Source organism: Myotis daubentonii, chromosome 15 (genome assembly GCF_963259705.1).
Source record: "Myotis daubentonii chromosome 15, mMyoDau2.1, whole genome shotgun sequence".
NCBI lineage: Eukaryota > Metazoa > Chordata > Mammalia > Chiroptera > Vespertilionidae > Myotis > Myotis daubentonii.
Genome location: NC_081854.1, coordinates 32,887,329 through 33,026,898, shown reverse-complemented (window position 1 = coordinate 33,026,898; position 139,570 = coordinate 32,887,329). Strand labels below are relative to the sequence as shown.

At 45.8% G+C, this 139,570-nt stretch overlaps 2 protein-coding genes and 2 long non-coding RNA genes across 5 annotated transcripts; 2 read left to right on the top strand and 2 right to left on the bottom strand.

Annotated features, from left to right (window-relative positions):
* The first annotated feature begins 28,182 nt into the window (after positions 1 to 28,182).
* Positions 28,183 to 45,690, top strand: KLHL36 (kelch like family member 36). 2 transcript variants are annotated; one of them, XM_059667179.1, is made up of 5 exons: positions 28,183 to 28,787; positions 31,785 to 31,863; positions 36,343 to 37,416; positions 38,940 to 39,097; positions 40,138 to 45,690. In XM_059667179.1, exons 1-5 carry the CDS (start codon positions 28,198 to 28,200, stop codon positions 40,691 to 40,693), a joined length of 2,457 nt encoding a protein of 818 aa, XP_059523162.1. In that variant the 5' UTR covers positions 28,183 to 28,197; the 3' UTR covers positions 40,694 to 45,690. The 2 variants fall into 2 exon arrangements, with proteins under 2 accessions (XP_059523162.1, XP_059523163.1); XM_059667180.1 differs by having other exon boundaries at positions 28,644 to 28,990.
* Positions 45,691 to 56,005: 10,315 nt separating this feature from the next.
* LOC132216379 (uncharacterized) lies at positions 56,006 to 56,970 on the bottom strand. Its single transcript, XR_009448741.1, has 2 exons — positions 56,555 to 56,970; positions 56,006 to 56,380 (listed from the first exon to the last, which is right to left on the bottom strand). It is a non-coding gene; the product is annotated as an uncharacterized LOC132216379 (long non-coding RNA).
* A 1,105-nt stretch (positions 56,971 to 58,075) lies between these two features.
* On the bottom strand, positions 58,076 to 62,390 carry LOC132217125 (uncharacterized). Its single transcript, XR_009448859.1, has 3 exons — positions 62,165 to 62,390; positions 61,809 to 61,987; positions 58,076 to 59,638 (listed from the first exon to the last, which is right to left on the bottom strand). It is a non-coding gene; the product is annotated as an uncharacterized LOC132217125 (long non-coding RNA).
* Positions 62,389 to 125,177, top strand: USP10 (ubiquitin specific peptidase 10). Its single transcript, XM_059667176.1, has 14 exons — positions 62,389 to 62,566; positions 81,605 to 81,673; positions 91,693 to 91,753; positions 96,525 to 97,559; positions 108,927 to 109,018; positions 109,508 to 109,617; positions 110,035 to 110,090; positions 110,323 to 110,426; positions 111,285 to 111,384; positions 112,286 to 112,463; positions 115,357 to 115,522; positions 120,284 to 120,428; positions 122,135 to 122,200; positions 124,153 to 125,177. The coding sequence occupies exons 1-14, from the start codon at positions 62,546 to 62,548 to the stop codon at positions 124,338 to 124,340; spliced, it is 2,391 nt and encodes a 796-aa protein (XP_059523159.1). The 5' UTR covers positions 62,389 to 62,545; the 3' UTR covers positions 124,341 to 125,177.
* The last annotated feature ends 14,393 nt before the right edge of the window (positions 125,178 to 139,570 follow it).

Below are 139,570 nucleotides of genomic sequence, written 5' to 3'. Positions count from 1 at the left end.
CGGAATTAGGCATTTTAAATAGGAGGCGATAGAAAGTGGACTGCTTCCAAAACGTTGGTGGGATCACTGTTTACTTTGTATTCGGGTTATTTGCATTCAGGTCTTATCTCCCCCTTTGGGTTTCTCAGAGTGCAAGAGCTGACTCATTCTGTCTTCCTCATTTCCTCATCCAGTCATTCCACAAAGACCAACTACACTCAAGGCAGGTAAAAGGGCTGGACCCTGGAGACTAGTCTCTCACATTGCATCCAGCGCTGTCACTTTCTAACTGTAGATCTTTGGGCAAGCCTCAAAAACTCTGAGATTACTTTTCTGGAATCCTATATATTGCAGTGGTTCTCAACCTTCCTAATGCAGTTCCTCATGTTGTGGTGACCCCCAACCATAAAATTATTTTTGTTGCTACTTCATAACTGTAATTTTGCTACTGTTATGAATCGTAATGTAAATATCTGATATGCAGGATGTATATTCAGGGGTCGCGACCCACAGGTTGAGAACCGCTGTAAGAGCTAATATGCTAATTAGACCAAACAGCAGAACAACCCTCCTGACAACCTTCTGGAGGAAGCCAGGGCTGTAAGGGCCAGTCGAAGCAGGCAGGACTGCAAGGGCTGAGCCCCTTGCATGAATTTTGTGCATTGGGCCTCTAGTAGAATAATACAAGCACTAACATTGTAGGTTTGTTTATGGTTAATTGAAATGATATGAGTAAACAAATATATTAGCTAGTAATAAAAGGTCATCACTGTTGGTTATTAAGTAATTAAACTAAATCCCAAAAGGTCGAGGAATAGTAAAATTCTCAGTGGTATACAAAAAAAATAAATCAATCAATTAACTGATGGGTGAATGGAACCACATTTCCAGGAAAGTAGGAACAAATGTTGCTGTTTGTGAGGGAGGACCAAACACTCTTCTACCCTCAAGGTCCTTTTGGCTGATCTAATAATCAGATGGGCATCAGACAGCTTAGCAAGAGAAAATAACCACGTTTAATACATACATATGCGTGGGAACCCTGCATACATGAGAGGTTCAGAGACAGAAAGGGAACACTGGGTATATAAGACATTCTGAGCTGGGGATGAGGTAAGGTATCTTGGAGGCTTCAAAGGAATATTGCAGGATGAGTGCCGGGAGCCGGTCCATCCTTGCTGTTTCAAGGGACCTGGCATATATGGCATACGGTTCTTAATATGTTTGCTCAGAACTCAGAACACAGAACTAAGGACACAGGGCTTGGAAGACAGGACCAAGAGAGACAGAGCCTAGGCACAGAACCTACACAGAACGTTCTCTAGAGACAGAAGAACTTCGCTGGCGAGAGCATGCCGGAGGATCCTGGACAGGGACTGGCCTCGGAGCCTGGAGGCAGAGCCTGGCGAGAGAGCATGGCAGGGATCCTGGACTGAACCTGACTACAGAGATTGGCAGGAGAACCTGACTGGAACCTGGACACTGAACCTGACTGGAGAGCCTGGACAGAACCTGGCTGGAGAACCTAGCGAGGGAACATGGCTACAGAACCTCGCTGGAGATCCGAAGTAGAACCTCTCTGGAGATCTGGGCTGGAGATCCTGGCTAGGCTGCTGATCAACTGAACGCTGTCTCCGTGACATTCCTTCTTCGCCGACTCCGTCCATACCTTTGGGGACCCCTGGACCCGCTGGGGCAGGACCCCGGCATCTGGCGCCCGAACAGGGACCCCTAGGTAAGCGCCCTGCACTCGGGACGGATCGGACTCCACCGTAGGAAGAGGGTGGATAGTCTTCGCCGACTCCGTCCACACCTTTGGGAACCCCTGGAACAGGATTCCCTTAGGTAAGCCCCCCCCCCATTGAGAACCCCACACTCGGGACGGATAGGACTCCACCAGGGTGCTACAGACCCCCCTATAGAGGATAAGTAGGGTGAGAAGGTGGATAGTACAGAACTTAGATTGAGAAGATGTGCCATACTGAGTCCAAAGAAAGAAGACTCTGTATTGATCTTTAGATTAAGAAGATGTGCCATACTGAGTCTAAAGAAAAAAGACTCCGTATTGATCTTTTAACATATATGCTTGTTAGCAGAGGAATTAAGGTTACTCCCAGTCAGACAGAACATTTTATACAAGAAATACGTCCATGCTTTTCTGAGGAAGGAAAGGTGCCGGAAAGGTAAATGTAGAGGCATGGGAGAAGGTAGGCCCAAGGAGCCTTATCCTTAACCCCACTGCAGCCTTTCCACCCCGGGAAAGTGCAGGATTGGCAAGCTCTCCCTCAGGTGATAGATCAGGACTCAGGTAATAGCAGAAAGCGCCAATCCTACTCTTAAAATGGATACAAGAGAGCGTTTCAGGTTTTTCTTTTTAATGCTTGCTTTTAAAAAATAAAAAAGGGGGAATTTGCCGGGAGCCGGTCCATCCTTGCTGTTTCAAGGGACCTGGCATATATGGCATACGGTTCTTAATATGTTTGCTCACCTTCTTGGCGCTGTGTTTTAACCAAAGTCACCTCTCCGAGAAAGGTTGAATCCCCAGGTAGGGATTTTCCCCTGAAGTTAGGGAGGGAATAAAACCCCTCAACTAAGTGCCAGGCGGGTAATTAATCCCTTTAACTACGAACAATCATGCTTAAACTACATAATCTTTTCTCCCTGGAATGGAGATAAGAAACGCCCTAACCTTTGTAATAGAGATTGATAGGATTGAATCAACTGGTATAAATACAGTTGTAACAAGACAGAAACACTCAGAACTTAGAACAGAATCAAGAAGACAGAACCTACACGGAGCCTGGAGACAGAAGAACTTCGCTGGACAGAGCATGCCGGAGGATCCTGGAGAGGGACTGGCCTCAGAGCCTAGAGACAGAGCCTAGCGGGAGAACATGGCAAGGGATCCTGGACTGAACCTGACTACAGAGATTGGCAGGAGAACCTGACTGGAACCTGGACACTGAACCTGACTGGAGAGCCTGGACAGAACCTGGCTGGAGAACCTAGCGAGGGAACATGGCTACAGAACCTCGCTGGAGATCCGAAGTAGAACCTCTCTGGAGATCTGGGCTGGAGATCCTGGCTAGGCTGCTGATCAACTGAACGCTGTCTCCGTGACATTCCTTCTTCGCCGACTCCGTCCATACCTTTGGGGACCCCTGGACCCGCTGGGGCAGGACCCCGGCAGATGAGAAGAGCAGATGATGGCGAATAGAGTTTGTCCTGCCCTATACATAGGTCAGAAGAAGTCATGTCTGATAGTGACTTATTGTGGTCAAGGACCTTAACTCAAGTTCTTCTAGGTAGTTAAGGGATGGGTAAGAGTTTTTCTTGAATCCGAAGCTACAATTGCCTTTAGCTCAAAATAATCTGCACACCACAGAGGCATATCTTGGGGTGACTTGTTCTGAACCCCTGCGCTATAAACAAAAAGACAACAAAAATTCCAATTTGATGCAGCCCAAAGCAGTTTCTACCTTACTCCCTGATAAAGGTAATCGAACAATTGGCCATTGGAAAGAAAAACAAAAATGGACCTGTACATCACACCAATGATCATGGTAAATTCCAAATGGGTCAAAAATTTAAATGCAAATAATTGAAACCAGAAAGTTCCAGAAGGCAACAAGGAGAGCTTCCATTGTAAGTCTGGAATGGGCAAACTCTTTCTAACCATTGTTAGGTAGGAAGTTAGACTTGAGCGGCTGGGGTGGGACCTGCCCTGGGGTCCGGAACAGGAGTCGGACCAACATTGCCTTCAGACCGCCCCTCCATGGATGGCCCAGCAGCCGGCAGACCGCCAGCGGGCAGGTTCAGAACCAGCTGGCAGCCTATCCTCCCCTGGCATTTCACCAGTTATGCAGTTTGGACCCCTGACCTTTCATATCTCTGACCAGGCAGTTTAGTTCCCCCCACTTTTCCTCCCTAAAGATAACATCTAAGCCTCAGTTGTATTTCAGCTCTAGGGCCAGAAAAGCAGCAAAACCAGACCAGTGACTCTGTGGCTGCTCAGCACCAGCTACACTGACTAACAGCCTCTGCCCTGGCACCGACCAAGCAGGGGAGGCCAGGCCCTGCAGGAGCACACCTGGAGAGCTGGTGGGTAGTCTATTAAGGCCCACCCCCGAGACCACCCCTAAGATTTCCACCTGCAAGAGAGAGAGAGAAACACTCGGACAAAGGACCCAGCGCGAGCTCTCCCTCCGAGGAGCAGGCCATGCCATTCCCCCACAGGCACGTATCCCCCAGCCTCTAAGGGATCCCACGAGACTTGCAACCAGGGGAGCAATGGGCAGCGGCAGCTCGTCCTGAGCTAATCCCCTGCACCTGTCTCCTAGGCCCCCTTTTCTCTGACTCCCCAGTGAGTTGAAGCAGCCCGGCCATTGCCTCTCTAGAGTGGCCAGCTCCTCCTCTGCAGTGTATTTTCAGTAAACCTGACTTTGTTTTACTTTCATTTTCATTGACCTTAAGATCTTTTCTGCTTTGAGGAGCTGAGGTCCCAGCCAGTAACACCATGATCAAAAGTCAGGAGTAGCCCTAACCGGTTTGGCTCAGTGGATAGAGCAGCCGTGGGCAAACTACGGCCCGTTTGAAATGAATAAAACTAAAAAAAAAAAAAGACCGTACCCTTTTATGTAATGAACAGGGGCCCGGTGCACGAAATTCGTGCACTGGGTGGTGGTGGGGGGGGAGTGTCCCTCAGCCCAGCCTGCCCCCTCTCACATACTGGGAGCCCTCAGGCGTTGACCCCCATCACCCTCCAATCGCAGGATCGGCCCCTTGCCCAGGACTGATGCCTCGGCCAGAGGCGTAGACCCCCATCACCCTCCGATCGCCTGATCGGCCCCTTGCCCAGGCCTGACGCCTCCGCCAGAGGTGTCAGGCTTGGACAGGGGACCCCCATCTCCCCCTGATCACTGGCTCTGGCCCCCGCCCAGGCCTGAGGCCTCTGGCTCAGGAATCATGCCTGGCCAGGGGACTCCCATCTCCCTCTGATCGCTTGCTCCACCCCCCGCCCAAGCCTGACGCCTCTGACCCAGGCTTCAGGCCTGGGCAAGGGGACCATCATATCCCCCCAACCCCCGGCTCAGCCCCCCGCCCAGGCCTGACACCTCGGCCAGAGGAGTTGACCCTCATCACCCTCCGATCACCAATCACCGGATCGGCCCCTTGACCAGGCCTGAGGCCTCCGGCAGAGGTGTCAGGCCTGGGCAGGGGACCCCCAGCTCCCCGAGGTTGCAGGCTCTGCCCCTGCCCAGGCTTAACGCCTCTAGCCTAGGCGTCCGGCCCGGGCAGCGGGGACCCGCAGCTGCAGCGGCCCTGTGATCGTGGGCTTCGCTTTAGGCCCAGGCAAGGGACCCCTAGCTCCCGGGACTGCCAGCTTCCACCGTGTCCAGCTCCCATTGCTGGCTCCACCCCTACTTCCTGCTATCACTGGCCAGGGCGGCAAAGGCGCCTGATTCTCCTATCATGGCTGGGGGGCAGGGCAAAGGCGGCTCCACTGTCACTGTCAGTGGCAGGGGGCTTCTTCCTGCTTTCCCTTTCGCCTCCCTGCATTGTGCCTACATATGCAAATTAACCGCCATCTTGTTGGCAGTTAACTGCCAATCTTAGTTGGCAGTTAACTGCCAATCTTAGTTGGCAGTTAATTTGCATATAGCCCTGATTAGCCAATGAAAAGGGTATCGTCGTACGCCAATTACCATTTTTCTCTTTTATTAGATAGGATGTTTACTTTGAATTTATATTAGTTCACACAAACACTCCATCCATGCTTTTGTTCCGGCCCTCCGGTCCAGTTTAAGAACCCATTGTGGCCCTCGAGTCAAAAAGTTTGCCCACCCCTGGGATAGAGCGTCGGCCTGCAGACTCAAGGGTCCCAGGTTCGATTCCGGTCAAGGGCATGTACCTTGGTTGTGAGCACATACCCAGTAGGGAGTGTGCAGGAGGCAGCTGATCAATGTTTCTAACTCTCTATCCCTCTCCCTTCCTCTCTGTAAAAAATCAATAAAATGTATTTTTTTAAAAAGTCAGGAGTAATAACAAAAGATGGATACATTCAAATATTTAAAAAGTCTTGCCCTGTTATCCCATACACCAAAAGGTTACAGATTTGATTCCCAGTCAGGGCATATACCTAGGTTATGGGTTCAATCCCAGTCAGGGAGGGTATGGGAGGCAACCAATTCATTTCTCTCTCTCTCTCTCTCTCTCTCTCTCTCTCTTCCTCTCTCAAATCAAAAACGTATCCTCAGGTGAGGAAAAAAAAAAAAAGTAAGTCTTCTTCAAGGGAAAAAAAACATATTACTTCATGTGTAAAGTGTAAAAGCAAAAGGATGCTCAATATCAGCCCCTAATAACAAATGCAAATTAAAGCAGGACTGAGATACTTTTTAAAAAGTTAGCAGGTTGGCAAAAATCAAGGTTTGATGAGCCTGCTTTGTTGGTGAGACTCAGGCCCTCTTACCCATACCAGGTGGGAGTGCAAGTTGGCATAAGCCCCTCTGAAAACCATTCGGCAATATCTAGCAAATTTACCAATCTATGTGCTCTTGACCAATCGATTGGTCAGTGATGCCTATTCCTGGCTGGACACTAAAATCACGAGGATGCCCGGTCCCACTCTCAGAAAGCCTGAAGTAGTGGATCTGAGGTGGGTTGCCCTGGGTGTTGGGATTTTTAAAGGTGATTCTAATACACATTTGGGGCTGACAGCCACTGCTATAGATACACTCATGTGTGTGCAAAATATATTCAATGTTATGCACTGAGCTTTAATGTCTAGTAGCAGATTAGGAATAACCAGAATGCCCATCAGTAGGGGGCTGGATAAATGGAAAATGAAACAAATATGCCATGGAAAACTATGAGAGAGAGAGAGAGAGAGAGAGAGAGAGAGAGAGAGAGAGAGAGAGAGAACCTTCTCTATGTATGATACAGAACGTTCTACAAGATACATCATGAACAAAGGAAAGCAAGGCACAGAACAGCATATTCAGAACACCTGTTGTCGCTGCCTTTTGGATAAAGTGGAGGACAGTGTGCACGGATATTTATATTTGTTTGTATGTGTATAAAAGCCTCTGGAGGAGCACGCAAGAGGAAAAGAACAGTTGACCGTAGAGGAGCTTAGGTAGGGAGCCAGGCACCAGGAGAGAGGGTGGGAGGGAGTTTTTACCACATGTTATTTTATTTTATTTTTTAACCATATAAATGCATTATCTATTGAAATTATTAAACAACAAGCAAAGAATTTGTCCCCATCCTGAATTTGACTCCTAGGTTCAGCATGATGAGACCTTTACTGTACTCCACCTGTAACTGCTGTTCTAGTCAGTGTTGCTGTCGCCCTCTGCTGGACTGAAAAAGTAAAGGGTTGGTTTTAGAGAGAACCCTGATTTTGTGGACCCTGATGTCAATTTGCCTAGTTAAGGCAGAAAATAAACTGCACATGAGAAATAAATACTATGTGTTCATATTTGTTTAGATTGAGATCCACACAATATAAAAAGCCATCTCATGCAATTTCTTTCTTTAGAAAAGAAACCAAAATAGTTGACACTATGTGCTGTGTACTGTATTGAGGACTGAGGGAGCTGTATAAATGTATGTGTTCGTTCGTTCCTTCATTCGTTCATTCATTCATTCATTTCTGGTGCTGGGCCTATTATATGCCCAAGGGGCTCGCAAACACGCTTGCCTGTAGGGGGCAGACACGTACTGTAAATGAGCCAAGAAAGCAGCCTGTAAGAAAAATGTTCTGAGTTTAGTGATCCTCTCAGGGCTGCCCGGCTCTGGGTGTCAGTTTCTTCTTCAGGACAGACATCTAAAGAGGGCTGCTGGTTCGCAGCCCTGCCCTACTTGCCATGCAGGAATCTTAGCATGAACGTGCCAAGCCTTCCAATGGTCTAAGGCGGTGGTCGGCAAACTGCGGCTCGCAAGCCACAGGTGGCTCTTTGGCCCCTGGAGTGCGGCTCTTCCACAAAATACCACGTGCGGGCGCGCACATACAGCGCGATTGAAACTTCGTGGCCCATGCGCAGAACTCGCGAGCCGCAGTTTGCTGCTTGTTAACAACAGAGCCCTCAATTCAAATACTAGACTTAAACAATGTTAAAGGGGAAGCAATGGTTCAATGACGGCAAAGCCCAGAGCTCAGTGGCATTCAGGCATGTTCTCACCAGGGTTTTGCCTCTATCTTTCTGTATGTTTCTATGTTGCCCTCCTGTGTGCACCAGTTTCATCTGTAGGCAAATGCTACCCTTCTGCTTGGCACAACCTACCCCAAACTCTGAATGTTTGACTTCCAATTCTGACCTCAAATGTTACCCCTCAGGGAGGTCTTTTCTAGAAACCCAGTATAAACTAGCCCCCTCTATAAAATCCAACAGTCACTATCACACAACCTTCTTTTGTTTCCCATAGCACTCACCACTACCTGCAGCCACCTTTTTCATTTGTCTCTTTACTCATCCACTGCCGGTCTACTTCCAGAAGAATGTCAGGTCGATGAGAGCAAGAACAGTGTTCATCTTGCTCACAATTGTATACCTATCTCCAACCACAGCACCCGTTCCTGACAGATACACAATTCATGGATGGATGCAGAGTGAGGGAGAGAGAAGAGTCAGGAAGGTGATATGCATATAAAAATAGACATATAGATGAATGCAATACAATTGAGAATCTAGAAATAAACTCCTACATTTATGGCCAATTGATTTTTGACAAGAGTGCCAAGATAATTTCACGGGGAAAGAATACTTCTCTCAACAAATGGTGATGGAACAACCATATAGCACATGCAAAAGAATGAAGTTGGGGTTCTACCTCACACCATCTACAGAAATTAACTCCAAATGTATCACAGACATAAAGGTAAAAACTATTCTTAGAAGAAACCAGGCATAAATCTCCATAATTTTGGCTATATCATAGATATGACACAAAAAGCAGAAGTGATAAAGAAAAAAATTGGACTTCAGCAAAATGAAACATTTTGTGATTTAAAGGGCACCATCAAGAAAATAAAAAGAAAGCTCACAGAATAGAAAACATATGTACAAATCACGTATCTGATAAGGTCCAGAATATATTTTAAAAACTCTTACAACTCAACAATAAAAACACAAGCAATGCCATTTAAAAATAGGCAAAGGAGTTGAATAGACATTTCTCCAAAGATGATATACAAATGGCCAATAAGTATGTGAAAAGATGTTCAACAAGATTAGTCATTAAGGAAATGCAAATCACAACCACAATGAGATATCACTTCATACCCACTAAGATAGCTAAAATTAAAAAGGCAGCAATAACAAGTGTTGGTGAAGACATGGAGAAGTTGGCATCTTCATACACTGCCGGTGGTAATGTAAAATGGTGTATTTGTTTGAAAAACAGTTTGGCAGTTCCTCATAATAAAGTTAGAGTTATCATGTGACCCAATAATTCCAATTTTATGAATATTCCCCCAAGAAAAATGAAAACATGCATCTAAATAAAAATTTATGTTTGCCCTAACTGGTTTGGCTTAGTGGATAGAGCATCTGCCTGTGGACTGAAGGGTCCCAGGTTCGATTCCCGTCAAGGGCACATGCCCGGGTTGTGGGCTCGATTACCCGTAGGTGGCGTGCAGGAGGCAGCTGATCAATGATTTTCTCTCATCTTTGATGTTCCTATCTCTCTCTCCCTCTCCCTTCCTCTCTAAAATCAATTAAAATATATTTTTTAAAAATTTATGTTTGATTTCCTGGCCAGTGTGGCTCAGCTAGTTGAAGTGTTGTCCTGTACACCAAAGGGTGGCAGGTTCAATTCCTAGTCAGGGCACATACCTAGGTTGCAGTCAGGGTGCATTCAGGAGGCAACCGGTCAATATTCCTCTCTCTCTCTCTCTCTCTCTCTCTCTCTCTCTCTCTCCCTCTCTCTCTCCTTTCTTCTCTCTAAAATCAATTTTTAAAAAACTTCTGTTTGAATGTTCATAGGTTCATGGTAGTATTATTTATTTACTAGTATTATTTATTTACATGGATTCATGCATCGGTGGGGTCCCTTGGCCTGGCCTGTGGGGATCAGACTGAAACCAGCTCTCCGACATCCCTCGAGGGATCCCAGATTGCAAGAGGCTGCAGGCCAGGCCAAAGGACCCCACCAGTGCATGATCAGGGCTGGGGAAGGACTGCAGGAGGGCTCCAGGGTGTGTCCAGCCCATCTTGCCCAGTCCCAATTGGCTGGACCCCAGCAGCAAGCTAACCTACCAGTGGGAGCATCTTCTCCCTGGTGGTCAGTGAATGTCATAGTGACTGGTTGAACGGTCGAACAAACAGTCAGACACTTAGTATATTCGCCTTTTATTATATAGGACAGAGGCCCAGTGCATGGAATTTGTGCACTGGTAGGGTCTCTAGCAGCTGCCAGCTGCTGGCTGGGGCCTTCCTCCCTTCCCCTGGCTGCCCCCTGGTCGAATTCCCAGTCGAGGGGACAATTTGCATACTATGCTTTTATTATATAGTATAATAACCAAAAGTGAAAACCTAAATGTCCATCACCTGATGATGGATGAACCAAATGTGGGCTATCCATACAATGGAATATTATACTATTCAGCCATAAAAATGAATGACTTATTCTACAAAATTGATGAATCATGATAAGTGAAAGAAGCCAGTTGCAAAAGACACATATTGTAGGATTCCATTTATATCAAAAGTTCAGATAAGCAAATCTAGAGACAGAGGTTGCCAGGGGCCACGGGGAGGGGAGCAGGGGAGGAGGGGAGATACCTGAGGTGACTGTAATGAGTATGGAGTTTCTTTCGGGGATTGATAAAAATGATCTGGAATAAGATAGTGATAACTAGATGGGGGTGGGGAGGGAGTCCTTCAGCCTGGCCTTCACCCTCTCGCAATCTGGGACCCCTCAGGGGATGTCCGACTGCCAGTTTAGGCCCAATCCTGCAGGATCAGGTCTAAACCAGCAGTCGGACATCCCTCTCACAATCCGGGACCACTGGCTCCTAACCACTCACCTGCTTTCCTGATCGCCCCTAACCACTTCTGTCTCGGCACCCACCGCCATGACTTAGTTTGGAAGAATTTCCGGAATGATATCCAGGTCTTTTGGCTGTCTGGTCTAATTCGCATGTTACACTTTTATGATTATAGATGATTGCACAAACTTGCAAAAATATGAAAAATCACTGAATTGAACACTTACAAATGTTTAATGAAATTTTTGAAAAAGAGTGAAGGAAGTCTCCTGGTTTGGGGCCTGAACATCTGAGTGGGTGGGGGAGATTAGTGCAATTTGGGAACGTGGCATTTGAGCTGCTCGTGGGACATCAGCGTGGAGAGGTCCAGTAGACCCGCAGGACAGAGACACAGATCTGGAAGCCATGGTCCACGGAGGGTGATTAGGCCAGGGTGATTAGGCCAGGGATGTTTGAGATGGCCGAGGAAGAATGCTTAGGTAGAAGAAGAAAGCCTCTGACGTAGCCCCAAGGGTCACCAGCACTTAAAGGAACAGGAGCCTACAAAGTAGACTGAGTTGGACTTCCCAGAAAGGGAAGAGGCCGTGTCTCAGGAAAGGGAAAATGATCAGCACCACACAAACTAGGACCACCCTGTAATGTCAGCCAGGAGAGAGGAAGGGGGTCAGCAAGTGGGAGAAGCCCACAAGTAAATCATTAAATCTGCTATGGACCCGGGAAATGAACAATGGACAGAGACCGGTGTGTGTGAGCACCTGAGCTCCCTGGCCAGGTGGGCACGTTATATAATACAGATGGAAGCATGATAATATTATATACTACTAGAGGCCCAGTGCACAAATTCGTGGATGGGTGGGCTCCAGCCAGCCCAGCCCAATGGGGGCCAATCAGCCGGGCAGGCTCAGGGGAGGGGTCACGGGCATTGGCCAGCCAGCCCTGCCCCCAGTCGGGGTGGAGGGGTGATTGGGGATGGTGCCAGCTGGGGGAAGGGGTCATGGGCAGTTGGCCGGCTGGCCCTGCCCCCGATTGGGATGGGGGGACTGATAGGGGGCCAAGGCCGACTGCGGGAAGGGGCCACGGGTGGTTGGCCGGCCGGCCCCGCCCCCTATCGGGTTGGTCAGGGTCAGTCAGAGGCGGGGCTGGCTGAGGGGAAGGGCCACAGGGGGTTGGGGTGGGCTGGTCGTTCCGGTCGTTTTGGTCATTCCGCCGTTCTGGTCACTTGGCTTTTATATATAGATTAGTGATGGTAATTTATGCCATCTACATTATATAGTAACTAGGTTACCCAGTGTTAGAAACAGCCATGTCTTCCTGTGGATTGTGCTCTATGTGCCGGGCACCATGCTATGCGCTTTAGCGCTAACTACTATCTCAGACATTCTCACCTCAACCCGAGGAGACACTGTCACTAAACCTTGGCATAAGTGAGGGAACAGAGAGCCGAGAGGGGAAGCCGTCTCCCCAGGCTGCACAGCTAGGACAGGGCAGAGATACTATCTGAATGCAGGCAGCCTGACCTGGACCAGCCTCCCCACCAAGAAGCGGAGTTCGGAGACATTTGACCCAGGGTAGCTCAGTTACCTGTGCTCCGAGACAACCAGAAAAATCGGTGCTGGCTTTTGAAGACCATCATTTTCCCATAGGTTTTATTTTATTTTTATTTTTTAGGCTTTATTTCTTTCTTTTTTTTTTTTTTTTAAGTGCAAACTCTTTTTTTTTATTTTTTATTGATTTTTTACAGAGAGGAAGGGAGAGAGACAGAGAGTCAGAAACATCGACGAGAAAGAACCACAACCCAGGCACATGCCCTTGACCGGAATCGAACTGGGGACCCTTCAGTCCGCAGACCGACGCTCCATCCACTGAGCCAAACCGGCTTCGGCAGACTTTATTTCTTTCATTGCAAAAACCTGACAGAGACTTTAAGATCAGTGTCCCAGTTTCCACATTTTCCTTGGGGCCACAAATTTAAAAGAAAAAGAGAGAGAAATCCCACCTCAGCAGTAATTAGAGATGGGAATAAAACAGAACCTAAACTTGCTGTTCTCAGCACGGTGGATGTCACTGTGAAGCAGGTGCCTTACGCCAAAGGGATATTTATAGCAAATGATATTTATAGAATCGGCGCCGAGCTCGCTCATTGTCATATCTCTGAAAAGAGGCTCCAGGGACATTTGAAAAACGAAGGTGCTGAGCCACTGAGGGAGGGAGCGAAAGCCAGAGACCCTGCATGGTCTGCCTCGGGAACTGAGTCTCTCGGAGAGAATCCCACTTGGGTTCCAGACATCCGGCTGCAAGACCGGGGAAGGGCTAATGTCACCTGCAGCTTTGGCTGCCGGTGAGTAAGGGCAGGTGGCTCCCAGTCGCTGAGCCGGGCAGCGTGCCCTAAGGTGACGGATTTGGGCAGCAGCTCACTCTGCCATACCTTTCTCGAGCCTCGGTTTCCTCTTCCATGGAACAGCTACAATGGTGGGGGCACATGGGGATGATGCATATAAAAGGACATAACAGCAGCCAGCATTTCGGTGCCACCCTCAGATCTGTATGCGATCTTAAACTACTTTACTAGAAGTAGCACGCTGCACTCGCCTCCACTGGGCAACAAGAACTACGTAATGTACTCAGTCAGGTACATAAGCAGGAAGCATTGAATGCAGGGTGTTGACTGCACCAGGGAGGGGCAAGCTGAGAAGCCCAGTGGGTTGGTGAGGCACCCAGAGTCAGCCACAACAAAGACCGGCTGGAGGGACAGAGAGAGGAGGAGGGGATACCAGAGTCCTGAGGCTGGGGTCACCCAGGGGAAGCTGCAGCACAGAGGGCATGTGGCTGCGAGAGATTTGCTCAGAGAGGGGTAGATACACCCCAATCTTCTCTTCCCTCCCACCTCCAGCCTCCCACCCGGGTTTGTCTGCCTTTGGCCAAATCCAGTGCCAGGAAGCCACTGACCAGGGAGCCTGGGCATTGCAGCCTGCAGGGGGAGCCCCGCCCCAGTCCACCCATATCCCACAGTGATTCAGAGCAGAGGAGGGCAAGAGGGACAAGCAGATCTCACAGGCTCCAGAGCAGCAGGAAATAAAAAGGGAAAGCTCTCCCGTGAGCTGGTCAGACCACACATTGAGAACTGTGGTCTGATGTGGCTGTGGTCATGCTTAGAGGGGGACCCCGGCCAACCCAGGGCAGTGCTCAGGCCCGGGAGGGAGGACACGCCACAGAGCACTGCTATCCTGCAGGAGAGAAACTTCAGGAACGACATGAGAACGCCCTCTGCATGTGGAAGGGACTCTCTCTTGCAGCCCATGATAGTCTCTTATGTGAATCCCCTGCGAGCAGGTCAAAACCGGTTAGAGCAGCCATGGGCAAACTACGGCCCGCGAGCCGGATCCGGCCCGTTTGAAATGAATAAAACTAAAAAAAAAAAAAGACCGTACCCTTTTATGTAATGATGTTTACTTTGAATTTATATTAGTTCACACAAACACTCCATCCATGCTTTTGTTCCGGCCCTCCGGTCCAGTTTAAGAACCCATTGTGGCCCTCGAGTCAAAAAGTTTGCCTACCCCTGGGTTAGAGGATGACAGAGTTGGAGTCGATATAAAGAAGCTTTTTCCAATGGAGGTGGGATGGCCTCCTCTGTGAGGTAGAGAGTTCCCTATCGCAGCAAAGGAATCATGAGAGTTCATTCTTGATCTAGTGCCTGTTGCTATTCTGAACTATTTCTACGTTTGGCATGTCACAGAAGTCCCAGTAACAGAGGATCTTGTATCGTCTGTGAATCTTTTCAACTTGCTTTGTAAAAACCCTGTCTTATTTTCTCTTAACAGGTTGTAAATTCCTCACAGACAGGAAAGTGTTTGCAGATCTGCCTGACTTTGAGCAAACACGGTATATAGAAATCTTGGTTCTGGGTTTTACTATAAACAAACCAAAAACAAAAAAAAAATCTACCACAGAATTCCTTTAAACAGTCATTTTTTCCCTAGAACATTTCAAATATACATTCAGGTTTATATAAAAAAAAATTTCTGAGATGTTAATTTCATGCTGGAGAAGGGAAACTATTATAGGCCCACAGAGAGGAAGAACTTAATATGGACAATATGCAAATAAAAAGCCACAATTGCCTGCAGGATTTGTTAAAGTAAGCATTTCATTGGCGTCAAGTGACCCATAACAGCAGCATGCAGTGGGGAAAGAAATATTGTTTAAGTTAATTAACAGACACAGAGAATACTCCATTTAATCCAATAAATATAATGGATTAAATAAATTTAAAAATCTGTTTCATGTTTGGACATTTAATATAGACAGAGACGGAGGCGGGGGTGAGAACAGCAGAGAAAAAGAGAGCCGGGAGAATCAGGAAAAAGAGCCGATGGAGAACGTCAGAAAGACGAGGAAGCTTTCTTATCCTGTAAAATCAGGACCCTGTCAACCGGCTAACTGTGGATCTAAGAAGTCAGTTATCACATACTGTAAATCCATCCACACTGCATGTCAGCTGCTTGACCTAATATATATGAGTGTACGTTCTATGGGCACAGCTGGCTGAAATAGTCCTGTGTCTTTTTCTCACACAGGCCACGTCTATAACCTTCCTGCTTCAATGCCCAGTTTCCTCTTCTTTCCAGAGACGGAGAACCGAAAGATGCTCTCAGAGTAACCGACGTGCAGAATCATCCCCTCCATCTAGGGCTCCCAAGTCCCTTCCACGTGGTCTTTCCCAGTTTCCACAGAGAATTCAATTTCACTTTCCTTAGCCTCGCACGTCAAGTCTTCCTGAGTTTCACCTTAGTTTTCATAGAGACAATATTCTTTTTTACCCTCGTGTTCCCACAATTTCTGTATCACTTAATTAAACCAATTAATGACAATAATAAACACAACTACCGTGAACAAATTTCAGAGCAAACACAACTGACTCTAGATAAGCATATACTGTAGACCCACTGGTAGAGGAGGAAGTATATTGGTGGAGAGTTCAGCCTGCTAATGTGTTTCCCAGAAGAAATGCAGCAAGTATGTTAATCTAGTCGGTCAATTAAGTGAAAATTGGTCAAGAGGGCAACCTAAAAATTTTGTTTAAAAATTAAAATTTGATTGAACATTACAAGTCAGAGGTGACTTTTTTGCATTAGCTCACTTTGTTCAGCCATTCATTTATTCTTTCATTTAATACATATGCCTTCCCTGATCTCACAATACTAGACAGTGCTTGCTGCAGGCTGATTAGCAGGGTCAGTATTATCATGCCCATTTTACTGATGGAGAGACTGAGGTTGAGCCATTTGTCCATTTTCCCACACATTGCAAGTAATAGAGCCAGGCCTCAAACCCAGGACTCCTGGTTAGAGATTCTCAGACGCTTTGTACTATGCAATGCTGTGGGTTCAGGTTTGTCTTCCCCGTTGACAAGAAGTTCAGGTTCTCTGTATTGACAGTATGAGGTAGAAAGCATGCAACTAAAAGCCATTTTGGAAAACAACAGATAAATGGATGGAAAGGCAATTTTTCCCAGGATAGGGAGCCAGAGCGCTAAGGGCAGACAGAAGTCACATCAGATGGAATTCTGAAGAGAATTTAAATACGGGACTATTTAGAGAATCAAGTTAGAAGACCCAACAAGGCCTATTGAGGCAGGCAGGGACTAGCAAGAATGGAGCTGTCACCACCCTCGGCCTAAAGACAGGAGAGCGTGTTACTGCAGGGACTGCAAAGACTCTTTGAGTCCATAGGCCGACGCTCTACCCACTGAGCCAAATAGGTCAGGGCAAGACTCTTAATTGAACAACTGAACTTTAGTCAGGCCCCTCTCAACCCTCTTCTCCATGAGGCCTCAACCGTGGCCCCATCTTGTCTTTGGCCCACTGAGCCCAGCTTTAGCAAATAATCATGCTAATTAAGTTTAGAAAGAATCCCCGACCCTTGACATCCTTGGCCTGCCTTTAGCAAGAATCCTCTTAAGTCAGTGTAGCAAGGATCTCCCTATCCTTGATGTCTCCTCTTTGTGATTTTCCATCCACTGACCCAGCTGTCTCTGCTATATTCAGAGGTGAGCTCAGATTCTCTCCCCTTGTTGCAAGAGTCTGAAATAAAGTCTATCTTGCATCTTTACCAAGTGTCAGAATAATTTCTCTTTAACAGGATCTCCTGGCAGGAGATGTGTCCATGGAAAGAAGCAGCCACTGACAGAACCTCAGCCCAAAGCAGGGAGTGTGCTGAGGAAGAAATGCCCCAACCGCTCTTCTCCCACCTTCCAATCTCCTGGCTGAGCCCAACAGGCAGTCATAAGGGAGGGAGCCCAGGTGATGCCACCCATCAAAGTCAGGCTTCCAGGGTGCAGAGCAGGTAGAGAATGGATCCGGGGAGCGAGTGAATGGGGGGTAACCAGCCCACCCTGACTGCCTATGGGTGGTGTAATTGATAAGGTCAGAATTCAATTTTCCTTTACAATGTTAAGAATTCTCTGAGACTGACCCGAGAGGAAGTGGCAGGGGGAGGACCTGCCAGCAATGGCAGTATTGGTGCCAGCCCACTGAGGGGGTCAGAGGGAGTGGGCAGGGGCAGGAAACAGGCAGACTCAGGCCTGCCAAACCTCTTGACTCCCAGAAGGTGACGCCTAGACCAGAAAAGGGACTCTGCAAGAGATTGAAGTTCAACAAGGTGCGGCAGTGACAACTCTCCAGTGTTCATCCTGATTCAGGGAAGTCCTGGTAAGGGTGGACTGTAGCCTGCAATCTGTTAGATGAGAAATGGTCACAGATCCTCTCTCCCCACCTTTTACCCCTGTTACTGCACAGCTAGCAATTCTGCAGAGGCCTCAGCTACTTTGTGCAAAAGCGAAATTAGGGGGACCCCCACCCAGGACCACGTACATCTCACCTTCAGCCCCTGGGCTTTTCAGATACCATGGCATGCAGTGCCATAGAGCCTTCTAGGGACTCACGCATGCACAGCCCAGAACTCGGCAATGGGCTACCGTTGACCAGTGAGGGTGCAGGAAATGATAAACAAATGTGTCCCCTTTCATCTCTTGGGTGGACAGTTTTGAGATGAATTTCTTAGGCTCCCTAGGAGGTCCCATAGGATCGACCACACAGTCACCCCAGCATTGGACAACTTGGTATATACCTGGCCCAGCAACCTCTGATTCCCTCTTTCACACCCCATGCTGCATTCCTACTTTCTGGAATCATGTGTATTGTGTAACTTGGAAAAGAAAAATATGAAGCTTTCCAATTGGTCTCAGCCTTCTGGGAACGAATGGCATGGGAATGGTCTGGCCTCTCGTACTCACACTCACAATCCAACCAACATTCTTGGTCAACAAATACATCTGCATCCCTGAAATGCTGCCACTTCTGAGTCTGAGGGATTAAAATATGAACAGTCTTGGCGTTAGTTAGGACTCACTTGTTGCAAGTGAAAGAAGATATCACATCAGCTCAAGCCAATAGTTTTGGGGGAGGGGAGAGATGTGGAATGTACTGGCACATGTAAATTAGAGGTACAATGGGACCAGGGGCTCAACATCATCACTGCCATCCTCTCTCTCTGTCTCTCTCATCTCTCAGTTCTGTTTGTCTGCATGTTGGCCACATTCACTTCTATTGCAGATGAGCTATTTCCATGCAGAGGACTTTGAGCTTACATTCTACTCAGTTAGTGACAGAGAAAATAGAGAACTCTCTCCCGGCAACTGTATAAAAATCCCAAGGAACAATTCTGATTGGGCCTGCTTGAATAACATCTCCACCCCTTGAGCCAATCACCGTAGCCAAGGAATCAGCTACTATGATTGGCTAGACATGGGTCAAGTGCCCATGCTTGTGAATGGGGCCTGTGAGGTTCAACAGAAGCTTTTGGGAAGGGCTTTGGGGAGTAATAATTCCCTAAAGGACGGTACAGCCGATGCTGTTGGTGTTCCATGTATATCCCTCAGGGCTTACTTCTCCGGCTGCCCATATCTGCAGCTCTGGGTGGAGGGTTCTATCCCAGATTCGCAGAACACGCTCTGCCTCCTGGCCCAGCAGGCAGGAAGTGCGCCTGGTTAGCCTCGTGAGCAGCTGTCAGCCAGAAAGGATGTATATGCACCCTCTCAGGCTCTAAGGGGGATGTTTTTCACTATTTCCCAGAGTTCCCTGTGTATAACGCTCCAACCACCCTCAGAATTGGCTATCTTTATCTGTGCTGTTAAGACCCTTTCCCTTTACTGTCTTCTCTTCCCAGTCATTATATCCTGCACTTTCCAAATTAACTACTTTAACTTGAATTCTAGCTTCAGCATCCATTTCTGGGGGAACCCAGGCTGGAGCGGGGGCATTGGTAGGGACAGGGTTATTACTTTATAAGAAGGACAAAAACAAGATTTGTCGCCCACAGCCCCGCCCCTTCATTCACTTGTTCTTCTGTGGTATCTTGGGTCAGGCGTCTGAGATGCAGCCCCTGAGACCTGGATTCCCTGGCAGCGCTTGATGGAGGAGAGCTCTCAGAAGAAACTTGTAAGGAGCTGAGGAAGCAGGACAGGGCGGGAGAAAACCTGACTAAGGTGGTTTTAGCTGAATCCCAGAAGGAGCTCTGGAGCGTGAATGGAGCCACAAAATTGTGCCCTCTCCCTAGAGGAAAGGTAGACCTGGATACTCTGATATGGCCAGGCCTTGGCTGCCCGCAGGGGGAGGGGGCTGAACCCTGTCAGGCATTCTAGGGTAGGAGGGCCGCTATTCACAGGGGGCGGGGATCTGGGCGGGGATCCGACAGTTTGTGGACTACAGATTACAGGCTCTTCCTGGACTCAAGCTGCTGCTTCACTCCTCCAGGCCTTCCATCTTGGTCTGGGATCCCCTTTCCTCTCTCATCTGCCTGCTGATCTCCCACTTATCCTTTGGAACAGAGCTCAAACACGGCCCCAACAGTTACATGCCATGAGCAGATAAGCTTTATCTGAAGGCTGCCAGGAAAGTTCAGTGCTTGAAAAGAATTTCAGTTCCTAGAATTTACCTTGGTACTAGAGTAAAAGAGAATTCTAAATCTCTGGGAAACCAGAGATGAGTGTGTGACTGACAGTGGCAGCGAGCCAGTATCAGGCACTTACCGCAGCGCCCCAGGCACCACGCTAACCCCTCTCCAGGCAAAAGCGCACTAAATCCTCCCTTGGGGGTAGGCTCTATTGCAAACCACATTTCACAGAGGAGGAAAGCAAGGCACAGAGAGGCTAGGTGATTTGCCCAAGGTCACGCAGCCAGTACAAGGCAGAAGTAAGTGTTGAACTCAGACCACTTACACCCGGGGTCCTCAAACTGACACCACGTGTCATTACCGAACACTGTACTGAATGAACGATGGAATGAATAGGACTAGCAAAACCAAAGTAATGCAAGATCCAGAGAGGAAAGCTCTGCCGAGTCAGGTCAGGCCATTCAAGTCAATCCCTGCAGTGGGGGAGAGATCGAAGGACAGGCAGTTCAAAGGCTCTGGTTGCCCAAGGTGGAGAAGGTGCCCAAGATGGGCACCCCCTCCATGAAGCAGATTCCCCAGGGACCCAGTGTTCCTCCCTCCCCTGGGCCCCCACAGCCAAGGGCTAGCCTCCACCCTCCCCCTTATCTCACCATATTGCAATTGCGTGTTCACGTGTCTGTCTCTCCCACTTCAGATGCGGGGCCAGGTTTCACTCCGCCCTTTTTGGCCAGAACTTGTTTGCCCAGCTTTGAAACGATTCATTTTTCTTGAATAAAGGAGAGAGACAGGATTTGAGACTCCAGGAGCCCTGGTGAGAGCACGACCAAATCCCCACTCCAGGAGGCAGCGAAGCAAGAAGCCAGTTATTTGCACGAGGTCAGAGCAGGACCAGCAGCTCAACGGACAAGGTACTGACCAGGTACTTGCTCTTTCCCCTGAGGAGGGGCAGACCCGGGCCTGCAGTCTGAGCTTCCCCAGGACCAATGGGTCCCAGCATCCAGGGTTGTGGGCACCAAGCAGATCGTAGGGGAACTCGGAGGTCACGTCGAAGAGGGGGATTGTGAATTCTGAGTCGAAGAGGGTGATTGTGAATTCTGAGAGGAAGTGTCTGGGAGTGCTGCCTGTTGCTCTGTTCCTAGAATCTCACAGGTACTTCTGGGCTCTATGGGAAAGTGTGCTGTGATCGATTAGCTATGTCTGTCATGGATACAGGATTGGAAGTGAGGGTATGAATATTATGTGTTAACCATGCTAGGTAGCAGGGCTATGGGAGAAGGGAGTTAGGCAGATGACTAGTAATAATAGCACCTAACATCTCTTAAGCACTGAAACTGTGCTAGGCACCATGTTCAATGCTTTCTCCTCTCTATTTCATTTAATTCTCAAACTAACTGTAGGAGATAAGTGCTGTTTTTGTCCCTCCTTTAGCAGGTCAGCTCCATGGGGGCCATGATTTTATTTATCTGTGTTGCTTAGTGCCGTATCCCCCGCACCCGGCACAGGGCAGGCAATCAATTATATATTTGCTGTTGAATGAATTAACTCCGATTTTACAGATGAGGAAACCGAGGCCCACAGAGGTAAGTCACTTGCTCAAGGTCATAAGGGCGGCCGCTAGCACATGTGGCTATTGAGGGTTCGAACGGTGGTTTGGGTGACTGGATAACTGAATTTTTAATTTCAGGCCGTCTGAACTAATCGGAATTGAAATGGCCACATCGCTGGGTGACCATTTGGTACAATGCAGCTCTAGAGCCTGAGGGCTTGACTATCCTAGGCTGACACTAAATTCGGGGTTCAGAGAACGCACAGCCCAGGTTCTCTGCAGACATTTTCAGGGATGATTCCATGGGGGAGGGCAGGCAGCGTAGGCAATGCATGACTCTACAAGCAAGTGCATTAGCGCTCTGCCCGCCACAACAATTCTGGGAAGGCTTTTATTCATCTCATCTAGCTTTACACAGGAGAGATCGGAAGGTTCCAGAGGAGGACAGGTTTACCTGCTGGCCTTGGACGCCAGCCAAATTTGCAACTTTGAAACCCCAAGCACTTCATTTTAACAGCTGGCAAAAGGAGGAGCATGTGGTCGGCCTGGCGTGCCTGGTCAGCCCGGTGATGCCAACTTAGGGGCCTCGGCTCTAAGGGACGAGCAGTTCTGAGCCAACAGGCTCTAAGACAGAGACAGCGTCAGGTCACACCAGAGAGCCTCCTGTACATCCTATACCTGATACCTGCTTCTCCTCTCTTCTCCTCTCCTGAGGCTGTCTGGGGGCTGGTATCTTCCTTTCCCTCCAGTCACATGATCTTGAGAAAGATCTTGTTCCTGAAGCTGATGAGGGCTAAAGTGTAAATGACAAAGAGAAAAGTGTCCATTTCCAAACGGTTTCTATTGCAACAGGAAGCGAAGTCTTAAGCCAAAGGACAGCTCTTTAATTGGAAGAGCGTCAGGCAGCATCAGCACCGAGTTCACACTGAGTTCATATTTATGGAGCCTTATGTACCAGGAACTGTCAGAAACGCCATCATGTGTTAAGTCATTCAGCGCTCTGTCAACACCGTGAGAAAGGGACACGTGCTGCCCCATTTAAAGATGGGGAAACTGAGGCACAACAAAGCTACATAGCTGGTCTGGTTCATACAGTTGGGAATAGCCAGGCCAGGGCCCCAATCCAGACAGGGCTGGGGAGAAAAGTATCGGGGGAGGAAGAAGGAGGAACCAGCAAGTGCCAATCGAGGGAGGCAGCTGTTCTTTCATTGGAGATCAGGGGCCCAAGGACGGGCCCAGACTCCCACTGTCGCTCTGTCCATTGTCTGGCCTGATACTCCCAAGGCAACTGTTGCCTCTTGTCTTCTGGTCTAAACAGTTACAAGCTTACAGGACTGAGCGGGCCAAGAATTCCGCTCACGGACGTGATACCGGTTGGCCCCTAGGCCTACTCATTTATTTTTTAATTTTTTTCTGCTGTGCTGCAATTTTTCTAGATTACTCAGCCTTTGGGAGGGAAGCTGGGCCAAGGACAACGTTTGGTGAGAAGAACAGAGTGTTTAAAGAACAGGCCCCACCGCCTCCTCCCTCCCGCCTCCTCCGCGAGACTGGGACCCAGGAAACACCCTGGGGGAGGGAAGGGTGCAGCTGCAAGGAGCAGTTCTCATGATCCCACCTCTGTTGGTCACGGGAGCGTGGCTGGCAGCTTGCTGACATCTCTCCTTGCCACCTTAGTACCAGCTGCCACCTCCTGGGCACCAGGCGTGTCAGAGCCAACTCGATGGCCAGCTGCTACTCCTGGGCACCAGGCAGGTCAGAGCCAACTCGATGGCCTGAAAGAAAAGCAGCGTGCACCTTCGGTGAACCTTCCAGCCTGCTAGTCCACCGGCTAGCTGTTTGGGTGCTGGCATACAATGGCCTGGGTCGTCATGCTGGTTGCTGCAGTTATCAGCTGTATGATTTTTGATGCGCCTTTCAATCGTTCTAAACCTCAGTTTCCTCAGCTGTAAAATGGGGATAATAGCATGGACCCCTTAGATGACGGGGAGGATTCCACGGGTGATCAAGCGAGTATTTGGACGTGGCCTGTGCATTACCCATGATTAACCTAGATCTAGCTTGCCTAGACCAGTGGTCAGCAAACCGCGGCTCGCGAGCCACATGCGGCTCTTTGGCTCCGTGGCAGGGGCCACGAAGTTTCAATCGCACTGTACATGCGCGCCCGCACGTGGTATTTTGTGGAAGAGCCACACTCAAGGGGCCAGTTTGCCAACCACTGGCCTAGGCGTTCCTCCCTCTCCCCACCCCCACCCCCGTTTTTTGTGCCATTCTGTGTGTCCAGATGACATGTTTCTTTACAGGGTGTGACATTTGTTTTTGAACTGAGGTATTGAGAATGGAAATAACATGAGCCTAAAGTGTTCCTCTTTGGTGATAGTTCCAGTTGTACCATCTAGGCCAGTGATGGCGAACCTATGACACGCGTGTCAGAGGTGACACGCGAACTCATTTTTTTGGTTGATTTTTCTTTGTTAAATGGCATTTAAATATATAAAATAAATATCAAAAATATAAATCTTTGTTTTACTATGGTTGCAAAGATCAAAAAATTTCTATATGTGACACGGCACCAGAGTTAAGTTAGGGTTTTTCAAAATGCTGGCACGCCGAGCTCAAAAGGTTCGCCATCACTGCTCTAGGCTCACGGTCACACAGGGCCCTACACTCAGAAAGGCCCCACGCTTGGGGTTTACCGCTCTGTGACTGTTGATTTAAAATCGTTCATGATTTTCTCTTCTGAATTTGTGTTGTGTAAGCAAAACCCAATGGGACAATAGAGCACGTAATAGAGCATGGAGCCTCGCTTCATATGGGATCCCACCTCTCCTCACCCCCTGCCTTTCCAGGATGGTTCTTGGCCACTCACACCTTTGCCCCTGTCCAGAGATCAGTACCTCCCAGAGGGGGCCTGGACGCAGGTACCGGAAGGCTTGGGGCTGGGCCTCTGGGTCCTGCCCCCAGAATCACAGGGTGGGGCCCCAGGCACCTGTGAGGCTCTGTGTGAGTTCCACAAGTCCCCATGCCCAAGGGAGCCTGACATGAAACAGCAAATGCAATGCACCATGACAGGCTGAGGCAGACTGCCGAACAAAGGAGAAAGCTTTCTCCCTGCTTAATGAACAAGGGGGCCCGTTTTCATTTTGTACCGGCCCCTGAAAATGATGTAGCTGGCCCCGGTTTCACTGCTGGGGCCTGGACCTCAGAAGTGAGTGCTAAGCCACTGTCAGGGGTCCTATAGTCTAGCCTTTGGTGGGAGGGAGGTCAGAGCCTTAAAGTATGTCTTCCTCTGAGCCGGCACCTCCACTTCGCCATCAGACGTGTGCAAAGGCACGTGGGTAAGACCACTCACCTGGCATCATTTATCATATGAAACCGGCCGGAGGCCCAACACTGAGGGAGGACGGACGCATGACCCAAATCCAGGGATCAGATGCACTGTTACAATCATAATGTAGAACAGAACTTACTGATCTGAGAAAAACTCATATTTGCAAAAGGGGGGGCGAGGGGTGGGAAAGAGGCAGTACCAAAAAGCCCGCACTGCATGACTTCATTGTCACAGGTGCATGGAGAATATGTGAATATATGCACGGGGGAAACACTGGGATGATTTACACTTAAATACTGACAGCTGTTCTCCTCAGGTGGGTGGTTTTTTTTTTTTTTCGCTTTTGAACGCGCCTGTTTTCCAAGTTCTCTGCACGGAGCATGCACCCCTTTTATCATTGCACAGAGTGCGGCACGACCGTGCGGAGAGCAAGGTCGGGCTGGCAGCCTGTGTAGCCAACTGCCTGGGTTCAAAGCCTAGCCCTGCTCCTTCTAAGCTCTGAGACTTGGGCGAGTGATTTAACTTCTCTGGGCCTCAGTTCCCCCATCGGTAAGCTGGAAAAGTAATGTTACCTCCCTCAAAGGGTCAACGAGATTCCGTGAGTTAACATGTGCAGGAGCTGAGAGCAGTCTAGGGAGCTGTATGTAGCAGTTGTTAATGTAAGTGGTGTCACAGTCTATCGGGGGAAATAGGGAGACACAATCAATAATATTGACAATTATTATTTTTGGATGGTGCAAACGTGGGTGGTTTATTTTCCCTTTGGGGCTTTTCTGTATTTCCCAAGTTAAGCATGCATTACTTTCATAATTTGAGAGAAGATGCCAATGAAAGAAAAGAAAGCGAAAGGGTGGTTCACTATGTGGTGTTAGGGAGAACAGGATGAAGTCGGGTTAGCCAAACCTGCCTGTTTTTCAGGTCAAGGTCACGTGTGGATGCCTGAGCTTGTCCCAGGCCCTTCCTGCAGGCTTCCCCCGAGGTTGTGCATGTACTCCTGCATAAAGAGCCCAAGTCTGAGAGATGACACCAAGGCCAAGCTATAGGCTCTTAACCTAATCTCTCTAGAAAGACATAGATATATCCGTATGTACAGAGTGATCCATATCTATATCTTTATCTGTATCCATATTTATATTTATCTATTGCTAGAGAGCCTTCAACTCTAACTATGAAAAAGAGTACCTCCCACCCACAGCACTCTATCACTCTAACACAGGACCAAGCATAATTTGCTCATTTACTTGTTTGCCTCCTTCCCTAAGATCCCTGAAAGCATCTTCTTTCTATGCTTGGCACCTACCACAGTGCCTGACACATAGCAGGAATTCCCTGTAAGCCTGTTGAATGAATTAATAAATGAAGGAGTGCATGAATTTGTGTAATGGCAGAGATTTGTGTGTCAAGATACAGGCAGAGAGCAAGACATGGGATTTGCTCTGTTTAGGGTCGAGAGGGGTCAAGGAAGGGTCGAAAATGGGTAAGTAAGGCTTCAGAGTACAGGCGATGCCTGAATGAAGTATTGAAGGGTGAACGTGTGTTTGTTCCCATAGAAAAGGGGAGAGAGATAGGGGACAGCAATCCAGGCAGTGACAACATCATTTAAAAGAGCCTCTAGGTCAGTGGTCCTCAACCTTCTGGCCCTTTAAATACAGTTCCTCATGTTGTGACCCAACCATAAAATTATTTTCGTTGCTACTTCATAACTGTAATGTTGCTACTGTTATGAATCGTAATGTGAATATCTGATATGCAGGATGGTCTTAGGCGACCCCTGTGAAAGGGTCGTTCGACCGCCAAAGGGGTCGCGACCCACAGGTTGAGAACCGCTGCTCTAGGTGATTCCAGGGCTAGTTTTACCTTCACTCCCTTTAATCTAAAAAATAATTCTATACTTTTGTTTCTGAACCAATAATGATATTTAATACAAACCCCAGTTGTCAAAAGTAATAATAAAAAAAAAGTCCCATAACTGTAACACTTTTTGGAGAGATGCAGGCTGTGGATGGGCAATGGACTAAACTAGGAATAGGAAGGTCAAGGAGACCAGAGCAGGAGATCTGTCTTATTGACCCCATTCACAGATGAGGACACTGAGGCTCGGAGGTAGAGTTCACTCAGAAGAATTCGATGGAACTTAACCTGTGCCAATCTACCCCTCTTGTAGCCTAGAGACACACAATCCTTCCATCACTGCACAAACCCTTGTTGCATCCTTACTTAGCACCAGAAGCGATACCTCCACACCCAACCCAGAAGGCAGCCTCTGTGAGTGGTGCTATGGAGAGGGAGGTGACAGAGCGAGCCTAGCCTGGGGGTTGGGGGCGGGGAGGGGAGGCCTACAAAGTACCTCGCTGGAACATCCATGGAAGGGGCGAAGTTGAGTGCTGTGTCTAGAACAGAAGGGACAAAGAAAGGCCTTGGGGATGTACCTGGTCATGCTGACTCCCAACCCTTACTTTTTCTTCTTTTCTGACATTTCTTCAGTGTCTGCATCTAGCCATGCTTTATGCAGCCCTGAAAGATGCTCTAGATCCCTTCAGGAGAAGGCAGGGAATAGAAAAACAGGAAGAGAGAGAGGTTTTTTGTTTGGTTTGGTTTGGTTAAAGCTTTATTGAAATACTAGAGGCCTGATGCACAAAATTTGTGCAAGAGTAGGCCTTCCTTCCCCCCCTGCCGGCACCAGCTTCCCTCTGGCACCCGGACCCGAGGCTTCGTCCAGAAGGTCATCCGGTCTAATTAGCATATTATGCTTTTATTATTATAGATAAGTCACATATAACATTCACCCTTTTAAACTGTATAATTGAGTAGCTTTTAGTATATTCACAGAGTTGTATGATCATCAATACATACTACCTAACTTCAGAACATTTTCTTCATCCCCCAAAGAACTCCCTTATTGTTTCACAGCCACACACACATCCGTACCCCCTCCCCCAGCCCCTGGCAACCACCAATCTACTTTCTGTCTCTATGGATTTGCTGTTCTGGACCTCTCATACACACGGAGTCATACACACGTGTCCTTTTGTATCTGGCTCCTTTCATTAGGATAGGTTCAAGGTTCATCTTTGCTGTAGCAGGAGATGTTTCACAACGGACAGGTCGATTGGTGATGGTTAGATTCATTCATTCCATAAATATTCACTGAGTGCCTGGGTGCCAGCCCTGGGGGCTAAGCCAGAGACCCTGCCATGGAGGGTTTCTACTGGGGGTGGGGGTGGGGGGGCAATAAGCGAATGAAAAAGAACATGATTTAAAATATTAGACGCTAGAGTGAAGTGTGAAGCTGGAAGTGAAGAGAGAGAGAGGATGTGGCTACGCAGAAGGTCAGGGAAGGCTGCACCCGGGGCAGAGCGCAGGGGACTTTCCAGCGAAGACCGAAACGAGGTGAGAGCCAAGATGCCCTCGCGGTGCCCCTCCAGCCCTCGGCGCCTGGACGCCGTCACTTTCCCCGGGGACCTGGCCCGGCCCGTCCGCGCCGTGTGTCCGCGCCTGGCACAGCGCGTGGCACCTACTAGGCATTTCGCGCGGCGCGACCGTGGCGGCCCCGCGCGCACCCCCCGCCCGGGCACAGGCCCCGCCTCGGCGCCGCTGAGCCCACCCCCTCCCGCCGCCGCCATTGGCCGCGCGCGCCTCCGCCCTCGGCCTCGCACTTCCTGGCGGAGCCATGGCTGCGCACCGGGCCGGCCCCGGGGCTGCGGCGCCCGCGCCCCGCCGCCCCGCCCGCCCGGCACCCCCGCCGGGAGCCCCCGCGCCGCGCCCGTAGCGCCTCCGAGCGGCCTCCGCGCCCGCCTGCGGCCCGGACCGCCGCGCGCCGCCGTCGGGGGACCGGGGGCCTGCCTGCCTGGGAGGACCCCGGCCCGGCGAGCGCCTCCCCGCCCGGCCCCGCGGCGCCCCTTTGTGCTGGGGCAGGTGTGCGGCGGAGCGGGGAGGGGCGCCGCCCCCGCCGGTGGGACGGGTGCAGTCCCGGCGGCCGGCCCGCGGCCCAGGTGAGTGTCCCCGCGTCCCGCCGGGGGCGCCGGTCGGTCCGGGTGGCGTCCCGGCTCCGCCTCCCCTGCCTCCTCCTCCTCCTCCTCCTCCCAGCCGGCTCGAGCCTGCCGGGGCGGCCGTGTTGTGCAGGCAGTGCCGCCGCCGGGGGGGTGCCGGGTCCGAGCGAGCGGCAGCAGCGTCCCCGGAGACCCCCCCGGCCACCGTGAGTGCTGGCGGGCAGCCGTGAACATCTCCACGACGCGTGCTTCCCCGCGCGCTGAGGTCGAGCAGGTTCAGGGTGGAAGCCGGGGAAGGAGCTTGCAGAAGAGGCTCCCTGGGGACCCTCCGGTCCGGACGTGGCCCCGGTTCCCGTGTTTACGAAGATCTTTCGTGCATCCTGTCCATGTGGAGGACAGCACGGAGGCAGCAGACACCCAGCACTTGTAGAGAGCGGCCCCACACCTCTTGCCCGGAGACAAAAGGGAACCTACACAAGGGGAAACGCTCTAGAAATCTTGGCCTAGAAAAGAAAGCTTTTCTCACTCGTGGCAAACGGAGCCTCGGATCGCCGCCGCCTGGAGCGGTGGCGAGAGGGACCTGCCGCTTTCCGTGGTGTGACCTTGGGTGGCCCCTCCTCCACGGGAGCCTAAGTGTCAGAAGTGACGCTGCCACCTGCCTCAGGGGTGAAGGAGAAACAAGGAAGTCGGGGTGTGCAGTAGGCACCGCATGAATGTGCCTTCCTTCCCTTCCCTCCTCGCTCAGAGTCTTCCAGCTGCTAAGGACCTCTGGGGAAGGACAGGGGTGGGTACAGATGGTCATTGTCCCAAAGTTGCTCATTTGTCAAGGGAAGTCTAGTTGTCCCTTCCTCTCTCCCGGGAGCTGGACAGCGTGGACTGTGCCTGAAGTTCCTCCCTTGGGGACACTGGAGCCCCCTCTGCATGTCCCGGATTATCTTGAAACAGTGCTGACTTCTTGTTGTATTGTTTCTTTATTAGCAAAGACTGTTTTGTTCAGTAGGTAACAAATTGACTCTTTAACTCAGCAGGAAAAAGAGTTCCTCCTTAAACCCTCAGTCCCACCCAGTATGTAACTTATACCCCATGTTGCTGGCTCGGGGCCTCCTCTGTTTGCCCCTCCCCCACCCCCACCCCCAAGTCTCCCAAAGGCTGCTGCCTCTGTGCTGTCTGTGAGTCGCTTGGCATTTCAAAGCTGGAAGAAACCTCAATGTCACCTGGTAAACCGGCCGATTTCATAGACAAGACCCTGAGGTCTAAAGAGGTTAACATGCTCCCTGCTCGCTTATCCGGAATGTTCCAGGCAGGGCCAAGGCCCCAGCAGGTGTCCTGCCTGGGGGCTTTTTTCTTGTCTCTTTTTTAATTGTCATATCCTGGTGGAATAGCCTAGGGCCGTGGTCTGCAAACTGTGGCTCTCGAGCCACATGCGGCTCTTTGGCCCCTTGAGTGTGGCCCTTCCTAAGCCTTAGGAGTACCCTAATTAAGTTAATAATGTACCTGCCTATATAGTTTAAGTTTAAAAAATTTGGCTCTCAAAAGATCAGTGGTTGTACTGTTGATATTTGGCTCTGTTGACTAATGAGTTTGCCGACCACTGGCCTAGGGGTTGAGTGCATGGAAGGCGCTGTGGGTTGGAATCCCACAGCTTCGTCCTGTGTGACGCTGTCTAGTGACTTCCCCTGCTGCTAACGGGTTTCCTCCTCCACAAACTGAGGATAACAATAGTGCCGGCCTCCTGGGGTTGTTTTGGGGATTAAATCAGGAAAGCACTTGAACTAGTACCTATGTCTAGAACAGTGATGGTGAACCCATGACACGCGTGTCAGAGGTGACACGTGAACTCATGTTTTTGGTTGATTTTTCTTTGTTAACACTTTTCGTACTGCTCAGGAGTTTTCTCGTGTTTCGCGCGCCATCTGTTAAGGACCGCTCACGAGTGTTCTCGTTTTTCACGCCCACGGAAAAAGGAGCGAATCTAGATACTTATGTAAATCTTGTTTGGTCCCTCTTCATAGAGGAAAATGTTTTACGCAGTACCATACGTTAAAAAAGTACTAGGAACTTTAATTGTTTAATTGTTTTTGTAAATAAACATGTTATAATTACTGAAAAACAACACCTAAAGTGCATTATGATGATTTAAATAGCGTGCAGTTTGCCCAAAAACGTGCGGTCCCTGGCGTATGTCTTAGAGATTTCTATGCGGTACGCAATGTGTTAAATGGCATTTAAATATATAAAATAAATATCAAAAATATAAGTCTTTGTTTTACTATGGTTGCAAAGATCAAAAAATTTCTATATGTGACACGGCACCAGAGTTAAGTTAGGGCTTTGCAAAATGCTGACACGCCGAGCGCAAAAGGTTCGCCACCACTGGTCTAGAACATGCTTTGTATATGGCAGTCTTCGCTGCCCCTCTCGACCTCGTCATGGCGTTTTACAAGTGTGACACGCAAAGACTCGGTCGCATTCAGCAGCGCATCACAGTTCAGGGCCCAGGTTTGGTTCCCAGCCATTGAGCGGCTTTGTGGCCGTTACCTCAGTATCCTCATCTGTGAAATGGGATTTGTGACATCAGCCCGGCCAGGTAGTTGTGGGGGTTAAACGAGGCAGCACGTGGAAATAAATCCCGTCGCCTGGTTCCAGGGTCATCGTCTGGGCTCTGAAATGATAACTTGTCACTATAACCTTAGTCTGGCCAAAAGGCTTATCTATGTGAGATCAAGCATTAAACGGTAGGTATTTGTAGGAGGTGGTTTCGCTAAAAGACTTGGTGTCTGGATTTTAGATGCCAGAGCAACACTCGTAAATGTGTCCCAACAACCTGACGGTTTTCGGCTCACAGCATGAGTTCCCTGCAGCACACGGCTTTCCCTCCCTGTCCTCTGTGTGGCTTGTCACCTCTGTTGTCCTTGCTGTGGCCGAGCAGAGCCTGCAATGAATGAATGACCTGGAGTCATGACTGCCCCTGTGTGCTCAGGAACCCTGTTCTTGTTGTAGGACTGTGACCGCTCTTACGATGGAGGGAAGCCGGCTGACGAAAGTGTCTCGACCCTACAAGATCAGCGAGTCTTCAAAGGTCTGTGCATGGTCGCTCACCACCTGTGCCAACTGCCTAGGAAGTGTGATGTTTTTCTGATGAGCCCATTCTTCATGTAGAGAGACTGGTTTTCTAGAGGTAGTGGTGTTCATTTCCTTAGAGGTAGCACAGGCCAGAGTGGAAGAATCATAAAATCAGAGAGCTGGGAGGGGAGGGATTCTCACCTCAACCCTGACGTGGGTGGGACAGGATGAAAGCCATGCCCCGCTTGGGGGCTCAGAAACTCCAAGGACAAGTCCATTGAGAAGCCAGCACCGACTTTGTAGTGGGGGCAGCACATTGCATACCTGGATGTTAAGGGCCCAGGGTCTTCCCCCGACATGACTTTCTGGGGCCGTCGGAGTGAGTAAGGGTGGCTCCCCCGGGCTGGGCTACCAACCTGTATCACACTGGGTATATCAAAATCACCCTGGGAGAAGGGGAGGGTGTCTCATTAGAAATGCATGTCTGGCCCCACCTCATACCTGCTCAGTTAAACTCTGAGAGCTGGACCTGGAAATCTGTGCCTTCATCAAACTCCTCCAGGGCCTGGGAGCAGCCCTCTCCCCACAGCTGCATAAGTAAGGATTGGGGGGGGGCTGGTTTTCAGGACAGTCTTCACTTCCACCTGCCTCTTTATACATGCCAGTACCACCCTCTTTTCTTTAAAAGTGTCCCTTTTTGGAGATTAAAGTTTATGGTTACCTTAGATCATTTTCAGTGAGGCCAATGTTTTCCCCAAGGGGGGGTGGAATTGGTTTTGGGGGAATGGAAAGACTTTTACTCTTTTTATGATTAAAGCACAGCTGTGCATACAGTACATGCATGGACAAACAGAACGTATGTGGTGGTCACAATTCCATGGGGGATATTAGGAAAAAAAACCTTAAAAGAAGATTGAAAAAGAAAGATTGAGAAAGACCACATTAGATAAAGGGAGTTGTGGAGAGGAAAAATGAGAGAAAGAGCTTCTGCAGATGTGCGTAAAAGAAAGCCGGGTTGTAATTTTCAGGGGAGCTCAGTCTCCTGAGAAGCGGTTTCCTATTTCCTTTTGCGTGTCCTGGGAAGGCTTGCCAAGCCTGGCTTCATCTGCTGTGAAAACCCAGGAAGGTCTCCCTGCTGTCTCAAAGGGGCTTTGTTTCCGAGCTTGGCTGCGGAGACGGTGTCACTTTCTAAGTGTGATAGCGCTGGGAATCTTGGTCCCTGAAAGCCAGGCTCTGCGTTGGTTTCTTTCTGAATCAGAGCTTTTAGGAGTAGGGTTCTCTACCTCTTGGTTGATTGCATTTATATTCCTAGCTATAAGCGTACCTTGATTTTCTAGACATTAACACACCAGATTTTAAAAAAGAAATTACCAAACCTCTCCAGTCCCTACATTGCCACTGTCCGGACTTCCAATCCTGCAGGTTTGCCTGCCCTTGAACTTTATGTAAATGAGCCAGAGGGCAGGTGCTCTTGTTGTGCCTGGCTCCTTGCACTCAGCGTTCTGCATCTGAGAGTCTCGCCCAGCTGGTGTGTAGGGGTAGATTGTTCCTTCCCAGCGCAGTGGAGTCTCCTATCAGGCGACCACCGCTGTTCATTTAACTATTCCAGAATGTGTTGATCCATTTTGATGCTGCATTCTTCTATTATGAAATACCCCATACCTGCTGCGTCTGTCCAGTGTTAGCTCCTGAGTCCCTGCGTTTCTCCACCCACCTTGCCTCGCCTCTGATAAAAGCACTGACATAGAAAACAAAGGAATAACCGGGATTAATACCATCAGAGAATGTTGGAGGCCGGGACTTCGAAAGGATACAAAATGCTGCCAGTCTGTTACTGATGCCCCTTTAAAACCGGGAAATGGTGTTGTCTGCTTTTTGAACGTTCTGTCTGCAGCGACACCAAAATAACCAGGTACAGAATTAAATGCGCCTGCTTAGCATGGAGACCCGGTTTTAGAAGCAGCGCTACCCTTTTCCCTGCCCTGGCTCCCTGCAGCAGATGGGGCCCCGCGCAGCTGTCATCCGGGCTTTCCCCGATATCCGCCCTGGGAGCTGTTTCCCTTTTTACTCAGCAGCGTGGGGTCATGTGTACCCCAATTTAAGTGTGGAGTCCCAGCAGCCTCCTCAGCTTAGAGACGACCAGGGGCCCAGGGTGGGCAGACAGCCCACCTGATGCCCCTCACTTACTTCTCTCTGGAGCCTTCACTACTACAGGGGAGCCTGCTGCTGTGATGCTCTGTAATTTCCTTCCTTCAGTCCACACCTGAGCGGGGCCCCAAGCCAGTGTGTGTTGGAGCCCAGACCATTCCTGCTTAATTAGAAGCCAAAACCAGGCCAGCCTGGCTCTCTCTGCTGCTAAGCAGGATACGCGGAGCTATCCACGTAGGGGACCCAGGAGAAACCGTCCTGTGATGTGAGAGCAGTGAGCCGGCCTCTCTAAACCTGAATGGGAAGGAAGCTTTAGTCTGGTGGCCTCGTCAGAATGCGAGGCCGTTGTCCGTGCCTGTGATGTAGGTGGAGCATTTGATGTTGGAATTAGCCAGGCAAGGCAGACAGGCAGGACCAGGGGAAATAAAGGACCTCAATTACAGATGTGTTAGAGGCAGTCAGGAGCAGATGGGGTTGATGGGGGGGGGGAGGGGGTGGGGGGGTGGTGAGAAATGAAAGCCACTGCTGTAGGATACATGTTGACAAGAACCTGTAAGAATTCGGGGACCTGGAAGCCAGTCACACAGCTGCTCACATCTAAGCCCTCAGTCCACCTTCCTTTCCTCAGTCTCCCCTTTTCAGGCTTAGTGCCCAGCCAGCCCTTTCCTCAATCGCCCTCAAACCCACTCACTCCCTAGTTGATGTTTCTGAAGGCCTGCTTTTCCCATATTGAATGTTCGTGTTGTTTTTATGGTGAGGAAATAAGCAGGTGTGCAGTATCCTGAAAGCCCAAAGCATAATTAGTTCTCCAAGGATTTGGAAACTGTTGTCTAGGTCTGACATATTTTTGTATCCTCGAAAGCACATGGCAGGCATCTAGCACCGAATAAGTGTCTGCCAGTCTGAGTCTATGGGATGGATTCCTATTCATTATTCACATTAATTGATCTGTTCATTGTAGTGTAGCATGGCGATCACAGGCCTGGGCTCTGGAATCAGACCTACATTCAAATTTCAGCTCCACTGCAATCACAGTGGGGCTTTGGGCCAATTTCTTAGTCTCTCTGACCTTAGTTTTTCTCATCTGGAAAATGGGGATTATAATAGACATTCTCTTGGAGGGTTTTCGTGATGAAAGTGCATGTCAGGTGCACGGCACAGTGCAGGGTACATGTAAGCCCCCAGAAAAAGCGTCTCTGCATTTCACATGCAGTGTATCTCTTTCAACCCTGCCGTGGCTGGTGAAGCCATGTTTCTGGAAGGAGGGTCTCCAGAGCACTTAGTTTGCATCACAGAAACGGGGTCTCTTTAGCATAACCACACGCCTTTCTAAGACACAGAGAAAGCTGCCTTCCCCGGCACAGCGCCTCAGTGGGGGTCACAGAGCCTCAGTGGGGGTCACAGAGCCTCAGTGGGGGGGGTCACAGCGCCTCAGTGGGGGTCACAAAGCCTCAGTGGGGGTCACAGCGCCTCAGTGGGGGTCACAGCGCCTCAGTGGGGGTTGCTCATCACAGCAGCTTCCCTCGGGCAGGCTTTCTGCCATGACACCCCCGCCCCTCAGCCACCTGAGTGGTGAGTATCCTCGTCCTCACCTGTGAGATGAGGAAATGAAGGTTCAGAACCTCCTTGTGGCTCAACCACGATCACATAGCTAGTAAGTGGCAGAGCTGGATGCAAACCTCGATTCCGTCTGGCCTTAGAGGCTGCGTCCGAAGCCACTTCTCTCTCCTGACAGGACAGCATTTTTCAAATCTATGTGCCCCTGACCCACAGGAAGGAAGGGAGGGAAGGAAAAAAGAAACCTTTTAGGAATTTTACTTATAAAGAAGGAAAAGAGAGGTAAGAGGAAGAGAGGAAAGAAGATTGATTTTAGGAATTTTATTTACAAAGAAAAAGAAGAAGGAAGACATATCCAATACACATAAACCTTGTTTCCTGCAATGCACTGTATTTTGTTTCCCAGTCTCCTTCAGTCCACTGTATTTATTTGTTCATCCTCACCTGAGGATATGTTTTCCCATTGATTTTTAGAGAGAGTAAAAGAGAGGGGGGAAAGACAGAGAGAGAGAGAGAGAGAAGCATCGATTGGTTGCCTCCCACACATGCTGACTTGGACTGGGGATGGAGCCTGCAACCCAGGTATATGCCCTTGACCTGAATCGAACCTGTGACCCTTCAGTCTGTGGGTCGGCACTCTAACCACTGAGCAACTGGCTAGAGCCATTCCTCTGTATTTAACATGCTGGTTGTGTCCCACTAGATTGACTCCTGCAGCAGTGAGGGGGCAGGTTGGCACGCTTCCCCTCTCTGGGCCCGGGTGCGAGCCCCTGACACTGCTCTCCCACAGGTGTACCGCTGGGCTGAGCACTCGACCACAGTGCTACAGCGGCTGAATGAGCAGCGTCTGCGTGGCCTCTTCTGTGACATCGTCCTGGTGGCCGACGAGCAGCGCGTGCCAGCCCACCGCAACCTGCTGGCCGTGTGCAGCGACTACTTCAACTCCATGTTCACCCTGGGCATGCGTGAGGCCTTCCAAAAGGAGGTGGAGCTGATTGGTGCCTCCTACATCGGCCTCAAGGCCGTGGTGGACTTCTTGTACGGCGGGGAGCTGGCCCTGGATGGCGGCAACATCGACTACATCCTGGAGACGGCCCACCTGCTGCAGATCTGGACTGTGGTGGATTTCTGCTGCGAGTACCTGGAGCAGGAGGTGAGCGAGGACAACTACCTGTACCTGCAGGAGCTGGCCTCCATCTACAGCCTCAAGCGGCTGGATGCCTACATCGACGGCTTCATCCTGAGCCACTTCGGCACACTGTCCTTCACCCCTGACTTCCTGCAGAACGTCTCCATGCAGAAGCTCTGCGTGTACCTGAGCAGCAGCGAGGTGCAGCGGGAATGCGAGCACGACCTGCTGCAGGCCGCCCTGCAGTGGCTGACGCAGCAGCCGGAGCGCGAGGCCCACGCCTACCAGGTGCTGGAGCACATCCACTTCCCGCTCATCCCCAAGAGCGACCTGCTGCACCGCGTCAAGCCGGCCGTGTGCTCGCTGCTGCCCAGGGAGGCCAACTGCGAGGGCTTCATCGAGGAGGCTGTGCGCTACCACAACAGCCTGGCGGCCCAGCCGGTCATGCAGACCAAGCGCACGGCTCTCCGCACCAACGAGGAGCGCCTGCTGTTCGTGGGCGGCGAGGTCTCCGAGCGGTGTCTGGAGCTCAGTGATGACACCTGCTACCTGGACGCCAAGAGCGAGCAGTGGGTCAAGGAGACACCCCTGCCGGCCCGACGGAGCCATCACTGTGTTGCTGTGCTGGGGGGGTTCATCTTCGTCGCTGGCGGCAGCTTCTCGAGGGACAATGGAGGGGACGCAGCGTCCAATCTTCTTTATAGGTATGACCCCCGCTGTAAACAGTGGATCAAGGTGAGATTAAAGCCAGATTCTTTCTTTACTCTTGAGGACTTTTGATCTCTCTAACCTAACCTTGACTGCTCCTCCCTTCTTTCTGGCCTTGACCCCTTCCTGCTTCTGAAGAAGGTGTGATGATAAAGTGACGAGCCACCTAATTCCCCCCCTCCCCTGTGCCTGCACCTGGTTGGGGGAGTGAGGGCCGACCTGCAGGGTCAGTCTAGAACTTTCTGCACCTAGAAAGGTTCTAGGTCTGTGCTTTTCTAATGTCGTAGCCACCAGCTCTGTGTGGCCGCTGAGCTCTTGAAATGTAGCCAGTGGGACTGAAGGACTGAATTTTGTATTTGATTTCACTTTAATTTACATTCGTGTGTAAATGGCCACACGAGGTTAGTGGCTACCCCATTGGATGTCGCCGGGCTAGAGATCTGACCCATAGTTCAAACATTCTTCCCGTGGCTCAGAGTCTCGGCCACGCTCCTCTTTGGAAAGGTGTGGAGCTGGTCCGAGGAGGCCGTGAAGGCTCACATCTCCGGCAGGTATGGTGGCTAATTCTGGGAAGAGCATGGGTCTTGGCGTCAGACCTGAGTTCACATCCCAATCTGGCTAAGTCGTAGCTGGGAATGTCAGATGGGTCCCTTGCCTTCTCCAAATTTCAGCTCCTTCCTCTGGAAATGGGTGGGAGGAGGGCATCGACCTTCCAGGTTCAGGGCTTGTATGTAGCTCATGTTGATTGGCCGGTGCCTGGCAGAGGTGAAAAAGTGTTCCTTTCCCCCCACAAACACCTCTCTAGACCACACCTATGAAAGTCGGTCTCCTCAGTCTTTATCCTCATACCTCAGTGGCTTTACTTAACGTGGTGTTGTTCTGAGCTCAAAACTCAGAATGGACTCTGCTGATCTTTTGATTTTATTCTCGAAAATCTAAAACCACCCACCAAGGTGTAAGTGCTGACGCTAGAGGCTCCTGGCTTTGGAGCCGGTCCTCAAAGCTTGGTGGCAGTGGCAGCCTGAACGTATGGTCTCCTGCAGGACTGGGTTGCCTTGTGTGTTCTGCTTGGATTATTAAAAAAAAAAAAAAAAAAAAAAGGTTGGGTCTTTCGCTTTTTAATTTCCTGTTGAGTTCCTCTTTCTGCCTGTTAACACAATGGCAATCAGCATTCATTAAAAAACTATCTGAGGGGTTGGCAAGAGGAAAGATGAGTCTTTACTTTAAGAAATCACTAAATCAGCAGTTATGAACTGTGTGTCCTCAGAATTCAAGTACATGAGGCTGGCCATGTGGCCAAACAAGTTTGGGGAGCTGTGTTCTCCAAACCCCTTTTGGGGAGTCGCAGTGTCTCGAGGGTCCTTGGGGACTGAGCAGTCCCCCCTAAAGGCCCCTTCTTTCTTGAAGTTTAAGTCCCCTCCGCCACATTCACTTGGCCACTGCCTCGCCCTCTGGGCCGTGTTCCGTGGAACACCTTTGGGAAGTGATGCTGGATGTTGACGCTGCCCAGGGTTTGGGGAAGGGAAGGAACAGGTGTCCTGCCTCCGCAGGTGGCCTCCATGAACCAGCGCCGTGTGGACTTCTACCTTGCCTCCATCGAAGACATGCTGGTGGCCGTTGGTGGCCGGAATGAGAATGGAGCTCTCTCCTCAGTAGAGACTTACAGTCCCAAGACCGACTCCTGGTCCTACGTGGCCGGCTTGCCGAGGTAATTGGCGGTTTTGTATGAACTCTTCCAATGGGATGACTTTTGGATGACAGTTCAGTTCGCCTCACTTTCTGGATTTTAAGGCTTTGAATTCCAGGAAAAAATCTCCTGGCTTGTAAATAACAGTGGGTAGACCCTGAGAGGCAGAGGGCGTGGTGGTGACGAGTCAGGGCTCCTGTTTAGGCTGACCTCATATAAGTGTCAGCTCTGCCGTGAGACAAAGATCCCTCAGTTCCTGAGTCTGTTCACTTGCTGAGTTTCAGGGGATAGGCACCCACCATTCCAGACCCATACAGTTTCCCTGCCCTGAGGCCCCTGGTGCCCCACTGCTTCGTCCCTGTGCCCGACCTCCGAACTGCTGGCCACCGCTGACACTTCCTATCTCCCTGGCCTCGACTTTTCAGAACCTTATGGTTGGAGTTGTACTTCACTTCATTCCCCATTTGTTATATAGCTTGATCAGGTACCTGTGTGTGCCTCAGTAGCATGCTGTTGCTGTTTCCAGCCCTTACGGCAGTGGTTCTCAACCTTCTGGCCCTTTAAATGCAGTTCCTCATGTTGTGACCCAACCATAAAATTATTTTCGTTGCTACTTCATAGCTGTAATGTTGCTACTGTTATGAATCGTAACGTAAATATCTGATATGCAGGATGGTCTTAGGCGACCCCTGTGAAAGGATCGTTTGACCGCCAAAGGGGTCGCGACCCACAGGGTGAGAACCGCTGCCTTAGGAGAAGGAAAGCAGTCGTGATTATGCCCATCTCTCAGGTGGGGAAATGGAGAGGGGGCAGAGCTGGGAATTCTTGCCCAGGCAGTCTGGCTGCACAGCTGTCTGTTTACTTCCTGTGGGGTGACAGCTGCCATCCATAAAGAGTTCACGGGGTGCCCGCTCCCTGCATTAGCCCCTCAAGCCCTCACAGGCCCCTCACAAGACGACAGGTTGTCCCCCTTTTGAGAGGAAAAGACTGCAGCCTCCGTTCCCGGAGGCCCCGCCCAGGACAGCACTGAGCTCCCTCTGTCTCTGTCCATCCCTCCACAGGTTCACCTATGGCCACGCAGGCACCATCTACAAAGACTTCGTGTACATCTCGGGGGGCCACGACTACCAGATCGGCCCCTACCGCAAGAACCTGCTGTGCTACGACCACCGGACGGACGTGTGGGAGGAGCGCCGGCCCATGACCACCGCGCGGGGCTGGCACAGCATGTGCAGCCTGGAGGACCGCATCTACTCCATCGGGGGCAGTGACGACAGCGTGGAGTCCATGGAGCGCTTCGACGTGCTGGGCGTGGAGGCCTACAGCCCGCAGTGCAACCAGTGGACCCGCGTGGCCCCGCTGCTGCACGCCAACAGCGAGTCGGGCGTGGCTGTGTGGGAGGGCCGCATTTACATCCTGGGCGGCTACAGCTGGGAGAACACGGCCTTCTCCAAGACGGTCCAGGTGTATGACCACGAGAAGGACAAGTGGAGCAAAGGCACCGACCTGCCCAAGGCCATCGCCGGCGTGTCCGCCTGCGTCTGCGCCCTGAAGCCACGGCTGGAGGACAAGAAGAAGAAGGGCAAGGCCAAGAGGCACCAGGACCGGGGCCAGTGACCCCACCGTGCCCGCTGGGGACCGGGTCCCCACCGCCACCTCCCAGAGTGTCTGTAGGCCAGCAACGACTTCCTAGAACCCTGGAACCATGATGTATCCTTTAGCAGCTTTTTTTACTTTTATGATTCTTAGTATTTCTATACTATCACCGTAATCGATTAAATATTCTACGTAACTTTACATAGTATCTTGCTTGAGTAATTAAACCTCGGCCTAGACAGGAAGTATCCCCTTAGGTCTATACAGGGCTTCTCTCCACATTACAAATTTTGGGGGATACTTCAAGCATCTCCCCCTCCCCCCTAAGAGTAGCAAGGGCAGGGGTTACGTAGAAATGTTTGTAGTGAAACTAGAGGCTTCGGTGGAACATTTCAGATCCTCCAGCCCCGAGCCTCCCCAAACCTGGCTGAGCTTTTAAAAATGCAGATTCCTGGGCCCCCGCCTCGGATTGACTGAATCTAAAGCTACCAGGAGTGGTGAAGGGAGTGGCTGGAAACTATTTAACCAGTTCCTGGAATGACTGAGCATCAGCCACATTAGGGAATCACGGACAGGGTCAAGTGCATTTGTTTTTATGAGTGGGGACACAGGGACCTGGAGAGGGTGAGAGAGTGACCAGGGCTCACCAGGTCACCTAGGGAAACCTGGACTTCTCACCGGGGAGGTATCCCCCTGAGGATTTTCTTACCGAGTGACTGTTGTTTCTGAATTCTCAGTTTTCCTGGTTAGTAATCTTCCTGAATTCCAAAAGGGTTTAAGTAATCAGGAAAGAAGGGAAAACAAGGCCTGAAGCTCTTTATAAATATTATTCTATAATTTGTGCTTTTTTTTTTTTTAACTTTCTCCTTTTCCTGGCACCCACTGTTTCTGACGTCTGAGCCCCCAAACCTACATTTATTTCTCAGGAAAGAAAAAGGCAGCACCCTAGGATTTAGCATTGTTCTCTGACTCCAGCTCCTAGAAGCATTTCTTGAAAGCTTTTACATGCGTAAGCGCACGTTAACCCCCAAGAAGGCTGAGTGTCTCGCCAACTCAAGCGACAGGCCCTGGTCCCAGCCATAGGCTGCTAAGTAGTTTTGTGCTGCTGGGCAAATTCTTTAATAAGTCGTGAGCTATTTCCTCATTCATTAAGCAACAGGGTCAGATGAAATAACAGCTAGGCTTCTCCCAGCGGTTAAGCTCTTTCAGTCTGTATAAGCTATTAAAATATTCTGCACCTCCTTTTGAGATATATGACCACCCTGCACTGATTGCTGCAGTTTCTAGAGCATCAAGAGTATGTGCCCTTTAAGAAGAGCTTGAGACTACTGTCCCAAGACACGATGTAACACAAAGTATGATGGGAGGAAAAGAATGTGACCAGTTTTAATCATGGGCCAAAGGAGGCATTAATGATCTATACCTTGGCAGAGATGAGAAAATTTCAAGATGCATTGTTAGCATTGACATTAGAAGAAGACTATCAATTAGCTTTATTTTATTTTTGTCTCTTTACTCCCTTTCCTTTCTTTCAAGGGTTTCCATGATTTTTATAGCAGCCAGGAGAGCTGAGAGTGGGTGTTTAAAGCTTCATTACCCAAATCATGGCCCTCTATTGCTAGCTGGGAAAGCAGTCTGCACAGTTAGCCACTTTCTTATATATGGGAGTCCCTAGAGGCTTACACACTGTGGAGAAGTTCTGCAAGGCATACAACCCAACCAAAAAACCACACTCTTATTGTGGCTTGACAACCCTTTTGGGTATTAAAGGCTCTGAGAAGTCCTGCATTAACTATTAACCTTCCATCAACCAGCATCTCCAAACTTTGTTGAGCCTGAAACCCTTTTTGTCTTATACCTAGTCTCAGCCCTCCACGAAACATATTTTGCAGAACTTCTACAAACTTTGGGATAGCTGAGCCCCTCCCTTTTCCAGGAAAGGGTTCATTGCTCAAAGACCCTTTAGGTCACAGTGGTTCTCAACCTTCTGGCCCTTTAAATACAGTTCCTCATGTTGTGACCCAACCATAAAATTATTTTCGTTGCTACTTCATAACTGTAATGTTGCTACTGTTATGAATCGTAATGTAAATATCTGATATGCAGGATGGTTTTAGGCGACCCCTGTGAAAGGCTCATTCGACCGCCCAAGGGGTTGAGAACCCCTGCTTAGGAGGCACAGAATCTATGGTTTTTTCTCCCTTGCTCAGCCCAGGTAAAGAGGTGATCGACTAGAACCAAAGGGCAGGAGGGGAAGAGCTCATAGACTATTTGTGCCTTGGGAGACAGATGACTTTGACCTTGGGAGAGGGGTGCCATCAGTTTGTAGCCTAAGCCAGCTGTTTTATTCTTGACCGCCAGGACGTGTCCCAGGATGCAGGCCTCTGGCCTCTGTTCTGACTTGTGCCTTGGTCTTACAATGTCCTGCCCCTAATATTTTGTGATGTCTCTCCTTCCACTATGAAGGCACTTTTGTCATCCACACGGCTTAGAAGCTAATATGGAGGTCGAGGGGACATTTCTTTAAAGGTAGACGTGATAAGTAAGTGTCCTCTTGTGAACCAACTTCAAATAATTGGTGGTGGCTCCCCGTACACTAAGAAAGGTTTTCAAGTTCCTTGGGGTCAGTGGCGGGGCCAGCATGGTTTTCGCTGTCCATGATTCAAGATGGAAATCCCCGCTGTGCCGTCCAACTAAGAATGGAAGGAAACGGCTTTCACTCCGTTTGGCAGGTGGCCTTTTGAACTGCAAAATCTTGAAGGCCTTGTTTCCAACCAAAGTGAGAAAGACAGGTTCTTGCAGGCTGCCATCTTGAGACGAAAACAGCAACATTTGCCATCATGTCATCAAATTGTCAGTGCTTCGAGCGGAACTGTGAGAGGATCTGGATCGTTTGTTTTGATCCTTCAAAATAAGCATGGTGGGCTTTTATTCAGATTTTGGGTTGTTTTTTTCCCCTCTTTTAAAGAACTAGAGTTTTAACTTTGTATTAGTTTTAGGTTTTGAGCTTGGTCCTCATCCCAGTTGGAACCTTGTTTGCTTAAGACATCAATGGAATCATGGGAGGGGAGAGAAAAGCTGGAGAAACCCTCTTTCCTCAGAGTGGTCTTTCTGCTGTCGAACATACGAGTGTACAGAGACTGTCTCAGCAGTGTGCCTGTATGGAGGGCTCCATCAGTATTTTTAACGTTCTGCTACATTAGCTAGACTAACAGGTAGGACTTCCAGATTGTGATCTGAGCAGAAAACCCATGTGTGTATTATATTCTGAATGTTCCTCCCCTTGACCCTGACTGATAGGTGACCTGACCTCATGATGACTTAATATAAACCCCAAAAGCCAACCCTCAGAGGTGTTCAGTTTTGGGTGGAAACCCAAATGCCAGGAGGGGGTGGAGTCCCTCCCCTGAGGTCCAGGGACTCCCTCTGTGAGTTCAGGTGAGTTTACCTGTGATTTGAAGTCCCTGGCTCCAAGTCTGGGAGCGAATGGCCTTTTGGTGGTTTGAGCAATGTGGGTTGGGAGAGGACCGCCCCCTCCCCCGCCCCCACACCCCCCCACTCTTATCCCCTTATAGAGTTACCAGCCTATCTCTACCCTGGTCCCCCATGGCATGTGGCTTGGCCAGCCCCAGCCCAAGCAGTACCTCACAGGCCTTTAAACTCTTGGAGTTTTTGGCTAGAATCTCAGACCGCTGGTCCCTAACCTGGAGAGGCAGTTCCAGCCATGGCCTGGCCATCCTCGCTGTCTGAAGATTCTGAGTGTCTTCAGAGGGGAGTGGCGGTGTCCTGGCCTCCAGGACAAACTTCTGGAGCCTAGGGCAGCTCCACAGGGACATGGAGATCCTGCAGAGCGCATCTGCCAAGCCTGGCGGTTTTTAAAGTTTTTTGAAATGTTTTGATACTTTTTGATACCATTTGCTAATAACCGTTTTGTAGGTTGCCTGCCGGGGTTTTCCACCTCACCCCCTGGTCCCCACCCCCTTGAGCTTGCACTAGATAGCAGATGTCCTGTCCTCAGTGCCAGGATAGTGCCCGCCTCATGCGGCTTTGTCTTGGATCTTGCTCTCCTCCGTGGCTGTGGTCTGATACAACTCTTGAATATTGTAAGGTCACACATGGCCAATGAATAGGACCATGACTGTCTTAGGCCCCCAACTGAGCAAGAGGGCACTGTTACCCCCAAGGGGACACCCACTCCCTTAAGACGTCCCGTGCTCCTTCAAGCGCCTACCTCAGCAGTGTGCACAGAGTTGAAAAGATACCTGAGGACAGATCCATAGATCACCTTTCTCATACGGGTTATTTCTCAACCCAGGGCATGGCTGGGGTCCTGATCCACACTCATCCACCCATTCTTTTAAAGAAATCTTAGCATGAAATCCACAGAATCTGTAACAGTGAACCGTCTTGCACTTTATAGCATTGGAGGTTGTTCATTTCCTTGTGGGTTTTTTTTTTTTTTTTTTTCTTTTTAACATGGGTAGAGTTGGTGGCTTCTGATGATGTTTTGGAGATCTCAAGAAATTGTCTTTTGGTTGCCTTAGTTAAAAGAGTTGAGTGAATGTACAAATTTGGTGGGCGTGGGGAGAGGGCAGCAGGGAACACCCTTTGCAGGTGAGTTCTTTGAGAAAAAGGACTCCACCCTTTCAAAGTTCCTGGAGGCCATCTTTACAGGTTTCCTTGAAATTGAAGGACAAATAAAGTCCTTTGGAATCAATCGAAGTTAATCATTACCGTCAGCCTTCTGTCAAAATGAGTAAGATGTTTGACAATTAAGTCATTCATTGGGTATGTTCTGGCTACTGATGCTGTCAAAATCTGTAATCGTGTGCTTGTTTTTTTAATCTGCTGCTTTTGAATTTGTAATTTTATGACACTCCAAGCTTTTCTGTGTCTTATTTCTGTATAATTCATTTCCCGCACGTTGATTTTTTTCTTTAATTCCATGCAGAGTATTCATTTCCCGAAACACATTAAAATGATTTGCCTGCTAGGGTATGGCTTATTTTATAATTGCATTCATAGTCTTGTGTGGTTATTGTAATGTTCTTTCGTCCTATTTTCTCTGCCCAAATAAAAAAGAACCCCTTGAATGTTGAGGCCAAATATAATTTGGAAATTACCAGACTGCCTTTTAGTGTTGTGGGGTGCTGGGACGTTTTGATTCGGCTTTCGTTGTCCTTCTAATGATTATATTTTGCCAGGAATTTCATTCAGATCCTTGATTGCAGCACCAAGTTCTGTGGCCTGAAATGAAACTATTTGCTTAAATGTGTGTCATTTGGGGTAATTGACTAGAAAAGGAAACTAGAAACCAGAGAAACATAGTTTATGACATTCAATTTATTATCTTTATCAGAAAGATACAATAACATCTCTATAAGAACAGAGGTCGCCCTAGCGGGTTTGGCTCAGTGGTTAGAGTGTCGGCCTGCAGACCAAAGGGTCCCGAGTTCAATCCTGGTCAAGGGCACGTACCTTGGTTGCAGGCTCCTCCCCAGCCTGGGCCCAATCAATCGATGTGTTTCTCTCACATAGACATTTCTCTCCGTCTTGCCCTCTCTAATCCACCTTCTCTAAAAGATAAATGGAAAAATATCCTGGGGTGAGGATTAACAACAACAACAAATAAACAAATAAAGAGTGTGGGTGTATAGATTTAGATAGACTAGCCTAAAGCCTCTTTCACGATGCTGTGCTATCCTGTTTAACTCCTAAATTAAAAACAAACAAAAGAGAACATCGGTCACATCCCCGCGCCCCCCCTCGCTCCCCCCCCCCCCCCCCGAGGGCCCAAGATGGTGCCTCTGCCTCGTGGTTTTGCAAGGCCGGCAGACAAGCCCAGTCACGATGGGCCCCTTAGCAATTCAGCATTGGGAGGACGGTGCGAGCCACCTGCCATGCCCACCACACCTGGAAACTGGATAAGAATTTGCCTCTGAGCCAATGAGCTGCCCCACATGGGACCCTGGCCGTCGGATGCCAAAGTCACTGGGATTCTTTTAACCTCAGAAGAATCTTAGGTTAGAGACACTTCGAGAGGAAGGAGGAATCCAAGGCTCGGGGTGATGGTCTTACCCCAGCTGGATGGCCTTCCCGCCCCGCCGGCCGGTGCTGGAATCGGTCCGGGTTCTCCTGAATGGAGGTCCTTGGACAAGGCCTGGAAGGCAGGTGGTTTCTTTGGGAAGGTGGTCCCCAGGAAGCCCAAGGGAGACCAGGAAGGAGGAAAAGCTGATAAGAAGGTGCTTTAGCCCGGCCAGTGTGGCTCATTGGTTGTGTGTAACGTAGACTACGAATCAGGAGGGTGCAGTTTGATTCCCGGCCAGGCCACATGCCTGGGTTGTGGGCTCAATCCCCAGTAGGGGTGTGCAGCCAATCAATGATTCTCTCTCTTCACTGATGTTTCTCTTTCTCCCTCTTCCTTCCTCTCTGAAATCAATAAAAATGTTTTTGGGGTTTTTTTAAAGAAAAGGAAAGAAAAAGAAGGTGCTTTATCTATTGCCAAATAGTAAGTCATTATGGTTTTAAGTAGTGGCTTAAAACCATAATAAGAAATTATTTTTGCAGACACATCTGAGGGTTCACTGGGTCAGCTAAGCAACTCTCACCCGGGTATCATGTCCACTCAGCTGGTGGCTCCTGGAGGCTCGCTGCACGATGGGGCCTGTGCATCCCTTTCTCTCTCCCTCACTCTCTCTCTCCCTCCCCCGCCCCTTGGGTCTCTCTCACGTGGTCGCTTTACCCAAACTTCTTATGCTTCTGCTCTGCTCCCAGAGGGAGGGTCCCCAGTGTGATTAGCCGCAGCTGCCTGGCCTGGGAAGTCACAGGAGTGTCGCTTTGCTGCATTTCGCTCCTTGAGGCCATCATAACAACGGCCCCCCACATTCAGGATGGGGGACACAGATGGCATCTCTTGCTGGGGGAGTGTGAGCACATGGGAGCAGCAGGTGTGTTCCTGTGTCATCTGCAGAGGAAGGAGAGAGGAAGCGTTTACTGGCCTCTGCCCTTGGGCAGGGCTCTCAGCATGGATGCCCTCTCCTGCCGGGGAGGGGAGGCGAGAGAGGTTGAGTGGAAAGGGTAGAAGGAGGGAGACGCTCTTGTCAGGAGGCATCAGGAGGGCTGGGCCTTCACCTGGGCCTGGATGCTGCTGGCCAGGGGCAGAGACTTCCCTGGTCAGTTCCTCCAGGGAACGCACCACAGCTGCCCCAGTTACAGACTACACCCGGGACTTGGTGGGCGGAGAGGACACAGCTGTTCAGCGTCTGAGAGGCCTTGGAGCTGCAGGAAGCACGGTGTGTGAGAGGAGGGTGCTATCAGGGTCGCCAAGCCTGCCCTGAGCCACCACTGTGGCTGTGGCTGGCATCAGAGGACAGTGGGTCTGTGTCAGACACAAGTCTGCCAGCTCAGGCCCCTCTCTGTTGACTATTGGAAAGTGACCACCAGTGGAAGTCCCCACGTCCCTCTAGGACACAAATATGTGAGCTGAAGTGTTAACCAGGGGAGTCCTTAACTTTCACTCCGCCATCAGCTGAGATGGCTGTCCCCTAACTCAGAGATGGCAGGGAGGCAGCAGGTACAAGACAGTAAGCCTGCATGAGGCTTGGGTCTGCAGAGAGGACCAAAGCCCATCTGGTCGGAGCCCCCCATGGACAAGGTCCTCACCACACCTCGGCTGAGGCCGGGCCCTTGTCTCAAGGACCTGCCTGTATCCTTGAATTAAGACCAGCTCACCTATCACCTTCTCCGTGGAGCTTGCTGGCTTTATATTCAAGAAGGTGACACATTCATTGGGCGTCTGCTCTGTGCCGGGCAGGCGCAGCTGCAGGTGCTGGGGATATGGTGGTGAACACGGCCGCAAGGGGCCTGTGCGAGGCCGACTCCTGGTGGGGAGAACAGAACCACAGGCAGGGCAGGTAGGGACAGGTGATACGAATGGGCTACTAAAACTTGTCAAACTGTACACTTTAGGTGAATACATGTTATATATGGGAATTGTCTCTCAACAAAGCTTTCAATGTTTTTCTGTGAGGGGCGTGTGCAGGGCAGGGGAGGGGGAACGAAGGGCACTGGGCCAGAGAGAAAGTGGTGAGAAATGAGAGCTGGGAACAGCTCACAGGAGGCCCTGAGCCCCTTCTTCAAAGGAACGTGTCCTCTGCCGCCTTCCTGTGTAGAGGGGAGGCGAGGGGGGAGGGTAGAAGGAGGGAGACACTTCCCTCAGGAGGCCTCCGCCTTCATCTGCGCTGGGTGACGCTGGCCAGGGGCAGAGACTTCCCCGGTCAGTTCCTCCGGGGAACGCACAGCTGCCCCGGTTACAAACTAAACCTGGACTTGGTGGCTTAAAACAGCAATTGAACTAGGTAGGTGGGACCCAGCTAGGAGATCTACTGCTGCCGGAGGCTCTGGGGTACAGCTCCACTCAAATGTCTGCTTTGGGGGAGGGCTGCCTCAGCAGGGACCGCTGGACACCTGGCCTTTCCCACATGGCGGTCTCAGGGAGGGCTGAGGAGTTCTCACCTGGCAGCTCAGGGCAACCCGAGAGAATGCTCCAGGAGACGAAGTAAAGCTGCCTAAGTCCTTTTTCTAAAAATTAAATAAGGAAAATGTACTCTGTGTGTGTTCAGGAATCTTAACAAATAGCCAAGTCATGATTCACACAAAAATAAAAGCCCAGCAATGGATGAATGGGTGAACAAAATGTGTCCATCCATACAGTGGAATATTACTCAGCCATAAACAGGAACGAGGCGCTGACACAGGCTACAACATGGATGCGCCTTATGCTAAATCAAAGAAGCCAGACACATAGGACCACATATTGTATGCTTCCATTTATACACAATGGTCAGAATAGGCAAATTTATAGAAACACAAAGTAGATTAGTGGTTGCTTAGGGCCGGGGTAGGGATAGGAAAGGGTGTGGAGCAATAGCTAAAGGTATGGGATTTCTCTTCGTGATGATGAAAATGTCCTAAACTTGACTGTGGTTATGGTTGCACATGTCTGTGATTATACAAAAAATCATGGAATTGTACACTTTAAATGGGTGAATTGTATGTTATGTGAGTTATATCTCAATAAAACTGTTTAAAAATATTACAGCAGCCCTAACCGGTTTGGCTCAGTGGATAGAGCGTCGGCCTGCGGACTCAAGGGTCCCAGGTTCGATTCCGGTCAAGGGCATGTACCTTGGTTGCGGGCACATCCCCAGTGGGGAGTGTGAAGGAGGCAGCTGATAAATGTTTCTCTCTCATCGATGTTTCTGGCTCTCTATCCCTCTCCTTTCCTCTCTGTAAAAAATCAATAAAATATATTAAAAAAAATATTACAGCAATAATTCACCCCATTCCCTGAGTTCTATGTGTTGGTCTCTAAGATAGCCATAGGCCAAGAGCCAGGAGCTCCCTACTTGGGTTCTAAAATTGGGGACACCCTAGCCAGTTTGCTTCAGTGGATAGAGCATCGGCCTGTGGACCGAAAGGTCCCGGGTTCGATTCCGGTCAAGAGCATGTACCTCAGTTGCAGGCTCCTCCCTGGCCTGGGCCCTGGTTGGGGTGCATGCAGGAGGCAACCAATCGATGTGTTTCAAATCGATATTTCTCTCTGCCTTTCCCTCTCTCTTCCACTCTCTCTAAAAATCAATAGAAAAATATCCTCAGGTGAGGATTAAAAAACAACAACAACAACAACAAAACCCCGACATTAAAATTGGGGACAAAAGGGTGAGAAAAAAGGCAGCATTCGTTTGGGGCCTACTGTGGGAGCAATTCTGTGTGCAGCCCTCAGGGAGTCCTCCAGGGGCGCTCTAGAGCGGTGGTCCCCAAAAGGTGGGTCCAGAACTGGCCACTTAAGCATCACAGGGAACTTGGTAGACATGCAGTTTCACAGGCCCCATCCCAGATCTGCTGAATCATCCCCCAGCAATGTGTGTTTCCACAAGCTCTCCTGGGGTGTCTCAGGCATGCTCCATGGAGAACCACTGCTCACTAGGGGGTTCTGTCTCCCTCCTCCATCCACGGGCGTTTCTGGGCTAGGAGTCTCTGCCAAACTGCTAACAGCTGTGCCGGGTTTGCACTGGCCAAAACCTGAACCACAGGCTTCTCTCCGGCAAAGCACAGCCCAGTCCAGGGGAGCTGAAGCTTCCAGCCTGAAAAGGCTAGAGGAGGTCTTGGAGCAAATCTCTGCAGGGGCCACACACCTGCTGCTTCCCAGAGGGAAGTGTGTTTGTCGACTTCCTGTTGACAGGGCAGGAAGCCCTGACGCGTGACCCAGCCCTTCCAACGGTCTCCAGCGTCCGCTGGCGTGGCAACTTCACGCTCTGCTCCATGCAATCATTTCACCAGGCAAGCCACAGTAGTGACTCATCCTCCCTGGAAGTCACGGCCCCACCCTTTCAGTCCTCTGAAGGTGCTAAAAATATGTCATTCCTGCACGCAGTTCCGAACTCCTAAGTGCGCCGAAGCTGTGGGCCATTTTGGTTCCGGAATGAGATGAAGAGACCTGGATTCCAGCCCAATGTTTAAAACTAATAGCCTCGACCAAGGCCTCCCTCGGTGTCTCTCCTGTTTTCAGAATGGGGACCAGATCACATTTCTGTGATGTGGAAAGAGCTTGAGCTGTGGGTCAGGAACTTGGATTTTAGCCTTGCTTCTGCTGCGTGCTACCTGGGCAAGGCACCTCACACCTTAAATCTGTTTCTTAAGCTGTGGAATGAGATGGTTAGAGATGATTGGTGTCCCTCAGAGTGTGACCTGCACAACCTGTGTCGCCTAAGCAGCTACCTAAAGGAGTTCTGGTCAGGAAAGGTTTGGGGGACTCTGGAGGCGGTGTCCTCCTCCCTGGAGGTTTACATGAGGGTACACATTTGTATATTACAACCTCTCAAAGTGCCATCAAAGATGCCTGTCTAACTTTGGTTAAATTTATATTTCCCAAGATTTTTTGCCCCTGGCCCCTCTCCTTTTCCCTCTATTAATAACTACAGAGACTGTATGAGACACAATACCATTTGGGAAATGGGAAGCTAGAAGATTTTATGTCCCATCAACTCTGACAGCTAAAGATTCAGAGATTGTCCCATAGCCCACAAGGAAGATGCCATGATGATATCAAAGAAGAGGGTCAGTTGACTTTTTAGGATATATTCCCCATGGGGGACTGTGGCTTGATGTGGTTACTATGTTTTAAGGCCTGGTTTTCAAATTTGCAAATCAAGAGTCTTAATTTGATTAATGTATCTGTGATGGTTAATTTCATGTGCCACAGTGTCCAGACATTTGGTCAAACATTACTCTGGGTGTTTCTTTTTTTAAAAAAAAAATATTTTTTTATTGATTTCAGAGAGGAAGGGAGAGGGAGAAAGAGAAAGAAACATCAATGATGAGAGAGAATCATTGATCAGCTGCCTCCTGCACATCCCACACTGGGGATCAAGCCCACAACCTAGGCAAGTGCCCTGACAGGGAATTGAACCAGGACCTCCTGGTTTCTAGGTCGACGCTCAGCCACTGAGCCGTGCCAGCCAGGATGCCCGGGGTGTTTCTATGAAAGTGTTTTTTGGATGAGATGAACATTTAAATGGGTGGCTTTTGAGTAAAGCAGATTGCCCTCTAACATGTGTGTGGGCCTCATCCAAACCAGTGAAAGCCTTAACAGAACAAATACTAAACTCCCCTGAGTAAGAGGAAAGTTACCAACAAATGGCCTTCAGACTTGAACCACATCATCTCTTCCTGGGGTCTCCAGCCTGCTGACCCACCCTGCAAATTTTGGGCTTGCCAGCCTTTATAATAACATAAGCCAATTCCTTAAAATCTCTCTCTCTCTCTCTCTCTCTCTCTCTCTCTCTCTCTCTCTCTCTCTCTCACACACACACACACACACACACACACACACACACACACACACACCCTATTGGTTCTGTTTCTGTAGAGAACCCTAATAGGGCATCCACAAAAAAACAGACTCAAAGACTCTGCACATGCGCCAGACTTTGAAAGACAGCATTCAGGGGAACTCCTCCCAAGAGGCAGACTTTGGCTGATGCAGCTGGTCATCCCCTTTATGGAGAAAGAAAAGTAGGCTGAGATAAGAACGTGTATAGATTCATGGGCAGTGGCAACTGGCTTGACTGGTTGGTCAGAGACTTGGAAGAAGAAGGCGATTGGGGACAAACAGGACTGGAGAGGAGGCATGTGGGTAGGTGTACACAAGTGGGCACAGAGTGTGTAGATCTTTGTGCCACATGTAATATTCTCTAAAGGGCACCCGCAATGCAAGAGGCATTGAGCAACTGAGTGAGCAGGATGACGTTGCCAGTAGATGCCAGCCAGGCGTCCTTGGCCACCGCAGTGCTGGCACATGGGCACGTGAACAGAGTAGTCATGGTATCAGGGACAGAGGCTACGCATGGGCTCTGCTCGCCAAGGCTCATCTAGCTGCTGCCACTGCCAGGGACATGGGTCAACGTTGAGTTCCAAATATGGCCCATTCACCAAGGAGACCCACCTACCACTTGGTGGCCAGTTGGTTACCTTCTACCCTGGAAGGCTCAGCAATTCCTCTCGGCTGGAATTGACAGTGTTCCAGGTATAAGTCTGCCTTTTCCCTTCACAGGGTCAGACTATATATATATTCACCACATTGGTCTGCTCTCGGATTGGCACTTACACTGTCGGCTCCCCTGGGTCTCCAGCTTGTAGGTGGCAGATAGTGGGACTTCTCAGCCTCCAGAATCACATGAGCCAGTTTCCTATAATAAATCATTGTATATTTATATCTATTGATATCCTATTGGTTCTGTTTATCTGGAGAACCCTGACTGATACAATGTGATAACTTGAAATGTAGAGAAGGTCTTAGGCATGAAGATGTCCATTAATATTCTTAAGAACGAACATTCTCATTTCCTGAGCAGTAACTAAGTGCCAGGCACTGTCTTGCATGTTTAATATGCATCATCAAACTAAATTCTCACCATTATGTTAAAAAATATATATAGCCCAGCCAGTGTGGCTCAATGGTTGAGCATCAGCCTATGAACCAGAAGGTTATGGTTCAATTCCTGGTCAGGGCACATGCCCAGATTACGGGCTCAATCTCTAGTGTGGGGTGTGCAGGAGGCAGTGATCAATGATTCTCTCATCATTGATGTTTCTGGCTCTATCCTTCTCCCTTCCTCTCTGAAGTCATATATATATATATATATATATATATATATATATATATATATATATATATATATATATATATCACCTTGGAGATTATACATCAAAAAGCCAGCAGTGTTTGTGTTTGTCGTTGAAGAGAAATGAGTTTTTTCTTCTTTGCTTTACCATATTGAGCTTGTATCGCCTTTATGATTGGAAAGAATTAAAACAAACTGGATTTTAAAAAGTAAGATGGATCCTCAGTCTCCTGCCTCTGGCCCTTCATCCAATTTGTTTGAAATCATAGTACTATTGGGGGGGTAGCCCAAGACTGGTGGTGGGTGCCCCTCTCCCTCTCTTGAAAGACTACTATCCTCAGAATCTTCCATCGAAGTTAAATCCAAAATTATTGTATAACTAATATATCAATCGTGCTAACAGCAGCAACATCATCTTATATGCAAATCACTTTAATTGCCGAGCACGCACAGCATAGTAATTACCTATCAAATGGCAATTACACTTTTATTATTTTTTAAACTTCCATTAAAAGAAAGCATCTTAAATTGGAAAGAAGTAATCCATGTCACAGGCCAGTTAGTCAGACGCTGTTTGTCTCTTTGGAGGTCCCAGAATGATCGTCATCACATTCACTCCTTATGAAACACTTACCATGTACCAGGCGTCGTGCAACGTGCTTTGCATTTGATGTCCCAATCTGTATACCTCGCCGCTGTGCCGGAGCTTTGACTTGTTATCACAGGATTACAGATGAAGAAACAGACTGAGAAAATTAAATCACTTGCTGAGCGGGCAAAGCCGGGATTCAAGCTTAGGAGCGTTGAACTCTGAAGCCAGGAGATCTGGGTCACCATACTGCGCTGCTGGTGGAGTATGGTGGAGCTCTGCTGTGATGTTCTCAGGTGTGTTGGTGGAAATGAAGAGAAAGACGAAACATAAACTCTGTGCCTCCAGACAAGCACTGCCATTCTTTTAACTTGTGTTTCTGTCCTCACATTGAGAGCAGCCAGGGAGGTTGTGGGTGTAGTTAGATACCTCCTCCTGGACTGCCCCATCTACCCAGTCCAACAAATCAGAAGTATGGCATTAGGTTAGCATTGCCTCTCTCTCACCTCTCACATCGGTTCTTTCAGTTCTTTCCCGTTAACTAGCTCCTCTGCAGCAGCCTATGCAGGATGGCTTCATTGGGAAGTCTATGAATTTTCTTTAGTTTCAGGCATGGCCATAGCTGGGAGCCCGAAAATTGTCTCCAGCTTGGGATTCAGTTACACTGTAACTGTAACTGGTTCTCAACCTTCCTAATGCCGCGACCCTTTAATACAGTTCCTCATGTTGTGGTGACCCCCAATTTCATTGTTACAAAGTGAACATACTTAAAGCATAGTGATTAATCACAAAAATAATATGTAATTATATATGTGTTTTCCGATGGTCTTAGGCGACCCCTGTGAAAGGGTCACGACCCACAGGTTGAGAGCCTCTGAGTTACAGGTTCTTAACTTGTGACATCCTCCTGTCTCTTTGCGCTCCTCAGCCTCACCGCCTTCCCACCTCCCCTCCACTGGTTTCCATGCCCATGCATGTTATTGGGGACACCAAATGGCCTCCGATGTCACCTCAGACTATTGCAGCATTGTCTTCAAGTCTGCCCAGCAGCCATCTGACTCTCAAAGGCACTGGGAGACCCTGAGGGGGTGTTAGGAGGAAACCGAGGCTTCCAGCGCTGGACTTAACCCAGGTTCACCTGCTGCTGAGTCGTGGGTTATTTTTTTTCTTCAAAAATCTCTTGATTTTTGTTATGTTAATGTAAAAACATTCAAACCTGTAAAGAATTTTTGTGAGTTTATTTGAGCCAAACTGTCAGCAATTGCCAGGAAGCAGTATCTCAACAGATTGGGATAATGCTCCAGAGAATGGCAGTTTTTCATCTATTTTTATACATTGCAATCAAAGAGGGGACGTAGGTGGGTTACATGAAATCCATTGGTGATAGATTAGAGAGGCGGGAGAAAGCACAGCGGGGGAGGGGGCGGGGCAGGGACCTCTGGGATTGGATAAAAAGTAAAATGATAGACACATACTTAGGTGGGTGCAGGATAGTTAACAGTCAACAATTAACATAATAACAATAACAATTGTTGTAATGTACCCCGCGAATCAAGAAGTCGAATTAAGGAGTCATATTTATTGCAAATCTAGGACTATGAGGCGGCATCTTGCTCTCCCAAATCTCATAGTGATAAGATGGCTGAAACACCAGACTTATATAGGCAAAAATCACAAAGGTATTGATTATATCCCAGGGTTTGGAATGAGAACCCTGGTTTGCACAAAGCAGTTACAGAATCGAGATTGAGCCGATTAGTTATCTACAAAGATTAATTATAGTTTTGGGTCTTTGGAACACTGAGTTGACAGAAACACATTACCTAGAGCCCTCGGGTCTTAGGACCACTGAGTTGACAGGGAAACATTATCTGGAACCCTCAGGTCTTGGGATAATTGTGCTGTCCTGGTTCCCAGGTACAGAGGATTTGCTTTCTAAAACCAGTAAGATCACAATCAATGGGATAGTCACGTTACAATCAATAAGGCATTCAATCGAATGGGATGATTTATACAATTCAGAAAATCAAAGTAACTTTTCTATTGTTAAACAAAGCAAATAAGTACAGAAGCCAAACAGCAGGGTTAGAGTTAAACTACAGTTTCTACCCGAGATGATTGCTACCATACTTCACAATGGAGGAATTTGTGGTGTCTGTCCTGGTGCCCAGGTACATTAGGTTATGTCCCAAGGGGTCTGGAAAAAGAGAAGTTACAAGTTACCCAGACATTTCAAGGGTATGCTATCATAGATGCAAAAAGACAGGTAGGCTCAGTTAAGGTAAAGGTTGACCTTGTCAGTGAAGATACCGGCCTAGGAGGTGACCACCCACCATAATTGCTTTTAGTTAAAGTTTAATTTCAGACCATCCTTTGTGGTTACTTTAGGTCTCTGAGTTTGCGAGACTGTCATGCAGGCCTCCCTGACCTTGTCAGGTCAGCATGTGGCCCCTTTCATCCACAGTTATAATAATCAATCTTGCCTTTCGAGGAGCAAGATACTTTGTTTTTGTAGGCTAGATGTGATTGAAAGAATGCTTCCCTTCCCTCCCTCCTCCCCGCAGCTGTCTGTGTGGCAAAAAAGAAAAACCTACATTAAGTGAAAATCAGTGAAAAATAAGAATTTCTTGGATGAATGGGAAAGAGAAGGGTCTGGAGGGGTGACTAGATCAAGAAAAATGAAAGGGCATTAAGTAGCGATGTCGCCACTTTAACTCATTAATAATGAGAATCCATTGTGGTTAATGGATCATTTTACGTGGTTTAAATTGCTGTCACATTCATCATCCCAGTTGGTCTCTTTATCTCCCCTATGAGGCGGGCAGGATGCATTGGATTCTCCTAACTATATAGGAACCGAGTGACAGAAAATCAGTGAATCTTCCAAGGTCTTAGACTGACACGGAGGCAGAATTAAGAATGCAATTAAGACCCCTGGTACTTCTCAAACTGCCAGTTATGGAAACAGTTCTGGGAATGTAAAGCACAGTATGGGGAATACAGTCAATTATCCTATATCATAAAGAAGTAATATGAAAATTAACCCTCACACCCTCACAAGATGGCTGCCTACAACCAGGCTGGCGGGGGAGGGGGGGATTAGTGGGGGACAACCAAACGACTGAACAAGCAGGCTATGTGGGGTGACCAGGCCAGTGGCGGGGGGGAAGCCGTGAGAGGTGACCAGGCCGGCAGAGGAGGGCAGTTTGGGGTGACCAGGCCTGCAGGGGAGGGCAGTTGGGGGCGACCAGGCCAGTGGGGGCCAGTTAGGGGTGACCAGGCTGGCAGAGGGGGGCAGTTGGGGGCGACCTGGCTGGCAGAGGGGGCAATAAGGGGTGACCAGGCTGGCAGGGGGGGCAGTTAGGAGTGACTAGGCCAGCAGGGAAGGGGCAGTTGAGGGTGACCTAGCCAGCAGCAGGGGGCAGTTGAGGGTGACCTAGCCAGCAGCGGGGGGCAATTAGGGGTGACCAGGCAGGCAGGCAGGTGAGCGATTAGGAGCCAGCAGTCCAGGATTGTGAGGGGAATGTCTGACTGTCAGTTTAGGCCCAATCCTGGGGATTGGGCCTAAACCGGCAGTCGGACATCCCCTGTGGGGTCCCGGATTGGAGAGGGTGCAGGCTGGGCTGAAGGGACCATCCCCGTGGATGAATTTTGTGCACCAGGCCTCTAGTATTGTGATAATTGTTCATGGTGTCAGATGGGTACTAGACTTATGAGGGTGATTACTTCATGATGTATATAAATGTCTAATCACTATGTTGTACACCTGAAACTAATATGATATTGAATGCCAACTGAAATTTAAAAATGAATATCTAAAAATGTTTTTGAAAAGACTGATGGTACTTCTTACACTTTCTTTACTCCCTTTCTTTAGCAATTTTTCCCCTGGCCAAGGTCCTGTTAACGTAAAAAACATTCAAACCTGTAAAGAATTTTTGTGAGTTTATTTGAGCCAAACTGTCGACAATTGCCAGGAAGCAGTATCTCAATGGATTGGAATAGTGCTCCGGAGAATGGCAGTTTCTCATCTATTTTATACATTGCCATCAAAGAGGGGACATAGGAGGGTTACGTGAAATCCACTGGTGACAGATTAGAGAGGCGGGAGAAGGCAAAACCTGGAAACCTCTGGGATTGGATAAGAAATAAAATGATGGACACATATTTAGGTGGGTGCAGGAACAATTAACATGATAACACTGAAGGAATTTGTGGTATCTGTCCAGGCTCCCAGGCACATTGCCCCAAGGGATCTGGAAAAGGGGAAGTTACAAGTTACTGAGACATTTCAAGGATATGTTATCATAGATGCAAAAAAGACAGATAGGCTCAGTTAAAGGTTGACCTTATCAGTGAAGATACCAGCCTAGGAGGTGACTACCCACCATAACTGCTTTTAGTTAAAGTTTAATTTCAGACCATCCTTTGTGGTTACTTTAGGTCTCTGAGTTTGCAAGACTGCCACGCAGGCCTCCCCTGACCTAGTCAGGTTAGCAGGGGCCCCTTCCGTCCACAGTCCTTTTAGATGTAGTGTCTGGAAGCGGTATGCTGTCTGGGAACAGTGCTAGACCTGGGGAAGGACAGAGACAAGGAAATAGTGCAATGTATAGGAGAGGTACTGCATTATACAGATACTTGCCTTAAGAAGAGACTTCGACTATTGAGCTCTGTCACCAAAAATTTAAAAAAAAAAAAAAAAAGAGCAAGAAAAGGAGAAGAAATAAAAGGGTGAGCAATCCCACTCCACAAGCCATTCAGCGAGAGGCTGGATCTCAGTGAGCGTGAGGTGAGAGGCAGCAATCTGCCTCCCCCTCCTCCCTCTGCTCCCTTCCCTCCCAGGGGCAGATGGTTGGGCTGAGTTTGAAGTTGATGTTCATCAATGAACAGATTTCAAATAGCAAGCCCTGCAGAGCAAGCCATAATTAGGGGCTCAAGTGGACAACCTGAGATTTGATTTGGCTCTGGATGAGAAGCCCTCTGTGTTGTTTTTATTATGTGACACAGAGACAGAGCCACACAGGGAAGAAGTCCACGTGACAGTGGAGGCAGAGATGAGAGTGATGAAGTTGCAGCCGAGAAACGCCATGGATTGCCAGTGACACCGGAAGCTGGAGAGAGGCATGGGATGGGTTCTCCCTCAGAGCTTCCAGAAGGGCCGACACCTTGATTTCAGACCTTTGGCCTCGAGAACTGTGAGACAGTAAATGTCTATTGTCTTAAGCCCCCAGTTTGTGGTCATTTGTTCATTTTAAATCACATAGAACAGCGGTTCTCAACCTGTGGGTCGCGACCCCTTTGGGGGTCGAATGACCCTTTCACAGGGGTCACCTAAGACCATCGGAAAACACATATATAATTACATATTGTTTTTGTGATTAATCACTATGCTTTAATTATGCCCAATTTGTAACAATGAAATTGGGGGTCACCACAACATGAGGAACTGTATTAAAGGGTCGCAGCATTAGGAAGGTTGAGAACCACTGCTCTATGCTATCAGAGTCCAGAAAAGAATTTTCCAGGTAGGATCGGCCTAATTGAAATATCCTGTCCCCTTGGGGCCAGGAATTAACGCCTGCTTATCAGATCATGTGCCCATTGATTCAGATGGTGAAATATGGATCCCTTCTGACAAAGACATACTCATCAAGACTTAGCTCAAATGTTACCTCTTTGGGGAAACCTACACCCTCCCTGGGATATAATAAATACTCTCTTACCATTTGTTGAAAATGGTAATAAAACTCTGTTATCATTTGGCAGGCACAATATTCCATGTGCTAGCCTCATAACTTCATTTCCTCCTGGCAACATGCTTGCAAAGTAGGTGGTATTAACCCCTGTATTAATTTCCTATGGCTGCTGTAACAACAAGCACAAATTTCCTGGCTAAAACCAAGGCAAATTATTTACTTTACAGATCTGTAGGCTCCAAGATCCATTATATTCCTTCGGGAAGCTCTAGGAGAAAATCTGTTTCATTGCCTTTTCTAGCTTCTGGAGGCTGCCTGCACTCCTTGGCTCATGCCCCTCCCTCCATCTTCAAAGCCAGCAGCAGAGCATTTTCATCTTTCTCTCTCTCTTCGACACCTACCCCCCTCTCTCCATCTCCTACCTCTCCCTCTCTTCCTCCCACTCCATCTTTCCTTTTTTCCTCTCTCTCCCTTCTGCTTCTGCTGTCACAAATCATTTCTCTCCTTGTATGGAAATTATGTGTTAATATCTCTGTGAGTTAAAAGTTTGAACTGTGTCTTATTTATTGTAATTTGTATTTTTTGTTCAAGTACCATTTTGACAAAAATCAGATACAAACTATCATAAGTCATTGGTTTTTCAGATCTCTTCCAGTGTTCATCCATGTACAAACATAATGTTTCTGGGGTTGTAACCACAACATGGATACAATATTATATTCCATCTCCCCAGCTTTTTGTTATAAAAATTTCAAACATACAGCAAAGTTGATAGTACCACTTAGATTCAACAATTGTTAACATTTTGCATTATCTGCTTTCTCTCTATGTATATTTGTGTTTACATGATTTTTTTTGTCGAGCCATTAAAAATAATAACTCATAGGTACTATGACATTCACCCCTAAATTCTTCAGATGCATAGCCTAACAATGAGAACATTATCTTACATGAACACAATATACTTATTACACTATGAAAATTACCAATAATTCACTAAAATTATCTATATCCAAGCCATATTCAAATTTCTACAATTGTCCAAAAAGTATTTACTAGCTAAAAAAAACAAAAAACAAAACAAAAACAAAATAACAGAGTCCATTCAAGATTCACACACTGCATTTGATTTTTTAAAAAATTAATTTTAGAGAAAAACATCGATTTGTTGTTCCACTCATTTATGCATTCATTGTCTGATTCATGTATGTGCCCTGATGGAGGATCAAACTCACAACGTTGGCTTATCAGACAATGCTCTAACCAATTGAGCTACGCAGCCAGGGCTCACACATCATTTTATTTGATTATGTTTTTTCTGCTCTTTATGTCAGAACAGTCTCTCTCCTGACATATTTTTCATGGCATCCCATTTTTTAAAAAGACCAGGCTACATGCCTTATGGAATGTAGGACTCGATCTGTTGATCTGGCAGCACTGGGTCTGGCAGTAGTAGACTCTCATGTTCACTGAGGGCTGGCTCTTTTAGCCAGTGTACGCACACTCATCTAATTTGATCCTCGCAGAAATCTTATGATATTTTATTAGTCTCATTCATAGGGGAGGAAACCAAAGGCTTAGGAAAGAGAAGTGGCTTGCCTGACCTCACTCAGCTGGAAAAGGGGCCAAAGCAGATGGTAACCTGCTGAGTCCAAAAGGGGGCTCACCGTTGCTTGAACCAATGACCCCAAAGCTGAGCTGCCTGGATACACATACAGCGGCATGTGTGCAAGGGGTCGCACCGAGGGTGCTTCCTTTTTGCCAGCCCTCAAGGGCGTTTGCTTGTTTGCTTTTCAGTATCCTCCAATTGTCAAGTAAAAGGCATGACAGAGTAGACTGTCAGGATCTGTGGAATGAATGAAAAGTGAGTAAGTGAATGAATGGACGGAAACGTGCTCTCCATACACCAGAGGACTCCTCTGGGTCTTCAGCGCTCACTCCGGAGACCCTGGCCCAGGGAGGCTCTGGGGCTGGGGCTGCGGCTCCCGGGCACCGGGCGTCCCGAGTCCCGCCCATCAATCACCTCGACAGCCTCCCACCAGGTGAGAAGCCGGGACCACCCTGGTGCTTTGGTGTTTTTACTCCCTCGCCTGCGCTTTCCCCCTCCGGCCCTGCACCGGGGCTCCGGTGGCTCCCGTTCAGCTCCAGGAAGAGCCGCATCCGCCCCACAGGCGCGGGCTCAGAGTCCACCCCGGGCCAGCTCCCGCCGCGCACGCCCACCTGTCCGCCGCGCAGGCGCAGCACGCGCCCGGCGCGCCCGGACTCCCCGCGCCCCGCGGTGCGCGGCCAGTGCGCAGGCGCGGCGGCCGATGCGAGTGCCTATGTGCGGGCGAGAAGATGGCGGCGGCGGGGGAAGCAGCGTGAGGAGTCGGGCGAGCGGCAAGGCTCATTGAAACGGGCCGCCATGGCCCTCCGCAGCCCACAGGTAGCCGCCGGCCCGCGCCCTCGGCTGGAAGGGGCCCCGAGACGCGGCGGACGGGCAGCGGGGCGGGCGGCGGGCGAGCGCCCGCACCCTGGCCCGGAGCGAGGCGTGTGGGAGTGGGGGAGGGCGCCGGGACACGCTGCCTGGGACTAGGCCCCGAGCCTCCCGCAGTCATCGTGCCTCGGCCGCCCGCTGACGCGGTCCGCCCCGCGCCCGAGCCCGCCGTCCCCCGCCCGTAGGAAGCCGCGGGAAGGGGGCGCACGGGCCCGCTGGAAGAGGGCGTGGGGGGAGGGCGCGAAGGGGTTAAACCTCCCTGGCTAGACCGCGCCGACAGTGGAAATGGGGCCCTTGTCACCCGGAGAGGCAGCCTGGGGGCTTCGGCAGGCCCATCGCGGGGCAGAGCTCCAAGCACTCCCGTAGCCTTCCTTCCCTGAGCAGATTTGGGGGTGCCCTGTTTCTCCCCGTCTCCAATGGTTGACCCCACGGGGGGCTTGGCTTGCTGGGTTACTCGTTTGTAGACTCAAGTCATGAAAGGAGCATCCTTAGGTTACTGTCGCAAAGAAAACTGAAAATAAGTCGCCAGGACTGTACTTTTACTCGCGAGTGACATCTTTTGCACGAATCCATGTCAGCCTGCCTGACACTATGCACCCTGTCACAACAGTATCTAAAGCTAGGGCGTGTTTATAATAACCCCATAGAGGAAAGAAAGTAAAATGCACCTTTCGATTTTAGGGAGATGTATGTATGTGTAGAGTTGAGTTGGAGTCACCCTCCTCACCTCCCCCATGACAGATACTCTGTATAAAAAAATCGACATGTGTCAGTATTTGTCAGGTTTGCTGTAGACTGCTGATTTGTTAACATCGAATTCCTAGAAGTCATTTCACTTTTATGCCGCCTCAATGTGCTTGTGTATTAAATATGGGGGAACGAAACAAAGTAGCTATTCGGTAGACTGGTGGCCGGTAAATCCTAACCCTTTTAAAGTATTGGTTTTTGTTGCCTTTTTGGAAATGAAGTCGATTTTAATAACTTGTGCAATTAATGCGTGTTGTGGAACTTAAAACGTGAAAACCTTTTAAAAAAATAAATATACAGCCCTAACCGGTTTGGCTCAGTGGATAGAGCGTCGGCCTGTGGACCGAAGGGTCCCAGGTTCGATTCCGGTCAAGGGCATGTATCTTGGTTGTGGGCACGTCCCCAGTAGGGGGTTTGCAGGAGGCAGCTGATCGATGTTTCCCTCTCCCTTCCTCTCTGTAAAAAATTAATAAAATATATTTAAAAAAATAAAAATTAAATCTACAGAGAGTTGCAATTTCGTTAGATTTTTGGTATGTACTGTAGTTAGTTTGCACTAGAAGTTTCTCCTTTAAACTTTTTGTTCACGTGTACATCTACTCTTTAGTATTTAGTATTGTACTTTGTACAAAAAAGGGACTTAGTAGTTGGACAATTTTTACAAATGTGTAATTAAAAGATTTTAAGATATTTGGTATTTGCTTTTTTCTCAACTTAAAATATGCATGTAAATAGCTTATTATAGTAAGTGTGGACAGGTTCAAGGGTTATTTTTTTTTTTTTTAAATAGGCTGCTTCAGCAGCTGTGGAATCTTTTTTTTTTTTTTTAATACATTTTATTGATTTTTTACAGAGAGGAAGGGAGAGGGATAGACAGTTAGAAACATCGATGAGAGAGAAACATCGATCAGCTGCCTCCAGCACACCTCCTACTGGGGATGTGCCCGCAACCAAGGTACATGCCCTCGACCCGAATCGAACCTGGGACCTTTCAGTCCGCAGGCCAACGTTCTATCCACGGAGCCAAACTGGTTAGGGCAGGTTCAAGGGTTATTGTGAACTGATGTGTAATAGAACATTCATGGTGTCAGCTGGTGTGGCTCGGTTGGTTGGATGTCGTTGAGCACCCAAAAGCTGCCGTGTTTTGATTCCTGGTCAGGGCGATTGATGTTTCTCTGTCATCTATGTTACTATCTCTCCCTCTCCCTTTCTGTCTCTGAAATCAATAAAACAAAACTATATTTTAAAAGAAAGAATATTTATAGTGATTTTGAAATGAAAAAAGCATGTTCAGGCACAATTCACTTCCATTATTATAGGCACTAATCACAATGCAAAATTGATTGAAATGTTAATTAGCAGTGATAATATGTGAACCTAATTGTAATTTTGTTTTCATTCATTGTTCTAGTACTGTATGTTTTATACAACAATATGGCCTATATACATCTTCATAAAATTGGAGTGGCAAAAGTTAGCTGAACATAAATACTAGCAGCACTTTGGGGTTATTCTTTTAAAGTACGTATGGTTTAAATGATATTAAGTTCTAGCATAGAGAGTTTAGTAAAGGAAATAGTACGATTTCTCTCTTTTAAAGTACAGTAATGAAAACAAGTAATGAAGTTATAGGTGATGAGATTTAATTATTGGATCCTGCTTGAGTCAGGTTGAGCATTTTAATAAATTTTACTCAGTTACCTGCTGTCCTAAAGGTCCTTCAGCCTTAAAGGCCATTCATTCATTAATTCAACAAACATTGATTGAACACTTACCCTGAGCTAAGCACTATGATATGCATATTGCTTGTTTACTATTGGGAATAACAACCACAAATTAACAGTAAGGATGCTGTTTATTTTATCTTTAAAAAAATATTTTTATTGATTTCAGAGAGGGAAGGAGTGGGAGGGAGATAGAAACATCAATGGTGTGAAAGAATCATTGATCGGCTGCCTCCTGCATGCCCCGCCACTGGGGATGGAGCCCAGAACCCTGGCATGTGCCCTGACTGGGAATTGAACCTCCTGGTTCATAGGTTGATGCTCAACCATTGAGCCACACCGGCAGGGAGTAAGGGTCCTGTTTTAAAATTGGATTAAGGTTAGAGCTTTAAAACTTTATATATATTTTGTCTTATTTTCATTCTGTTGATCGAATTCTGTTTCCTTAGTTGACATGAAACATTTCTGATCCCAGTAGCTCTCTCTCTCTCTCTCTCTCTCTCTCTCTCTCTCTCTCTCTATATATATATATATATATGTATATATATATATATATATATAGTTAGCTTTCAATATTTTAACAAATACAAGTGATGAACTTTGACAATTGAAATATAAGTACTTCTAATTTATGAATAATTTTTGTCGAGAGGGAACTAATTAAATTATTTGGGATAATTAATTTGAACAGATTAGTTTTGCCTTAAACCAGAACAAATTTTTGTGATCATTGAAGTCATTTATAATGACATCCCCACAATAATGCTTCCTATACCCTATTAGATATCATGCAGCTACTGCTGTCCTGGTCATCTGCAGCAGGCTCACCTCAGTCTTTTCATTGCCTTGAAATAGTGGGGCCCCCACATTTTACACTATGGAATATTTTGGACCCAATTTTACAGCAAATGGCAGAGTGTTAATACAGGGTGTCCCCCCCAAAAATGTATACACTTTGAATGATTATAAAGTCAGTGCTTATTAACATATAGTTCATTTTCAAAATTTAAAATAATCTATAGAAGTAAGTGTGTGTACATTTTTTGGGGACACCCTATATATTGATGAATATCTTTATATCTGACAACTGTATTAATAATTCTCAAAATACGTTTTTATTGGAGTCTTACATAGGAGCAACTAAAGTATATAAAATTATTTATATACAGGATACTTGGAGATACCTTTTTTCCTTTGCATACTGACAGCAAAATATTGAAACATATCCTAAGACTAGTTATGCTGTTTAAAGTTTGTGAGTTGATGGTTGTTGCCTCAGTGGTTTCCAAGAACAGCGGTGCAGATGAATGGCATCCAGGGCCTCGCCCTCATGCTCTGGAGCCCATATTGTTGGGACCAGAGTGTACTGAAATCATAGTGAATAATAAGTGGATCTGCCTCGTTCTGAACAACTCTTAGAGCAAAAGATAGGATATACATTCCAGAGCTTTTTTTTTAAAAAAATGTGGAACTGGCATGATTTAATAGTGTTCACATAGGAAAACTTAAAGGAGAAAATGATTACAAAGCTTAATGGTTATTTACTGCCAAGCCTAGTGACACATTTACTTTGTGCTTTCTTTGCTCAGAAGAGAGTATTCAGGTACTTGAGAAAAGTTGTATCTCTCTACTTGAAGTAGTTACATCAAGGTTATTTTTGTTTGTTATAGCGTTTTTGCAGATTTCAGACATGTAAGTACTTGCTAATGGATCTGGTTTTTCAAGTGGCACATTAAAGGCGGTTGCTGAGGACATGTCTTACTTTCTAATATGCCAAGTATGAAAAAATAGGAAGAGTTTGCTTTTGAATTGGTAATTAGACTATTATATTTCTATTAACTGCCACACATACAAAAATCACTGTGGCACCAAACAGATAAATCTGTTTGCAATGGAATTTACTGGCCTTAGGCCATTGGATTACTGTCATTTGTCACTTTAGTGCTACTTCAGCAGTGTAGATGTTCATTTTCAAAGACTTACATGTGCTTGGACTGCAATTTTCCTGTTTATTGAACTGCTCTCCCCAAAAGTCTTTCTATGACCATTTCTGTCCATTGGCTGGATTAAGAATTTCTGTAGGTATATGTACTAGTAATAAAGGTAGCCCAAGGGGTATGTTCATAGTATTTGTTTCAAGACTCAAACATTGTAGAATCTATCATAAGTCTAGATGTGGAGTCTCAGAATGTAGACTTTTCACGACCTGGCTACTACTTTCTATTTGAAGGCTCCTCGGCCATACCCCATTTTCAGCAGAAGACCTGAGAAACCAGAAGCTGTCAGCCAGTTAACTCCATTCTGCCTTCTGTTTTGAAGCATGCCATGCTGTGGTTGTCCTCTCCTGTGAATAGGGTAGGTGAGGTATTGAGGTAGAAGTGTGGTTTGGGACTGAGAGAGAGGGGCAGTGCGGAGAATTAAAGCATGTATAGTGTTAGCCCAGTGCCTGCCACCAAGTGTCTACACTCTCATGATGACTAGTCTGATTTTCAGGCCCATCCCATTTTGTCTCTGCAGCTTTATTGGTTACCATTCTTTAGATCAAGTCTCAATTTATTTTTCTGCTATCAGCTCGAGGGCCACTTCCTAAGCCTGCACTCTCTTACTCAAGTATTAGAAATGTGTTAGAAATGAAAGTGCATCCTAATGGACAGGCTGCGGTCCCCACTATTCTGCCTTCTTGATATTACATTTAGTCCCCGCCTTCCCCCCATATTTGATGATGGTGGATTTTTGTTTCCCCTTTAGTCTTTATGAAGAAACTAGAGGCCCAGTGCACAAATTTGTGCATGGGTGGGGTCCGGCAGCCCCAGCCCCACCCCTGATTGATGTGGGAGGAGATTGGGGGCAGAGCTGGCTGGGAGGAGGGGCCCATCAGGGGCAGGGACAGCAGGGGTGGGGGGGCGCCGGCCCCAACCCCCAAAAAACACAAATTAAGACTGCACCTGTTGCCTGGCCAGAGTGGCTTAGTTGTTGTTCTGTGCACCAAAAGGTTTCTGGTTCAATTGCTGGCAGGGCACATTCCTGGGTTGCAGGTTCAATCCCTAGTTGGGGCACTTCCGGAAAGTAACCAGTCAGTGTCACTCTCTCATATCAGTGTTTCTCTCTGTCTCTCTCTCTAAACCAGTGGTCACCAACCGGTAGTCTGTGAGGTCCGAAAGGTTGGTGACCGCTGGTTTAAGGAAACCTTTGGAGTAGTGGTCGACAACCGGTGGTCCGTGGACCAGGTCCGGAAGGTTGGCGACCGCTGCTCTAAACATATCCTCGGGTAAGGATGAAAAATAATGAAAATAAAGTATGTCTTAAAACAAAAAAAAGACTGCCTTTGTTGTTATGGATGGGAGTCCCATGAGTATTATAGCCCCCAAACGCCCACCTGAGCTATATAGTCCTTAGCTGAGATCCACTGATTGCACTGCAGGTGGTGGGGATGGCTTTTTGGACCATCTTCTCAACTTTAGTCTTCTCACTGTTGACAAAAATAGAAGTTTACCATTGTGAATATGTGTCAAAAATGTTCATTTCTGTGTTTAATATATTGAGTAAAGCTGCATATCAGTGTAAATTACATTTTGCAAGCCATGGACCTTGTGAACTAGAACTGCCCAAGAACATTTAATAGATGGTTCTGCATTGAAAATTTTGATTTGCCTTTGGTCTAACGAGGTGTTACAATCTGCATTCATTTTTTTTTCCACGTAAACATGATAGTGTCATAGTGTTCTCTGCAGTGTATTTTTATTTTTATTATATTCATTTAAATTTAGTCAGGACCAATTAACTTGTGAATTTATTTGGTGTTCTGATAACTGTCAGGAGGATTACTAGTGGGGTTTTTTTGTGTGTGTGTTTCTTTTATTGTAGACAGTTTATAACATTAGAGGAGGCAGCAATGACTCTCTTTTTAAAAAATAAAATGTATTTTTATTGATTTCAGAGAGGAAGGGAGAGGGAGAGAGAGAGAAACATCAGTGATGAAAGAGAATCATCGATTGGCTGCCTCCTGCACACCCGACACTGGGGATTGAGCCCACAACCTGGGCATGTGCCCTTGACTGGAATCGAACCCAGGACCCTTCAGTCCGCAGCCTGACATTCTATCCACTGAGCCAAACCAGCTAGGGTGCAGTGCCTCTCTTGAGAGACTTTCATCTTAACTCATTAAAATGTATACTCCCTATTCTTTCTGAAAATACCAAATTATTTTAATTTTATTGATTTCAGAGAGGAAGGGAAAGGGATAGAGATAGAAACATCATTATTGAGAGAATCGTTGATTGGTTGCCTCCTGCATGCCTTGCTACTGGGGATCAAGCCTACAACTTAAGTATGTGCCCTGACTGGGAATCGAACTGTGACCCCCTGGTTCATAGGTCGATGCTCAACCACTGAGCCATGCTGGCTGGACTGCTCTTGGTTCTTATAGAATTCTTGGCTTTTCCATGCAACAACTACACAGTGTGAGGTAAGTGCCAGGAGCATAAACTTTATTTTGCATCTGTGACTAGAGTTCTGTTTGGTGAGAAAGGTAAGAGAAAAAAAAAATCTTAATATGCTCTTCAGTTTTGGCTGGAAGCTTAGCTGAATATAACTTGAACTTGACACAATGATGCTGTAGCAGTATTCTAGCAATGACTAGACTTGGACACAGAGTTACCAGGGCTGAGTTTGGAAACAGTTTACCTCACATCCCAAGGTACATGTTGAACAAACACGTTTTTTAAAAAAATATTTTTATTGATTTTAGAGAGGAAGGGAGAGGGAGAGATAGAAACATCAATGATGAGAGAGAATAATTGCTTGGCTGCCTCCTGCAAGTCCCACACTGGGGATCGAGCCCGAAACCCAGGCATGTGCCCTGACCGGGAATCGAACCGTGACCTCCTGGTTCATAGGTCGATGCTCAACCACTGAGTCACACCAGCAGGCCAAATGAGTTTTTTTTTGTTGTTTTTTTAAGGTGGACAGAAAGTTAAAGTACCTTTTGTTTCTTTGCCGTTGATTTCTTATTGGGTGATAGATTTGAGTTAGCTCTTTTAATTAGTTCATCACTTCTCTATGAAAAAGGAAAGTAATTCCATATATGTGGCTTTGAGGGCCCTTTGGACTTGGATTCTGTAGGTGCTTCATCTTTTCTCCTATGGTCAGTTGGCCATTCGAGGAGGCCTGCAGCCTGCTGGGCCTGTATTGGGCTCCGTGTTCAGGGTGGTGAAAAGAAGACATGGCCCTGCTTGGTGAAGGTAGCACCGGACAGATGGTCGTCTAACTAGAGCTTTGGCCGGTGCCCTTAAGTAGTAGTTCAGGGGCCCTGAGGGTGATCTGATGGGCTCAGGAAGGTTTTCTTGAATATGTGTGTTCTGGTTCTCCAGTGCCTTCACTGCCTAGCATAGCATCTTGCCTTAATTGTGTGTCAAATGGATAAGTTAATTGACAGAGGGACCAGTTGAAGGAAATAAAGAGCACACCTGGTTGTCATTCAGTATGTTCAGGGCTGCATGTGGGTTTGTTTTGTTGTTTCTGGTTCTGGCAATGAAGAACAGGACCACAGCATACAGATCCATGATTAAGAAGAGGTGGGCTGCTATTAAAGTATTTTAGATTGGTGATAATTTCTGCAATAATAATGGGTGACCTCTAGCTTTCTTTAAGGTTTTTTATGGCTCTCTGTATCTCTGTTATGTAGTTTCTTCAGCCCAGGTGCCTGACCTGTATATCAGATATTTCTCTCTGTTTTGTTTCATTATTTGGGCTGTTTTTTTTTTTTTTAAAAAATGTAGTTCTGAGATCATAGGACAGTTATTGATGCGAATAAGATGTTTTCACCATATTTTTCCCATGCCCAGTTGGTAGGCCATGGCAGTGATCCTTCGTTGACATGGCAAGAGCAGATGCCCTTATCCCCTAAATTTGAGAGCCAAGGCAAGGAGATGTTAGCCTTCAGGTAGAGAGCCTGTGTGTCAGTGATGAGCTTGGAAAGAGAACTTTTCAGTTGGTTTGCCTGTTATTTTTTATATTTGCCACCTTTATCACTGTAGATAACCCAGCCAATGTCATCATTAATCTACTAGGTTTTTAAAATATTTTCTTTCATTTGTTTAATTTTTTTTTTCAGTTACAATTTACATTCAGTATTATTTTGTATTAGTTTCAGGTGTGTGGATTCATTTTTTAGTTGTTTCTAATTGTGAGTTGATTCTTAGAGCTAATTAAAGCACAATAGTAAACTGAAGGATAAATATCTTTAATTCATTAATTATTTTGGAGGCACAGCTGGAGTTATATTTTGCTAAGTAATATAGAAGAATAATTTGTATTAATTTAAAACACTACTTCCTGCCCTGGCCAGTGTGGTTCAGTTGGTTGGGCATTGTCCCGTGCACCGAAAGGTTGTTGGTTTGATTCTAGGTCAGCATATGCCCAGAGTTGGGGCTTGATCCCAGGTAGGGGGAGTGCAGGAGGCAGCCAATCAATGATTTGCTCTCACATATATGTTTCTCTTCCCTTCCTCTCTAAAAATCAGTAAAAATATCTTTGAAATACTGCTTCCTCAGTGTGACATGGCAAATTCTTAGCTATCAGCACCCGTTGTGCATTCTTTATTTTAAGCAGATAGTAATTTTGCATTTTTTACTGCTTCTAAGTAACTGGTTTTCATTAACCAAAGCAACTCATTAAGGGGAACATTCTGTATTTCCTCAAGATTGGAAGGAGAAGGGTATATGTACCAACTACCATAAATACTTATTGTTAGGCAGTTCTAGATTTTTTCCAAGGTATTTGAAGAGACCATTGGCAAGGACCAACAAATCAGAAGAAAATCATTTATGTAGAAGCTCTGATTTAGTGATGCACCTTCCTTCCTAGCAGGTGGCTTTAGTAGCCAAGCTTTTGTTGGCTTGGTTCCAGTATATTTCATTAAGTGAGAAATCTTGTAAAACAGATGCATTTACAAGTTTTTGCCCATGTAGCACTCTGTTTAATGAAACACTAGAGTTTTGATTCAGTGTTGTCGGCAGTAGTTGTCCATGTGTGCAGGGTGGGGTTTGAGTAGGTGGTCAGGGGGTTCAGGCAATTATCAAGGCTGAGCTAGGTGCCAACGATCTGAGGTGGTAATTGAGTGATGATGGCGTAGAGGCTTAAAGGCAGGCACCCTTACAGTGATAGCATGGAGCAAAATACAAATATGCACAATAGTTTAGGTCAGTGGTTCTCAACCTTGGCTGCACATTAGAATCACCTGGGAATCTTTTTAAAATCCTGATTTCTGGGCCTCATCCTCTGGAAATTCTGTTTCTTTGTTATGGGGTGGGGCCACAACATTAGTAACAAAGAAACAGAATTTCTGGAGGATGAGGCCCAGAAGTCAGGATTTTAAAAAGATTCCCAGGTGATTCTAATGTGCAGCCAAGGTTGAGAACCACTGGTTTTGGTGGTGTTTGTTTTGTGGACAAGGAATATGAAATCTTAAAAAACAAAAACAAACCCAAATCAGATCATAGGACAGTTATTAGATGTTTACAAATACAGAGTACTTAAGAATTCTATTTATGTAAATGAAAGATTAATTCTAAGGTGGTTGTTTTTCAAGAGCTGTTTTATAATACAGCTTTATCCTCAATTGTAGATGTGCATCAGTTAATTTGTGCATGAAAAAAAACTCAACCTTATTGTGTTATACTTTTTTTTTTTTAATATATTTTATTGACTTTTTACAGAGAGGAAGGGAGAGAGATAGAGAGTTAGAAACATCGATGAGAGAGAAACATCGATCAGCTGCCTCCTGCACATCTCCTACTGGGGGTATGCCCGCAACCCAGCTACATGCCCTTGACCAGAATCGAACCTGGGACCTTTCGGTCCGCAGGCCAATGCTCTATCCACTGAGCCAAACCGGTTTCGGCTTGTGTTATACTTTAACAATAAATGTACCCATTATAAGTTTGCAGTTGACCTTTTAAGACATATTTTTATTGATTTCTGAGAGGAAGTAAGAGGGAGAGATAGATACATCAATGATGAGAATCATTGATCGGCTGCCTCCTGCAGTGGGGATCAGGCCCACAACCCAACATGTGCCCTTGACTGGAATTGAACTTTGGGACCCTTCATTCTACAGGCGGACACTCTATCTACTGAGCCAAGCCGGCTAGGGCTAAAGTTTTCTTTAAAGCTTAATCAGCCCTAACCGGTTTGGCTCAGTGGATAGAGCGGCGGCCTGTGGACTGAAGGGTCCCAGGTTCTATTCTGGTCAAGGGCATGTACCTTGGTTGCGGGCACATCCCCAGTAGGGGGTGTGCAGGAGGCAGCTGATCGATGTTGCTAACTCTCTATCCCTCTCCCTTCCTCTCTGTAAAAAAATCAATAAAATATATTTAAAGCTTAATCAATTTTCTTGATGATGTTTAATTTAAAAATTAGATATTATATCTTAATTATATTTAAAGATTATATTTAAAAATGAAAATTGTGCTCCTGGCTGGAACATCTGTGGTGATGGTTAAAAGCAATAAAAACCAGTCAGAGCAGTCAAGTTAAAATTTTGTCAGCCCACTTATGTCTGGGTGTTTAAACTACCATTGTGAATATGCAGAGGTTATCATTCCTTATCCCTAGAACTTCATTTGTTGTGTTTTTTTTTCCCTTTTTCCTGAATTCATTTGTTCAACAAAGTATTTTAAGCACCTACTACTATATGCCAAGTACTGTATTAACTGTTCAGGATACGAAGATGAATTTAACTTGGTTCCTGTTTTGGAGGCATAATAGTATATGTGCAGTGAATTTCACCCATTACAAGTATATTGTTTGATGAGTTTTAACAAATGTATATATTTGTGTAATTACCTCCACTATTGTGTAATTAACTCCACAGTTAAGACAACCATTTCTACCATTTCCATCACTCCCAAAAGCTCCCCAAAGTTTCCCCTATGCTCCCTTGCAGTCGCTTCTCATTCATCCCTGGCCCCAGCAAAGATAGAACTATGGTTGATCCTTGAACAACTCAGGGGTAGAGACGTTGACTCCCATAGTCAGAATTTTGCATATAATTTTTGACTCCCCAAAACCCTACCAGACCGTTGTCTCTCGCCATCAGTAAACCCTTGGCTTCCGAGGACTTCCAACCACGGATCAAAAACAGTACAAGTATTTATTTAAAAAAAAATTCATGTTAGTAGACCTGTGCAGCTCAAACCTGTGTTGTTCAAGGGTCAACTGTACTGTTTCAGTTTTCTTTTGTATTGACAGTCTTTTTTCTTTTTGCCCCTCCCCTCCTCACCCCTCCCCTCCCCTCCTTTCTCCTCCCTCTGTCCCTCCCCTGTCCCTCCCCTCCCTTCCCTCTGCCCTCTTCTCCCCCTCCCCTCCCACTGTCCCTCCTCTTCCCCCTTACTCTGATTAGCACTCAGGTGTTTGTAATGGTTGTGAAAATAGGTGGAATCTTCCCTAATTTATTAGCTGTGTTCCATGTGATAAAAATTCTATATAGCAAGTTATTGAATAATGAGGGTTGTTTCTATTATCTTGCTGTTTAGTACTAGTTTAGCAAAAGTTAAAATTTAACTGTCATTGTGTAATATAACTAATTCAGACATGGGACTGGAAAGTTTGTAAGTTGGCTTTTTGTTAAATGAATCAGGTTCTCCAATTTGGAGATGCAGTCTAAAAAAAGTTTTAGCCCAGAATCTCCATGAAAGCACTTAGAGCAGCGGTTCTCAACCTGTGGGTCGCGACCCCTTTGACGGTCGAACAACCCTTTCACAGGGGTCGCCTAAGACCATCCTGCATATCAGATATTTACATTACGACTCATAACAGTAGCAACATTACAGTTATGAAGTAGCAACGAAAATAATTTTATGGTTGGGTCACAACATGAGGAACTGTATTTAAAGGGCCAGAAGGTTGAGAACCACTGACTTAGAGTATATTAAAGCCAACCTATTAAAAAGCCTACTTTGGAAGGTGAGAGGATATCTTCTGATAGGGCTTTAATAGTCAGAATAGCCCTAACCCGGTTTGGCTCAGTGGATAGAGCGTTGGCCTGCGGATTGAAAGGTTCGATTCCGGCCAAGGGCATGTACCTTGGTTGTGGGCACATCCCCAGTAGGGAGTGTGCAGGAGGCAGCTGATTGATGTTTCTCTCTCATCGATGTTTCTAACTCTCTATCCCTCTCCCTTCCTCTCTGTAAAAAATCAATACAATATATTTTTTAAAAAATAGTCAGAATAAAATACACAAACCATGTGAAACTAGACACTAAATTTTAGTACTTTGACATTTGAATCCTAAGGAGGGTTGCTGTCTGTGGGTGTGACTTTATTACAAAATTTATCCATTTTGGGACTCCTCTGCCCCAAGAAAGTAAAGCAGAATTCTGCTACAACCCAGTTGGTTGAGGAATAAGCCTTTCTCTGCCTCCCTCTTTTTTCTTCTCTCTCTCTCTCTGCCATTTGTAACACTCATTGCAACTTGCAGTATACTTGCACTGTTACAAAACTAAATGTCAGTGTGTCCTGAACCCTGTGTTTGTCTAATTCAAAGTTTATTCTCATAATCTAGCACAGTTCACTGTGGATAGTTGGTGCTCAATACACATTGTTAAATCAACAAAATTCCTGCTGTGCTTTGACTGTTTAAACAATGTCATCCCCAGATGCCCTCAACCCTTGGCAACCACAATCTACTTTCTGTATCTAGGGATTTGCCTTTTCTGGACATTTTATATGAATGGAATCATACAACATGTGATTCTTGGAGTCTGGCTTCTTTCACTCAGCATCATGTTTTCAGGGTCCATCCTAGGGGGTAGCCTGTATTAGTCTGAGAATATTTCCAAACGAGTGTTTCTCTTAGTCTTTGTTAGATCCAGGAGATCCTCTGGAACTGGGAAGGACTTTTGAGGTTGTCTAGACCAGCATCCCCTCTTTTTAGAGATGAAATTAAGGCATTTATTACTCAAAACAGTTTATTAGTTCTTAATATTTCTCATATACCAAATTCAGTTTCCTTGGGTCGGGAAACCAGGGAGAAGACTATATTTCTCCTAGGCTTCCTTTTATCTGTGACTTGGCTCTGTCCTTTCACCCTGTGAGGCTTGACTTTGGATCTGTACATGGGAGTTGTTCCTGAATAGTTGCCTGACTGCCTTGGAACCTGTGAAGTACGATGTACATGCAGCAAAGTGTGTATTGATCACTGCCTTTGTATCTTAATGTTTACCTCAGAGGCTGATCTCCTATTTCCGTGAGTTTTGGAGAGCAGAGAACATTGGTTGGGTAGCACCGTGCACATGCATTCACACTTCTGGAGGTGAAATTTTAGAAGCTTGATTGAAGACTCAATATGCTGTACTGCAGTGCCTCCTGGTGCCATGACGTAGTGGTAGTCCTCCATTTCTGCTTTGCAGAAAGTGGTGTTTGTGGACCTTAGCTCTGTGGAGAAATGCAGGGAAACAGCAAACATCTCTCCTCCTCCATCTTCCTTGGGTGGAAAATCTTTGCTTTTCCTTTAGCATAAACACTGGTATTTTCAGCTTTGCCCAGCCCTTTCCCCAGGGTTTATAGACCAGGCCCTCTGACAGGTTGGCTTGTCCGGTGCAGCTACTCCCAGGGGCTGTGCATCAGGGAGGTGTCTTGTTTCCATCCTAACTGTGTTGTGGACATGCCCCCTTTTTCCTCAAGTATTTCTTATATTTGTATTTTTCATGTCCTCCTAGAAAGGATGAGAAAATAATAAGACATGAGAACAGTGGGAGTTCTGTAAGCCTGAGCTGGGGTCAGTTGGACATGAGGGAAAAGGGAGCTTTCTTCCTTGGGGGTCGGGGTTGGGGGTGGGGAGAGCCACTCTGCCTTCCAGGCTCGCTTTCTTAAGGAGCATGGAAAGGTTGGACCGCCTGGTGATGTGTTCTCCTTTCCTGTGAGTGTCATGGCAGCTGGGAAAGGAACACTTGATGTAGCTTTCATGACTCCATTATTCACCTACCTCTGGTGGGAATTGCTTAAAACCTAGAGCAATTTCTAGTTTTGACTTGCATTATTTGATACAGCTATTAGAAGAGTAGAGTTCTTAATGACATTTCCGTAATGTGGTGTGACCACCAGAGGAACTTCAGGCATTTTCTTTTGTTTCATCCTCATAGAACCCATTTACTGAGCATCTGTATGTGCTAAGCCCTGCACCAAGCTTTGGAAATGTACTTCTTTGCTCCTACTGTTTAGTTTCCCGTGCAAACTTAATTGTCCTATGTTTTAACTCTGTCTTACAGGACAAATTAATTCATGTGGTCAGTGGCATTTTCTTCCCCACTGATTATAAATCCTGTAAAATCAGACACAGAATTATATTCATCTTTTTTTTTTTTTTCCCGAATTAAAGAGTCACATTTATTGCAAATCCGGGACTATAAGGGGGCATTTTGCTCTCCCAAATCTCATAGTGATAAGATGGCCACAACACCAGATTTATATAGGCACAAATCACAAAGGTATTGATTACATCCCAGTGTTTGGAATGAGGAACCTGGTTCGCAAAAAAGCAGTTTACAGAAGCAGAAGCAGCATGTTATCTAAATTGTAGTTTTGGGTCTCCGGATCACTGAATTGACAGAAACACATTATCTAGAGCCCTCGGGTCTGGAATGAGGAACCTGGTCAGACTTAAGCATGTTATCTAAATTACAGTTTTTGGGTCTCCGGAACACTGAATCAACAGGGACACGTTAACTGGAGCCCTCTGACCTTGGGATAATTGTGCTGTCCTTCCCAGGTAAAGGAAAATGTGCTTTCTAAGACCAGTATGACCACAACCAATGGGATATTCATTCACATTACAATCAATAGAGTATTTAATCGAATGGGGTGATTTATATAATTCAGAAAATTAAAATAACTGCCATTATTTTAGCAAGCAAATAAGTACAGAAACCAAACAGCAGGGTTAAAGTTAAACTATAGTTTCTACCTGAGATGATTGCTACCATACTTCATTCCCCACTGGTTTTATGTATATGAGTCGAATCATGGACTCATCTTCATTAGTTAGGGGATTGTACTGCCCCCTAACTACAAGTAGTTTGACCAAATTAATTTTTCTAAACTGCCTGCTTGGCACATTTAGTTTTCTATTTACTCACCCCACTTCCTTTAAGGGCATTCTCTATTCTGTTCCTGCTCTCCTGTCTCCTAGCACATCTAGTCCCACTTGGCCCTGGACTTTCTCACTGGCTAGTAAAAATGTTCTTACAGTTACCAAGGCCCCTAATGCCACGGTTCCCATCAGTACTGTCCTCACTGAAGCCCAGTTCCCCTCCTGCGGGCGTCGAGCCTCCTCCTGGCCTGCGTGGAGCCCAGGCTAGGGATCTCAAGCGTGAGGCCGCTGGCTGCCAGGATCAAGGCTGTTTCCTGGTGCAGGAGCTGGGAGTGGTGTAGCCAGGTCTGGATGCTGTCAACCTTAACAGCCATAGGGCGACAGTGTATAGTCCCTTCCAAGTTGGGGTGAGCCCTTGGGTCATGAACTTCTTTACCCACACCGAGTCCCCAGGCTGGAAAGGGATGTACAGGGTCCGAGGTGGGCACTAGCAGGGCGTCTCGAACAATCTTATGGCTGGCTCTCTGGGTATACTGCAGAGCCTGTAAGGACTTGAGCAAGGAATGGTTATGACTTTTAGCTTTTAATTCCTCCCTTAACTTTGGGTAGGATAGGGGTAGGTCTACCAAACATGATTTCAAAAGGAGAGAACCCCTCCCAGTTGGGGGTACACCTGGCCTGTAAGTAGGCAAAGGGCAGGAGGTTGGTCCAGTTTTCACCAGTTTCTGGGGTAAATTTAATTAAAGTTCTTTTAGAGTCCTGTTCATACCTGCCCTGAATTTGTGGCCGGTATGCACAGTGGAGTTTCCAATTTGTGCCTAAGACTTGAGCTGCACGTTGAGATACCTTGGGTTCTATGACTGCTGGTAGCCCAAATCTAGGTATAATCTCCTGGAGTAATTTCTTGACCATTATAGAGGCAGTTTCTGTCCTGGTGGGATAGGCTTCAACCCATCCCAAGAAGAGTCTATACTTATACCTCCCAATGCTCTCCTGGGGAGTTTCCATGGGCCTGAATTCCCAGGGGGACCCGCTACCTTGCATTTACCTGTGACCTGCCTCACAAAAGTTCAGAAGTCTTGGTGACGCCTATGTGGGTAGCCTGGTGTAACTGGGCAACTAACGTCCGACCTAGAGCCTCTGGGACCAACAGTCTGCCATCTGGTAGAGTCCACCAACCATTTGGTCCTCTGGTAGCTTGCTTCTGTTCTGCCAATTCCTCCTCTTGTAAAGGCCCCACTGGTTTTTGGGCGGCTTCCTTGGCAGCTTGGTCTGCAACTTGGTTTCCTTGGGCGGTGTAGGGTGACTACCACCGCCCACTGTATACCAGATTTCATCCTGAACATAACTGCTCCCATCTTGTACATAACAGTACCTTGTCTGGTGATGATAGCGGGACATTTGTCAAGTCTGGGCCAGCTGTTTGTACTGCGTCTGTTACCTCTATGCAGTCATGTATGGGCTCCTCCGAATCATCATCTGGGAGCAGGATAGCAGGGTTGATGGCCAGTGTCTTATGGAATCGGATGCGGGGCTGGTCCAGGAGAAGAGCTCGGTACTGGGTGACCCTGGCGTTTGACATCCATCGCTCCGGAGCACCTCAAAGGAGGGCTTCCACAGCATGGGGTGTTGTCAGGGCTAGTTCCTGGCCCAAAGTCAGCTTGTCTGCCTCCTTTACCAGCAGTGCTGTGGCGACCACTGCCCGGAGGCACGCTGGCCACCCTGCAGCCACGGGGTCTAGTCTCTTAGACAGATAGGCCACAGGTCTCTTCCAGGGACCTAGAGTCTGGGTGAGAACCCCTTTGGCAATGCCCCTTACCTCACTCACGTAGAGGTGGAAGGGCTTCGTGACATCTGGCATAAATCCTGTAAAATCAGACACAGAATCATTTTCATCTTTTTTTTTTTGCCCAAACAATATTTCTCCCTAAAAATCAACTTTAAAAAATTCTCTAAAGGAAGGAGAATGTTTCACGCTTACATAAATAAAGAGATAAAGGTTTCCCTTGACAGTTTTCATGGCAGATTTCTGGATCATTTGAGTGACCAAAGGTCATGCTTCTTGCCCCACTCCCTGGATGTGCTTGTGAATGTTGGTGGTGTACTCTCTGGTCACTACCTCATTGATGGCAGAATGGCCCTTCTTCTCACCACCCTTTGTGGGAGCTATCCTGCTGGGTCCAGGTTAGAAAGGAAGAGCATCACTTTCAATGCATAGTTTCTTTGTGGACTTTTGTATGTATATGTAAATTATTATGTCAAGATGTTTTTGTTTTTTAAATATATGTTTACAGTTTTGGTAGCTACTGCAAGAGAACCAACCAGAAATGTTTCCCCCCATAATATCAATGCATTCTTATCAACAGGCTGTGAGAGTTATTTATTCACATTTATTTATTCACATTTACAACAATAATGGGTAATATCCATTCATATAATACTTGATTACTGGTTATTTTTGAATCACATGCTTGTAAATTTCCCTGCAAGTTACTAGACTGTCAGCTTTATTATAGCAGAGGAACCACAACTCTTTTATCATTTTTATTCCTAGTACTGATCATGGTGCATAGCACTTAGTAGGTGTTAGTTTCCAATTAAATGAATGAGTAATCGGTGAGTGATTATCTTTTGTAGAAATCTAGTCACATTTATTCTTGTCAGTAACTTATTTCTTAGAGCTCCAGGGAGAATATGAATTGCCACACACTTGTTAAACCTGCTTCAATGCAGTTTAACCATTTTTTTTCTTTGTGTGTGTGTGTGTGTGTGTTTCTTTTTTCTTCTTTTTAAACCATTTTTTTCACCCCCAGAAAGTCACGTTTAGAATTCTATGCAGTGAGGGTACACAACTAGGTTTGTGTCTGTCAAGTAATATGTTTATCTGTGCATCAGGTGTCAGTGGGTTTTTAAAGATAAAAATTGCATACATATTTTTAAAAATCATTAAGATCATTAGTATTTTCCTTTTTTTGGATTTTCCTATCTTCCCATTTGAACCATATTTTCTGCTTTTCTTTAGTATGTATGGCAGAAAACACTGAAATGGAAGTAGTAACATGAGTCAGCAGAAAGGTAAATGGAACAACTGGAAATGTTTGTGAATCAAAAAATTGTCCTGCAAGCAGGATTCTGCTTATGAGTTTGGTGTACAAAACTGACCTGTTTCAAAATAAGCTTTAACAATTTCAGAGTTTTCTTTGACAGTTTTGTAGAAAAGGCTAAGTAGTATTTTCTTGTTTGTAATTGGAAAATAGGACACCTAGAAATCTTACTTTATAGATCTTTGATTTAATGAAGGAAGGATCTTGGTCATTCTAGCCTGAATACATCATAGAATTGTTTTAATATATGGTGGTTTTTTCTGAAAGTATATAATTTGTATAGTTTATGTGATCAATGACTCTCTCTTTCTCTCTTTTCCTTCAGTATATTTTTGGAGATTTTAGCCCTGATGAATTCAATCAATTCTTTGTGACTCCTCGCTCTTCAGTTGAGGTAAGACAAAACTTTGTTTTATTGAGTATATGTGTAGATGTAGTTAATGGTTATGTTTTAGTTTTGCTTTTTTAATTTATGCTTTTTGATAAGGAATTCCAGGGTACAGAAAAGTGCAGAAACTAATATGAGAAATGCCTGAACCCACCAAACAGAAAAATGGATACACACTTTGAATAATTATAAAGGCAGTGTTTATTAAAATACATTTTAAAAATGTAGCCCTGACTGGTTTGGCTCAGTGGATAGAGCGTAGGCCTGCGGACTCAAGGGTCCCAGGTTCGATTCCAGTCAAGGGCATGTACCTTGGTTGCGGGCACATCCCCAGTGGGGGGTGTGCAGGAGGCAGCCAGTCGATGTTTCTCTCTCATCGATGTTTCTGACTCTCTATCTCTCTCCCTTACTCTCTGTAAAAAATCAGTAAAATATATTAAAAACAACAACAACAACAACAAAACAACTTAGAAAAAAAAATGTAATAGAATCAGGTGTTAAAGTGTGTATCCATTTTTTTTGGGACACCCTGCATTAACATTTAACTATATTTATAAATAGCAAAACATTACAGATACAGTTGAAACTTCCATTATACCCCTCTTTCATCTCATTCCCCCATTCCCAGAAATAACAACTCTGCTGAAATTGGTAAGTATTGTTTTCTGATGTTTTTATCATTTACTACATGTGTATTATCAAAAGATAGTGCATTGTATTGTTTTATATGAAATGTCACATAAATGTCTCATATTATATTCATCATTTTATAGTTTATTTTTAAGCCAATGTTCTTTAGATTTATCTATGCTGATGCATTTTGTTTTTGTTCTTTGATTTTAATTGCTAAATACCATTAATTGAACACATCATAGTTCTTGTTGAGGACTATTTAGGTCTTTAGCTCTTCCCACTGTTACAAAAATGTTGCAATAAGCATATTTGAAATGTCTTCTCATGCTCCTCTGGGTTACTTCAGGATATATTCTAGGAATGACACTGCTGGGTTGTGCAAGTGATAAACATCTTTAGTTTTACTAGGGACTGCTTATCTGCTAAGTGGTTTTTAGGTGTTTTTTTTTTAATCTTCACTTGAGGATTTTTTTCCCCCATTGATTTTCAGAGAGTGGAAGGCAGCAGGGTAGGGTAGAGAGAGAGAGAGAGAGAAACATCAATGTGAGAGAGATACATTGATTGGTTGCTTGTCACATGGGCTCCGACCGAGTCTGGGCATGAACCTGAAACCCAGGTATGTGGCCTTGACCAGGAATTGAACCTGTGACTCTTGGGTGCACGGGCTGACACTAACCACTGAGCATGCTGGCCAGGGCTCTAAGTGGTTTTAACATCAGCAGTGCATGAGATGTTTCTCTATCTCATTTAAAAGCAAAAAAATCTTGCCTAATTCTCAGTATAGGCATACTTAAGATTTGTTAATATATTTTAATTTGATGAATTATAAATAGATTGTCATTGTTTTAATTTACATTTCCCAGATTACAAATAGTTGAGCACTATTTTATTATTTTCATGCCTGTGGTGATACATTTCCACTTCTGTGAATTACACGATCTCTATCTCTTGTCTGTATTTTTTATCAAGTGTTTTTCTTTTTCTTATTGACTTACAGGGTTAATAATCTTGGTTCTGCATGTTACAGGTAGCTCTCTTAGCATGAGGACTTTTACTTATTTTTATTTTTTTTAAAATATATTTTATTGATTTTTTTTACAGAGAGGAAGGGAGAGGGATAGAGAGTTAGAAACATCGATGAGAGAGAAACATCGATCAGCTGCCTCCTGCACACCCCCTACTAGGGATGTGCCCGCAACCAAGGTACATGCCCTTGACCGGAATTGAACCTGGAACCCTTCAGTCCGCAGGCCGACGCTATCCACTGAGCCAAACTGGTTAGGGCAGCATGAGGGCTTTTAAACTTCATATATGATTCACTTTTTTTTTCTGGGTAAAGAGAGTACACTTTTCACTTTAATGTCTAATATATTGACTTTTTTCCTCATGGTTTGTAGACTTTAGGTTTTCAAATAAATACCTTTAAAGAAATTTTTTTCTTAAGTTAAGAAAGACATTTGTTTTCTTCTAAAAGTCTTAAGGTTTTTGTTTTTACTTTAGCATGTAATACAACTTAAATTGAGGCATTGATTTTTGTATGTGTGTGAGGTGGGGAATCTAATAACCCCTCCTCCATGGCAATAGAAGTGGTCTCAGCACCATTACCTAGAACTCAGCCCTTAGGTGTAGTACCACCCTCTCAAGTCACATCTCCATATATGCTAGGTTGATTCTGGGTCCTCTGTTCTGTTGGCCTTTTGCTCTGTCTCAATACCATGTTTTAATTGCTGAACCTTGTCAATCTTCCAGTAGGGTACACACCTTCTTCTTATACTTACAAGTATAAGTTTTAGCTTTCCTTCATTCTTAACTCTTCCTTAGGAATTTATGATCAGCACCTCCAGTTCCATGAAAAATCCTATTGAAATTTCAATTGGAATTGCATTAAAATTGTGGATGAATTTGTAGGAGAATTAACATCTTTATGATAATGTTCCTAAGCATGATTGTGGTATATTTCTCCACTTATTCAGGACTCCTTTTATGTGATCAATGGTTTCTGTTTTAGTTTAATAAAAATTTACCGGGAACATTTTTCCAGATTATTTTTTAAATATAAAAACTGTTGAGCCCTAGCCAGTTTGGCTTAGTGGACAGAGCATTGGTCTGCAGACTGAAGGGTCCTAGGTTTGACTCTGGTCAAGGGCGCATGTACCTTGGTTGCAGGCTCCTCCCTGGCCCAGACCCTGGTTGGGGCTCATGCAGGAGGCAACCAATCGATGTGTTTCTCTCACATCGATGTTTCTCTGTCTTTCCCTCTCTCTTCCAGTCTTTCTAAAAATCAGTGGGAAAATATCCTCGGGTAAGGATTGAAAAACACACACACACACACACACACACACACACAAACACACAACCTATTGAAATTGCATTGAAAAGGAACACCGAGGGAGAAGTAAGTATACACTGTATCAAGTAAAATCTTGGTTAACTTTTAATGAAACCTAACTAGCCTTTTAGATCCCTTAATTTTAGGTCATTAAGTAAATATACACAGTTGTACATTTGTACACGTATTAAATATTTATGTATGGTGTTGCTTTATTTGGTAAAATGGGGCAGGAGAAGCTAGTTCCTTAGAAAATGAGTCAAAAGGTCAGGGTTGGGGTCTAGCTGGACACCTTGCACATGACCTTGGCAAGTTCTTTACTCTTCACCTTGGCTTCTTGGATTCTAAAAAAATTTTAGAGGTATGGCGGTGGGATTAAATGAGAACACATTGAAAGTATTATTTTAAGCTTAGAGATGTAAGAAAGATCTGTTACTTGTTTTCTCTTTCATTTTAGAAAAAAGGAAGAAAATAAAACATCAGGTTTCATTTTAGAAATGCATATAGTTCACTGCCATCTCTATTTCTTGTATTCATTAATGTTAACAGTTATGGTTTTAAGGAACATAAAGATGTGATATAGTGAAAGCTAAATTATATATTTTATTTCCTAAAACTATACAATGTATCTCTGCATTTTAGAATTCTGTAGAATTTAAGGGTTGAAGTTTAGTATTTTCTGGTAAGAAAATAGTTAACTAGGGTAAACATAATCAGACCCTATATTCCCTAAGCATTACTGTTAATTGAGGTTTTCACCTGCCTCATCTCATATACTCTACGAGTGACTCAAGTTTTCAATAATTTCTGTCTTGAATCACAGTAAAATATGCTGGTGCTTGCCAGAGTCTAACAGTGCTCTTTGCAGTTAAAGTTTTAAAAAACAATAAAGCCCAACTTCTGTACTTTATGAAAGTTTTTCTCAGGTTTGTGCATATGTGTTAGGTTTGTGAATGTCTGTTTGCAAGTAAGTGTTGGATTAAAAACTTGGGTTTTCCTGGTAATATGAACGTGGAAAATGTACCATATTTCAAGTCTGAAGAGCTGGATTCCTTTCTCACTCCGCTACTTAAACAGACTCAGTGGCCTTGGGCAATTTCCTCCATCTCATTCTTCCCCCTTTTTAAAAAAAAATAAAACTGGAGAATGCTTATTTACTTCAGAGAAATGTTGGAAAATCATTAATGTATGACGTGATACCTAGTATGTAATAAATGTTAGTGGATATAAGGATGCTGGTGGTAAAGTTATGTCAGACTTTTTTTTTTTTAAAGAATAGTTTATTGATTTTTAGAGAGAGGAAGGGATGGGGGGAGGAGGAGGAAGAAGAGGAGAGGTGGGGGGGAGGCAGGGGAGAACATCAATGTGAGAGCGCAATGTGGACCAGCTGCTTCCTGCAAGCCCCCTACTGGGAATCGAGCCCTCAGCCCAGGCCTGTGCCCTTGAGTGGGAATCGAACCCGGCAACCTCCTGGTGCACAGGATGATGCCCAACCAACTGGCCAGGCTGTCAGACTTTTTATTTGCAAAAGTAATGGCTGTGTCTCATTAAAATGAATTACAGTAAAAAATCATAGTGTGACTGGGCATATGTGGGGGGGGGGGGTCTTCGTTTTTTTGTTTGTTTGTTTCTTTTCAACATGCATTGTGGATGGGGGTAGGGTATAACAAGTGCTGTCTGTCAAAATCAAATGTTGTCCAATAACCTGTAAAAGGGAAATATAGGCTAATTAACATGATTGGGCTGAGTTATTATCCTCAATATATAAATATTAATATTTGGGGGCTTGTATGATAGTAATATAGGACATGGACTGTTTAATGTGGGGATACATGGTTGGGTCAGTGGGTGTGTGAGTAATAATGTTATCTCACTTCTGCATAATCCTTTGTTTGGCCTTTTACTTTGTAGGTAAAATTGCATCTCTCATCTGTACTGTTCCTACCAGGTGGCATAAATTAGAATCCAGCCCTGTTCCTCATATTTTTTTGGCTATTAGGAGCTTTTTTTCTTTTCTTGGGCCAAGAGCTCAACAACCAAAATTTGAGTAATCTATGTATATAAAAGGCTAATATGCTAAGTGTCCCTCCGACCGTCCGACCAGTTGCTATGAAACTCACTGACCACCAGGGGACAGACGCTCAATGCAGGAGCTGCCGTGATGTGCACTGGCCATTTACAAAGAAACGGCACTGTGAACCTGGTGCCCACAAAGCAACACTTGGCTTCCCCCAAGTGGGACACAGGCCCCACCACCACCCTGGAGCGACACCCCACCAAATTGCAGCCTATGCTGCCAACACCCCATGGCACAAAATGCGGCCCACAGCACAGGCCGGAAACAGTTGCTGTGGGTGCCAGGTAATGACGTCACATAGCAACGTCCGGCTTCCTCTCCCTAGTGACTAGCCTCCTTGCAGTTTCTCCAGCCCAGGAACATGGCTTGCTTTATAGCTAGGTGCAAACATTTTACCCTTTAACCCAGCGGTTCTCAACCTGTGGGTCGCGACCCCTTTGGGGGTCGAACGACCCTTTCACAGGGGTTGCCTAAGACCATCCTGCATATCAGATATTTACATTATGATTCATAACAGTAGCAAAATTACAGTTATGAAGTCGAAACGAAAATAATTTTATGGTTGGGGGTCAGAACATGAGGAACTGTATTTAAAGGGCCAGAAGGTTGAGAACCACTGCTTTAACCAAAAGTCTGTGAAGTGTTTTCACCTGCCTCATTTCATTTGCTACTCACAGAAAGTCCTGGAGTATGTAGATAGGAGACTCGGTGGAATCCTATTTTCTTATCATCAGCTGGAAAATGGAGATTTAGAAAGTTTAGAAACTTGACCCTACTGAAAAGAAGTAAGAAATGGTGGAACTTGAAAAATGACTTCAGGTTTTCTCACTGCACAGAATACAGTCAAACACTGCTGCAGTTAAATATTTCACCCTTTATTCTCTCTGTGTGATCTACAATAATGATGTGCTTTGTGTTGATATTTACTGCTGTGTTGCTGACAATTACCTGAAAGAGAAGTTGGGGTGCTTCACTGGTCTGGAAAAAGTTTAGCTAAATCAGATAGCAGGTCTAACTAAGCAAGTTTATCTATAAAGCTCTTGCTGGCACCAGTCGTAAGCATATGTTTCCATCTGTCATTGTCGATTGTGAATTTGGTTGACACTTCTATTTTAGAGAAAGGGTGAATAGCAATATTAAAATATTTCTTCTAATTAATTTCCTTTCAATGTGCACGAATTCGTGCACCAGGCCTCTAATGTGAAATATAAAAACAATTTTATAAAAAATAAAATAAATAAAAATAAAATTTTAATTTAATTCAATTTTAGCAATTTATTAAATTAAATAAATTAATTATTAAATAAAATAAATAAAAATATAAATGTTAAAATATACAAACATTCTTTCTACAAAAGCATCATTCCTCTCAGCTGAGAGTTTTTGTCTCTCTCTTAGTTTGCTTTTTGAAATCTTGCCACTGACAAAATAGGGTGGTCAGTACTGCTGTTTAAAAGAATCAGAAGAAACAGATTCAGCTGAGTGATCTTAAAGCCATACCTTGGAGATATTGCAGGTTCCCTTTCAGTTCACTGCAACAAAGTGAATATTGTAGTAAAAAAGGAGTCACACGAATTTTGGGTTTCCCAGTGCATATAAAAGCTTACAGTAGTATGTTAAATGTGCAGTAGTATTGTCTAAAAAAACAAAGTATATACCTCAATTAAAAATACTTTATTGTTAAAAACCACTTACCATTACCTGAGACTTCAGTGGGTAATAATCATTTTGTTGGTGGAGGGTCTTGCCTCAATGTTGATATGCTTTCTTCACAATATCTGCGAAGAGCATTTGTAAAATGAAGTGCAATAAAATGAGGCATGCCTATATAAAATTTTTAAAGGTAATTTTAAAAATACCTTTTCTAAAGCTGTGTTCTAGTTTAGAAGCCAGGGTTATTTAAAAATAAAAGTACAGTCAGCTTATGAATGACTCTTATAAACCCCAGTCATAATCATGTCATTGGTGTTCAAAATAGGGAGAGAATGCTAATTCTTCTTGAAACTTACCAGACTCTCATCATTAGAGACAACACATAGACCTCAACCAGCTACTGATAACAAGCCCGCGATAGCATTAGGTAGGCTATAGGTCAGCGATGGCGAACCTTTTGAGCTCGGCGTGTCAGCACTTTGAAAAACCCTAACTTAACTCTGGTGCCGTGTCACATATAGAAATTTTTGGATATTTGCAACCATAATAAAACAAAGACTTATATTTTTGATATTTATTTTATATATTTAAATGCCATTTAACAAAGAAAAATCAACCAAAAAAATGAGTTCGCTTGTCACCTCTGACACGCATGTCATAGGTTCGCTATCACTGCTATAGGTGCACAGCACATGCATGTGTGTGGGAGTGGGATGTTAGAATCAGGACAGTTATTTTCAGTGGTTTGGTGTCTTAATATTTCAGAGGAGAGAGTTAGGGTTTGTGAGGGTCTTTTAGACAGCAGAACAAATGGTGACAGAACTAAAAAGATTTTAAAACATTACCTTATCAAAGGTCCCAAGTCCTGTCTTCACAAGACTGTTAGCACTTTTACAGACTAAGGTGATTTGACTGTATCTAATATAACTAGATTTGGTTTTTTACATTGCTCAGTGTACTTTTGTGTGTGAGATTTTATGTTTTTGCTTTGGTTTTTATATTTTGTTTCTTATAAATAGCTGTATAAAGAGGGAACTTTAAGCAAACAATTATTACAGTTTATTCTGCTGTGTATTTTTTAAAAATATATTTTTATTTCAGAGAGGAAAGGAGAGGGAGAGAGAGATAGAAACATCCATGATGAGAGAGAATCATTGATTGGCTACCTCCTGCACGCCCCCTACTGGAGATTGAGCCCAGAACCTGGGCATGTGCCCTTGACCGGAATTGAACTCGGGACCCTTCAGTCCACAGGCCAATGCTCTATCCACTGAGCCAAACTGGCCAGGGCTATTCTGCTGTGTATTTATTATATCCAATTACCAAAGACTGAAGGACTTCTTATGAGTGGAGGAGGTTTTGTTGAAATTAAAGGTCCATGTGCCTCTAAGAGCAGCGGTTCTCAACCTGTGGGTCGAGACCCCAAAGGGGGGGTCGAACCACCCTTTCACAGGGGTCGCCTAAGACCATCGGAAAACACATATATAATTACATATTGTTTTTGTGATTAATTACTATGCTTTAATTATGTTCAATTTGTAACAATGAAAATACATCCTGCATATCAGATATTTACATTATGATTCATAACAGTAGCAAAATTACAGTTATGAAGTAGCAACGAAAATAATTTTATGGTTGGGGGTCACCACAACATGAGGAACTGTATTAAAGGGTGGTGGCATTAGGAAGGTTGAGAACCACTTGCTTTAGAGTAAAAAAAGAAACACACATACTTCTTCTGGGCCGGAACTCATTCCAGCATTCAGTAATTCCCATAATTACACTCTTAAGCAGATTAGTATATCAAAGTAAGTGTTTTAAACACACTAACAGAAAATGGCAGTATTGCCCTGGAGTCTGCTGGGTGATAATTTTTCAAATTCTGCTTCTACCACTTAACTAGATTTTGAAATACAGGGACATTAAAAAACACACACACACACAACTTCTAGTGACTTAAAATTGTATCGATTTCTATCACCAGGGGGCACCCCAGTGTTGTTGATAGAAAAAGGGAAGGCATTCTGTGTCTGGGATTCTGCTAAACTTCTGTGGCTGCAGAGGAACATGACTCCGATTTGTGGCTTCTTCAAATGCACCTTTCTGCTCCTTATGTTCGCGCCAGCGGTAAATGCTAGAGCACTTGTTTTGAGTGTTTGAATGGTGTGTGGAATGAATGGTCTTTGCACTTCAGGTGCAAAGCCGGTGTAGCACATCTCTGGGTACAGAATGCTTTCTCCTTTTGTGTCAGTGTGAAGATTACTGGGGTGCCCCCGCATGGTGGAAATATGTGCAGCTCCTAAATCCTGAAAGCCGTCATTTGCTTTTGAATAACTCCACATTTTCTCAGCTTCTTATTTGTCATTAATTCTCTGGGGGAGAGAACTTATTCTTAGAGCGATAAGCTTTTATCTCTGATTATTGACTTGACTTCCTAAGAGTTAGTTGGAGAAATCGGTTGAGGAAGCCACTTAAGCAGTAGTTCTCAGCAGTAGTGGGCACGTGGATCACCTGAGCGCCTCTGAGTGTTTGCAGGCTCCGGGACCCCACGCAGGCGGGGCCATTGTATGGCCAGTGCTGCAGCAAGCAGAGCTGGAGAAGCATTGTGTTATTTGTTATTTTGTTCTGCCTTCAGGTAATAATTATTTTTCTACTTCCCTTCCCATCTAACTTTCTTATCTCAAACATACGCATTTGAAACATTTTCAGCTCTTAGATATTATGGAATAGCTGGGAAGAACAATTTGATGTATTTATAATACCTTTCTGTAGACACTTGCCATTTTGCTTGATCTTTTCCAAACAAGGAATGTGATTTCTAGCTATTAATTTGGTCATTTAAAGCATTGTATTAAAAAGGAAGCCACAGTTCCCAGGCTGTTCTTTCCCAGGGGGCTTTCTCTATCCCCTACCCACAGGCCTGGCTGTGCTGACATGCAGTGATAGTGAACAAAAGTGCTGACGGTCACTAAGTCATCTTTACCAGTGGACAGAGATAGGTGGCTGCGGTGTTTATGGGCAGTCATCAGCATCCTGTGAAACAAAGGATATCGCATAAGCATTTTATTGAAACTGATTTACTTGTCAATTGTAGTTTTGTTTTTTTTTGCCTCATTTTTGGATCTATTTAATAACATATTTTAAAGTATTCCTATGATATTTTTTTCTTAAATGAAGATAATTTACTTTTACTGTCTTTCCATGTGTATTTGGTAAAAATGTCATGAAAAGTTACAGGGATAAAAAGTTTTAATTAAGTGCTTTAATGAAGTAGCATGTGTTGGGTTTTAACATTTTGTTGAATTAAAATTTTTCTGATTCCCCATGCAGCTTCCTCCATACAATGGATCAGTTCTGTGTGGCACACAGGCTGCAGATGAACTACCTGATGGTAAGCTTGTTCTTTATTTCCCTGATGTGGATTCTGGCCATACGTGCTGGGCGGGCAGGTCACCTGGAAACAGTGTTATCCTCTTCATGCTTTTTTTAAAAGTATATTTTTATTGATTTCAGAGAGGAAAGGAGAGGGAGGGAGAGAGAGATAGAAACATCAATGATGAGAGAGAATCATTGACTGGTTGCCTTCTGCATGCTGTCGACTGAGGATCGAGCCCACAACCCAGGCATGTGCCCTTGACCGGAATGGAACCCGGGACCTTTCAGTCCCCAGGCCAACACTCTATGTATGCACTGAGCCAAACCAGCCAGAGCTGTTCATGCTTTTTGAATAAACATTCCCTTATAGCTTGATGTTTTGGCTGTAAACTGTAGTAGATTTAATCACTGAACCACTTTGACTAGTGTATTTAAGTTTATTCTATGCTTCATAGTGTCAGACATTCAAGGTTTAGTTAAGGAAGTAGTAGTTCAGTTCTTGTTTTCCATTAGCAATTCATCATAGCCAATGCTTTTTGTCAGAGTTCTTTCAATCTGGGTGCAGAGGCTGCTGGGCCCTGAGCTGGCAAATCTCTGAGCATGTGCTCTTGGCATGGCTCAGTGGCAGTTTGAATCTGTTCCTGCAGTTTTACATTTATGACCCTGTTTGTCCCGAATGTTCTTGGGAATTCAGGTAACCCCTTTACCTTCTGACTTGTTACTTGTTTTTGATGTCTGTCATAGACAATGAGCTTCTTCCTGAAGATGGTGCTTGCTGAGATGCAGCGATTTTGTATTAAATGCCTGGTGTTCAAATAACAGCAGGGCCCGTATTGCAGGCTACCACCACACAGTTCAAATTTGCCAGGGGTGGGCAAACTTTTTGACTCGAGGGCCACAATGGATTCTTAAACTGGACCGGAGGGCCGGAACAAAAGCATGGATGGAGTGTTTGTGTGAACTAATATAAATTCAAAGTAAATATCATTACATAAAAGGGTACGGTCTTTTTTTTCAATAGTTTTATTCATTTCAAATGGGCCGGATCCGGCCCGCGGGCCGTAGTTTGCCCACGGCTGGTCTAGACCATTTTTCAGTTTGGTTCACGTCAAAGGCCCTAGCTGGCTTTGGAGAAGCTGAACGCTAGACCTTTTCTTTGGTTCCCTGTTTTGTTAACGTGGTCAGACCTATGAAAGGGGTTTTAATTATAATTTAGGTTTAAATGTAAACATTGAAAAGGCTACTAAACTCTTTATAGTAAAACCAGAAAGTGGTTATATCTAAAATTATCAGCAATTTTATAAGAAACAACTAGGGGCCCGGTGCACGAAATTCGTGCACTGGGTGGGGGGGGGGTCCCTCAGCCCAGTCTGCCCCCTCTCACATACTGGGAGCCCTCAGGTGTTGACCCCCATCACCCTCCAATCGCAGGATCGGCCCCTTGCCAGACAGAGGCGTCAGGCCTGGGCAGGGGACCCTCATTTCCCCCCATCACTGGTTCTGCCCCCAGCCCCCTCTGATTGCTGGCTCTGCCCCTTGCCCAGGCCTGATGCCTCGGCCAGAGGCGTAGACCCCCATCACCCTCCGATCGCCTGATCGGCCCCTTGCCCAGGCCTGACGCCTCCGCCAGAGGTGTCAGGCTTGGACAGGGGACCCCCCATCTCCCCCCGATCACTGGCTCTGGCCCCCGCCCAGGCCTGAGGCCTCTGGCCCAGGAATCATGCCTGGGCAGGGGACCCCCATCTCCCTCTGATCGCTGGCTCCACCCCCCACCCAAGCCTGATGCCTCTGACCCAGGCTTCAGGCCTGGGCAAGGGGACCATCATATCCCCCCAATCCCCGGCTCTGCCCCCCACCCAGGCCTAATGCCTTGGCCAGAGGAGTTGACCCTCATCACCCTCCGATCACCAATCACCGGATCGGCCCCTTGACCAGGCCTGAGGCCTCTGGCAGAGGTGTCAGGCCTGGGCAGGGGACCCCCAGCTCCCCGCGGTTGCAGGCTCCGCCCCTGCCCAGGCCTAATGCCTCTGGCTGAGGCATCAGGCCCGGGCAGCGGGGACCCGCAGCTGCAGCGGCCCCGCGATCGTGGGCTTCGCTTTAGGCCCAGGCAAGGGACCCCTAGCTCCTGGGACTGCCAGCTTCGACCGTGCCCAGCTCCCATCGCTGGCTCCACCCCTACTTCCTGCTATCACTGGCCAGGGTGGAAAAGGCACCTGATTCTCTGATCACGGCTGGGGGGCAGGGCAAAGGCGGCCCCAGGGCCACCTTTGCCCTGCCCCCCAGCTCTTAGCTCCCCCCTGGGTTTCCGATCACTGTCAGTGGCAGGGGGCTTCTTCCTGCTTTCCCTTTCGCCTCCCTGCATTGTGCCTACATATGCAAATTAGCCGCCATCTTGTTGGCAGTTAACTGCCAATCTTAGTTGGCAGTTAACTGCCAATCTTAGTTGGCAGTTAATTTGCATATAGCCCTGATTAGCCAATGAAAAGGGTATCGTCGTACGCCAATTACCTTTTTTCTCTTTTATTAGATAGGATGATACAGGAAACCTTAAGGGAAAGAGCAGTTCTAATGATGGCTTAGGTTGAGAATAAAATAAATGAAGCTAGAGGGACCCAAAGGCCCTGGCCCTGCTGCCCAGCCTCTGCAGCAGTGTTTTTATCTGAGTCAGTTGGATTTCTCTGTGTCTATGTACTTTGCACATAGTGAGCATGCTGCCGATGTTTACTCGGTGCTTTAAATGGTTTCATTCTTTTCTTTTATATATATATATATATATATATATATATATATATATATATATATATATATTTATTTATTTATTTATTTTTTTATTTTATTGATTTTTTACAGAGAGGAAGGGAGAGGGATAGAGAGTTAGAAACATCGATGAGAGAGAAACATTGACCAGCTGCCTCCTACACACTCCCCACTGGGATGTGCCTGCAACCAAGGTACATGCCCTTGACTGGAACCGAACCTGGGACCCTTGAGTCTGCAGGCCAACGCTCTATCCACTGAGCCAAACCGGTTAGGGCTGTTTGATTATTTTCCTTTCGTATTAAACCTCTCTCTCTAGTTCAGTTAGTGCCCCCACCATCTTCGCAGTGGCATAGGCTGGAGATCGGAGGCTTCACTGCGAGTGCTGCAGTGAGCAGACTTGGAGAAACGCCATGTGAGGATTGATTGTTTTCTTTGAGCTGGGTTTCCTTCTCCCAGCAAACTCACAGCGTGTCTGACCTGAGCATCGAGTTCCCATGTGCCCATTATATTGACAGGGTTGTTCAAAGAATTAGTTTGCAGGGCTTCTACTAGTCTTTCAGTTTGACAGGGCTTTGTGCTAACCTCTCTGCCTTGCAGTGCAGTGTACATGTGTGTCTATGCCGAGAATTCCTGGGTAAGAAAAGGAACTGTTGCCCTGGTCAGGGGGCTCGGTTGGAGCATCGTCCTGTATACCCAAAGGTTGTGGCTGTGGGCTTGGTTCCCAGTCAGGGCACATACCTAGGTTGTGGGTTCCATCCCCAGCCAGAGCATGTACAGTGGGCAACTGATCAGTGTGTTTCTCTCTCTCTCTCTCTCTCTCTCTCTCTCTCTCTCTCTCGCTCTCTCTCTCTCTTTCTCTCTCTCTCTTTATATGTAAACTTACTGTTAGTGTAATTATTGTCAGCAGTCATTTTTCAGGAACTTTTTGTTGTTGTGCAGCCTCCCCACCCCCCCCCCCCCAGCCCCCCATCCAACCCCAAGGAAGGGGTGTTTTGTTAAAACAAGTGAAGAATTAGCAGACTAGGCCCTGCCCCACACTAACTTGCACACAACTGGCTTCTCTCTGGGAGTGTTTTTAAGCCTTCTATAAAAAGACTTCCAATATATTTAGTACTCTGTAATGGAACATAATTCTTTTGGTATATATTATAATTTTTTTTTCCTTGAAATACATGCCTTGAAAAAAGTTGGCCTCTTATGCTAGACTTGGAGAAATCTTCAGTTATACACTAAAAATGAATTATAAGGCATGTGCTCTTTTCTTAACTGCAAAATTTATTTATAACTTTATTTTATCAGTTATAAGCTTATATTGATGCTTGGTGTCTGTTAAAAGACACAATTGATTCTAAACCTAATTTCAGAGATAAGAACTATGAAAAAAACGCACATCTTAGAATGGATGGAATATCTAGGATGTCAGCTGGGAAGAAGTATTGGAAGGCTCCAAAGAGATTTTTAAAAGTTCATGGCAAGGGGGAAGGGTATCGATGTGAAAGGGAAACATTGATCAGTTGCCTTCCCTGGGGATTCAACCTGCAACTCAGGTCTGTTCCCTGAACGGGAATCGAGCTGACGACCTTTTGGTTCACAGGATGATGCTGAACCAACTGAGCAACTCTGGCTGGGCGTGATTTTCTTTTAATTGTCTAAAAAGCTTATACCTTACTCTCGGCATAATGAAAGCTAGTCGAGTCACTTTTCATTGAGGGGTGTTTTTAGACAGGCAAAATCTTACTTGCTTTATATTATAATTTTAATTTCTACCTTTTGGAAGTCTCCATTAGCTACCCTGAGAGTAGAAGATAAATTCAAGCTGTTTTTCATATCCCTAAATTAAATATAATCTTATAGTTATTACTTTAGCAAATTATTTATTCAGCAGAGAAATAAAATGTCAACTTTGTTCATTAGAAGACTTTAGTGTTTCAGTTTTTAAAGAGAAAATAATTATTGATATTTTTATAGTTTGTATAGCTGTATTCTTAACTAATGGGATGTTTACTGACTGTTTTCTTTCTAAATAGGACAAGAATATCAGAGAATTGAGTTTGGTGTTAATGAAGTAATTGAATCCAATGACACTTTGCAGAGAACTCCCAACTACAGTATTTCAAGCACATTGAACCCTCAGGCCCCTGAATTTATTCTTAGTTGCACAACTTCCAAAAAGACCCCTGATGACATAGATAAAGAAGCCAACTACAGCTCCATTGACTGCCAGTACCCAGGCTCTGCCCTTGATCTGGATGGCAGTTCCAACGCAGAAGCGGAAGTTTTGGAAAACGATGGCACCTCGGGTGGTCTTGGACAAAGGGAGCGTAAAAAGAAGAAAAAACGTCCACCTGGATATTATAGTTACTTGAAAGATGGCAGCGAGGGTAATATTTCCCCCATGGTCAATGGCCATGCCAGTCTAACAATCCTGAACCACATATGCACAGAGGATGTAGAGTTGATGGGCGATATGCCCTTGCTGGGAACACCCAGGACTTGTAGCAGCCCTCAGGACTCCACAGACTTCGTCAGTGGCGCTGTGCCTGGAGGTTCTTTCCCTAGAGCCTTGGACAGCAATGCTAGGACTGCAGGGCCACCTGAGGGCTGCCAGGGGCCTAACTTTGAACAGTCCTGCCTTCCTGCAGAGGCTGACAGGGACAGCCTGTTGAGGACAGCTGTGGCTCACCCTTATGTTGGGACTGATACTACTGAAAACCTTGGCGTTACTAACGGACAAATACTTGAATCCTTGGGTGAGGGCTCAGCTGCCAATGGGATGGAGTTGCACACTGTCGAAAGCACGGACTCGGACCCAGCTAAGGCCGAGAGCACTTCCCCTCCCGCCGAGGCCCTGGCCTCTGTGGCGGGCACCACTCCTGTCAGTCAGCCTAAGTCGTGGGCCAGTCTTTTCCATGATTCTAAGTCCTCTTCCTCCTCGCCTGTGGCTTCTGTGGAAACTAAGTATTCCCTTCCTGCCACATCTCCCCTGGTCTCTGAAAAGCAGGCTGAAATCAAGGAAGGGCTTGTTCCAGTTTCAGAGGATCCTGTAGCCATAAAGATTGCAGGTATCGTTCAAAAGATACAGGTCGAAAGTGAAGAGGGGAGCAGATCTTATCGCCTGTTGAGGGAGAAGTTTGAGACAGTCTGGGCTTATAAACTGTGGTGATAGATTGTTACACAGAGCAATAGTAGATTACCTGTTTGTTAATAGGAGTTTTTGAAGAATGTCTGTGCCTTACATGTTATCTAAAAGCAAAATAATATATAAACAAAACGAGAGGGGGTTGTCATAGCTTTGTTATTTGAAAAAATCTCTGTTACCAGTCCTTTTCTATTGATAAATGACATTTCCATTTCTTGCCCTTTGATCAAGTACTTCTGCTCCATTGTGACTTGTCCTATCTGTTACACCTATTGTACACCTTTGGTATAATTCCTGATTTGGACTCACTGTGCATTGTTTCTATATTTCTTAAGATATAAGAAAGCATTTGGGGTTTTTCTTTTTAATGCCTGTTTTGGATTGAGTAAATGGATTTTACTTAGTTTTAACACATGGAAGTTAGCACTTGACACACAAAAAAAACCTAACAGTTTGACTCAAAGTTAAGGTTTTATTCTGAAGTGCTAAGGCTCAAAAGTAGAACCAATTCACAATAAAAATGTAAAGCAGCATAATTTGAAACTTTTTAAGTTAAAGTAGGAAGTCGTAAATACAGAGGAGCATGTATGTTTATATGTATCTAGGAAGCCAGAGCTATTTCATCAGGTTTCATCAGACCATGTTTAGTAGCCTAGTCTAATGAGTTCTTACCCTATTAGCCCAGTTAAAATAAGCTGTCTTATTGAGGCTTCCTGTGATATCTTCTGATTTAACATTTTGGAGCACCTGACAGCATTACCAGGAATGAGGAGGAATGCAATAGCAAGCTCTAAAATGTATACCCTTTTATGAAAGGTCACAATTCCATCAAATATAAAACATCCTTTTTTTAAAAAAAATATATTTTATTGATTTTTTACAGAGGAAGGGAGAGGAATAGAGAGTTAGAAACATCGATGAGAGAGAAACAACAATTCAGCTGCCTCCTGCACACTTCCTACTGGGGATGTGCCCGCAACCAAGGTACATGCCCTTGACCGGAATCGAACCTGGGACCCTTGAATCCACAGGCCGACGTTCTATCCACTGAGCCAAACTGGCCAGGGCCTAAAACATCCTTTTGATGGCAGTAAGATGACAGCAAGCAATACTTTTTTTTTTTAAGTGAGCATTTTATTCCTTATACAAAATACATTATTTTGAATACTCTTGATGTCTGCAGTTCTCTTAAAAAGAGGAGATAATTGATAGGCCAGTCATCATTTTGAACTTTATACCTATTTTTGAAAGCCAGGTGATTTCTCTTTTTATTATAACTTTTAGAACGTATTCCTTGCAAGGAAATGCTGTTAACAGGATAAGGCAGTATAAGTTTGTATAGATTAAGTTAAAAGCTTATTTTAACCTATAATGATAAATGCATGGTGGGATGCTTTTAAAAATGTGCATTCTAAGTTGAAAGTCTTGAAGTCATTGTAGTTATACTTTTGTTCCTAAAAATTACTTCACAAAGGAAAACCTCTCATTCCTGGGGAATTTTCTCAATCTTTAGTTACAATAAGAAAGAAAAGCTTCATTTCAAATGTTTTAAAACATTATAGTCATGTAACTTTAAATGTGGTTTGATACATAGTTTGCTTTGTTCTACGTGTGTTAAAGTCTACTTAACCTGCTAAATCTAATGTTAACCTGCTTTGTAAAATACTATGAATGTAGGAGCTCTTAGTTACTTGTATTAGGGGAGAGCATTGCTACAATCCAAATAATTATTTTTGAATTAATGTGGTGTGTCTCCCCCCCACCCCCCATTTATTTTTTTAATCCTATTTTGATTAGGCCAGTTACAAAGATGAGTTAATTATCTGAGCAAAAGTTTAGTTCCTTTTAAAATGCTTTGTTCTTTTGAGCCTGTTTATTGAGCCTTAGAAATAGAGAACGTGGTTTGCTGACAGTTCTCAGTATTACTTTCTGTAAGATAGTGCAGTGGTAGTAGTCACATTAAATAACACTGGAATAATATAGAGCTTAGGTAAAATGGTATTGTTTGGAATATTTTTCCCTTTGTTATAGTCTCCTACTTACAGATTTACTTTATAAAAGTGATAAAAAATGCATCCAATTTGCTATGTTAGATTCACTATCACAAATTGTCCTTAAATGGGCACTTAAGTGTAGGCCCACTTATTTTAAGCAGCATTTGACTGAAATTCTAGCTCCATTAAAATATCTGTTGATTTTGGTTATCATAGCATTTGCTCTACATTAGCATCTAGCTGGTTCTACTGAGAGAGTAATTTTTATGTTTATCATTATACTTACTAGCTTTTGGGAAAGAGGGAGAAGAGAACAGTTCAGACATTGTCAACTGTTTTTTGAATTCTTAGGATAGTATCAATATCCACAGCCAATTTTTTTTTAATCTCAGGTTCATTTATTTTGGATGTTCACATTTCTGGATCATCAGCCCTGTCATTAAGTCTCTGTTCAACTAACTTTTGTATAATCACAAGTGAGATGACAAGTGAACTGTAAAGAATACAGATCATATATAACCAGCTCTTGATTATTCGTAAACTGTTTAACCATTACATTAATGGGTTCTGCTTCAACTTCTTGGTGGCAGGGCCATCTTCACAGTGTAGATTATTTGTGAACATTTTGTTCCATTGGCTGTTTCTTAAACATAAACTCTATTTAACTCTATTAAACATAAACTCTGAAGGGAAGAACACTTCAACTGAAACACCAGTAATGGAGAGAGCAAGAAAATTATCCCAGGTTGAATCTATTCAGGAAAATGAATTTGTGTCCATATTTAATTGAAATGTAAACAAAAATTTAGCCTTTTATTGATCTTTGTTTTGGTGGTTTGTAAATCATATTTATATTCACCTCCTCCCCCTTGGGAAATGATTTCTCAAATAGTTTGCATTTTCTCTTCAAATTCTCCAAAGTAGCGATAATGTAGCATGCCCTAAGCCAGCGGTCGGCAAACTCATTAGTCAACAGAGCCAAATATCAACAGTACAACGATTGAAATTTCTTTTGAGAGCCAAATTTTTTAAACTTAAACTATATAGGTAGGTACATTGTTATTAACTTAATTAGGGTACTCCTAAGGCTTAGGAAGAGCCACCCTCAAGGGGCCAAAGAGCCGCATGTGGCTCCAGAGCCACGGTTTGCTGACCACTGCCCTAAGCTAAAAAGAGGTACAGCACCTGTTAGCAGGAATCCACCCTTGTGAGTTGAGAGTTCAATCCATGTCTGATTCGATATGTATATGTCCTCACTGATGTTTATGCTGTGTCTTTGTTTTATAGAACAAAACTGAGAGCCCCTCCACTAAATAAAAACATAAGCCGATCTGTAATCAGTGGTACATTTGGGTTGCGTTGCTGTCCTCCACATGATGAGATAACCAAGATAGCACATGTTCTTCCATAGTGATGTAATGAGGAAAAGAGGAACTCTTGGATAATGTTCTGGACGATTAGGAAGATGACAGAAAAATAAGTCAGCATATCAGAATGTCAATTATGGGACCAGTTATTGAGTGAAAGACTCAATGAAAGTTCTGCACTTTGCGTTTTCATGGATTATAAATGGTAGTATGACTTCTAAATCCTGATTTTAGGAAAACAAAATTTGATGTGTAAAATGTGTATAGGAATAATCATAGCTTATATTGACTTAAAATTTTACAGTGCTAGAATTGCCACTGAGTTTATAAATAATTTCATTTAAATGGTATGTTGCAACATGCAAGCTCCTATATATGTCTTGTAAAATACAAGAAACGGTATTAATCACTCATTTTTTCTGTATGCCAGATTTCACCAAGTTGAACTTTAATCCAGCCATTTAGTGTTTGAGCTATTACAAAAGTGAAGACATCAGTTTCAATTTCTCATCTCTGTGATACGGAGTCCTTCTGGCATTTGTTCCATTCTAGTATCATTGTTTTGGGGAGGCCCACTCACTGCTGGGGGGAAGGTGGGCTGGAGAAGCCATTTAGGAAAGGTACTCTCTGAATGGGTCTGAGTAGTAAATTATACCAACAGTGATGATTGAAAAGAAGGGAAAAGTTTGGCATTACAATAAACTTGTGATTATTTGCCCTAAAAAGAAGGGTAAATAGCTTACTAAGAGTGCTGACTTGGGACCACATGTCAGATTTAAAGTTTTAGCTTCAGGAAATAACTTTGCCTTCTCTCCTTTATGACTGTCCTTTCTGGATTTGATTTTTTAAAAATATATTTTATTGATTTTTTACAGAGAAAGAGAGAGGGATAGAGAGTTAGAAACATCGATGAGAGAGAAACATCGATCAGCTGCCTCCTGCACACCCCCTACTAGGGATGTGCCCACAACCAAGGTACATGCCCTTGACTGGAACCGAACCTGGGACCCTTCAGTCCGCAGGCTGACTCTCTAGCCACTGAGCCAAACCAGTCAGGGCATGGATTTGATTCTTTTTACTTTTATAATTATAGTGCTTATTGGACTTTAGGCTAGGAATGAAATAGTGAAGGAAATGGTGATAATGTTAGAAAAGGAACTTAAATAGAGCTATGAGTTATGAAAAAATTAAAAGCAGCATTTATACTGGCTTGTCTGCAAGTCACGAATAATTGACTTTTGAATTATAGAAATAGGATTCATTCATTTTAACAGGATTCAATAATAGTGACGGGTGATGACAGGAATTAGAATGGTCTTGCATCTGTGCTATTTTACTAGGAGGGAGAAGAGGAGAAGTGCACCAACAAACTTCATCAGAAGTTAGTGTCTGTCTCAGTTTGGGGTTATTGAAATTATTTGGGGCAAATTGTGATAGAATGTACAATATGTTACCAAAATGAACCTTTAAATTATTTGGATATTTGGTCTTAAGAGAAAATCCTAGTCAGTAAGAAAATTGTAATTTTTTACAATATTGCAATCTTTTTGAAATGGAACTTTATTAAATATGTTGGCAGAACTTAATTTTAAGGAATTTAAGCTAACATTTCTTCTTGGAGTACTGACAATTGTACTCTAAAACTTTTCCATAAATTAATATTAGTGCAGCGGTTCTCAACCTGTGGGTCACGACCATCGGAAAACACATACAGCATATCAGATATTTACATTACGATTCATAACAGTAGCAAAATTACAGTTATGAAGTAGCAATGAAAATAATTTTATGGTGGGGGTCACCATAACATGAGGAACTGTATTCAAGGGTCGCGGCATTAGGAAGGTTGAGAACCTATTAGTGCTTTATCCTATATAATAAAACCCCAATATGCAAATCAACTGAACAGCAAAATGACCGGTCACTATGACGTGCACTAGCTCAATGCAGGAGCTGCCCCCTGGTGGTCAGTGCACTCCCACGGGTGTGGGGGTGCTGGGGCCTCAGCTAGAAGCCAGGCTCACGGCTGGTGTGGTGGTGGGAGCCTCTCCTGCCTCTGCAGCAACGCTAAGGACCCCTCAGGGATGTCTGCCTGCTGACTTAGGCCTGCTCCCCGCAAAGGTCCTGGACTGCAAGAGGGTGCAGGCCAGGCTGAGGGAACCCCCCCTTTCCGCCCCACCCCCACCCCCCAGTACGCGGATGTCATGCACTGGGCCTCTAGTTTTCTAATAAGGATTATGTAGTGTCTGTAATGAGCTGACAACCCTGCTAGAAGTTTTCTGTACTTGTGTTACATTATCACACAGTAGCTTCCCCCATGTCTGATCATGGTACCGTCTGTTACAGGTGAGGAAGGAGTGGAGTCATCTGCTCCAGAGTGTAAAATGAATGAAGTGGCAGAGCCAGGGTGTGAACCCCAGTGTCTGGTTTATCTTCCTGGACCCTTGCCCTTGCCTTTGCCTGCTTTTCCCCAGGGGTGCTCCTGGGGGCTTTCTGAACTATGTGATAGAATGACCTTTAAAGTTTACTGGATCATTTCTGTCCAGTTGGAATGCAGCCATTTACCATAACCAATAACTTCAGTCTCCAGATGGTTAATTCGTCCCATGCTACTGTCTAATACAGGGGTGGAGAACGTCCACCCCACGGGTCATATAAGGCCCGTGAAATCTGGCTTGGCCCTGCCAAGGCATTAGGGGTGAGTTAATTAAAAGTTTGACCAAATATAGCAGGCTAATTTTTAAATTTGGTATGGCCCATGAATGATGTGATAAGTATCCAAGTGACCCTTGGCAGGAAAAAGTTTCCCCATTCCTGGTCTGATATGTACTTACAGTATGCCATTCACTATCTAGGTCAGTGAGTAACAATTGGCCTTGCCTTGAGAGTTGTCTACGGAATAAGATAGGAAAGGAACAGATGTCAGCTCTTATTAGCAGAAAGAGAAGGAATCATTTGCAAAAGGTGAGGAGGAGACTTGATGTAGCCAATAGGGATGACACTTTCAGGTTAGTGACAGGCCATGAAGTCCTGTTACCCAGGATGGGGAAGACGCAGCTGAGTACTTAGCAGTGTGAAGTGTTGTCTATAAAGAGCTGCCTATTTAGGGAAGGAGCTACACCCCCCCTGATACAAGGTAGCCACTGATAGTGTCTGTTGCTAGGGAGATACAGTGTGTAACTTAGATGCCTTCAGGGAAGACTGTTTCCATTTGTTAGCCAATCTTACTTTGAGAGTGGTGTTTAGGATCTTTGGAAGATAGTATTAACAGAATGGTTATGCATTTTAGCTTATGGAAGACTTGACACAGTAGAGAAAATTTTTCTAGAATAACAGCTTAATCATTAAGGAAACTCTAGATTGTTCAGTGTTTCTATTTCCTAAGTCTGTAAAGACTTGTTAATCTACATTAATGAATATTGTACCAGAAGGCTTAAAGAATGCTAAAGACTTAAGAATAAACTAGTTTTGTACATTTACTAATGAATCCTGTGGTTCTACATTGTTTCAGAGTTTTTGCCTTTTTAATTTTATAGATATATAATAGAGGCCCCGTGCACAGATTCATGCACTGTTGGGGTCCCTTGGCCTGGGATGAGCCCTCTCACAATCGGGGACCCCTCGGGGGATGTCGGAGATCCGGTTTCGGTCCGATCCCCACAGGCCAAGCTGAGTGATCCCACTGGTGCACGAATCTGTGCACCGGGCCTCTAGTATGCATATAAGATTTTTGGTTAATCTCTTTCCGCCCTCCCCCCTGCCTCCCTTTCCTCTGAGATTCATCAGTCTGTTTCATGTTTCCATGCCTGTGCGTTGAGCTTCTGCCCCCTGGTGGTCAGTGTACATCATAATGAACAGTAGAACTGTCGCTTAGGCATATATATATATATATGTATATATTTTTATTTTTTTAATATATTTTATTGATTTTTTACAGAGAGGAAGGGAGAGGGATAGAGAGTTAGAAACATCGATGAGAGAGAAACATTGATCAGCTGCCTCCTGCACACTCCCTACTGGGGATGTGCCTGCAACCAAGGTACATGCCCTTGACTCGAACCTGGGACCTTTGAGTCCACAGGCTGACGCTCTATCCACTGAGCCACACCGGTTAGGGCTATATATATTTATATAGACTAGAGGCCCGTGCACTGGTGGGGTCCCTTGGCCTGGCCTGTATGGATTGGGCTGAAACCCGCTCTCCGACATCCCCCAAGAGGCCCTGGATTGTGAGAGGGTGCAGACAGGCCGGGCCGGGCCAAAGGACCCAACTGGTGCACAATTAGGGCTGGGGAGGGATGGCGGGAGGGTTCCAGGGAGTGCCCGGCCCATCTTGCCCAGTCCCATTCGGCCGGACCCCAGCAGCAAGCTAACCTACTGGTTGGAGCATCTGTCCCCTGGTGGTCAGTGCGCGTCATAGCGAGATTGGTCGAACGGTCGCTTAGGCTTTTATATATATAGATGTCTACTTGGAATGTTCTGTCACTTGCAGTTATTGAAGAAACCACTAGGTGATGCTAAGAGACTTGAATTTCATATTGTGGAAGGTCGACAGTGAAATGGCTTTTTTACCTGCTTGCTCCTTAAAATACACAAACCCAAAGTAATGGGCAGAAGTTGGCATCAGTTAAGGGGAGGGTTGATTAGAAACTAAAGATTTCTATCCAACCAATACATGCTGTTTCCTAGCTGAACGTTGGAAAGAAGTCAGCTAGTAGTCAATTTTAAGTTGGATCTGTTCCCTTAATTCCATAGGGTTTGAATGTCTCATTCTCCAGGGGTGCAGATTATACTGGGTGTGTGGCTTAGTTAAGAACATAAGAGGAGATGGCTTTTCAGTGGAGCTGAGAGCAGTTCTTAATGTTTCTGTACCTGCTTCCTTTTTCAGAGTGGAGTTAGCCTTGTCATAAATGATTTTTTTGTTTAACAAGATGTGAATTTAGAGTACTTTTGATTATAAATATATTGGTTATTTTGTGTTTTGAGTCTATTATAACAGTTGACATGGAAGGGAAGTTTTAGATCTTTCATACCTGTCCCTGGCCATTTTCTTTCCATTTTCCCCCAGTGTGTCTGTATTGAATAGGAATTAATGTCATCAAGCCCCTTCTCCACCTCCCTCTTGGACCTTCACCCCAAACCCTCACCCTAGAAGACTTCGCCTCCTATGCCCTTGAGACCCTGAAACCTGCTTCTGCCCCGTCTACTAGTTCAAATTCCCTGTCCTTCTGGATCACTGTTAAGGGTTCTCCTGGCCTGTCGCGTAGACATGGTGCTGCTTCTCTTGCTGCATGTGTTGTCAGAGTGCTCACTTCCAGCCCAAGCTGCAGGGGCCTGTGTGTGTGTTAAGTATAGAGATGTACTTGCTGGTCTGTGATTGTAAGTGTACTATTTACTGGTGTCATCTGAATACCTCTTCTCAGCACCTCTAAAAAGTAAACTCATTATCTCATCACAGCACAGAACAAAAAGTCATCCACTCATCCTGTTGTATTTCTTCTGTGGGTAGAAGGCTCTATTATCCCAGCTGGGGACGTGCTTCTGGTATCAGCTGCCATTTGTTGCCCTTAGCGCTGGCTGCCTCAGGGTTTATCCCTTCCTTGGGTTGGGCTGAGCATCTCCTCCACTGACCCCTTTCAGCTTCGCCTGCCCTGTGATGTCCCTTCCTCCCTGGCTGCGAGCTCTCCTGCAGCAGGGCCGCGCTCAGCCATTTCCACCTCTCCATCTCCGTGCCTCCAGCAGTTGGTGCCCAGACAGGGCTCTGCCAAGGGCAGCGTGTCGTTTAACAGAGGTCCCGGGTTAGGCAGTTGATTTTGAGTCTTACAGTTCTGTAAAAACTTAATTGGTTCTAGATATAAAAATACCATGACAGAGATTTATAGGTGTCATGCTGGATGTTCATTTGGGATTGATGCTTATTTGAAAATGCAGGGGTTTTTGTAGTGTTTATATTAAGTAATTTCCATTCTAGGCACACATTGGAAATTATGACTGTTGTGATAATATGGCTCTAAGACAAGATGTAAAAATCTGTTGTAAGTAGATCTTAACCTGTGGAGAAAAGTTAGTATCTGAAACCTTAGAGCAGGGGTCCTCATACTTTTTAAACGGGGGGCCAGTTCACTGTCCCTCAGACCGTTGGAGGGCCGGACTATAGTTAAAAAAAAAAAAACTATGAACAAATTCCTATGCACACTGCACATATCTTATTTTGAAGTAAAAAAACAAAACGGGAACAAATACAATATTTGTATTTGCATGTGGCCTGCAGGCCGTAGTTTGAGGACCCCTGCCTTAGAGTCAAAAGATTTTAAAGTGGAACCCGTTGTCTCCTGAGAAGAAAGAGCCCAGCCTCTGGAGTCAAGTAGACCCCAGGTTCACGTGTCAGTTCAGTTATGTGACCTACACCAATTACCTGACCCCTCAGCCTCAGTTTTCTCATCTGTAAAATGGGAGTGATACTGCTGTTTGCTTGATAGGGTTAAGATGATTATGAATAATACAGATAAAACAGCACAGTGTCTGCCGCATAACGGCTACTGTCTGTGCTGGGTGTTATCACATGGAGGCCCCTGGTTCAATTCTGTAAATGATCCATTACTCATAGAAGGCACAGTACTGTTCCCTGTAGTAAGAGAGGTGAGAAGAGTTTTGCAAGCTTAGTCTAGATTCCATTGGGTTCTCTTGAGCTTGTAATGGTTTCCTTTTTATAAAAGGGAAAATTATTCCCTGTGCTTCCTCAATTAGAGGAAAGAGGGCATTTACTCTCACAGGAGGGATGGAGGGAGTGTGTTGACGTTAGAATTTTGCAAATTAGTTCCTTCATTTAATGCTTAAGTCTGGACCAGCCAGTCCAACTGTGTTTTAGAAAAGGCTTCTTTTGTTTGAGCAGTGCCTTGGAGGGATGCTGCCATTAAATGTATGGTCACCTGTGCTTTCTTTCCGGGTGCACAACGTAAAAGTAAAGGGAGGCTGTGTGGTCTGGCCATACACAGACTATGCATTTCAGGTGCTGGATGTGTTACCTTGCTCCTGTGTGATCACAGGCAACTACTTAACCTTTCAGGGCCTCAATTTCCTTATTGGTGAAAGGGGATAGTGATGGTACTCCTGGATTAATAAGGATTAAGCACAGCCAGTTAACATGTAAATTGTAAAGCACTTGCTAAGTGTAGACAATGTCCATAAATTGTAGCTGTCACTGTTACAAGTTTCATAAGACATTTCGGAAAAAAATAATATTTAAAGCATTTAATTTTAAAAATCATTACAGCATTGTAGAAGGATGGCATTTACAGCCATCTGTGAAGCAGAGTGATGCCCATGGGTGAAATCCGAGGATAAGAAGCTTGTTTCTAAATGGAATAAGGGAATTCCCGTGTACAAAACAGTCCCTAAATTCGACTTCTAATGAAAAATACAATTCAGTTAGTAGAAGATGGTAGTCCCCCAAAAAACAGTAATTGAGCACCCACTGTGATGTGTTGTGTGCTGGAGTAGTTGCTGGTGATTCATTCTGACATGAAGGAGACTCAGGCTCTGCACGGAAACCCCTTTATAGCCAGGGTCTCCAAGACCACGCTGTTACCAAGGCAGGCCTAAATCAGTCTTTAAGAGAAAAGCCCGTCTTTTTAAAATCCTCTAATACTGACATTTGTTTCTTATTAAAATAGTTCTCATGCTTCCTAGTTATATTCCCACAAGAAGACAAATGTTGGTGTTTGGGAGAAATCTTTTTTAAAATTTTAATCATTAAGTAATGTACATGATGTTGAATGGAGTGAAACTTTAATCCTGTATGCCTTTTCTTTGGATATGTGTGGTATTGGAGGGGTTTTGAACACTCTCCCAGATAGAGCATAAGAATTTACTTCAATGTTACTCACTAGATGTCATTAACTTCTTAAATATGCTTCTTTACTCTTTCAGAGTTACTGGAGAATGTAACCCTAATACATAAACCAGTTTCATTGCAACCCCGTGGACTGATCAACAAAGGAAACTGGTGCTACATTAATGCTGTATCCTTCTTAGATGCTATCCCAAGGCCGACTTACTACAGTTTTCTCATCCTCAGCCTCCATGGGGCATCTACCCTAAATTTTGAATCCAGAAATGTGGTTCCTTAGTTTGCCTACCTTGCTTCAAAACAGTGTTATTCCTCATGCTCCAGAAAGATTTGTTGATCTGGTAATGACAGAATCAGGCAAGTTTTATTCTTAGTAGAGTGGTCCCAAATACTAGGGCAGAGTGACCATTTACAAATGGAAATTTTGTTTTCATTGATTTATCTTGGTTGAGCCAAGTGCTGATCGCAGAGTAAACCCTTAAGTGGGTATCAAAGGCCGTTACCCCCGTGATGATTTGGTTTATTCTCTTTTGTGTTTACATATCTAAGTTGTTTAGTGTCCTTGGCTTATTTAGTTTTATGTGCTCTTGTGCTTGATGTGCCTTTTGGAAATTTAGTGTCTGTTTCATTTCCTTTACACTTCCTTACTGCCAATATTTAGACACTGCAGGCACTGGTTGCTTGCCCTCCGATGTATCACCTGATGAAGTTCATTCCTCTGTATTCAAAAGTGCAAAGACCTTGTACTTCAACACCCATGATAGACAGCTTGTAAGTAAGGTGCTTAAAAATCTATTGAAGGGGAGTGGGTTTTTCCCTCTCTGATTATTAGAATTCAAATAGTTTAGCAAAGTTTTTGATTTCCTGCAAATGAGCCCTATGCTATTTAAAAAAAAATTAGTATTCATGATATTGTATGGAAGTTAACCAGAAATGGAATTGAAGCATTGTTTATCTGTTTTCTTTAGAGTCTGTGAAATAAATTTTAGTGTTTACTAGCTTATCACTTAAAATATACCAAAAGCTTATATAGAAAAGATTTAAGAACTGTCTAGCTGTTATAGCATTGGTTGCCTAAAATTTGCTATCTTCATACTAATTAATATTCTACTTAGCCATCAAGGCTTTTTAATAAGAGCATTTCTTATAAAATAATGTACTTCTAACATTTTTCCCCCTCGTGTTTAGTGTTCGGCTAATGAATGAGTTTACTAATATGCCAGTACCTCCAAAACCCAGACAAGGTGAGTAAAATGAGCTCTTCTGATGTATTACATATTGGGAGCTTGAAGTCAGATGACTGAATTTGATAAATTCAGTCTTATTGGGAAGAAAATTTTTTTAAAAATAGATGTTACTATACCTACGCTATTTTCAGCATTGGGTGGGTGTGGGAGGGAGTTTTGATGATTTTGCTTTTTGTCATTTTTAGGCTTCCTTTTTGTTATGAAAATCTATGTTCTGTTTCCATTGCAGCTCTTGGGGATAAAATCGTGAGGGATATCCGCCCTGGAGCTGCCTTTGAACCCACATATATTTATAGACTCCTGACAGTCATCAAGTCAAGCCTGTCTGAAAAGGTTTGGGACTCCTCTAACGTAGCCACTGGAGTGTTGCCTTTTACTCCATTTTGTGCCTTAACTGTTGCTTATTCAGGGCTTGCCCTCTGTGTAAGTGCTGTGATTGGTGGGTGTGTTCAGTAGATTTAGGCTTGTTATGGAGTCAGTTGCTTGGATTAATTTAAAGAGGTTGGTGATAATCACAATCAGAACCAACTCACGTATCATTTACTGTGCACCAAGTACTGTTGTAAGTTCTTCCGTATATTAACTTACTTAACCCTGTGAGGAAAGTATGATTATTCTCTCCTTGTTATGCTTGAGAAGAGTGAAGTCATTGCTTAAGGTCACACAACTTATACATGGCAGAGCACGGCTTTAGCTTCAGCTCCTTAATCCCTGTCCTGCACTGCCACTCAGGTCCAAAGGAGGCATTTGGGGCTGCTAATTTCATGACTCCCAGTGTAAATGAGAGTCCTAGGCTTGTGTAGGGAGGTGGCCCTGGACAACTAGTTCTTGTTCTTCTATTTCATTTAACAAAACACCAACTTTTAAATAACTTTTCTTATAAAAGCGATTTCATATTTATTGTAGAAAATTTCATGAATACAGAAAAGCATAATAAAAAAAAACCCATTAGTTCCATCACTTAAGGATAATTGTTTAATCTGTCTCTCCTTTCCTCCGTCTTCCTCTCCCCCATCTCAGCTGTCCAAAGAAAAACTCACATGTTTCAGGGGGAATACTTTACATGAGAATGTGTTGAAAATTTAAGAGGAAGCATAGTTTGAATATGCAGGTAATTACATTCCCTGCAGGTCTTAGATAGTGATCATAGTAATCGGTTGGGATTAATGTGGTTACATTTGCCCTTTTCAGGGTCGACAAGAAGATGCCGAGGAATACTTGGGCTTCATTCTAAATGGACTTCATGAGGAAATGTTGAACCTAAAGAAACTTCTCTCACCAAATAATGATAGTAGGTTATGATATATTTGCTACAAAAATGTGTGAGAACATTTTCTTAAGAATTATTTATTTTATTTTATTTTTAATTCTCACCCAAGGATAGTTTTTTCCGTTGATTTTTAGAGAGAGAGTGGGAGGAAGGAGTTGGGGGAGAGACAGAAAGATACATGGATTAGTTGCTTCCTGTATGCACTCCAACCGGGGCTGGGGATTGAACCTGCATCCCAGGTATATGCCCATAATTGGGAATCGAACTGTGACTACCTGGTGCATAGGTCCAACCTCAATCACTCAGCACACTGCCTGGGCTGTTGTGTTTGTTCTTGGTGTAGAGAAGAGGTTCTCAACCTGTGGGTCACGAACAATGAAAATACATCCTGCATATCAGATATTTACATTACGATTCACAACAGTAGCAAAATTACAGTTATGAAGTAGCAACGAAAATAATTTTATGGTTGGGGGTCATCACAACATGAACTGTATTAAAGGGTCGCGGCATTAGGAAGGTTGAGAACCACTGGGTAGAGTCTTGATGTAGAACACACCCTGATTTTGTTCTTTTTTTTTTTTTTTTAAATATATTTTATTGATTTTTTACAGACAGGAAGGGAGAGGGATAGAGTGTTAGAAACATCGATGAGAGAGAAACATCGATCAGCTGCCTCCTGCACACCCCCTACTGGGGATGTGCCTGCAACCAAGGTACATGCCCTTGACCGGAATCGAACCTGGGACCCTTGAGTCCACAGGCTGACGCTCTATCCACTGAGCCAACCCGGTTAGGGCCTGATTTTGTTCGTAAGACTACAAATGACAAATCTGAGTAGGTGATGTCTGTAGAACTTTTTTATTTTAATGTTTTTGCTGTTCTTGTGAAGAGTATCCTAAGCAGACTGTCTGTTTTCCAGAACTTCCTATTTCCAATGGACCCAAAAGCTACTCAGTTAATGAGGAAGAGCAGGAAGAACCCGGTGAAGGAAGTGAGGACGAATGGGAGCAAGTGGGCCCCAGAAATAAGACTTCAGTCACTCGCCAGGCGGACTTCGTTCAGACCCCAATCACTGGCATTTTTGGGGGACACATCAGGTTCATGTTTTTCTGGAATATTTTATTATTTGCCTTTTTCAAGGTTCGGAGATTTCGCTAAAGCGGGGAGGTGTAAGACTTGTCCTAAGACATTTTGACTTGCTGGTTTCCCTCTACACTTCTGTGTACTCTCCTCTTGGACTTCTAACACTTCTCTTGCCAGGCACCACTGCTTTCATCCTACCCATTGTGGCCTTTCGGCAGAGGGTGTTATACCCCATGGACCTGTCTGCCCCCACCTCACCCCCCGCTCCTGACTCCCCTCCATCAACATTTACATTCCCTCAGCCCAGCTGTTCACAGCTAGGTTGGAAGGGAAGAGAAGAAATTATGTATCTGGTTGGAGGAATTGTAGGCACTGGACCAAGTGAGTTAAAAGTTAAGGGAATGTAGGAGAGCTACTTCTACATAAAGGAGGACATGTGACCTCGCCTGGAATACCTGGCACCTCCTGTGCCCCAGTTCCCTAAACCAGCTGCTTTACATGCATTCACCAAATCTCCCTAAAAGGCTTTTATTTACATACATCAGCCACTCAGTACTGATGTGATGTTGAATTCAATACGACTCGTATGTACAGGGAGATTTACTCATCCTGTCTGAAAGGACCTCATTATAGCACATTTCCTCCCCGAAGGCCTCACAGCAGAGCCTACCGGGGTGGTGTTTTAGTGAGACTCTTAGCCTTTCGTTGTCCCAAATGCTGTGTATCCACAAGAAATAACACCCTTTCCAGGCATCAAGGGTTAGTTCAATCTCTCCCTGCTCTAGAACAACTTAGATTGAATACCTTTCAACAGGCTAATGAAAACCTCAGAAAAGACACACTGACTCCTCACAAGCTAGTCAGTGATGCTGGAGGACTGGATTTAGTAGCCAGTCGTGCCATGTGACCTTGAACAAGTCACTGCTGTGCCCTTTGCCGCGAATTACTTCCAGGGCCCCTTTCTGTTCTGGAGTCTCTCCCGTGTCAGCCTGTGGCCAGGTGCGCTCTGGGGAATGCCCAACCTCTGATCGCTGCCGCTGTAACTTGTTTTTGCCAGATACGGCTCCTTGGGTTGGGCCTTGTTGGGAGAAGAGAGCAGGGGTTCAGGTCTGTGAACAGCAGTGAGAAGAGGCCGAGTGTGACCTGAGCTCTCCATTAGACCAGCAGCCTGATGTTAGCATTCTTGGGGCACTCACTTAGGGATGGGAGAGAGGGTGATGTGTGGACAGAGCATCATGTTTTTGCCCAGGTGTAGTATCAGAATTACAGTGCCACCGATGGCCAACATACCCAAGTTCCCAAATTTGTCGGAGAATGAATCATGGGAAAAGCCAGAATCCACTTTGCGGCATGTCTGGCTTAGCCTGAATGGCTCTGCCATGGTCACTCGCCTCAGCCTCTGGGTTCTTTGTGTTGAAATTGGTTATTGATACATCTTTTTGAAAAATGGCAAAGGAAAGAAAAGGAATTGCTTCTTATAATTTAGGAACTTTTTTTTAGGATGCCTAGCAGCCATCGTTAAGTATGATTCTCTATTCAAACAAGTTGAAAGATTTTCTTCTAAAATTCACCCTGTTCTGGTGGCTTTTCAGTTTCCACAGAAAGAATCTTTTTTTGTTTGTTTTTTAAATCTTTATTGTTGAAAGTTTTCCATATATTCCCTCAGAAAGAATCTTTCTCCACCCTTTTCCCCCAGGATGCTTTTGATAAACTCTAGGCCCTTTGAACCAAGAGACCACTTCTTGATTTCTTCCCTAACTTTAATTAGTGGTTTTCCCACTATTCCTCTTCGGAACCAAGGGAGGGGAGGAGTGTGGACATGCTTCCTCAGACTGTGTTGGGAAAGCAGTGTATGAAAATCGAACCCTAAGCAGAAAAGCTTTCAGCTCACTCTTCATGCATCTGCTCTAAGAAGTCTGAATATCTAGCCACACCCATTTTATTCAGTCTATAAACTAGGTCACTCAGGCTGCAGAAATAGAATCCCTTGTTGAACTCTTGGAATGTTTCCTTGCTGAGGCTAAGTGACAGATGGGCCCAACACACCATTTTTACTCAGAAAAACTTAGAAAAAGAAAAATGAAATGAAAAACCAGCTAAGAAAACAAGGTTGAATTGGCAGCCTTCTTCTTGAGGGAGGTAGCTCTGTTTCCTGGAATGTTAACTTGTTTTTTATTATACGCACCCTGCTCCTCTTCTTTGTAAGTCATTTTTATAGGGGAAAATGCCATTAAAAATATTCTGTTTACCTTGAGGTTTCCTCTCTTTTATTAGAGCAGGCTGTGATACTTTGAGAAAATAAAATGTGTCAGCATTTTGAGGCCATGCTAGATAGTCACATTTATTAACTGGTGTATTATATAAAATGTGGAGAGGAGGTGAAGGAGTTTGAAGGTGAAATATGTTTTCTTCAGAGCCCTTGAATAGGAAATTGTCAACTGCTGGATTTAGTTGCTAGAAATAGTTAGGAGGTGGCAGTCAGCAGAGTTATTATTTTTTTGTTGTTAATCCTCACCCGAGGATATTTTTTCATTGATTTTAAGAGAGAGTGGAATGGAGGGGGAGAGAAACATCGACGTGAGAGTGACACATTGATTGGTTGCCTCCCGCATACACCCGACCAGGGCTGGGGATGAAGCGGCACCTAGGAGGTGCCCTTGACCAGAATCGAACCAGGCACCTTTTAGTCCATGGGCTGACGCTCTATTCTCTTAGCCAAACCGACGAGGGCCAGAATTATTTTTAAATTCAGTATATTTTTGGCTTTTCTGTTCTCTCTGGTCTTCTGAAGGTGGTATTGAATAATCTTATTTTCAGTGTTTATTCCTCTTCTCCTGTTGGATAATCTTAAGAGAAAGTGGGAAGGAGTGGCCTCTTAAGTTTTTTGTTTTTGTTTTCAATTCTTAGGTCTGTGGTTTACCAGCAGAGTTCAAAAGAATCTGCCACCTTGCAGCCATTTTTCACGCTGCAGTTGGATATCCAGTCTGACAAGATCCGCACCGTCCAGGATGCATTGGAAAGCTTGGTGGCAAGAGAATCTGTCCAAGGTTATACCACAAAAACCAAACAAGAGGTATATGCGCAGTTGGTCCTGACCTGTCTGCCACGGCACTCGAGTGTGGCGGGAAGAACACAGGATTAGGAATGCGGACAGGTGGATTTGAGTTCACCTCTTAAATCAGTTGCTTAACTTTTTTGGACTGAGATTTTTCACATTTTTAGATGAAATGGTTGAAACAGATGGTCCTAACAATCTCCTTTAGCTCTGAGTCATGTAGCACAAGGTAACGGTCTTGCAGATTATTTATCCCGAGTTGTGTTTAATTTTCTGGCTATCTAATCATGGTACCACAAAGTCATTGCTACCCCTATCAGAGGCTGATGGCTTGTTTACATTCCTGATATCATAGAGCACAGTTTCATGAGATTAGTCAGGACATAAAAGAGATTCATAGCACATCTGTTCTGAATTTGATTGTAGATCTTCCAGGACATTGAAGTAGAGGAAGTCATTGTTCTAGTGCCTGTTGCCCTTTGATTTGATCTGGAAAAGATAAAAGCCTTTCAGCCTTCAGGAGTGGAGACAGATTGTGGCTCAGTGTTGTGCACCTGTCAGCTCGATCTGGGGAGATGGGGAGATTCTGCTCTTTGAGGGCTTCCTAGGTCCTGGCTGTCCAGATGTGCCAGTTTATGCCTGTTTCCAGCTCTTCAGTTGAGAATGTCTTCTCCATTATTGTCTTAAATTGCGGCAGTGAATTCATACACATGTATTGGGAAATGAGTGCAGGCTAGTAGTGGGAAGTGCTTTTTTGAACAGTTTGTAGTATTCCTGTGAAGCTTGATTGAAATAATAGTGTGTAGTGACTGCAAGGTGAAGAATGACGTCCCACTGTAGAAAACGTGTCAGATCCTTGCATAGCCAAGGTGAACATACCCTTGCCTTGCGACTCGTGACCTGAGTGAAGAACAGAAGTAGGATGTGTTTCTCTGGGGACTTCAGTGCATCTGGGGTCTCCTGCATTGATTGGTGAAGCCAGCTCTTGGGGGATTTGCAGAAACTATGCCTAATCCTTTACCATATTTTCTGATTCCTTCTCCTGGGCAGTTTTGTTTAAAATGAAAAGTGGTGGAAGCCAGTGTCAGAATATTGGCAGTTGGCTTTGTGAATAAGCTAAACAGATTCTAGTGGTGGGACTTAATAGAAGAGAAAGCTAGGGGGTACTTGTTTCAGGGAGGTTGCTTTGTGTGGCAGGAATGTGAACTTGGTTGTGGGGACTGTCCACAGCTTGTTCTCTGGCAGCTGTGACTCCAGAGGTGGATGCACTGTCCTGGCCACTGGGCCGCTCTTCCTGTGCTCTTCTTTGAGCCAGCTGTGCAGGTCTGCCTACTCGTCCTGCTGCGGAGGCTGCCCCTGGGCTGTCGGGAAAGCCCTTTGTGATGTATCTGTTGTTCCCTCTGTTACTTCTGCTGCAATTAAACTTGGAGTTTGGGAAGGAGGTGGAATGGGAGGTATGAATTGAGATAGAGGTGGTTATTGGCCTATTGTCAGAGAGTGTTAAGGAATGATGATTTGTTCTGGGTAGCAGGCTGAGAGGAAGGATTCAAGAAACAAGTGATGTTTTGGCAGAGCCCTGAAGGTTAAAAAGAACACTTCTGGCTGTTCTAGCTCCATGGTCATGATGGTGTGTGGTTATCAGATAAGAGAACACTCAGAAAAGCAGATATTTGAGGAAGGAACATTTTGGACAACTTGTGATATCTGTAAAGAGCAAATAACACAATTTCTGGAATGTGGTTTTTTTAAACTTTTTAAAATATCAAGTTGGTTTTTAAAAAAATAATGTTTTTATTGATTTGAGAGAGAGAGAGGAAGGGAGAGGGAGAGGAAGAGAAACATCGATGACATCAGTCAGCTGCCTCATGTATGCTGCTACTGGGGATTGAACCCGCAACCTGGGCATGTGCCCTGACCATGAATTGAACTGGTGACTTTTTGGTCCATGGGATGACACTCAACCAACTGAGCCACTCTGGCGAAGCCCAAGTTTAATTTTATTATACTTTTAGATCAAATGTCTGTGGGTGGGGGGGAAAGGGGGACAGAGACGCAGGATGATGGTCCATGGGAAAATGTGATTAGGGTCTGCTTTTGTTGAGTGACAAGAAAGTATGCCTTCATTTGTCTGGAAACCCAAAAAACACATTTGAGAATTTCAGATTAACCACCTAGTGAACTGCTTGAGGCTTAACCAGTTAACTGCCATGTGTCCAAAATGGAAACCATCCCTACACGCCACGATTTAAAAATATTTTTTTAAAAAAATATATTTTTATTGATTTCAGAGAGGAAGGGAGAGGAAGATAGAAACATCAGTGATGAGAGAGAATCATCGATTGGCTGCCTCCTGCATGCCCCCTACTGGGGATCGAGCCCCACAACTTGGGCATGTGCCCTTGGTCGGAATCGAACGTGGGACCCTTCAGTCCATAGTCCAATGCTCTACCCACTGAGCAAAACCAGCTAGGGCATGGCACGATATTTTGAATTTAATTGCATCTATAGACGCTTATGGTGCACAAAAGGTTAAGGTAAAAATGACAGGTCACCACACTGAGAAGCATCCCAGAGATACTTCAATCCAGCTCTCCCAGTTCTCAGGTGAATCCAGAGCCATCATTCCTAGTTTCAACTGTTGAGCTGTGGTCACGCTTTTCATTCAGTCACAGATTTTCATTCAATCACAGATCCTGTTAGATACAGAAACACTAGAATACAAAGACACAGGGTGGGCATGTTATCTGTTCTTAAAGAGTTTATAAGTATAGAGAACAATAAAGGAGTGAAGTATTTTTTGTGAAGTTGCATTTTAATAAGCATTCATTAGACCTGTGAAAGTACATATTAAGTTGCATTTAATAAAAAGCATTTATTAGAAGCTATGAAAGGGTTAGAATAAGTAGTTTTAGGGTTAAAGCATCTGATTCAAGAAACATATCAGCCTCAGTTTTATCAACACTATGGGAGTTATTAAAAAACAAGCTAATCCTATCTAATAAAAGAGAAACATGGTAATTAGCATATGTCCGCTACCCTTCCCATTGGCTAATCAGCGTGATATGCAAATTAACTGCCAGCCAAGATGGCAGCCAGGCAGCTTGAAGCTAACATGAGGCTTGCTTGCTTCAGTGACGTAGGAAACCAACGTTCCCCGCCTGCCTTGCCGCCCTCTGAGCTTGCAGTTTGAAACATTGTTACAAATATAGAAGCTAAACAAAACCCCAGAAACCTGCTTTCAGCCCGCTGGGATCTCAGAGCTGGAGTTGATACAGTGTTTCGATTATAGAACCCAAACAAACCAGTTACCTGCTTTCAGCAGCAGAGGCCTCAGAGCTGGAGCCAGAGCTGAAGCTGGCCCAGAATAAAAAAAGAAAAAGATAAAAAGGAGCAGTTGGGAGCTTCAGTCACCCGCCAGCCTGAAAACAGCCCTCAGCCCCTCACCCAGACTGGCCAGGCACCCCAGTGGGAACCCCCACCCTGAAGGGTGTGTGACCAGCTGCAAACAGCCATCATCCCCTCACCCAGGCTGGCCAGGCACCCCAGTGGGGACCCCCACCCTGATCCAGGACACCCTTCAGGGCAAACAAGCTGGCCCCCACCCGTGCACCAGGCCTCTATCCTATATAGTAAAAGGGTAATATGCCTCCCAGCACCGGGATCAGGGGAGCCGTGAGGCCTCCCAGCACCGGGATCAACGGAGCTGAGAGGCCTCCCGGCACCGGGATCAGTGTGACAGGGGGCAGCGCCCAAACCCCCTAATCGCCCTGCGGCTCTGTGTGTGACAGGGTGCGGTGCCGCGCCCCCCCCCCCGCCCCCCCCCCCCCCCCCCCCGCATGGGCCCTGCTCTGTGTGTGACGGGGTAGAGCCATAACCTCCCCATCGGCCCTGCCCTGAGTGTGACAGTGGCAGCGCCCCAACCCCCTGATCAGCCCTGCTCTGTGGGTGATAGAGGGCAGCGCCCCAATCCCCCCCTCCTTGGGCCCTGCTCCGTGTGTGATGGGTAGAGCCATAACCTCCCCATCGGCCCTCCCCTGAGTGTGACAGTGGCGGAGCCCCAACCCCCTGATGGGCCCTGCTCTTTGCGTGACAGGGGGTGGCGCTGCAACCTCCCCATCAACCCTGACTTGAGTGACGGGGCGGTGCCCCAACCCCCCAATCGGCCCTACCCTGAGCGTGACTGAGGGTTGCATGGCAACCTCCTGATCCGCCCTGCTCTGTGCATGACAGGGGGCGGTGCCCTAACTCCCCAATTGGCCCTGCTCTGAGCCCGACCAGGGGCTGCACCTAGGGATTGGGCCTGCCCTCTGCCACCTGGGAGCGGGCCTAAGCCAGCAGGTCGTTATCTCCCTAGGGGTCCCAGACTGCGAGAGGGCACAGGCCGGGCTGAGGGACCCCCCCTCCCCCCCGAGTGCACAAATTTTTGTGCACCGGGCCTCTAGTAAATATATAATTCAAGGTACCACTAAGTTAGCTTTTTTATGGTTATGCCAATTTGTCATTAGTGCCACAGAGCAAAGATTGTTAACGTGAGTTCACAGATGGGCTCAGGCACCCAAGGGATCCTCTGCAGTGGTGTTTACAAAGATATATGCATTTTTCTAAGAAGGACACCAGTAGATTTCTAAGGTGTTAAAAATATCTCACAACCCCGGAAATGTCCAGAAGCTTTGCCATGTACTGTAAGGAGTCAGCCCTCGGAGGTCTTTGAGTGGAAGGGGCGTGGCCTCTGCTGCCTGGAGTCAGGTGGCCGCTGGACCTGTGTGCTTTGTGTCCCAGGTGGAGATTAGCCGGAGGGTGACCCTGGAAAAGCTTCCTCCTGTCCTCGTGCTGCACCTGAAACGATTTGTTTATGAGAAGACTGGCGGATGTCAGAAGCTCATAAAAAATATTGAATATCCTGTGGACTTGGAAATTAGTAAAGGTGAGAAATATGTAAGGCAACAGTGTTTATGGTGACAGTACTCCTGGAAACCAGTGGGCATTTGACACATGAGCATTTCTGAAGACGGTCAAGATGAAGGAATTTCTTGACCTTTAATAGACCTTTTTTCAAATTCTCATTAAAATGGCTTTTTAAAAATACAGGCAAAAATAAAATATCTTACTAGATTAGAAAAAATAGGTTTTATCCATCAAAATGAGTATCAATTTATAGTTTAATGGTACAAAACAATTTTTTTTATACTATGTATTAACAACTGTGTGCGTCAGCCTGGCTAAATGGGCCTTTTTTAGTGAATTGGGAATGTTCCCTATTCTGGGGGTTTCTCTGACCCGGTTGCAGTAACATACCTTTTAGGTTTGTGTGTTGCCACGAGTCTCCATCAGGTAACCTGGGCTTAGCAGCAGCGGCACATTCTTGGCAAAAGCACCAAGCTCAGGTTGTCTTGCTACAAGTACAGCTTGAAGCAGCTTTCCTTGAAAGCTTCAGAATTGGTGAAAAATGTTTTCTGATAATGAAGCTTGATCAGGAGCAATACAAGTTAGAGGTGATTCTCAAAATAGTCAGAGTGTCTGAAAAACAGGAAAGAGGACGGGATGGCATCTCTGGGTCGGGTAGAGCCCCGGGTCCCTGTCACCTTTCCTCCCTCCCCTCCCTCCCCACAGCACGGCACCCACTTGCCCTGTATTTTGGGCCAGATGACTCAGGAACTGGTGGGTGGCAGCTTTATGCTTATGATCGGCTTCTACTACCCCAGGGATGTTCCATTTCTTCCTGTGGCTGAAAATTTGGACTCCTGTGCCAGTTTATGGTCCTCCCCTCCTCTCATAGTGAGCTGCTTCATTCCTAGGCAGCATGTTTTTCTGATCCCATCTGAGGACCAGAATAGGGAAGAAACGCCAGCGGAGAATCACATACTGGGTCATCGTCCCAGTCCGCATGGCTTTCAGGAAACAGCCAACAGTCCAACAGGCGTCCTCTGACCCACTCTTGCACCTTCCCTCACCCCCAAATTAACCACCTAGATGGACTGACTTGTGTGGTTTCCTACAGATTTTATTTGCATGGCGTTTCTTGTTACATGTATTTTTATATCAGCTGCCACCTCAGATGCTTTCTAGAAAGAGAAATGACAGAGTTGAGAAATAGAGAAGAAGCCAGTAATCTCCAGGTGAACTCTTCCCAGCATCTGAGTGGCGCTTCTATAAAGGGGAACTGGGTGCTTTAAGGCAAGAGACCTGGCCTGCACCAGCTGGTAGTTGGAACCTCTGTGGAGAAGCCATATACTGTTGAGTAATTGAAGTTTTGTGGCCTGACTCCCATGTGAAATATTTCGCTGCCTGGGTTTTCCAGGACTGTTTTGGTTTTGTTTTGTTTTTGCCTGAGTGGGCAACCCACCCCCCCTCACTTTTTAGAACATCTGCTTTTAAGGGGTTCCTAGCATGAGCTTAATAGTTTCAGCATATTGCTCATATTTCTTTGATGGGTTGGTTGCTGATTATGTCTTTTACTACACTGCACAGCTAATTTCGTGGGCCACTTTTTATGCAAATAAAGGATGGAGTTTTGTTTCCCTGGTCTACCAGGTAGTTCTGTGAGTGGAGACTTGTTAGTCTTTGCTTCTGTTACTCTGAGACTCTGTAAGTGCTTTTATAGATCGGAGCTGTTGATATTTTGTTTTTCAGAGCTGCTTTCTCCAGGAGTTAAAAATAAGAATTTTAAATGCCACAGAACCTATAGACTATTTGCAGGTAAGTAAATTTGTACACTAATTCCCTATTAAAGCAATGATAAAAGGGTTTCTACTCAGGCACAATTTTGCCATAATGCCACTTAACATAAAGAATAGATTTCACTATTGGTATTGCTATGGAATTTTTAAGTCAGGAAATCATTTGAAAATGTCTATTTTACCTGAAATTTGGTGCTTGGAATTTGACAAAATACCCTCTTGGCTCTAAACTGAGCCCAACATAAGACCTTGTTTGACATGATCGTTTCTGTCTCTGAGACAGAGGAGTAGGTTTAGGCCGCCAGCCTGGCACTTTGAGAATGTGACCTTTTCCTGCTGCAGTGTGGCACCTGTGGTACATGGTGCTTGGAGTGGCTGTGACACGGAGACACGGGTTAGGAGTCCCAAACTCTTCATATGGCACTGTCAGGTGTGTGTGAGAAGGTGGCCTGAGCTCACATGCTTCTCAGTCAGGCACAGGAATCCCCCTCTGGGGTGGGTAAGGGGGGTGCTGGACAGCCCTGTCCCAGAACCGGGAGCCTGGAGCTCCCTGTGGTTCCAGCTTGTCTTCTAGGCTTTTTTCCCATTCTTTCTCTTCTATAGCCTGAGTCTCTTGTGCCTTGGAAGCTTTGTATCTCTTTTGATAGTTATTTGCAACAGTTGTGTTTGCTTTTCTGGCTGTCTTTATTAGCGTTTTCCAGCTTCTTTGTCATCCTTCCTTTTGTATTGCCTTTGGTGAGGTGGGTGCTGTGAGTCATCATGGAAGATATTTCATAGAAAACTTAGGATTCTCATTTTTTCATGTAATATAGCATATTCCTATATCACAATCAGTTCCATGAAAATTCTCATCCTATATAATAAAAGGCTAATATGCAAATTGACCAAACAGCAGAACAACTGGTCACTATGATGTGCACTGACCACCAGGGGGCAGATGCTCAACGCAGGAGCTGCCCCTTGGTAAGTGCACTCCCATAGGAGGAGCACTGCTCAGCCAGAAGCTGGGCTCACGGCTACAGGTGGTGTCAGGAGCCTCTGCCGCCTCCACAGTAGTCAGACATCCCCTGAGGGCTCCCAGACTGCGAGAGGGCGCAGGCCAGGCTGAGGACTCCCCCCTCCCCCAGTTCATGAATTTCGTGCACCGGGCCTCTAGTAATATAATTCACTAATTCCTTCTAGTGGGTATTTAGGTTTTTCCATTTTTTCATTGTTATAAAATCTGTGTCTAAGATTCAGATACTCTTTTAGAACAGTCTCAAAGTGGTCTTGGCTAGATCAAGGGCATGAACTTTTTGTAGGTCTCTGGGTGTGTTTTCAGATGTTGATTACTTTATACTGTGGCTCTGTGGGGGTGTCTTTCATGTTCTAATTTCCAGCGTTCTCTCTAAAGTATTAAATATTCAGCTGGCCGATGCCCTAACCGGTTTGGCTCAGTGGATAGAGCGTAGGCCTGCAGACTCAAGGGTCCCAGGTTCGATTCCAGTCAAGGGCATGTACCTTGGTTGTGGGCACATCCCCAGTGGGGAGTGTGCAAGAGGCAGCTGATCAATGTTTTTCTCTCATTGATGTTTCTAACTCTTTATCCCTCTCCCTTCCTCTCTGTAAAAAATCAATAAAATATATTATAAATAAGTAAATAAACAAATATTCAGCTGGCCGATAACCCTTGCCTAAAGGGCTAACAAATGGAACAACCCTATTTTATCAGGATTTGTTTTATTGTTTGTGACGTATTGAACATTTAAAAGATGTTAAGATGTACGTGTATATCTTTTTATTGTAAATTGTTTAAGGTCTTTGTGTTTGAATAAACTGCCTTGTGTCATTAAGTTCTCTCTCTCCCACCTATTTTGGTAAGTGTCTCACAAGTCAGAGTTTTGGAGGTAGTCTGATTTTTGGTGGGTGTGTTTATGCTGTTGGTGTGCAGTGCTTGTCTCACTGGGTCCCCCACCGGGCCCTCTCTTCCAGTGGTCTACCATCATGGCAGCAGTGCGACGGGTGGTCACTACACTACGGACGTCTTCCAGATTGGTCTGAATGGCTGGCTGCGCATCGATGACCAGCTGGTCAAGGTGATTAACCAATACCAGGTGGTGAAGCCCGCTGCAGACCGCACAGCCTACCTCCTCTATTACCGCCGAGTGGACCTGCTGTAGCCGCCTGTGCGCTGTGTGTGCCGACACCTGCTTGTAGAACCAACTCTCACTGACATCTTTCCTCTCTTTAGTGGCTCTTTAGAGAGAAACTCTTCCTCCCTTTTGCAAAAATGGGCTAGAATGAAAAGGAGATGCCTTGGGTTTGTGCACAACATAGTTTATGGTGTCTTCTAACTTCCAAATCAAATCACTTGGCTGAAACAGACTGTCGCTTGATTTAAGAAAATACACAAAAATCCATAATTTTGAAATAATGCTGATTCCTGAGTTGGAGGGGAACTTGCCTTTGATTTCCAGTCTGATTGCTTAGTAGGATGAATTCTGCACCAGCAACGACACTTGTAAATTTGTGAAAATGAATTTTATCTTTCCTTAAAAAATGAATTTTTTAATCCATCACACTTTCTTCCCCCACCCTTTAGTTTTTGATAAATGATAAAAATGAGCCGGTTATTGGAGAAGAAATAGTTCTTCAAAAAAAATAAACACAAAAAATGAGTTGCTGGTTTCTAATAGGAAAAAACAACACATTTTAATAATTGTGTGACGAGAAACTGCTTGCTTACACATTACAGATCAAATATTTGGAGTTAAGGTGTTAGTCACATAGATGGGTGATTGTAACTTTATTGCCATGAAAAGATTTCAAATTGCATTCATGCTTCTGTGTACACATAATGAAATAATGGGCAAAATAATGAAGATTGATCTCAAGTCCACTCTGTTTACTTTTGCTGCCTGCTCTTCTCTAATGCCGCGTCTCCAGTTGTACACAGTTTAGTGATGCCTAGGATATCAAGTTGTCGCCCATCAATAAAAATCACTAAGTTGGTCTAACACTGTGCTTGGTGTTTCTTTGACTGAGTGCCTTTTCCAGTGACGGGGATGCAGGCTTTGGATCAGCTGACGTGTGTGAGAGAGACGTGCCCAGACAGCCTATGCTTGGTTAATGTTTCCCAAGTGAGAGCTGGATAGGTAAATGGGATTGGATCTTCGAGTAGCAGAAAAGGGGAGGTGAAGTCTCCCTCAGTTGTTTCTGTGCTGTGTCTAACCCCCCCAGTTTGTCCCTCCCAGCCCCCGACCCCCCCCCCCGTCCACTGCATTATCAGCGTCACCGAAGTGGTGGGTTTTGATGGGCCTAGCATCTTTTGTATGCCACTGGGGCATCTTAACACCGGATGCCACCCTCGCATCGTGGAAAGGAAGCCTTCCTAGGCCGAAGAGGTGGAGAGGAGGGATGGCCACACTCGGGCCACCCCCGCGGCTCTTGTGCCACTAGGGCCGCGCTTTCGCCATGCAAACAAGTCATAGAAATGTCCTTGGATCTCCAGACAAGCAGTTGTACATGGCCTGAGCCTGCTTCCCACGCTCTTCCTCCTGCCACCTGGTGTTCCCAGTCGTAGCCTGTGCACCTCCCACGTTCAGAGCTTGCAGTCCTATCCGTGGCCACGCGGCCTACTCACCCTGTTGTGACCCTACTCCGATGCACTCGGCCAACTTACAAGTCCTGTAACAGTTAGCCTCTCAATGAAATAACGTGCAAGTGTTTGGAAGCCCAGTTAACTTTGGGGGAAGCAACCCACACCAGCAATAACCCAGCTGAAGATGAAATGAAACCCATTTCTGAAGCACTTCGTTGAGTTCAGGGTTGTCATTCTGTGAGCCAGGATGTCATGCTGTCATCCTGTCTCTCCTGTTGGGAATGCTGATCTGAGCAGGCACTCAGCCTCCACCGATGGTGCTGGCCAGGATAACATGGCTCCTCAGATGTAAAGTTATGAGACTGACGCCCTCTCAAGAACAGGGCCCTCTGGCCCAAATGCCTGTCACAGGAATCGAACAAGAGGCCACAGAAGGCTGTTATTGCTACACAACCTGCTTCCAAGTCTCAAAACACATCCTGTGTGTTTAGATGAGAAGTTTCCCCTCAAATAGGGCTTTCTACATAATTTTTAAATTGCTAAGGTGTATATTGTGTCAAGCCCAAAATATGTTGGAAATGACAGGTATTGAGAAACTTCCTTTGAAAGGTCTCAAGTCTCTCAAAAGTGGTTGAGATGAACTAAGTCCAGTGGGACATTTGGTGTCGGGCAACATGTGCTGTGCAGTGACACTGATCCACTTTGTTTTTTTTTAAACTCCAATTTTATTGTGGACATTTTTAATATCCGCTTTCGGAGTTCCAACTGAATCCACAAACTCCTTTCGTTATTTTTTAGTATATTTTTTATTGATTTCAGAGAGGAAGGTAGAGGGAGAGAGAGAGAGAAACATCAACGATAAGAGAATCATTGATCGGCTGCCTCCTGCATGTCCCCCATGGTGGAATTGAGCCCACAACCTGGGCATTTGCCTTTGACTGGAATCGATCCTGGGACTTTCCAGTCCGCAGGCCGACGTTCTATCCACTGAGCCAAACCAGCTAAGGCTGATCCACTCTTGAGGTGCTGTCCCCACTGGTATGCCCGGGCTTTTAAATTCAGCCGCGTGGTAGCCTGCAAAGGGCTCCACTGTTACCTGCAGGTGAGGAGGCTGGGTTTGAGAGGTGAAAGCTAGCTTTGTTTGAAAGAGAGCCTGCATACCACCTAACAACTCCCATGTATTTAGATGTAGCCTCTCAGTTTTGCTTAAGCTGGATCAGCACACCCAGCTGCAGACAGAAGCACATAACTCAGGAAGGGACAAAATACATAGCAAGGAGATGCTGGCCTGGGATTAAGAATTATCTGCATCTGGTCCCTGGAGTGAATGATTGGCTCGCGGATAGAGAATCAGATCATGCTAGTAAATCCAGCAGTTCCCTGGGGTCCCGAGAGAATGGTGGGCTTATCCATGTTACCGGTTCTTAAGACTTTGAACTCAATGTTTAGTATTTTGTGCTGCAGTGTGTTGGGTTTTTGCAAGTCTCATAGAGTTTCTCTAACTTCAGGTCATTTACATGTAGAACTTTGCCCATTAACCTTGGTGTGTGGGTATAAATTGAGTTACTTTCCTTCATTAGCATTTGATACGTCCTCATAGATAGTCCTTAAACTAATGTGAATGCTGAGTTATCGTCAGAAGTATATTATAGAGAGATTTTTCTTTAATATGTCATTTATTACAAGAGTTGGAAGTTCTCTTACAGGGAAGAATGTAATGAGGTTTAACTGGTTGGTGTATTGTTTGCCCAATCACCAGGAAAGTGCGTGAGCTACTCTGGGTTGCACTCAGAATTAAAAATGGCAGTCATGCCCTGGCCCGTGCGGCTCAGTCAGTGGTTAGTGTCAGCCCTCGAACCAAAGGGTCACAGGTTTGATTCCTGGTCAAGGGTATGTACCTGGGATGCAGGCTCAATCCCTGGCACTGGTCAAGGCACATACAGAGACAACCCATCGATGTCTCTCACATCAATGTTTCTCTCCCTCTCCCCCTCCTTCTGTCCCTTCATTCTGTCTAAAAACCAGTGGGGGGAAATGGCAGTCATTTCACTGTCCTATTCGAATAACCGTAGTTCAGCGGCCCGAGGGGCTCAGAGCAGCATTGTGCTTTTGTTTTCAGTGTAGTCACCTCATCATGATCTAATGTGTGGGCGACATGAGCAGGAACTTTGTAATCAGCAGTTGCACCATTTATGTCTTTTACTTAGTGGAAATTTCCTAGGCTCTCACTGGCTGCTTGTACTTGACCAGGCCAACTGGTTAGAAAACAGATTGCCATGTAAGTCAGTTGCTTTGAATTGACCCATTAAACCAGTGCGTTTGATCCTGTACAGCTCCCAGCTAACTTGCAGGAATCAGTCATCATTGGTTGTGTGGTCTGGCCACCTCCCTCAGGGGAGACGAAGACCCAAGGCTTTTCTAACACTTCTCCAGCTCAACAAAGAAAAAGACCTAGTGAGGGCAAGTGTGTCCATTACACCAATTTCCTGCGGGGCAGTGGACATAGAAAACATTAGACAAAATCTGAATGGTTTAAAAATAGTTCCTGCCTGGCAAGGCCACATATTAACAGCCAGCTCCACATGCAACGTTGTGTTTTTCCTTTAAGTTCAATCGCCGCAGATGGTCAAGGGGCATGCTTGTTCCTCAGCAAACGCTTCCTCTTGCTTCCTAGGATTATTTTTTTAAGTGTTGTTACTCATCTTCTGGTCTGACCATCCCCAACTTATTTCTATCTTTTGGAGAAAAATTTATTTGCTTGAAAATGAAATTCACTTCCTAGCCCCTAGCTGCACCTTGTGATAATGTTTGTTCTTTTCAGGAATGAACACATGAACCAGTGAACAAATGCGTGGTCCCCTTTTCCGGTCTTTCTCTTTCCTTCCCTCCCCAACCCCTTTACATGAAGGGGTGTATTGTTTTAGTTAGCAAGTGTGTGTTCCCTTCATGGGATTGAATTGTGAGTTTACTTCTCACTAGTACTTGCATTTCGCTTCACATATTTGGTCATGTCTCCCGCTGTACACTCACTGATGGTAATTAGGTATAATTGAGTAAGTACAGATTTGCTCAGCCTTTGGTCAAGTGGTCTGTCCTCTGAGACACGGGAAGTAAGCTTTTAAGTCACCATATTTGATTAAAGGAAACAACGCAATCCTGGCTGTTATGGTTCGAGGGAATTATTTTGGTTTTGACTCGGATTTCACACTGATGTCTAAAATATTTTCATTTTCTTGTAAGCTCCATTTTATAATAGACTCCCACTGAAGTCTTACTTCTCATTCATTGGGAAAGTATCGTTTGTTTTCTAACAAGTGAAATGTTGAGGCAGCGTCACGTGTTCTACCAGAGGAACCGACGGAAGGCATGTCTGCGTCGGGAGAGTCCCTGGGCAGGCTTTGCGCATTTGGGAGCCGGATAAGCCTCACCCCGAAGTTTCTGATTTGTGTGTTTTTTAATAGAAGTTTTTTGTTGTAGTTTTGTGTGTGTGTGTGTGTGTGTGTGTGTGTGTGTGTGTGTGTGTGTGTTTTTACATCTAAACCCATCCGGAGTGTGTTTTCTGTTTTCTGTTGTGGGCCATCTGCATGGTTTTCAAAGTGTTGGTGGTCCTGAGATTACCGGTTTGGGTCTGGTGATCCTGACCTTGGGTTTCCCATCTGTCCTTCAAAGAAAGCAAATCTCTTCACATGCTTTTTGAGTATTTTGGGATTCTCTATGTCCGTGATTCTCAACCTTCTGGCCCTTTAAATACAGTTCCTCATGTTGTGACCCAACCATAAAATTATTTTCGTTGCTACTTCATAACTGTAATGTTGCTACTGTTATGAATCGTAATGTAAATATCTCATATGCAGGATGGTCTTAGGCGACCCCTGTGAAAGGGTCGTTCGACTGCCAAAGGGGTCTCGACCTACAGGTTGAGAACTGCTGCTCTATGTGATTTAAAATGAACATTTTTTTTAATCCTCACCTGGGGATATTTTCCATTGATTATTTATTTATTTATTTATTTATTTTAGAGAGAGTGGAAGAGAGCAGTAAAGACAGAGAGAAACACATTCATTGATTGGTTGCCTCCTGCACGAGCCCCGACCAGGGCCCCGGCCAGGGAGGAGCCTGCAACTGAGGTACTTGCCCCTGACCAGAATCGAACCCGGGACCCTTTGGTCCACAGGCTGATGCTCTATCCACTGAGCCAAACTGGCTAGGGCTCTATGTGACTTAAGAAAAAAGCATTGCTCTGCTTTGAAAAAATGATTGGAAGTCTCTTGTAAGATGTGGACTTACTTCCTGATGTGAGGATTGGTTCTTCATCCTCGTTCCTTTTCCATTCTGTCAGCAGGGCCGGCTCTGGACTCTTGGTGCTGTTGATAAGTCTGTCTCCTTTGCTCAGGCAACCACTTACTTATTGCTGCTCAGGCAGCTTCTGCGACCTTAGGGCTGGATTTGCGTCCTGCCCTTTTTTATCGCAGGCAGCCTGAAGTGGTGCTCCTGTGCCTCCCCCATTCCAGCAAATACCCTCGCTTGGGTCCTCCTGGGGGTGATGCAGTGACATGAACCTTATTCTGTTTTTGGAAAGGTGTTCATTAACTTTGCCATGAGTAGCACTGACTTTCTAGGAAGACATCCCCTGTGTCCTGTGGTTTCAAGTGCTCCTTGCACTGCAGGCCCTCCCTCCCAGCGAGAGAAGCGCAGGCTCCGATGGAGTCTACCCCGGGCTCGCGACCTGGAGCATGTCCGTGGGTGTTGGCACCAGCGACTCACAGCAGTCAGTCCTCTGTGGCCACCCTTGGGGTGCGCCTGCTTGTCGCTGCCCTCAGCTTCTCTGGCTTCCCCACCTCCTATCCCCTCTCCGGGATGTAGTTTCTGCTTTGCCTTAGGGCTCGGTCTGTATTCTTTTTAAGATGTTCACAGTGGCTAAGACCTAGGGCAGTGATGGCGAACCTTTTGAGCTCGGCGTGTCAGCATTTTGAAAAACCCTAACTTAACTCTGGTGCCGTGTCACATATAGAAATTTTTTTGACATTTGCAACCATAGTAAAACAAAGACTTATATTTTTGATATTTATTTTATATATTTAAATGCCATTTAACAAAGAAAAATCAACCAAAAAAATGAGTTCGCATGTCACCTCTGACACACGTGTCATAGGTTCGCCATCACTGACCTAGGGCTTCCTACAGCCCTGGCTGGTTTGGCTCAGTTGGTTGGGTGTCATCTCGTGCACCAAAAGGTTGTAGGTTCGATTCCCGGTCAGAGCACATACCCAGGTTGCAGGTTTGAGTCCCAGTTGTGGTGTGTGTAGGAAGCAACCGATGTTTCTATCCCATTGATGTTTTTCTCTCTCTCCCTCCCTCTAAAAAACCAATTAAAAATGTTTAAAATGAAAAAACAGGGCCTCCTACAGACCAGACCCACTTCTGAGCTCCTTACAGTTACTTGGCCCTCGCAGCGCCATGGGTACTTAGTTCTGTGTGCAGCTGGGAATGGTGCCGGCTTCAGTCTGCTCTGAGCCCTGACCCTGCTGTGCGAGGTGCTCAGCCTGCATCCCTGTGGTGCCTGCCTGCTTGCCCCTTTCAGCTCCTGGTACTTGGGAGGAAACCGGAATGGCAGACGGGCTGGTGGGTACTGCAGAGAAACCGAAGGGGGAAATCTGGGTGAACTCCCAATGCTTGTAGCAAGGAACAAAAACAACAATGTAATGAAATGATTAAGAACTGGGTGCAGAAGCCACACAGCCTGTGTTCCAAACTCCTCTGCAGTGATCAGCCACGTGACCTTGGGGAGGTGGCCCAGAGTCCGTAAAAGGATGGAGGTGGCACTGCCCCACCAGATCGAACAGGATTAGGCTGGAGGATGGGTGTGATCTGTCAGCAGCACAGTGCTGGGGCCCGGTGAGCCCTGGAAACCGATGGATCCTTTGGGTCATCCCCCGGCCTGGGGCTGGGGCCCTGTTTCTGGCAACTCACCTTTTGAATTTTTTTCATGCCTTGACCTTTGACCTTGCTTGCCCGTCCCCTCATTTGACTTCCTGTTATCTTGGTAGTCCTGGATGTTTCTCTTCCATTCAGACAGCTGGGCTTTGTCTCTTGCCTGGTCAGGGCCACCAGAGTAGAGAGATGCTTGCTACTGGCTGAAGTTCCACTAAAAAAACAGGTGTGTCTGGGTGGTGGGTGACCCGGCAGGACTGCCACAGGGAGCGGTCCTGACTGCCCAGAGGAAAGTCCACTCCTCCCACTGTCTTCCTTTGATTCAGCTGCACAGCCCGGGGCGGCTGCGCCACACGCCTGTGTTTTCCTGTGACGGCTCTTCACAGCTATAACGGGACTTCTATTAAAAACTAAAAGCCACCCGGGCGCAGGACAAACAAACCCGTCCAAGACAGGCCCAGCCCGAGGTTGCATCCAACCCAAGATCTGGAGCAGCCTAAGATTTGTTTTCAAAGAAACAGAAAGATAAAACTTCAACTCACTCGCAATACAACTGAGAAGAAAGCTCGCACTTAATTTAATAAATACAGCAAACGACACGATGCTTCAGTTCTCTAACAGCCAGTTAAGAGCACGGAGGGGTGAGGCTGCGGGAAGTAAAGGAGATGGAGGAGGAAGGGCAGGACGTGCCCAGGGGAGCGCTGTGGTCTAGCCTGGGACACAGCGCTGTGGTCCTCCCAGGGACACAGCACAAACCGTGACGGGGCCTCGGAGCCCCAGGCTGGCCTTGGTCACCACCAGCCACTGAACAACATTGCTAACACTAACTAACCCCTAATCCAGAAGGTTCTCTTCTGGCCCTTTAAACACAGTTCCTCATGTTGCGACCCAACCATAAAATTATTTTCGTTGCTACTTCGTAACTGTAATGTTGCTACTGTTACGAATCATATGTAAATATCTGATATGCAGGATGGTCTTAGGTGACTCCTGTGAAAGGGTCGTTCGACTGCCAAAGGGGTCGCGACCCACAGGTTGAGAACCGCTGCCTTAATCTCTCCGGGAGTTCTCTCTCCTGAAACAGTGTTGACCCTGCAGTTCTGAAGGTCTGTTACTTCTGTATGGTTTGCGTTTTAGAAATCCGTTTTGGGAATTTGGAGTTGTCCGTCTGCTCGGCCTGCGTGACGCTCACAGGCTGCGGGGCGCCTTACTTCTCGGGTAAGTCCCCAGTGCTTGACCCTTGCACTGTGAACCCACATGCACACTGACTTGTGAGCCTTGTTCTTCTAAAACCAAATCTATTTCAGTGTTTCGGTCCTGCTAGTCCTAATGGCGACAGTATATAATTCGACTCAAAGGGAAAATAAGATTCACTGTAAAAAATAGAATAAATAGGCGGACAGTTCTTCATGGCTTGGCTCAAAGCCTCAGAGCTCACCCTTCCTGGAGCCAGAGCCACAGTAAGGTACCGTGGCAGGGTCTGGCCAGAGCGTCACTTCGACGCAGTCCTGGATGGAATTAAGTTGTGGCTCAGAACTTGAGCACAAGCCAGCTGACCTCCTGGCCCACTGAGCAGGTGACCCACTGGTCTTTGAACACCCAGCAATGCTGGCACCCCCTCCCCCCCAACAAGTTTGCGGTTGATTGAGCAAGAAGGAGTGGGCCAGGTCCTGCCCCCTTTTCGTGGAAATGATGAGTCCTCGGAGTTGAGGTGCCAGAGCAATAAAACCTGGGGTGGGCGAGGCTGTGATCTCCAGATGCTGTGTGCTTTCGCTGCGACGGCCGTGGTTTGGAAAATACTGTGAAAAAAACGAAGTGGCTACCATGAGTCTGCACGTTCATATGGTTCATATTTGACTTGGAATACCCGAAAACCAAACCCTTTAATTTCCCTTGAGTAAAAGTGATACATTGACTAAAATGTCTCGTCCTACTTAAGTGGGAGCCGCGGCGAGGACGATGATGTAAAACACCCAGGAGTCATGACTGTGCTGGAGCGCCGGGCTGGGTTTGGGTCCAGGGGTGTAGGTATGACTTACATACGGGGAAGTGCACAAATCGTACATATTAGCTCCATGGGTTTTGCATATCTATCCATGTAGATGTATAAAGCATTTCCAGCACCCCGGGCCCCCGAGCTCCCTCCCTGTCACTACCCCCATCCCTAAGGGCGACCAGTACTTGGCATCTATTATACATCAGTTTCTCTGTAGACATCTGGGGCCAATAATTCCATGTGTGGGGCTGTTCCCTGAATTGTAGGATGTTAGCAGTATCCCTGACCTCGACCTGTTCCCTGAATTGTAGGATGTTAGCAGTATCCCTGACCTCGACCTGTTCCCTGAATTGTAGGATGTTAGCAGTATCCCTGACCTCGACCCACTGGATGCTGGTATCATTCCCTGCCCAGGTGTGACAACCAAAAATGGCTCCATGCATTGCCTGATGTCTCCTGGGAGACGAAATCACGGCTGGTTGAGAACCACTGCCCTAGATCGTTTTGACTATTTGGAACTTCGTGTAAATGGCACCATCCAGTACGCACTCTTCATAGCTTCCATGCAGAATTATTTCTCTGAAGCCCACCCACGCGGCGATGTGTCCCGGTAGTTTGTTCTTTTTCATGGCCGAGCAGCACTCCATTATATTCATAGACTGCAGTGTATGGATGCATCCTATTGTTGATGGACCCTGTTGTTTCCAATTGGGGCTGCGATGAGTAAAGCTATGAAGGTTCTCCTGCTTGTCTTTGGTGCACGTGTGCCCTTGTGTCTCTTGGGTGCACATCAGTAGACTCTGTCACAGTTTTCCAAAGTAGCTGTACCAGTTTCCACTCGCACCAGCCAGGGAGGGGATGCCAGCCGCGGGGCCTGGTCAGGATGAATGCAGTCCTTTTGATGTCCTCCAAGTCACTTGGTATTGAAATTCACAAAAAGGGGATTCAAGTTCACAGAGATATAGCCAGAGTTTGCCAGTGTTAATAGCAGTGTATCCACTAATAAATTATTTTCAAAATGATAAATCTCAACAGCTGATTAATCTCACAGCTCCACCTTTCATAGTTTGGAACGATGATCACCATTTACTAACTGCCAGGCAGGTAACATTGAGTCTTTGCACAACAATATCTTCCTAATCCTCGCCAGATTCTTAGGAGTGGGGCGGGGTTGGTCCCATTTATAGATCAGGAAACGGAAGCTTAGCTAGTACTTTGCAGTCACCACGTTTTATCCAACACCCTCTCTCCCCTAATTTGCCCCCATTTTTACAACCTCTGTGAGATGTGCAGAAATTGGCACCCACATTTTCTGGAGGAAGTATGTGTGAGTGACAGGTGCATCTGGCAGGAATCCTGATCCTGGTCTCCAAGTCCCGCCCTCTGGCTTGCTACTCCTCACCTGCTGCCCAACGGGAGGGCTACCCAGGGCTGGAAGCTTTACCTGAGGGGCCAACTGCCGATTCATTTCGCAGCTCCCCCTTTCACGTCAGTCACACATTTGCCACCCTGAAGCCAATTCCCAAAGCCCAGGACAGAAGAACCTGAGAGCAGATACCCTCAGCCGAAGCATCACCAGGGGTTGTCTCTGTAGTTTGTTTTTTCTCTCTCTTTCCAATCTTCCCATTTGTATATTCCAATTTTTCTACAATGGGCATTTTTTTAAAATCTTCTACATTTAGAAATATTTTCTCCCTTTAGTCTCCCCTGCTTGGTATTGCCAGCCCAGGGAGCTGCTGGAGCCCCTCCCACCCCCACCAAGGGTCCTGGGGTCTCCAGGGCCCGCAGTTTGGTCCTGTTGCAAGTCAAGGAAGGGCTTATCTTGATTCCAATAACTGAGAGACACGTCTGCCAAGTCTGCTCCCTCTTGGAATTCAAGTACTGGTTTGAGAATGTGAGATTCAGTTGCATGCACCCGAAATGCAAGTATCTAATTCCACTTTTAAAATACAGAGAGCGCAGGCCGCCGTGGCATCGCGCGCCATTCCATCGCAATGAGTTCATCACTCAGATCCTAAACCTAAGGATTAAATTCTCTTTTAAATATGTACGGTTTCCAACCTCTGGGAAAGTATTCCTGGGAAAAATGTCTTTGGGGTTTCATCAAACACTTGGAAAATAATCTGAAAACATTTTTCCAAACCCTGAGTGGTTCCAGCCTGAATCCTAATTGATACTTAATAAGCATGTCTATAGGACCTTCTCAGCCTGCTCTGACTGCTGTAAATAGCGAAGGAGACCTCTGTGTGCTGAGGATTTATCACCAGTTACGCTGCTCTGGCCAGTCTGTCTCCACCATCACAAAACAGCCTGTCTCCCTCTCCCCGCCTCGCAGAAGTACTTGCCCCAAGCCTGCTATTAATCTTTACCAGAATCAGATCTTGGGTCCATTTCAAGTGCATTTATTCATTTGTTAGACCGTTCTTGAGCATTGACTCGGGGTCAGGGAGATAAAAAACGAGAGGAGGTGAGAATTTTGACCAGTCCAGTGGAGCTCACGGTCAGTGGGAGAGAGGTACAGCAATACAGCAATACTGTGGCGAGTGCTTAGTTACCGAACGTGCAGAATAAAACACACAGGTCATGCGCACGTTCTGTTAGATTTATTCCTGTAGCATTTCATTTCGGGGGAGCTATTGTAACCAGTATTATTTTTAAATTTTCAGTTATCAGTTGTTTATTGCCCGTATAAAGACATATGATTGATTTTTGCATGCTGACCTTGCATCCCGAGACCTTGCTAAATTCATTATTTCTATAAGCTTCTTTTATAGGCTCCTTAAGCTTTTCTACATAGACAATGATGTATGCAAAGAAGGATAGTCCTGTTTCTTCCTTTTCAGTCCTAAGGCCTTTAAATTCCTTTTGTTGTACCGTTTCACTGGCTTTCAATAAAGTGTGTTATTGGAATGGTAAGAATGTATATACTTGCCTGGTGTCTGATCCTAAGGGGAGACATTTGGTCTTGCACCATTGAGTAGAATGCTAGCTGTGGAATTTTTATAGATATCCTTCAGCAGATTAAGGAAGTTCCCTTCTACTCCTTTTTTTTTTTTCCTCTCACTGTTTTTTATCCTCACTGTTTTTATTGATTTGAGAGAGAGAAACATCGATGTGAGAGGGAAGCATGGATCAGTTGCCTCCTGCACACACCCCAAATCAGGGATCAAACCCACAACCTTTTGGTGTATGGGAGATGCTCCAACCAACTGATCCGCCTGGCTGGGGCGCTTCTACTCTCAGTTTTTTGAGAGTATTTTTTTTTTTTTTTATCATGAATGGATGTTGACTTTTGTCAAATGTTTTTCTGTACCAATTAATATGATCATGTGTTTGTTTTTTTCTTCAGTCTGTTAATATGGTGGGTGGCGTTGATTGATTTCTTTACTACTCCAGCAACCTTGCATTCCTGGGATAAACTCCATTTAGGCCTGGTGTAATATATTTTTTATATAGAGCTGGATTCAATTTGCTAGCACTTGTTGAAGATTTTTGGGTCTAGGTTTATGCTGTGCTCTGGTCCGTACACATTTCTCGTCCTATCTTCACATCGCTTAGGGCTCAGAATAATACTGGCCTCAGAGAATGAATTGGTAAGTATTCCCTCCTCTTATTTTCTGAGAGACACTGTGTGGGATTGGCGTTATTTCTTCTTTATATGTTTGGTAGAATTCACCAGCAAAGTCATCTGGGCCTGAGGATTTCTTGTGGGGAGTGGTGGTTTTTAACTATGTGTTTAATTTCCTTCGTAGATAAAGGGCTGTCGGATAATCTCTTTCATCTTGGAAGCGTTTTGGTCATCTGGCTTTTCAGGAATAGTTCTAATTCATCTGTGTTGTTGAGTTTATGTTCAGGGAGATGCTCAACATGTCCGCTCATTCTCCCTTTAATGTCTATCTGGGCTTCTCTGGGGGTAGCGCCTTTTTATTCTGGATATTGGTCGTTTGTGTCCTCTCTCTGTCAGTCTTGCTAGAGGTTTGTCAAATTGGATTGCTCTTTTCAAAGTGTCAGATTCTGGTTTCGTTGATTTTTCTCTTTTTTTCTGTTTTCAATGTCATTGAATTTTGCCTTCATCTTTATTATTTCCTTCTGTTTGCTTTGGATTTATTTTACTCTTTTTTTTTCTGGATTCTCAGTCTGGGATTGTGGGTTAAGATTTAATTGGGGAATACCTGTTTTTTCTTTATTTTTTTCAAGTGCTATAAATTTCCCTATAAGCATGGCTTTAGCTGCATCTCACCAATTTTGATACTTGGTGTTCTCATGTTCAGTTCAAAACCATTTTCTAATATCGCTTGAGACTTTCATGCATGTGCAGCTCAGGGGTGAGCCTGAGTCCCTGTACCACTTCCTTGGGGTCGCTTTCTTGAGTGCCTCCCCCTCTCCATCTCCCCTAACAGATGCCCTCCTTCCCCCTTCGGTGGGCCCTGGTGCCCTGCCCTGCCATGTTCTTCCTGCCACTGTCTGCCTCCAGGGCCAAGTGGGAGAGCACAGAGCGTGGGAAAAGCTATGGACCGCATGATCTTGGGACCACAGATAAGTGATTAGAAAGAGCCTTCCACTCTTTGAAGTTTCAGGTGCCTGCCTAAGGCCAAGTTCACTATCTCCCTCCTGCATTCCGCCTACGGCCAGCCCGGAGCAAGTGGGGAAAACAGCAGGAAGGAAAAATAACCAAGGGCATCCCCTCTCTGACTCATCAGAATCTCCCTTTGGTGTTGCTTGGCCCAGAGACAGAGGGTTCTGTTGGAGCTCGCTCGGCCTCACTTGGTGCGCGGTTCACGTGGAGGTGATGGTGGGCTCAGCACCGCTGCCCCGGGGGCGGGCGCTTTGAGTCCGGTTCCTTCCTGTCTGTCTGCCTCCCTGTACTTCTCAGAGTTCCCGAGAGTGCGCCCTGCATGCCTCAGGGGTCGCAGCTGCTTCCTTGGAAGAGCCAGGAAGGACCCTGCTCATCCGTGGTGAGGACCCACCCCTGCGCAGGCTCATTTTGAATAAGGCAGCCTGTGGGAGCTGGGCAGCTGCGGGCGTGTGGATCCCGGCACAGCCTGCTCGCAGGGACCCAGGAAGTCAGTCACATTTAAACTGCGAAGGCCGTTTTCCTTCACAAAGTGCACGTTCCCACCCACACCTCAGCTTCTCTGGGCACGTGTGTTCCTCAGCCTGACTCCACGTCCCACACGTTGAGCTGAAGGTTCTGCTCTTCACTGGGAAAGTGGAGACAGAGTGGAGAGGTTCTGAGGGAGCTTGTCAAGTCCTGTCCTGTCACAAATGGAGAAACCAAGGTGCAGGGAGGGAAGGTGGCAGAGCTGGGAGTCCCCTGCCTCCCAGGCCCTGCTGTGATGTCACTGGGCAGGGGTGTGCACTAACCCCGCTGACCTGAGGGGCGCTGTGTGGGTGCTCGGGTCTTGGCTCCCGGCCATGACTCTGATTCATCTAGGGAGCGAATGTGCTTGGGTCAAGTACACACAGCCGAGAATCTATATTTGAATATGAAAAAGAAGAGCTGCCGTTCCTTAAATACTGACCGTTAAGCACCAGTTACTAAGCACTTCATAATCCCCCCCTTTATCTCTACTTGGCCCCAAGAGGTAGACCATGCTGACCGGCTCATTTATAGATGAGAGGAGGGAGGACCAGAGAAGGGAGGCGACTTTCCCAAGGCCACACAGCACGGAAATACTATGACAAGGATTCGAACCCAGGCCCATTTCTTGGCTTGTTTTAGCCAGGACACACCTTCCAGGTACACACAGGGGGCTGGCTTGTCTTTCCAGGATGTGCTGTCAGGATCTCAGTCTTCTGCCGATCACAGCTTCCTAAGGGAGAGCCAGCCCGTCAGCCACGGCGTCAGCCACGGCGTCAGCCAGCGCTCCTCACAGAGACCT

Bases quoted from the DNA above. Each gene is read 5' to 3' on its own strand.
- KLHL36 (XM_059667179.1), top strand. From the start codon at position 28,198: ATGCCCTCGCGGTGCCCCTCCAGCCCTCGGCGCCTGGACGCCGTCACT. The intron at 28,788-31,784 runs GTGAGTGTCCCC...TTCTTGTTGTAG, and splicing joins GCGGCCGGCCCGCGGCCCAG to GACTGTGACCGCTCTTACGA. The intron at 39,098-40,137 runs GTAATTGGCGGT...ATCCCTCCACAG, and splicing joins TACGTGGCCGGCTTGCCGAG to GTTCACCTATGGCCACGCAG.
- USP10 (XM_059667176.1), top strand. From the start codon at position 62,546: ATGGCCCTCCGCAGCCCACAG. The intron at 91,754-96,524 runs GTAAGCTTGTTC...CTTTCTAAATAG, and splicing joins TGCAGATGAACTACCTGATG to GACAAGAATATCAGAGAATT. The intron at 111,385-112,285 runs GTAGGTTATGAT...TCTGTTTTCCAG, and splicing joins TCTCTCACCAAATAATGATA to AACTTCCTATTTCCAATGGA.